Source organism: Barbus barbus (assembly GCF_936440315.1).
Source record: "Barbus barbus genome assembly, chromosome: 30".
NCBI lineage: Eukaryota > Metazoa > Chordata > Actinopteri > Cypriniformes > Cyprinidae > Barbus > Barbus barbus.
The window spans coordinates 14527070-14671248 of NC_136758.1; the positions used below are offsets into that span (position 1 = coordinate 14527070).

Consider the following 144179-nt stretch of genomic DNA (forward strand, 5'->3'; position numbering starts at 1 on the left):
CTGCATAAAAAAAGTAAAAAGTTTAAAAAGATTAACTTTGTTTCTTATATTTTTTTTCACAAATAAAGAAGGTAAAAACTTTAACCAACACTACACTCAGCAATCTGACCTTGCTGATATATTGGTTGACTACTAGTTTCTACTAGCTGTGTTTTTTTTTTTTTCTGAATGGTTGCTAGGACATTACTAGGTGGATGCTAAGTAGATTCTTACTGGTCTGTCATGTGAGTCCACCCTTAAAAATATTCTGGTATTATCACCCACCAGGCAAAAATCAGTTTGATCATTTTGAAAAATGAATCACTCTACCAAACATCTAATATAATATAGCAATACATATTTTATATGCATTGTTCGATATGATAATGACAAAACTTGGTATAATTACTGTATATGTGATATAAAAAAAATATATTTTGGTGCAGTGTTTTTGCTTATTAGTAGTCACCCTTTTTCTCAACATAGTAATTGGTCTTCATTTATATAGTATTTGCTGTCCTGCTCTGATTCTGTTATTACATGTCTTTATTTCCCTCTCTCTCTCTCCTTCCCTCCATCCCCCTGCCATATATTAATTCTCTATTGCCTTTTCAGTATCCAAAGAATAAGATTTGAAGCTTGAGCAATTTGTCCTGACATAAGGAGATGTTTAGAGATGTGCTCCCACAGAGAGAACGAGAAAGAGTGACATGCGGACTGACTTGTTTTCGGGGACCTCCCTCTCCCAAGCGCCCCTTCGCATTGTTCCCATGTCCTGCTTGACTGCCGGCGTCTAATCTTGAGGGGTAAGAGAGCAGAGACTCCCTCAGCACCTTGTTAGACAGCTCCTCCAAGTGCACTGGCTCCTGCCTCTCTTGTCAGCCTCCACTCGCCATCTCCTCCATCTCGGTGTCTCTCAGTCGTTCCCTTTTTAAATCTCACTTCTGCCGAGACACGTCGGCCTGTCGTTTGGAACTGCTGTATTACAGCAGCGCTGAATGAGGAGCTGTCAGCGAAAGCGTGCCGTAGAAGAGCGCAGCATGTTCACGTTAAAAAGAAGTGTAGCGTGGGAAATAATGCAGTGTTTACAGAAAGATCAGGATGTAGGTGTGCGCTGTGTGTGATACTGTTTAACACTATTAAGCCAGATTTACCGCCGCTTGCTGTCATGCATGTACAAACTAGTCTCTTCCTCTAAGACCCTGTCATCAGTGTAGTCGGTGCAGTAACTGATAATAACTGATAATGAGGCTGTCGTCATTTACATGTAGAGGCAGTTAATTAGAGCTGCAAGTTATTTAATAAACTGAATTTCCATCTTCAAAGTGGATGAGGCTGAAAGTTAAATCATTTGCCAGTTATTGTTGCATCCTAATAGATCATCATAACAGAATAGCATGGAGTAAAACAGAATGGAATAGAATAGAGAAACAAATAGAGGAGAATAGCTAAAAAAACACTTCATATGTATTTTTGAATCTTAATACAAGAACAGTAATTTATTTATATTTATTTACAATTTTAGAGCAAATCCCCTGAAAGGTTAGTTTATGCATGTCCAACAAACAACAACTTCCAGCAGTTAGTTATTAGGTTTTGTTGGATCAATGATTTCACCCTGTAGATGATTTTTGGGCATAATGAAAATGTCATTTGTATTTTGTTGCATTTTAAATCCATCAGCAAACTGAAAATATCTGAAATGTTGGTGTTAGTTGGGGCAGCTTGAACTTGCTTTCAAAAGACAATAAAAGACCATCTTCATTAGTCATTCGCTCTCTAAACTGTGTTTACCGACAAAGTAAAAGGTGTTTAATTCAGCCTGGAGCTCTCGCTTTTGTCAGTTTGATGGACAGAACATATGTTACCCTGATGAAGAACATATCTTAAAGTGAGAATAAGAGGACACAGTAGCACTGTAGCAACAGCAAATAGCCTTTAGATTTGTATTCTCCACTAGTTTTGGGCTAAATCCTTTAGTCAATCATTTAATTCTTACTCCAAACGTATTTTAGGCTCAGATGAGAGGAAGAGAGCAGTGCTCTACCAAAAACTACGCTACCCCTCCTCCTCCCGCCATCCCTCCTATTGCAATTAACATGTATATGAGGAGTCTCAATGGTGTCAAATGGAATTAATTAAAAGTGTAAAATGGCCATTAAGAGAATGTGGAGGATAAAGGCAGCAGGCGAATCCTCTCTCAAGGGTCAGCCACACAAGAAACAATGTGAGTTCCTCACATCCCGTAGGACACGCACTATCATTCCAGCAAATGCCACCCTCGCTTTATTTATTTATATTTTAAACTTGCCTCCCATTACATTTTTGGTGTCACTGAGAGAGAAGCGCTTCACCGTTCTCTACAGCCGCTTGTGGTTTCTGTACTAATGTGAAATCATGAGGGCTAAAGCTTGAGCGAAGCCCTCTAGAATAAATTAATTGAAAGGATTAATGATGGATTTGCGGCGGCTACAGATGAGAGGAAGACAGTTTATAGGACTCTGAGAAAAGTGGCTCCTTTAAGCTGCTTGAGACGGGCTGAGAAAAAAAAAAACCTCATTATGATCAGAGGGGACGGACTGTTGTCCCTCAAACCCTGCTCCGAATCTCTAAAGTTCTGGAGATGTCCACCCTCACTTTCCATATTATGGCAACACACAGCTAATTAGAATATGGGCGGTAAGTGCACCTCTTAAACGCATGCTAATTATCTCGTCTGCCGTCCGTGACCGGAGTCAGGAGGTAATTGGCCCGCAGCAACGTGACAACTCCAATCATCTCCTGAAATTAGTCGCCCTTTACAAGGCCAGGCCTACTGCACTCCCCCTTCGATAGGGAGAACAATCAATTTGATTAGTGGCCACGCGGCCCATTGTTTTACATTAATTAGACTAATTGCAGAGTGTTAGTCTTTGTTGTGCAGCGTGAGGGTGGTCTTTTAAAATGCTATTTTGTCGTACATATGGTGTAATTTTTCTTTCTTTCTTTCCCCCGTGCGCTGCTGGAGTCTCGGCATAGCGCCGTGGCTGTAAGTCAGCGCGGGTTGGAGCTCCAATGAACGCAGGGTTCTGTGACTGTGCCTTTGATTGGATTTCACAATGTGGGCTTTGTCCCATAAACCATGTCTATGCCTAGGACAAAAATATAGGCCATGTCTTATTCATATAGCATTAACCCAAAGGCACTCTCACCTAGCCTCATATTTATAACCTGGATTATTTTACCCACTGATCAGCGCTAATGGCGTATTTAGCCCGGGATGTGGGGATGCACCTGATATAAGACTAAAGATGTGAGGAGGCGCCGAACATCACGACTCCGCCAAAGGACGGTCCATCTTATCGAGGAAGCGCTGCATATTCATGGATTTGCATCACAAATCTCTCCCTACATTGGAATTACACATAGTTCCCTCATATAAAAGATGCAAGAAGGCTGTGGACAGCAGAGGAGGTTTTCGCTGTGCTGCAGGTTTGGTCAACAGCGTATTGCTACCGAAGCAGTTTAGGAGTGGCAATTATAGTTTTGGACATGTCATTGATTTTGCCTCATGATTACATGCGTGTCAGAAGGGTTGCTGATTATGAGCCTTCTTAATACGTTCATGTATTTGCTAAAGTTTAGCCTGTGTAATGTTCTCACATTCCTGTTTGTAAGGGTTTTTTTTTTTTTTTTTTACAGTGCACCAATACCTACATTTTATTTACGTGTTTTTCATTTCTTTTTTAGAATGCAAAAAGAATTGTTTATAGCAGAATGCCACAGCTGGCTGTCAGTCAAGGTATTCAGTGAATAACAGCTTACATTTCAGTATATTCTTCACACAAAGCTATCAAATTTCTTTTTAAAAAGTTATATGTTTCACTCATGGTTCTGAGTGAACTATTACTAAAAAACCTTTTCAGTAAATGTAGTAGAAGTACATGTAGTATTATCTGCTACATACTTTGTTTCTGAAGTTGAAGCAGAATTATTTTTCCTAAAACTAAATTCACCAAATCATTTCACTGAATGTTATGTAATTTTATTGTAATAAAAATAATCATATTAATAATAATAATACAAAAACTCAGTAAAATGACAAAATGTTGCATAGACATCCATTTTTTTATAGTTAGTTCATTTTTCCTCAAACAATCAGTTTAAATAAACCATATCAATTAACTGATTCATTCAAATAAAAATTATTTTTTTTCATATGCAAGCTGTAAAGTGGCATGTGCATTTCAATATTACACAAATCAGCTTTGAAGTGTCTTGTGATTCTACTAGTTAAGATAGCAGCAGTTACACCCCAACATTATTAAGATAAAGTATAATATAACATGTAATCTTTAAATTATTTTACTGTTGTATTTTTTGAGTCCACAACAGTTGATGGGTTATGACAGGGAGTATTCTTGAGAAAGAAAAAAAAACTTCACTCTGTTTTCCCAGTGCTATATATTTATCTATTCTTGAGAGGGGATAAGCATGTTATGTGAGATGTAAAGAAACGAGGCACGTTTGGATGTGTGTGAAGCAGAGGAATCTCATACCTGCTGCCTCCTCTGAGGCCTGAAGCTTCCCCAGAGATCTACTTAAGGCAGCGCATGAAAATGAACAAGGAAGTGCTTTATCTCTCCTCACACTACCATGCTTAACACATCATGTTAGCAGAAAGAGAGAAAAAAGCCCTCACTCTGAACACTTAGGTATAATTTTACACTCAGTATCACAGGGAGCATTTTTTAGCTGCCCTACATAGAATCAGGCTCGAATAGAGACGAAAAGATTTAAGTCAACTGTTGAAGAGGGACTGCTATGCTCATTTTTGTTCTCTGTCTGATTTATAATTGGGTTATGTTTGAGATGGCCCCATACAAATTCAAACGGCATGCTTAGTAAATATTAACTTACAATTGCATAATATTTCAATGATGAAAGAAATGATTGAATGAATAAGTAAAGACTGCTATGACAGATTCAGTGAGTAAGCCTTGGTAAGTAAAACAAAACACTCCGACTGGTCGCCACTTCCACACGATCGCCATCTTGACATGGAAGACCATTTTTGCATACATGAACATTTTGCACACTGTGCTTTAACCTGAATTCTGATTCTGAATTCTCAGCCAATTTTCCATTGTGTCTAAATCGTGACGTCTGTTGTTTGGTCATATCTGTAGCTGCTTATTGTTGGCTGAATCATTGCTTCTCTGAAGGCCAAGTTGTGGCTGCCCATATCTCTGAGGGGAAATCTAGCTGAGTGGCTTTATCTGAAATGGAGAGAAAGCAGGAGGCACCGGGCTCTCTAAGTGAACCAAATGTTGCTCCTGGCAACAGCAGATATGCCCATCTCCAGTCCTGTGCCTGGAGATGAAAGTGGAGTTGGGCCCCGTGCCTATATATGCATAGACTTTCCCGTCAGAACTAAGAGGACGGAGGAAGATACCTGTGCTACTAAGAATAGAGAGACTTTTCATCTATTTGATGTACATGTCATGGATACAATGCTGAATTTGGACATTAAGTGAATGTTCTTAATGATCTTAGAATCGCAATTTGTGACAGTTTAAAGCTACTAGTACCTTTTATTGGTGTTGTGATGTAAAAAACACATTTTTAAATGGGTCAATGACTTGATGCTCATTTTTGTCTGGATGTATGAATTTATTAAAAAATGATGTAAAAAAAAAAGCTATTTATACATACAATAACTTGAATATACCTCTTCTATAATGAGTATGTTTTTCATTTCTGGATGATATTTTTGGTGTGCATATAGTCAAAATGTCATGAGGATGACAACTGTTGTGATATCGCAATGAAAAAAGGCTCATTAAAAGGATGAAAAGAAAGTTAATAAAAATATAGTTTAAGTCCTTAAAATATCCCATTGTTTGACATTCTTATAACAAGACAAGGTTAGCAAAGGTTGTAAAATGTCATTTGAGGTGACTCCCCAAAATGCAATGATATTTATGAATTAATTATTCATGTTATTTGGGAAAAAAAATACATTGGAAAAAAATATATTTAAACTTTCTGAAAAATAATGAATAAGATGTGTACACTTTACGATACATTTAAGTTGTAAAATAAATATGTCAATAATTTTAACTTGATGTTACACCACAACATTTTATTTTAATTTTTTTACATTTGACATTTGACTCTTCTTGAAAATGACCTTTCAAAACCATATGAAACCAAGATGAATACAAAGAGTAGGCTACATTTCTAAGAACTTCAAACTAGAGTTTTAATAATTTCCATCCTTTCTAGCATAAACACTTTTTTTGTGATTGACCCATTTCACTGTGATTTAGAAAATATTGTTGGCATTTTAATGCACCTATGTTTCGTCTCTGTACCTTTCTCTATATCTTTCTACTCCTGAACTGGGAAAGAGCTGAGATTGGCAGGGCTATGGTAACCGGATATATGCTGGACATTAGTTGACAAGGTCAGAACTCATCTCTTGCTCTTTCCATGTGGGCCAGGTTGCACTGGCCCTGTTTTTTTAACAGGTTGTGTACATTTTGTGTTGTTTGTGAGCACTGGACTGATATAGAAGCCAGTTATTGAGTCATTATTCAGTTTCATGTACGTAACATCACTCTTATCTTCTATGCCTTTTATTTCGCAGACCTGTCTTACTCCCTCAGCCAAACTGGGGGTGATTTCCCTGGCTGCTTTGCATATCCCATTAATATTTTATTGCAATTGTTCATATCTGTGTGCAGAGTTGACCTGAGCACCAGCATGTCAGCCTGCGTTGCTTGTAGTACAAAATGTGGTTTACATGAAACAATTAACACAGAACCCCAAAGGCCTTTTACAGGTCTAGTGTACGAAGCCCAAGCTGCCCCAAATACCTCTCTTAACAAAAAGGCAGCGCAACCATGACAATATAAAATCTTGTATCAGAGCTGCACTTTTGTTGTTGTTGTTTTGCATTTTTCTCAGTGGTACACAACTTAGGCTTTATATCAGCACAAGTATTGTGTGTGATGCCTGTACTCCCATGGTGGAACTGTCTGAGATTAAAGATGTGTCTATCTTTTGTACAGGCTCTGATTACAATAGTGTATTTATGGCATATGAGCACACAGCCTTTTAATTGAAATCATTCATCAATAGCTTCTGTGACTTGCCTTGATTAAGCTGTCCCGCATGTGTCCCTTCAGTGTAGCTTTCCATAGTGGCTTTTATAAATACTTTTTTAGATTTAACCTATTTTAATATATATATACAGGGCTTGACATTAAGCATTCTCATGTGGTTGTCCTTCGGACAAGTAAATTTGTCATTTACTTGTCCGAGTATAAAAGTTACTTGCCTGGAGAGAAAAAAAAAATTAATTGAGTTATAATCAATTCCTTTTATTGTGGTTATGCAAAATAAAGTTATTTAGTTAGATTTTTCTTTTTAAATAAAATAATGAAAATAATAATAAAGTATGATTATACTGCTATATTTTAACATAAAAAGGGAGTATTAATTACAAATACAATTATTTTATATTAAACTTAAAAATAAAATGCTAATATTTATTTTTTATGTGAATTTTCAAACTTAAATTTTAAATTTTTTAATTAGAGTTCAATTCAATCAGGCAATTAGTATAATAAGACATTTGGGCTGTTACCAAACTAATGAAATCAGTATCAACAAAATTATAACTTGTGGTTATGCAAAATAAAGTTATTTAGTTAGATTTTTCTTTTTAAATAAAATAATGAAAATAATAATAAAGTATGATTATACTGCTATATTTTAACATAAAAAGGGAGTATTAATTACAAATACAATTATTTTATATTAAACTTAAAAATAAAATGCTAATATTTATTTTTTATGTGAATTTTCAAACTTAAATTTTAAATTTTTTAATTAGAGTTCAATTTAATCAGGCAATTAGTATAATAAGACATTTGGGCTGTTACCAAACTAATGAAATCAGTATCAACAAAATTCATCTTTGCAATGCAGAGGAAACACAGAAACTGCATCTGAAATAAAACGTTGAAAAGTGATATTTTAAATTATTTAAAAAATTAAAAAATACTGTAAATGTGAAATTAAAACCACCAGTAGGCGGCATCAAGTCGCTGTTTATAAGTGAGTCATTGTGACTGAACCGAATCATTTAAATGGTTGATTCATTAAGGAACGAAACACCGTCATGTTGATCAGAGACGCAAAAAAAAAAAAAAAAAAAATTTAATTGAGTTATAAATATAATTATTTATTGTAGCTATACAAAACACATTTAGTTTATTTTAGTTAGATTTTTCTTTTTAAATAAAATAATGAAAAAAATTATAAAGTGTGATAATACTGTTATATTTTAAAATAAAAAAGGAGTATTAATTACAAATACAATTATTGTATATTAAACTTAAAAATAAAATGCTTATATTTTTTTTTATATATTAATTTTCAAACTTAAATTTTATTTGTATTTCTAATTAGAGTTCAATTTAATCAGACAGTTAGTATAAGAGATTTGGGCTGTTACCAAACAAATGAAATCAGTATCAACAAAATTCATCTTTGCAATGAAACTGCATCTGAAGTGGAATAGATATATTTACCCACTGTTAATGCAGCTCTGAAAGACATGGAATGCTTTAATCTGCAGTTACAAATGAATAAATAATGTTTTGATTCATAAAACGATGAAAACTGATATTTGAAATTATTTAAAACATTTAAAAATACTGTAAATGTGAAATTAAAACCACCAGTAGGTGGTATGAAGTCACTGTTAAGAAGTGAATCATTGCGATTGAACCGAATCATTTAAACGGTTGATTGGTTGATTCATTCAGGAACGAAACACCGTCATGTTGCTCAGAGACGCAGAACAGTGCTGTGGCTGTTTGGAATTATTTTTGATGTTGAAATAGCGCAAAAACACTAAATATGGTGTCTAAAACGTAAGTCTCTTAATGTTAACTTCTTGTTTATTGAACTGTTCACATTTGTAATCATGATGGTTTTTAGAGCAAAAAAAAAAAAAAAAAAAAAAAAAATGGCGCTCGATCTACGTGTGAAACTATATGAAATTATATAAATATATACATTTTCTTCTCCCATATCTTGAATTTTCTGATCATTCTTCATGCATCGACTTTACGACTTTACATAATGTATGCGTGCACTCTGTGTGTTTTCATTCTTGCGGTACTCTCGATAAAACAACAATTACGAAATTATCTCAAACGATATATATCGCACACCCCTATAACAAAGGCTATATCATAAATAAAGGCAGTTATTATTGTTTTTGGTATTGACTTTTTGAAGTTACTTGTCCGATTGGGCAAGTACATTTCTCTTTCACCTGCCCGACCAAAACATTCACTTGTCCCGGACAAGCGGACAAGCGTCGAGCCCTGTATATATGTATATATATATATATATATATATATATATATATATATATATATATATATATATATATATATATATATATATACACGCACACACACACATTTATTTTTATTTATTTATATTTTTATATTATTATATAGTCACTGTAAAAAAATAAATGTTTTTTCAAAGTTGTAAATAAGACAAAGATGACAGTGTGTTTTACGAGATAATATTATTTTAGTCGTTCTACTTCTACTATTATAATTAGGATAGTGCAGTGAGAAAAACAAAATTGGTGTAGAAACAATTTTCACTTTGAAATTGCTAGTAAATTTCATAAACAATTTGAAAGAAATGGCCAGTGATATGTTGAATTAAACATGAAATTTGAATATATTTTGACAGTATTTTATTGTAAAATTTAAATTTTTTTCCAACTTCAAAAAAATTTATTTTACAATGTATCACTAAAAAATATTATTATTATTATTATTATTATTATTAACCTCCAACTTTCAGATTTCAATAATGAGGTTCATTATTCATGCGTAGCCGTTCAGTTTATTTTAACCGTTTTAGATTGTTAACTTCTGTGAAATGCTATATAAACTTCCCTGAAAAAGCATAAATAATGTGAGAGCGCTTCTTTTCCCACAAGCTATGAATGACGTGGGACGATATTTCTGAAATTACGAGCTGTTTATGCATATTTATTTCCGCTGACATTTTAATTATTTGGGGCTCCGTTGGAGAGATCACATAAAAAGTCCTATAATGCTCCCCCTAATTAGTATCACCTACAAATTAAAACGGAGGACTTTGGGAATGCTGTCATTTTCAGAAGGCCATATTGGAATTATGTTTCAATCAGCAGCCATGAAATAATTACTTGTACACTTCTAACTGCCCACATTTACCAAACGGTCTGCAATTTACAGCCATCATGTCCGGCAAAAGCAATCAATGGGGTGGCTATAAATTCTGGCGCAGTCAAACAGACGGATATTGTTTGTGTATGATTGTGAAACATTAGAGCCATGTTGAAGCGCTGCCTCGCTGATATTGTGATATTACTGCTTGAGAAATGTAGATGGTTTTGTTGCTCTTAGCCTCTTAGAAAACGGTTACTACTAATCATATTTTCAGATCTCTCTCTCTTTCTCTCGCTCTCGTTCTCCCTCTCTCTCTATATATATATAGATAGATATAGATATATTTGTAGCACATCAAACATGGTGTGGTTGATTTAACAAATATTTCAACTTGAAGTGTGATATGGTAAATTCAAAGTCTCATATTGCTGTTTCCTATTATTTATATATTGCTGGTTATTAAAACACTAAAAATGCACAAGTAACTGTTTATAGTTATTCACACTTTTTTAAAATTTTGCGTAGTTTTTGATTCAAATTCATCATTCAAACACATATAGGGGTGTGTGTCTTTTTTCTTACCTTTTAAAAATTAGGTCTCTTAACTGATCTAATAATTAATCTCACGGTCACTTGATTTTTATTTTTAAAAAAATATAGTTTTATTTATTATTCAATGTGTTCCATTTAGAAAATAAAAATTTGGTCAGCTCAGTGTGTTAACTTTGAAAGCCCTCAAACAAACAAAAAATTGAAACAATTTTCATTTAACAAATATGCTTTTCCACATTTTTGGCAGATCCCCTAGTACTCCCTTATAGCGTTATCAAAAGTACAGACTGTGATACCATTCGGTACTGAAATTTTAAAAACGTCCATTTCCCGCTAAGATTTGAGCTGATTGGTCATTGTGTTCACGCGCTCAACAGATACATCTGTGATTGGCTTCAATGATCAATGAAGCGCTTGGTGGAGAGCGTGAATCGATAATCATTGAAGCCAATCACAGATGTATTTATTGAGTGCGTGAACACAATGACCAATCAGCGCTGTTTAAGAATCTGCTCAACAGTGCTCAAATCTTAACGGGAAATGGACGTTTTTAAAATTTCAGTACTGAATGGTATCATGGTTGGTACTTTTGACAACACTACTATAGTCAGTGGTTCCCAGTTTGAAAACCTTCTTCTTAAACTGAAAAAAAAAGCAATACGGCCTAGTAATAGACCATTGGTTCTTTGAACACCAGTGGAACAAACACTGTGCAGCACATAGAGAGACACACACACTTACACACACACTGACAGAACAAAACACAAGAATACCCATTTCCCATGCAAAACAGATTAAATTTGTTTTTTAAGTCGTCCTTGAAAACTACACACACTTTCTTCTTTTTTTCTCTTGAATGTAGATTTCCTTTTCCCCCTCTTGTTTCTCACAATCTTTATTATTAGTGGAATTATTCACCGGCGGAGGTGTGCGGTGGCTGAATAAATTTAGCGGAGATCTTGTGCAGATGCTCCTTGCTGGCATACATTTGTGCTCAGTTAACAAAGAGCCAGAGACGCTTAATCCCGCCGGAATACCGCACTCATGTTCTGTTTGAAACCAACATAATTAAAGTCACCCTCTGAAGTAACCTATTTATATAAAGAAAGCTCTCTTATGACCGTCGACTCCTATGAATAACCCGTAGGAGGGCCGCCGGTATAATTACTTCACATTTCTAATTTAGGTGAGGGAATATTTGTTATCAAACCTAGTGAAGGGGGGGTTGTGGGATAGGAGTGGATGAGGGGGGAGGAAACAGTATTAGTTTCGATTGAGAGGACATAACTGGATCTGTGGAGCGCTTTATAGAGGTGTGGCAGGAAGACACTTTCCTGTGAGGTCAGGGTTTGTGTCGATATGTGTACCCAGGTAACCCAGAGCAGTGCTGTAAGTTTTATCTGCTAAAACATTCTCATATTCGTTCAATTTCAATGCGACATAACAGGTTTTCCACAATACTTTGTGGCTCCCAGTCAGTCTTGATTTACTCGTCTAAAGAGAGAAATGGAAGAAAACTCATATCACATCCATAAGTCACTGACATCCCTGGCGGAAAACTGTTTGTGAGCAGAGGAGTTGAGCTGTGGCAGTAAACTAGCACAAACAGATTGACTTTAGTTGTTTACAGTGGCCCCTGGAACAAGGCTGGGCTCCCAGTGCATTCTGGGTAGGTGTGTAAACACGGTTGTTTGTGTGAGTGTGTGTTTGGCCGTGCGAGTTTATCATAAAGCACGGCAGCTCTCCAGGTGCATATTAGTGATAAAGGAAGGTGAGGGGCTTTGTTTTTCTTTAACGAGCCGTCACACTCCATCGCCCGCACCAAAGGGGTGATGGGTGGACTCTCTGAGACACATACACAGAGAGGCCAGGATTGTGTGTGTACTGCAATGAAGAGGAGTTTTCTGCTGCAGTTTTCAGCTGTAAGCCCAAAAGCAAGTATGCAAACACAGTGCACAGTCTCTTTGCACATATTTAAAGGGACAGTATTTTTTCTGTGAAACACAAAAGAAGATATTTTGAAGAATGCCTCAGTTCTTCAAAAGCTGAAACATTCTTCAAAATGTCTTCTTTTGCGTTCCACAGAAGAAAGATTTTGGGATGGGTTTGGAACCACATGAGGGTGAGTAAATGATGCCAGAATTTTTCATATATTCCTTCATTACTTATTGCATATTACTTCAACAAACCTACCATTTCTTCTTCTTCTTACTATTTGTTCATTGCTTGGACTCTCCAACAAACTATTCTTGCCTTGACCATGTAACTGAATACATGTAAGGTAATATTAATATTTTGTGACATCTGTCTAGGCCCCTCAGATTACAGCGTAAATATGTGAGCAAAGAAACAACACGTCTCAGATTCCATCATGCAAGATTATTCACTCCATGCTATTGTGATGCAACAGGCTCAATGACATTTCCTCTGAGGACAGGAGAGAGAGAAAGAGACAAGTGTGGCTCTTCACATTAATAGTCTTTTAAGCCACTAAATGATTTCTTTTATCTGCGGCACTTAGAGAGGCTGGGGGATCTCCTTTATTAAAATGAGCAACGCTTTGAAGAAAAAAAAACTTAACAAATACAGTCCCACGCAATCCCTCATGCGTTTCTCTCTCTTTCCCTTTGTCTAGCCTCAGTCATCTCTCTGTATTCAAGCTTTGTGCTGCCCTGCTCTCCAGGTGTTTGATTTATTTATATATATATTTCTGTGTTTTTGACAAAGTGTGTGCGTGCCATAGAATCCCACCAAAAGACCTGGTGGTTCAGTGTGTGGGGGGTCCCAACGCTCAAGAGCAATAACACATCCAAGCCCTTTTGTCGGAGAGTTTAGTGCAGGTCGGTGTAGAAACAGGACCCTGTTATGGATTGAGACTGTGTGTGTGAGAGAGAGAGAGAGAGAGAGAGAGAGACAGAGATGGGGTTCCCGCAGGGTCTTGGGGGCCCTCATTAAGAATTCTCTTCCATGCAGTCTGGTCCTGGTGAAGCAGTATGAAGATGTGGCTATAGTCTGGATTGAATCCGCCCACTAGCTCTCTCTGAGAAGTCAATTACCACTTCCATACAGGAGGGACTTTTATGAGAGAGAGAGAGAGCGTGCGTGCGTGTGTGTGTGTGTGTGTGTGTGTGTGTGTGTGAGAGTGAGTTTTTCTTTCACTTTCCCCCTAGTGATTTTGCTTGGAATTAGCATTAATAGTGATGCTTAATATTGGTTGTTGTTGACTATAATATAATATAATACAAAATAACTGTCTGCCAGACTTGATTGCTATCAAGTTAACTTCTGTCTGATTAGGAGATTAGTTCACATAAACATTTAAATTGTCATCATTTCACCCTCATGTCATTCCAAACCTGTATGACTGACTTTCTTCTGTGAAACATAAAAGGGCAAATATCCCGGCCACTCTCTTTAAAATAATGAAAATTAATAAGGCCGCAAACTCTAAAATGACAAAAAGTGTGCTATATTTGTATGTGAAACAGACCAAATTATTAGTTGGCATGAGGTTGAGTAAAGGAAAAGTTCACTTCCGTCATAATTTAAAGTATTATTTGTGGTGAAACCGATATTGCCATTAGCTCATGACTCTTAATGAGATGTACTGTGATAATAGTGAAGCTCAGCTGAATCAGCAGTGACTCTGAGGCAGGAGTTCAACTTTTAACATTTTATATTTTGTATATTTTCTCATCCTTTAAAGCTGCACATTAGGGCATAGATATACTGTATTGTTTCCAAATGACAGTTTTTTAGTGGGATTTTTTTTTTAAATATTTGTAAAATTAACATTTTATTTGAACAGTTTAGACTGAGAAATAATGATTTTATTACTTTTTTTGGCTCAAATTAAAACTATAACGGCAGTTTCCTTCATTTCCACTGATAAAAATGTTTTCTCAAAATGTTGCATTTTTAATGAAACTCTTTAAGGCATCTTGTGGCCCCCTTAGACGTTTTCTGAGGTCCCCTGGTTGAGACTACACTGAAATAGCACTGTATATGCAAAAAGTATGCCAATGGTTTTATTAGCTGCTACATTTCATTCTTTGTGAATTCGCCTCATAGAGCCTAGTTTTTGAACCCCAAAACACAACTGCAGTATGCTGTAAATGTAAAGCATATTTAGTCGTGTTAATTAGCTATTAATCCCTGATCAGTGTATCCACACCTGTCCCTACTTTCCCTCTCTCTGTGTGAATCCCTGTGACCTACCCCTAACGGAGAAGGACGCCCTGCGGAAAATGTGGCCGCCTCTCCTCCAAAGGGCAGATCCATGTGTTAACGGAGAGGCAGATCTTCTCTAAAGCCCTGTAGCTTTGAGGAACAGCTGCGGGCAGAAGCACAGGCTCTGTATGGGCTGAGGGGGGCTGCTGTCTTGAGCTGAGAGAGGACTGAGAGGAGCAGACAGGGCTGGAAAGTTGGGCAGTCACATGCTTTGTAATGACAGGAAGAGTCACGGGTGTTTCTTGTGCGATTGAAGGCTATCTTTGACGTGAAGATTACGTAACATGAATTTGGATAGAGAAGGGTCAAATGAGTTTGAATTAGAGGGTTTGTTTATCTAAACATGAACATTCTGTCATCATTTACTCATCATCCTCATGTCGTTCCAAACATGTATGACATTCTTTCGTTTGTATAACATACAAGGAGAAGTTTAGCAGAATGCCAGCACTGCTCTTTTTTGTGAGAATATGAGCAGTGATTTTTTTTTTTTTACTGTCAAGCTCCAGAAAGAAAAAAGTACAGTAGTCTGCATGCTATTTTCCAAATAGTATGAAAGTTTTGTGTAAAAAAACAGACCAAAATGTAAGTAAAAAAATACTTTGCTGTAGGTCTTATGCTTGTGTCCATTCCATGGTCAGGAGATGAGCGAGAACCAATTATGTTTAGGGGTGTCATAATATACCGATATTGATGGTAATCATGATGTTTAAATAATGAAATATGTGACCCTGGACCGCAAAACCAGTCTTAAGTAGCACGGGTATATTTGTAACAAAAGCCAACAATACATCGTATGGGTCAAAATTATTGATTTTTCTTTTATGGCAAAAATCATTAGTATATTAAGTAAAGATCATGTTCCATGAATATATTTTGTAAATTTCCTACCGTAAATATATCAAAACTTAATATTTGATTAGTAATATGCATTGCTGAGGACTTCATTTGGACAACTTTAAAGGTGATTTTCTCAATATTTTTGCTCCCTCAGATTCTAGTTGTATCTCGGCCAAATATTGTCCGATCCTAACAAACCATACATCAATGGAAAGCTTATTTATTCTTTCAGATGATGTATAAATTGAAAAAAAAAATAGTGTGGTTCAGGTTCATATATAATTATCATGCTAATTAGGGGTGTCACAATATACTGGTATTGGTGAATAGTACATATGCGATAATATGACCTAATCCAGCACCATTATGGAGTTAATATGATTCTTAAGGGTCTTAATGAAAAGTCTATAACATACTTTGGTTAAAATTTCTCAATGGTAGTGTAAAACAACACCCTTTTTTACCTTGTCAAAATCAGCTTTGTTTTCAGCAAGCCGTCTTAGTCAATGTTCCTTTAAATACTAATGAGCTCTGCTCACCCCGCCTCTCTCTTCCATGGGGTGACGAGCCGTTCTCTGAGAGACAGTAAACTTTAGCCGCATTCATCGTGAAACTTGCTAATTAGTACTAGGCGGACCAAGGCACTCGAGCAGTTGGTCCGACTTCCTCCACAGGGCAGCTCTGTGGATGTACGTGCCCAGTGCTCACACTGGACACATACGGTTGTGCTTCTCCTGGCCGGGTTCCCCGAAGGGAGGAGGACAGAGGCCTGGAGTACGACCGGCTGTGGTATGACCGTTAGAACCTTCGGTACGTACCCCATTTTTCAGGGGTAGAGAAAGACTTTCGCCGAACCGGGCACACAGTCAACATCGAAGGGACAGCCTGATCGTACAGGAGGCCTCAGCCTCCGCGCACCGGAGGAAACATGTAACTAGGGGGTATCTGCCCACTGACTGGCCACCGATAAGGGCGTGGTATGACAAATAGCTGCCACGTAGACCTTAGTAGTGGAGTGGGAGAACCCTGCGGAGAAACAGGCCTGCAGGAACTCCAGAACTGCACTAACTGGGCAGTTGACTGGGTCAAGGTGGCGGTCTCCGCACTTTAACGTACAGTTTCCTCATTGAGGGAGCTCTGGATTGAAGGAGGGTCTCGACAACCTCGGTTGATAGACCGGAAGCTATGAGTTGCGCCCCCACAGAGGCCATACCCACAGCTTCCATAGCTCCAGGCGAGGGTGCACAATGGTGCCCCCGGCCTGTGAGAGGAGATCTCTCCTGATGGGTACCGGCCACGGGGTGCCGTCGAGGAGAGAAATCAGGTCCGAGAACCAAACTCGGCCCGGCCAGAACGGTGCTACTAACAGTAGACTGACCGCATCCCGGCGCACTCTCGCCAGAACTCCCGGGAGCAGAGCGATCGGGGGGAAGGCGTACAGACGGAGCCTCGGCCACATCTGTACCATAGCGTCCAGTCCCAGAGGAGCTGGAGGAGCTAGAGAGAACCAGAGGGGACATTGCGCTGACTCTCGAGTGGCGAAGAGGTCCACCTGTGCCTGGCCAAAAACCTTCCAAATCTGCTTCACCACACCTGGGTGAAGCATCCATTCCCCGGGCCTCAGCCCCTGTCTCGACAGAACGTCTGCTCCCACATTGAGATGCCCAGGAATGTGGACAGCTCACAGTGATCGGAGCTGGCCCTGGGACCACACAAGGGTCTGGTGTACCAGCTTCTATAAGGGGCGCGACCGCAGACCTCCTTGGTGGTTGATGTAAGAGACCACTGCCGTGCTGTCGGTGCGGACCAGCACGTGGTGATCTCTCAGCTCCGGGAGGAAGTGCTTGAGCACACGGAACACAGCTAGGATCTCTAGCTGGTTGATATGCCACGTCAAGTGGCGACCACTCCACAGACCGCGGGCAGGGTGGCCACTCATGACCGCACCCCAACCGGTGAGGGAAGCGTCCGTCGCTAGCGAGACGCGGCGACAAGGAGCTACCAGCACCGGGCCCTGGGACAAGAACCGAGGGTCCATCCACATGTCTAAGGCACGACAACGGCGTGACACTTTGACAGCGCGGAGCGAGTCTCCCCTCAGGGAGACCCCCCTTGGTCTTGAGCCACCACTGTAGGGGCCTCATGTAGAGCAGGCCAGAAGGAATCACGCTGGATGCTGCTGCCATGGGCCCGAGCAGTCACTGAAACTGCTTGACAGTGAGTGGCTGGCCTTCTCGTACTCTCTTGACTGCCGTGAGGATCGACTCGATCCGAGCAGGGGATAAACGAGCCTGCATCGTGGTCGAATCCCACACTACGCCTAGATAAGTGGTTCTCTGAACTGGAGAAAGCACACTCTTCTTGGCGTTTAGTCTTAACCCCAGATCTTTCATGTGGGCGAGAACGCCATCTTGATGCCGAACCGCCAACCGCTCTGAGCGAGAATCAACCAATCGTCGATATAATTGAGTATGCGGATGCCCTGCAGTCGCAACGAGACCAGTGCCGCATCCACACACTTGGTGAAAGTGCGGGGTGAGAGTGCTAGGCCGAAAGGAAGAACCCGATACTGATACACTTTGCCCCCAAAAGCGAACCTCAGGAACTTCCTGTGAGAGGGAAGGATGGATATATGGAAATAGCCATCTTTGAGATCTATCGTGACAAACCAGTCCTTGGACCTGATTTGAGACACAATCTGCCTGATAGTGATAACTTCAGCTTTCTGGCTGAGCGGTTCAGGACGCGCAAATCCAATATGGGCCTCAGCCCCCCATCCTTCTTTGGAACAATGAAGTACCGGCTGTAGAAGCCGGCGTGGACTTCGTGAGGAGGAACCAACTCTATGGCTTCCTTCCTCAGCAAAGTATCGACCTCTTGTTCCATGACCAGAGCCTGCTCGGGGCGGACCGTGGTCACACAAACCCTGTTGAACGGCGGAGGTGGCCCATCGAACTGGATGGCGTAACCAATCTACCGTCCGCAGGACCCAAAGAGACACGTGTGGCAGGTGCTGCCAGGCTGCCAAGTGATCTACTAAGGGAATCAGTCTCTCGAGACTGACCTCTGGTGTTAGAGAAGCAGCCAGACCGCTGTCTCGACGCGGCGCACCGGGACGAGACGCATAATCTAGCGGCTGAGGCGAGTTTCTCAGGCCCGCTAACATCACAGGCGGAGTAACCTGAGAACAACACTCGCTGGGACCTGCTGTGCCCTGGAACTGCAGGGTTGACAGACAAATCCCCGGAGGACACCGAGGGGAGACGGTCACCATGTGCCGCGGTGCAAACCGCTCCACCCCAGTAGGGGTCGCCCTCCGTAGTCCTGGGGCTCGCCCGTCAGGACTTCTTTGCCGAGGACCTCCTAGCCGACAAGACATCCTTCAGGCCTGCCTTCAGCTTCGAGGCCCCCGATGCAGAGCGCCGCTGCCCTCGGCTCCGCCGCAGGAGCGTGAGAGGCGACGCTCTGTTTCTGCGCAGCCCTGTGTGCGGAGCTGGTATGCGGAGGGACTGCTCCCGCCCAGCAGCCTCAAGAGTTAGAGAGCGGCGGGGGAGAAATATCTTCTGGCCTAAATCACCGCCCTTATCTAAGTCTCTCAGCAGTTCGGTCTGGTACGCCTGTAACACTGCCATAGTGTGCAGACACGCACCGGCCTGACCTGCTGCCGCATACCCCCTGCCCACTAGGGAGGATGTGGTGTGCAGAGGCTTAGTGGGCAGGGTAGTAGCCTTCAGAGCCGACGCCCCCGCGGGTGACAGATAGCTCGCGAGCATCTGTTCAACCCGGGGCATCGCTCTGTACCCGCGCGCGTCCAACTCCTGCACATTACCATAATAATGAGAGGCGGGAATGAGCGGGCGGGATGAAAATAGTTAGCCCACGATCTCGACACCTCGATGTGGAGATCGGGGAAAAACGAGAGGCTCCTACGTAGAGGAACTTTCTCGGGGGGCCAACTGATGTCTAGTTTGGCCACTGCCCGTGTAACCACCTCTAAAAACTCCTCATACTGGGGCGGAGGCGGCGAACCCTCGTGAACGCTCGTCACATCAACCTCCTCGGAGGAAGAAAGACTCGGGGGGAAGAGACTGCTTCCAAACGAGAGACGGGGCGCCAGATCTGGCGGATACGGGAGGAGATAAGGACATACCGGTCTCACTCTCACCAGCCAGATCAGCCTGCGAGCCCCACGAGCGCAGCCGCCGCTCTGCCTTTCTCTCTCTCTCTCTCTTTTTACGGCGGAAGCGGGACCGGCTTTATTTTCTCTTATGCTTGTGCAAACACTGCAGCTTACAAAGCTTGGAAGACAAGCGGGGCGTTGAGCCCTCTCTCTGGGGGAAGAATGCGGCTTCCGAACACAGAGAGCGGGTGCTGGATCTGATGATCCATTTGCGAGCCCCATGAGTGCAGCCGCCGCTCTACCTCGGCACGAGCGGGACCAGCACCGCGCGGGGTGCTCACAAAGGCTCTCTCCTCGAAGAGAGCCCTCCGGGTGCGGAGTGTGCGCAGCGAGAGCCGCTCACAGCGCACCCAGGCAGACCACGCACAGACTATGTGTGTCCTCCCCAGTAATAAAGCGAGGGCAAGGACTAGCACACAATCTGAAGTGCGATCCGAAATCGCCCCCTGTTTTAGTCTTGGCTTTGGCATGTCTAAACTCTTTCTCAGACAAACAACAGTAAATAAGACTCACAAAACAGATATGGACTGACAATACACAGAGCGCTTGCTGAATGACAAAAAGCTGACGCGGGCTCTGCCTCACGTGCTTATATACTTCCTGGCCGTGACGTCACCTCGCCCGTGACGCCTCGCCCTTCTATTGGACTTGTTGTAGACGATATTCAGAGCGTCGGTTACGCTGATGGCGTTCCCATATGCGTTTCGACGCAGCTCGAAGTTCCTGGAAGGGAACAAACGACTTTCCAGGAAATCTCTTACAGTATATGGACAAAAGTGTCCAGCTGTCGCTGTATCTGAAAAAAAATGCAGAAAGAAGTATTTTATACGATGAAACAAGATGAGAATCAGCACACAAACTCAGTCAGCACACAAACTCAGTCAACGCATTACCTGTCGAGACCAGACATTTTAAATGTTTTCGACAATAAAACACCAGGCTGCAGTGTGGTGCTGAGCAGTTTTGGCATGAAGAGCATGAGTGGTACAAGATGAGAGTGATGTGGTTAAACAGGCCATGCTGACGTGATGGCAGCTCTCCATTCAGAACAGGGCCTGAGAGGCCAAGGCCACATCCTGGCAGAGTAGGGACACTTTCAATAGGAATATTTAAGTCCATCAACCATCATTTTAATCTTTTTTTTTTTTAAATTTAGCACTAACTTTATATATATATATATATGTGTATGTATCGCAAAATGTTTTGATTTTATTTTATTTTAATTGAGGATATTTAAAGCAGCTTTATATAGACATAATCAGTGGCAGGAACACGGCATGGTTCATGCAGGTGCACGATGCACACGTAACCCTCTGAGACAGCAGTATTTTGTGCTCATGTTTACTCAAGCTTATCTTACACTGAAAAAAAATGTGTGCAGGAATGACAACCGTTTCATGCGCAGTTTTGTCTCTATATCTGCTCAGAGTATATCAGTTAAAGGCCGGTCATGTGTTTGAAAGTAAACTTGATCCCAGTAGACCTGGGAAATGACTGAAGGTGTATTAATTGTAACCACAGATAAGGATAAGACGGGTCTCAATCCTTTTCAGACACACTGAACTGCAAATACCTGCACTTAAAAGGTACTTTAATGTGCTAATGTGTATCGCATATCAGAGGTCTGGGTATCTGTGTTCTGGAAATGGGATTTATTTATTTAATGTAAATGTGGACTTATTTTTAGTATATATGTTTTATGAAAAATCTAAATAAATGGATATTTCGATTTAGAAAAAGAATAAACTGTATTTAGTAAAGATAGAGGAGCTCTTATTCTAACACCATTAATTTTCCATTCTTCACTGCAGCACTGGTTTTCTTGAAGATAGGAGACCCTTGGAGGTTTATTCAGGGCGTCCTGCGGGTAGTCGTACTGCTAAAGAGATTCAAGACTAGGGAGAAGAGGGTGGAAACAGGAAACAGCAGTGGCCGTATCAAAGAGAGGTTAGCAAATGCCGCACACCGGGCTTGCCGCTGTCCCTGGAGCCCCCGCTAGCCTGTTATCACCCTGCCAAGTACGGGGGCTTTGAAATTGGCACTTTCCTTCATGTGACAATTGTACCTGCTGATAGACCATTAGGTTACTTAGCTATTCACTCATTCGCTACCATAGTAACCTTGTTTCGCTTTCCCCTTCATAACAGTGGTTTCATAGAGCGGTTTTACTCACCCACCCAAGTCTTTTGAAAGTGGTACCATAGCAATTGTTTAAAATGTCCTATTGGCTCCCTGGAATTTTCAATTGCATGCATATATTTTTGTATGTGTGTTTAAGTATGGCTGGAGTGAAAAGGTTTTGACTACCTAGTCTCACATTAAACCTACATTTTTGAAACAGCATATAACCTTTTTAGTTAATTTGTTGAAATTAAATTCCTATAATAACTGAAAAGACAGTGTATGATAAGTAATTAATAAGAAATATAAGACTTACAGGTTAGTGAAATCTGTCATTTCAATGGCAGAAATATGCATTAATTAGATTTGTTAGTATTTGATTTCTTAAAATATATTAAGAAATATTTGATAGTAAACTAGCTAAAATAAATTCTTATACTCTATTTATATATTTATTTATTGTAAATAAAAACGGTTTAACTGTACACACGGTGTCTAATGATTTTGCCCCCTGTTTTAACTTAATACAGATTATTGCAAATTTAATCTGAGGTTATTTTGTGTTTCACTTACAAAATCTGTATAAAATGTAACATTTATTTATAGTTTGAATTTAATATAATCAAGTACAATTAATAGAATCATAACAAAGTAGTATTCCGTAGTGTCACTATGGAATCCAAATTCCTATTTTCCCATCATACGTTTGAGTCCTTAAATATTCCTTCATGTATCGCAAGGCAGCTCAGACCAGAGTGGCAGGCATAAATATATCCATTCAGTGACAGCGATGGGGTAAAACAACAGAGGACAAACACACATACACACAGATGAGCTCTCCACTCATCAGACAGACCGCACACACACTCTCTCTCACACACACACACACACACTGACCACCGCACAGCCAGTAGCTCCCTCTGTTGACCACTGCTGAACTGCAGACTGAAGGGCTGTCCCGGCACACAGCTGCCAACCTGCCTTTGTGTCCTTATCAAGACGCAATACAAGAGCACTGCAGCACTCTCATATGACAGGCACAAACACACACACACTTTTCAGTCTACTTTCTCTCGCGAGGGACTTTGAGTTTAGGAATTTGAGGAAGCAGAAGTAGATGTAAGAAAATTATTTGTTCGCTTTGAAGCTTTGCGTGATAGCAGTATATATTTAGGAATGTGTACATGTGTGTAAGTTGTCTTTAAGTTGCTTTTGCATTTTATATTGTCTAATGCACAAATACACAATCAGTCAGACAGAATAAATAACAAAAAAAAAAAAAAAAAAAGAAAGAAATTTGTTTTCCCAAACTCGTGTATAATATCTTTCATTATATAATGTTTATTTATTTATTTACTTACTTATTTACACACACATTGTAATATAGTATTAAAAATAATTACCTATTAAAATATGTAAATTAAGTGTGTGTGTGTGTATACACACATCCACACAACATTTTTAATACAACTCTTTAATTATTTTATTCAATTACCTATTATATTGCTCTATTTTTAAATTACATTATGAATATAGAAACAACAGCATCATATTTATCACGTGTTATTGTTTGCAATACGCTTCTCCGCTCAGCCTGAGAGCTTTCACTCTTGAGACGCCCCGTGCTGACCCGAGTGGCTACAAATAAGCATCCTGCCTCTTGAATTTATTACAGCCCAATTTTTGACAAGTTGATTTTAAACAACTCTAGCGGCGGCCGCATTGACTGTATGCTCTGCGGCTGGTCGGCTGACATGTGACCTAAGTGAACTTGCCCTCCCCTATTGACTGGTGTGATTGATGCTCCGCCAAGCTAGCCCTGATAATTCTTAGCCACATGTCAACAGCCAGTGACCAAAAGGGTCATCCCTGTCTTTAACATTTCACACTCACAAATAAAAAACACAGGCACGCTCTCACGCCCACGTACTCACACACAAACGCTTACAAAAGCCAGACTGGAGTCTTTTCAAATCCATTTTGAGACTTTGCATACCCGTCCTTGCTAGCGCCTAATGCGTTTTGTTTTTACATCTCAGAGCTCGTCTTTCAATCTGCCGGCTTGTGAATTGAATGCTCGCCCGTCTCTTGTGGCAGAATGGAATTCGGTTTGAAAGCGAGACGCGGCTCGTTGTAAAACACACACCGTCTGAACAATAGAAGCAGAAGCGCTGTGCTAAAACTGCTAATGAAAAAGATGGGCAGCTATTGGCATGTATCGACAGCCGCTGCAATCGGTGCAGACTAGTCGTGCATACTTAAGTTCAAATGTATTCAGCGGTGCAGCAGGGATTAAAGGCTGTTAATGACAGCTTGTAGTAGCGAAGCCAGGCTGGATTCGGAATAACTTTGAGCTGCTAAGAGCGCATTGTTGTTATGCTTAAACTTAATGTTGTTAGCATGTTGCTATCGCAGTCAGATTTACTGACTGACAGAAGTTTGGAGTGATGTTTCGGGTCTTTCCAGCCCCATGTGGCCAGTGTTTGGGGGTCACAGCCGCCCATTCAGCACAGATATGGAAATGTGACCTAAAGGGGGGTCTGTCAAAAGCGGGCTGGCCACTGTAATTGAATCAATACATCCGGACACAACACTGCACCCCTGCTGTGAAACCTTAATGAAAAAAAGAACGCATGTCGGCAGTAAAAAAAAAATTTGCTAGTTTGAGCTTTCAGGTTTGATTCACTTTAACCTCTTTCTTTAGATGCTTTTCAGGCAAGACCATACTTTTCAATGTGTCCATCTAACTGATTTCCTCTCTTTTTTTATTTGAACAGCCTCAGTGTGCATCTTAGTTCCTCAAGTATGAGTGCTGTCTGTTAGCTCCACGCTCTGCATTTGATCTACATGGATCTTAATATGAGGAATGTTTGTTGGTCTCATGGGACCTGAGTGACCACAGGTATCCCTCCTATCTGCATTCAAACATTACGTCGGTTCCCGTTCCCCTCATCCTCTTCATTTCCGTTTGTCATAGTGCAATTAAAACAGTTTCAAATGGCAGTCGGCTGCCTGTCGTTTCCAGGCGGCGCTTTGAAACCACTGCTTTAGTATTTTTTTAATCATGTGCCTTGTTTTTTTGCGGTGCAAAGATTGCAGAGACTGTACATTGTTTAAAAGCAGACAGATGAATAAATTAAGCAAATGTAACTTTCCAAGTGTGAGCATGTGTGTGTGTGTGTGTGTGTGTGTGTTGGCCGGTTGGAAACCGTAGAGTGTTATTTCAAAACTCCTTTGTTAGACCCAGAGTGTCCTTCAGCAATGGCAACTCACTCCCATGTAATAAAAATAATCTTCTAGCAGTCTTTTACACTTCTCTGGAAACAAAGTTGCATGATTCTGATCGTTCAAACGCATTTGGTTTTCATTTTTCTGCCCATCTGTTATTCAAAGGGAAAAGCCTGAATTTCACTCAGTCGTTTCTATATGTGCCATATCAAGCTTTTTCTTTCTTTGTGCAGTTTAGAAGTAGATCTAATTTCCCCGAAAGATATTAGTTTTCAGTGATGTGTGCATTGCATTGATCTGTGCCTCTTTATTGTTGATGTGCATCTCTCATTCGATATATATCTTACTCTACATAACGCACCTGCTGCCTACCTGAGCATTAATAGCTGTTCGTACAAATTAATTTTACAAAAAAAACACAGATGTTTTGTGAAATTTTGAAATGTTATTAAAAAACTATGACAGTACTGAAATTTTATATTATCATAAAATATTATTATTAGTATTATTTATGTATCAATTAAGTTCAGTTTGACTACTTTGTTAATTATTATTATTATTATTATTATTTGTTCATTCATTAATTCATTTATTTATGTTATATTTATAGATTTTTTTTAGATTTAAGATAAACATCTTCATGCAAATATGGTGGGGGATTTTTTTTTTCATTTTAAATGTTTTCCTAAATGTGGTTTTAAGTAATGACAAAGACCAAACTAATATATTTTTAATTAATTAATTAATTAATTTAGTAGAAGTAGTAGTAGGAGTAGTGCTATAAAAGTTTGACTGCTTTGTAATTTTTTTAAGGACTGTTGAAAAAAAAAATGGTTATATGACTTTGTTTATTAACACTATTAAAGCAATTAAGTAAAAATCAATCAAAGAAACCTGGAATCGTATATGAGATCCAGTGAACAGGTTTAGTTCAGTTTCAGAGACCCAAGACAGGCATTTTAAAGAGATGTCTGCCTCCAAAATCCCTGCAAGTTTGGAATATGAAAGACGGTCAGATGCAATTTCCGTGGCGGCGTGGTGGGGCAAGCACAATGGTTTGTGGGCCGGTGCGGCTCCTGAATTTTCTTATCAGTGGGGAATTGCGGTGTGCTGAGATGCCAGCAATATCTTCCCTGCTGCTGCTGGAAATGCAGCGAGCCTGTGACACGCGCGTAAACATACACACGTACTTGCGAACGGCGCGCACCGGCAGCCTGGATGCCCCGCAATTGTGGCTCAATCATTCTAGAACAAAGGGGTGCCTTTGATCTTTCCTCAGCCTTTTCTCGCTGTATCTGTCAGTGATGTGGTCACGGTAGCGTGTGTCCACTCCCTCACTTCCACATTTGCTGTGATGGGCCGCTGTTATGATGTTGCGGTGGATTGCAACATCTGTGTTGCCACTATTTCCACTCACTTAAAGTGTACAACAACATTCGCAAGCCCAAAAAACTACATTTTCTCAATGCAAAACGAACAGTATTTTTAAATTGGTTTATAACGCATATTTTTTTAATGTTCCCCGTGCAGGTGGACGAAGGAAATGAATGAGCGTGCAAACAGGGGCGGATGCAAAACGAACAGCAAGCAGCTTCATTCACAATGTTTTGTATCAACAAAGTGAGCGTTTTTATCTGCGCACTTGACAGCACGAGCCGATAAGCATTGCTGAGGGAGAGACACGGGCTGCTTCTTTAAACCCTCTCTCACCCCCACTTTCCCTCTCATTACACCACTCCCCCTCCCTCCTTCTCTCCCTCTCTCTCTCTCTCTCTCTCTCTCTCTCTCTCTCTCTCTCTCTCTCTCTCTCGCTCGCTTGCTCGCTCTTTGTCTTTCCCCTCCCCTCTCTCCCCTCTCTGTCTCTCTGTGGGCGCAGACACTGCCCTGTCTCACTCCAATTGGCTGGGAAGCCACCAATCTGGTGTCCGGGAGGGCCGGGGGGACTGCATATGCAAAGCCCTGCTTCATATTAATGAGCAGCAATCGTGGCTTTAAGTCCTTGATTAGAAGAGTGCAAGAGCTTTTGGTCCCAACTGGCTGTGCCTATAGGCTGTCACCGGGAGAACGGTCCTGTTAATTGCACTGCTCAGTCACGGAAGGGAGAGAGAGGAGGAGGAGGTACAGAGAGAGAGAGAGGGGAGTGGAGACAGAGAAGCCAGAGAGAAAGAGAGAGAGAGAAAACTTTAATTTATAGAAGAGGTTTGCTCAAACGATGATCGCAGAGCGCACATGGATTCGGTAGAACTTTCGCTCCCTGAGTGTTTTTCCCTGCATTCCGAACAACAGTAGGTACATTTTCATTTCTTCTACTTCTACTTTTGTGTCCGGCTAGACTGTTTGTCTTGTCCGTATAGTTCCTGTCCTGGTTTGTTTGTGTGTTTATGTGTGCATGTGGTCACCGTGGTCCTCCTTGTCAAGGTTGTTTTCACTGTCAGGTAGCGTCTGGAGCCGAGTGTGCGTGCGGATGTACGTTGTGCCGGTAGCTGACGGCTTATCCACTATTACAGCAATCTGTGTCCGCTTTGACAGGACAGAGTGTGTTTTGTGCAAATCATTAGAAGTGCGTGGCGGAAAACAACATGAGAGAGAGAGAGAGTGGCGAGGGAGGAGGGGAAGACGAAAGCCATGGGATAGAAGGGAGAAAACGGTCTTAGGTGGCTTGAATAACAGACCGGTCGCACAGCATGTGGCCCGCTAAAAGTATTAAAGACGGTGTGCTGGCTCAGAGAGAGAGACAGAGAGGGAGGGAGGGATTGAGTGTGCGGGGCACGAGCGGACCATCCAGGAGCCGGCAGAGAGAACAGCTCCTTAGCTTCATATTTATCTCTGTCCCGCTCACTTTTGTCAGCGCAGACTGAGGAAACATGAATACACTGATTTAGATGTCAGGTTCTGCACTGGCAGACTTTTATTCTGTTCTAAATACCTGCTATTTTGTTTAGTTGTTTAGTTAAACAATCATGTGAGATAACAGCTAAAAATGAAATATTTTAGGTGAGAAATATAATTAAAATACCATTCATAGTGGTTCTTGAAAAATTCATTTTATAAAATAAATTAAAATCAGATTAAGTCCTTTAAGTAATGTCTATTTGTAAAGCATTATGCATTATGTAGCAAGTCTTTACTTTTTGAATCTGTCAAAATAGTGATGTAGCAGAACAAGTGCACGTACAAGTTTGATTAAAGAAACAACCGAACTATTAACCTCTGCCCTCTGCTGCATATGAATACTGATAAGAAAAACAGGCTGTGAACTGACAACACCTACAGTACATAGAAAAAGGGAAAAAAGACACTGAGAAGGGTCAGAAAGATCATAAACAGGTAACTATCCTGGTCTCCTAAACCTTCAGTCACCGTCCTGCAAAATACAACACACGAGCAGCTCAACTTCAGCCTGAAAGCCATTTATAAACACACCTGAAGAATCCATGCCAACATAGTTGTGAAAGTGAATTTATTTAGCGATGGAGATTTCAAATATCGTATGCTGATGGAATGACAGCAGTGGTGTGGATGTGTTGGCACACACTCTGCACAGGATCATTAGATTGACTGGATTATTCAGACTCATGAAAGGAAATTCAGAGATAAGAGTGTCGGTTCCTCACAGCCTTCTAGCCATTCGGCGCTCGCTCGCTGTTTGATATTTATTTTAACACAAATTGACTACTGAGATTCTAATTAGTATATTAATGATGGTAATAACAACAAGTGCTGGTTTAGCTATTATCATAATTAGAGACTCTCACCGTCTGCATGTACATTTACATCTGCACGCTTATTTTAATATTTACATTCACAGTTGAAGAGCGTGTTTGCGTGTCTTTTTGGATTATTTTAATTATGATGGGAACCTTTATATCTTTATAAATGTTTTTATTATTATTATTAATATCCTTATGTAGATTTTAGTTATCAAGTTATTTAGGATATCTAAATGTCTATTGTTTGTTTTATAAAAAAAAAGATTTAAAAGATTTATGTAAAAAACAAATAATATAATAAATTTGTTTATACACTATACATAGTTATTATTTTTTTAAATGACTTTTTTTTTACATATGTGGTGTACAACTTTGATTGTTCAGCGTGTTTTCAGATTTGTTTAACGAACGAATAAGGATTTAGAAATTTTAAAAGACTTCCATATTTACGTGAAGAAATTCATGCAGCTCCTCAAAACATTGTCATAAAATTACATGCATGCTTTTCTACTGATTTAAATTTCTCCTCAAAACCTTCTGTAAATTTCTATAATGTATTTGTATAATAAAAAAGAAACTATTTTTAAGCAAAAATGAGAGGAAGTAAATTACATCAAAGCTTAATGCTTGACATTTTTTAATTTGACCAGAAGCAAGCAGTCAGCTTTTTAAAGGCAATGGAGTGTGAATGTCCACTGGAAGCGCGGGTGTCATGTGTGTAAAATCACTGCTGGACTCTGCAGTGGGCTGAATAGTTCAGCGCAGAATCGTGCAAAAGGTGTCTGAGCGTTCACTCATGCATGTTCAACCTTTTGTCGCTTTTGCGGATGATTTTAAAACACCAAAACCCCCCTGTGGCCCTTGAAGAAAACTTGATTTTGCGTTTTCTCTACGCCCGTTCGTACTCCCTTCTCTCTCTCTCTCTTTTGTGAGAGGCGAATGAAACCCCAGAGGCTGGGATCAGCAGGAATAAAGAGAGATTGTGTAAATTAAATTCCATTTAATCTCCTTATAAAATCATTTACTTAATTCATCTGTCAAATGATGTCAATATGCACAACGCAGATTTATTTATTCTGCCATGTGTGCGGTGTGTGTGTGTGTGTGCGCCAGGAGGCCTTTGTTGCCGTTCAGTCTTGATTTGGCTCCATCCCATTCCCCTGTGTGAGAGGTGTCGTGCCTCGTCCTGCATATCTTTCTCTTTCCGTGGCCCCTTGTCGATTACTGTCTGGACACTCTTTGTCTTTACGCTGTCCTGCTTATTGGAGACAGAGCATTGCCACTTCCCCTTATTTGAAGGGGTCTGAGGCATTCCAAGGGTAATTAACTCCAGTTAAAAGAGAGCCCCCTCCCTCCCGGCTCCTCCAGCGGCCTGTCATTCAGGAGAAAAGAGAGGCCGGAGAGGGGGGGGGGGGGGGGGGGGCGTAAGAAAAAAAGGGAAGCTATATTTTTGCCCTTTTGTTAAAAAGTGCAATAAGTGGCCCGTCGGACGGACGCACACACTCGTGTGAAGCGGTCGCACGCAGGTGCCGCACACATGAAAACACACGGCCGGCCGTGAATGCGAGAGCTTGATGATGCAATTGTCAATTTGTGTGATTTATGCATCAATCCACCAGGATTTTCTGAACGCACTGCGGCGATTTTTACGAGAAGTTGAATAAGGGTTTTAACAGGGCCCACGCCAGCTGAGACTCGCTCGATTGAGTAAAAAAAAAAAAACAATGACCCACTGGCATTAGCGATTACACCAGAATGTGCTTTATTCTCTGCAATGTTTAGACCTTGGTTTCCCGTTTGCTTCTGTCTTTATTTTGCAGATGATTCGGCCTGCTAGAAAGAGGCAGAGCAGGCACGGGGCCGGCTGAGAGCCTGTAGGATACAGTTACAGCAGGTCAATAGGGAGTGTGGTCACTCCAGAAGCAGGAGGGTCCACGAGGGCTAGATAAGGGTGTAAAAATAGTGCTTTTAGCCACTGTGTTTTCCACCGGCTCCCAGCAGACTCACCGTTTGTCTCTCGGCATGCGGATATAGCTTTTCCCTTCCTGTTTAGTTATTTCTCAATAGAAGATGCATTACAACAAATTAATGTCTTTTATGTACTGGTTTTGTACTTTAAAAATATATTAGTGTAAAATAGTTTTAGAAGTAGATAAGCACTGTGAAGTAAATAATGAGAATATAAGATGAAAATCGGGATGGCTTTTTTTTTTTTTTTTTTTTTTATAAAAGTGATAAAACTGGCATTTACATTTGTTTGTTAATGGTTATGTGTGTCTACACAAGAACATTTATGTGTGTGAAAGTACAGGATGTTAGAGCTTTAAGGCGGTAAAGTTTCTCTAGTTCTACTGGTGTGAATCCGTACTGATTTTTGAATCTCTTTTAGCTTCATTGGTCTTCAATGAAATTGTGAAATTGTGGTGGTCTCGTAAGAAAGGGAAGAGAAAGGGAAATGAATCGCCCAGCTGGGTGACGGATGACAGTGAAATATTTCTCGGCGCTTTCTCCTGTCATACATCACGTGTGTGTGTGTGTGTGATGAAATCAATATGATGCTTACCATGTAAGGCCAGACTCCTTGCAGTCAGCTGTGGAGCGTTTCTGGAGGCTGTTCTGGACTTTTTGAATTGCTGAATTTTCAGTTTCAGTTTTACATCACTGTTTCATGTTTTACATCAAATTAAATTAAGTCAGTCAGAATATTTCAACAAAGTGAGTTTTCAAAATATTTAGATGAAAATAAATTTTATTGTTAATGCACTTCGCCGGATTGCCTTTGAGCTTCTATAGGGTCGCAAACATATGTATTAATATCTATAAGCACACCTTCAGGACAGTTTTTTTCCCTCAACTAAACCAGAATAATGAAATCCTTGGAGAAACGTGCTGCATTTGAAATTCAAATGGCGCTAAATCAAGCCTGTGTATGTCATTTTCTTCAGCACTTTTATGTGCATTATCTCGCTGTTTGCTTAACATGACTTTTTAAAATCTGTTTAAACGTGCCCCCGTGGAAAAGCTTAGGCAAACAGAAGCTATTGTTTCTTTTTCATCTAGAATGCGAAATTTCTTGACTTTGAGTTCATTCAAAGGAGTGTTATTTCTGCCCTGCTGTAGATTATCAAAGTGATCCTGATGGGAGGCTTTTGAACAAATCTGCTTATATGCGGTAATTTTTCCAGACAGGATACGGATGTACCTGACTGCAGCCTATAGCACTGTTTGAACTCACATGTATCTGCAGATAGCAAAACAAAATTTTTGGCATGCTTTGCGAGATGTAAGAGTAGACCTGTGCATGTCTGTGTGACGTGTCAGACGGGTGTATTTGCGCTTCATAGCTCCGTTCTCGTCTGCTCCCAGCCCCTGTTGCGCGGGCGAGCGGCTGCATTCCCGTAGAGATCCGCGTGCTTCCAGGCTAGAGTGCCCGCACGCGCTCCGTCATATTAAAGCTGACAGTCCATCTGCTGCGTGGCCGGCCACGCTGCCTGTGCTGCCCCTGCGTGCGAGGCCCGCGTTTAATTCCACCTGCCCGTTCTTCAGCCTTCAACCCCCAAAGGTTAAATCACGTGCTCGTCAACGTACAATAACAAGAAACCCTGCTGACACGGTTTAAAGCCGCCACCGGTGGTGTCTGTGACATGATAGCACGAACAGTGTGGCATTTAATAGCAAAAGCTATTATTAAGGAGTTAGATGTAAGTCTATTTTTGTGGTTTGTGTTTATAAGCGTCTCAGCATGTGTAAATGTTTAAGGCGTGTATGTTTATCGTGTATGCATGTTTTAGCTGGTTGGAGGACTGGGTATGAGTAACCAGTCGTGTGAGCTGTCAGGAAGGAGCGAGAGAAAGAGAGACAGAGAGATATAGGCATGGCGTTTACTGTGCATGGGGCGGCCGTTCCTGCATAAGGAAGAATGGCACCTGTCTAATCAATCACACCCCCACTATTCACAGATGGAATAGCAACACATGAGTGAGTCGCAGAGCATGGCCGCAACACAGACACACACACACACACACTTGGCTTAATTCAGCTCATTGTCCTGCGTGTTAATCCTTGTCCACATGGATGCAGTACTTAGGCGTTTTGACAGTAGCGTGAAATGGGCTCAGGTAGATCCCTATAGATTCATTCTCTCCTCTAGAAGCGCCTGTTTCTCCCACTGATCTGAAGTGACACTCCATTTTAGCTGTTACTCTTGTTTTCATTGTTTGACCAACCTTTTATTTCTAAAAACCTTTTAGTTCTTATTGTTTTAATAATAATGATAGATGTAATGAATGAGAATAATGGTTATTATTATTATTATCAAAGTAGTAAAAACTAAAAAGCAATTTTAATATATTAATTCAATTTTATTACATTTAGTCAGTGTTCGTATAATATTTGTCTGTTTTCATTGTGGCTTAATGGGGATGGTCAGACTTTGTCATTTAGGCACCGCCACATGATTTTGTTGTGTATATTTATTTATTGTTTGTTTTTATATTATGTGTATTATTTCTTTCTTTTTCATTTCTTTTTATCTTTTTCTTTTCAATGTCTTTTCTTATAAAATTATATAGGTTTCTTCTCATTTCTTTTATGTTATTTCTTTTGTTATTTTATGCAATTATGTAGCCCTAAATGAAGTAAAGAAGCGAGTAAATGATTAATGTGATGCGCTGTAAAAATGTACAAATTAAAGGAAACATTTTGACTGTGCTCAACAATCCAGCAATCCTGCCCTAATTAATTTCCCTATATTTGCATAAACTATTTTACTGTACATACTCAGGCCACGATTACCATGTTATTTACATAGCTCTGTCACAAATGCTGTTCTGAAATATCAGCCGTACTTTAGCATTCCAGATTAAATAGATCTTTTGTTTTCTGGAAGCGTTTAATGAATGACTGAGATAAATGTGTGTGTTTGTATATGTCCGTGTGCACGTGCATGTTTTTTATGTGCTGTGTTGTTTGATTTAAACATTTAAGATGATCTTAAATAAAGAGATTTTATATGCTTGAAATGCATATAAATATGCTTCAAAAATGTATTTACTGCTGTGTTAATGTACTTTTTTTACATGCAAACCTTCCTTTCTGATTTCTTTTCAGATGTTTAATATTGTGCCTCTAAAGTCAAAGAGTTTATTGGCTTTTGATGTAATTTTCATCCTCGTTTGCTACTAATGATGCATCCTGTTATATACAGCATGGCCTGTCTACACATCTGACAGGAATTAAACAAAAAAAGAAATATTGCACACTGCTTTAGAAAGCATCCCAGTAGTTAATGACAGATATTTAATGCCGCTAGCATTGGGAGTGCAGTAGTGTGTTTGTGTGTAAAGTCACGTTAAAGAGAGTTGAGAGAAACAGGAGTGTATCAGGCCGTGTGGCGTATGTGATGCTGGAGCTTATCGATTCTGCTGCTCACTCGCCCAGAACTAAAGCCAACACCATTACGTGTGTGTGTGTGTGCGCGTTGCTTTTTTCCACTAAGCTCTTACTGCCTCACCAGCCTCACACACACACGGACAGCACATGCTGTTCTACCCACTGTTTGTGAGGTAAACACACACTCTGAAGTGTATTACTCCAGAATTAACTCTCAAATTAGCAATGATTGCGACGATAAATGATTTGACAATAGCTAATGTTATTCAAAACACACTAATGCTCCCTGAATTTTTATATGGATTTCATGTCCTCGAATTTGAGAAACTGATTAGGCCTCTAAATGCAAAATAAAAGTAAAATTACAATGCAAAGTACAATTTTGAAACTTTACACTTTAAGATGAAAGCACAAGATTATTTAGAAATGAAAAAAAATTGAAATGGTGAAAATTCAGCAAGAAATGCCTAAACTTGATCGCAGACAGATAGAAGAGACGGATCAACAGAAACAAACACGAGAGCCTGAGAAAGACGGGAAGACAGATCTTCATGGCTGCGTTCTCTCAGACAGCCGCTGAAGCACAGCATTAGTTGAGTGATTAGTTTCATCAGTCCGAGTGTGGGGACAGTTGGGGGTTGTGCGGCTCTAATGACATTGAACGTGTTTGCTGAGTTGGAACGGAGAAGGAGAATTAGGGGCCTCCTCTGTTAATTAGAGAGTGTGGCAGACTCACACACTCAGCCGCACTGCCTGTGGCTCGTACCACTTCACTTCCTTTGCTCGCCAATGCTTTATTTTAATCTACAGTTTGGAATCTTCAAAAATGAGCGATCCATCTTTGATGGAGAGCTCGTTGTTTTAGCTGAGTACTTAAAGTGTGTGTTAAAGTGCGCAGGTGTTTTTCTTAGGTGCTTTTTGTGGCCTCAATTAATTTCCATAAGTTTGTATAAAGATTTTGCTGTACTAACACACAGCCAATGGTTATTTACATCCAGTAAGTCTGCAACAGACACTCCTGAATCAGTATTTTGTTTTCTTCTGAGGCGTCTTTGAATGTTTTCTGTGATTTATTCTTTATTTTTATGTTATTACCTGCAGCTGAGAGTTTGTTAAAAGCAAGATTTGATTAATAAGGACGTGTGTCTTTGTCCTTGAAATGGCCGATGTTTTGCAAGTACACTGGCATTTGTCAAAAAATTCCTTGTTCGTTTATATGATCATTTCTCAACCAGCTCTGCCCCCTCTGATTTGGAGGGTCCCGTAAAGCCACGGTCTCTCCCGCCCTTATGTGTACAGGGGCCACGGGTGTGCGTTGAGCTCCCTGATTCTTTCTTTTATCTGCCGACACCTCAGACTTGTTAAATCTGCGGCCGATAGAATGAGTCTGCACATTAAAAACGTCAAGGCCAGTTTCAATTAACGTCTGGCATTAACAAAAGAGCCCATCTTTACCCTCTTCTGATCCTCAGTGGAGACGCACAGTTACAGCCGATCCATTGAAGAATGCCGGTCAGGAAAGAAGGAATATTTTCTCTCACAGAGTGCCGAGCTGCGTCACTGTCTGTCAGCAGTTAATGGCTCAATGGTTCTTTATCAGAATTCCTCAGTCCATCTCACTGACCCTCGTTTTTATTCCTTTTCTTGCTCTCCCTTTTGTTATAGAATGAATTTATCAAAGGCCCAAGTTAATAGCGAAGATAAGTACGCCAAATGCGGCGCTTGGAGAACACAACAGCAATACGACATCGAGGCCAGTCACATGCGTGATGCACATGCTCTATATAACCAAAGGTAAGGAAAGGACCAAAAATAGTATCATCAAAAGCCAAAATCAGTTCTGGTGATTATTATTTTATTATTTGTTTGTATGTTTGTTTGTGTTTTGCCTGCCTAGCTATTATTTATCCATGCTTGCTTCATTCAAGTCAGTGTCTTAGTCTAGTTCATCCAGTGTTTGTGCATGTCGTCAACTTGCAGGACGTAATTTCTGCATGTTGTGGCCATTGTGTGCTGTAAACCTGGTCCTAGGCTGTTCCCTGGGTTTACAAATGTGCAAAAGAGTAACTGGATCATTTTCATTTGTTTTATATCTCAGTGTTGGTGTGTTGATAGATAGATAGATAGATAGATAGATAGATAGATAGATAGATAGATAGATAGATAGATAGATAGATAGATAGATAGATAGATAGATAGATATGCTCAGATGGAGTATAGATGTGGATAGGGAAAGTTTATGTTGAGTTTATGGGTATAGGTTGGAGAGGTTGCGGTTGTCGCCCCCTCCAGATGCAGAGGAATGTGTTAAATGCTTCAAGGATTCCGATTAGCATATAAATTTAGATGTATGAAGATCATTGCTCCGATCACGAGTCAGTGAGTTTTATCTAGATTTAGTGGAGGCTGATTTGCGTATAAAATACAGCCAGATGTGACCAGTTAAGAGTCCTCACCAGGCCCTTCTCTCTCTCTCTCTCTCTCTCTCTCTCTCTCTCTCTCTTTCTCTTTCTCTCTCTGACCATCTTCTGTAAAATGTCTTTGTTTGACTGTTGTAATTTCAGGTCATTTGTGGTTATTACTTTAGAGGTTACGGAAGGGTCAGGGAGAAAAGTGCCTTCAATTCTTTGATTTATTTTCAAATGGTACATTTTATTTTCTTGGATATTATTAATTTTATTGATTTATTTTGCAATGCAAATATGGAATGTTAGTTAACACTGTAAACAAGTGAATTATTTCTGATATGTTTAAAGGTACTTCATTAGAAATAGTATGAAAAGCATTGTATAAATGGTTTTATGTTGCTTTGACCACTCAGCTTCCTTGTTTTTGGAGTTTAGTTAGGTGTGTTTGTCCTAGGGCAAGATTTTTTGGAGATTTACTCAAGCCTTTTAAAAGAAGGTAACTGTGCTTTGATGGGGGCCCTCAAATGTATTACATGGATTGGATTTGGGACAGGTTAGTCTGGGTCAAACCAATTAGGCTCCATTCGCATACAAGAAGTCTTCTCAGCTCTAAGCCAATCAGGATCACGTTACTGGCGTAGTCAGAGCTTGTGGCTCTCGATAGACAGGCCCTGCCAGGCAATACAGTGTCACGCCATGGGACTGAAACAAAGCATGCTGGGAGCTAGGGACATGGCTCTCACCCTAAACATCCACACTGGTCGCAGAACAGTTTGAATTCTTGTTTATTCGTTTTGAAGGGCTAGATGTGCGTCAGTGGTGTAAATTCAGGGTTGAAGCTTATGCTAATGCTAACAAGCATGTCAAACACATTCACACCCACACCAAACAGAGCAGGATGTTTCACTAGCAGCTGTATCCAAAGGTTAGTCATGGGTGGTGGGTGGTGATGGCGCAGTGGATAAGACACATGCCTTTGGTGTGAGAGACCCGGGTTCGAATCCACTGTGAGACACCAATGTGTCCCTGAGCAAGACACTTAACCCCTCGTTGCTCCAGAGGCGTGCGACCTCTGACATATATAGCAATTGTAAGTCGCTTTGGATAAAAGCGTCAGCTAAATGAATAAATGTAAATGTAAATGTAGTCATAGATACACACAGATGTACGCCTGCGAGTGCACAATCTTACGGCGATGTCCATACATTCATGTGATACACAAACACGCACTGTTTACAGTTCAAACATTTATGCCAGCATAAGATTCACACAGATTTGTGGGAAAAGCATGTATTAATAGACCAGTGCAGGGGATCTTTGAGAACCAGGAGAACTTTGAACGCTCGTGGAAGTCTGCTCGGATAAATAAATCCCTTTACTGAAATTGGCGAACACCTTCAACACTTCCTCGCACACATGCACACACCTTCCTCTGATAAGTCTCATTTCAGAGCGGAGTGAGAGAGACTGAAGCCTGGTCCTGGGGTCAGGGGAAAAACCTCTCCATCTGCTGGTGAGCTGTTACCCAGATGCAAGCCATTTCCCAGATAAACGGAATCAACTGATTTAGCTCCTCAACCTCTAGAGGCACTGTTTTATTTATATGATCAAATACTCGGAAAATGATTAATTTGTCAAGGGAGCGGCTTGTTACTGTAAATTTAGCGGGTTGTGTAATAAACTAGATTGCCTTAAACGCAGATGGGAAATGAAGGGCTTTTGGGTGCAGTGCGGGGTGGAGATTGGATTGAATTGCAGGTTTATAACTGGGAAGATTATTAGACTGAGGTGTCTGAGGAGTCTCAGGGCCAAATGTGATGGGGTGGGGCTACTTGTTGAAAATAGATGGATGTTGATTTGATTTAAATTATGTTTTACAAAAGCATAATGGTCATATAAACTGGAAAAATATATATATTATATATTATGTATATTATTATCTTTGAATTTGATATATGAAAACAAAATATTCATATCAGTGTTATTTTAGCATCATTAAGATACTGTTATAGTTATGTATATTTTTTTCATTTTAGTTGTAGTTAAAGTTTTAGTAATTTTGTTTTTGTTATATACTTCAGTATTTGTTTTAGTTATTTTAGTACATAAATTTAAATTCAAATGAGAAATGTTGCTTTGGCAACAAGCTAAATTAAAAAAGTTTATTTCTTTATTTTTTCATTTCGGTTAACATTTTATTTTAACATTTTGTTTTATTTCAAGTAAAGTAATTTTTATGGTTTTAATTTTTGTTTCAGATTTAGTTTTCATTATTTATAATATTACTAATTCATATTCCTGATGATACATTACATTATTTATGATATTCATGAATTTGATTTATTTTTTTAATTTTCATGTTAGCAGTAGGCCTACTTAATCTAAATATAATGCGTTTATTATTACTCCTATTATATTTTAAATATTTATTCATTCATATCTATTAATATATTATGTATATTACATATATTTGTATATGAATTTTTGGGAGGGATTATTATTTATGTTATTATATATTTTTTTGTGTGTTTATTTAATATATATATATATATATATATATATTAGTAAATTATTATTGTGAAAGAATATGAAAGATATTGATATATGAAAAAATATATGAAAGAAACTGTCAGTGAAGGTAGAATGATGTTACCGTCTTTGCCATCAAAGCATCAAAGATGCTGAAAAATGATTTGACTATTTGTGCCTGTTCTTTCACCCTAATGAAAGTGTGCCTGCAGACATGGATGGTGTTTAGTTCGGGGTTGGGGACGGGCTCCGTGCAGAGAGAGAGAGAGTGGCAGAACGGGTATTACAGAGGTAAACCCGATTATGGGCGGAATGTGAATTAGATTTTGTAACAGATGGTGGTGTTGAAAATTTAAGATGCTTTGCGGCAGGGGAAGGCGACAGCAGCTCGGCGCGTCTCCATGCGAGCGGGGGTGATAGACAGCTATAACTCAGGACAATCCTGCCTTGACAGCCAATTTCAAGAATCTGATCTGGTTAAAGACATGGCTTTCACCGGTTCACTCACCAAAAAACAACCACCATTTCTCTCTCTCCCTCCCTCCCTATTTTTTCCGCTCTCAGCACCAATTTTACACGCTTGTCATATTTCCTGGAATAAAATCCTCTTTAACCATCTGTTTAATAGAATGTCTTTTTAATCTCCATTTTTTAACTCCCGTTATTTTTTTTATTATATTTATGTGCAATTTCATTTCTTTGAGACTGCGGCTCATCCTCGCTTATCTGCTCTTATGTCCTGTTGGGGTTGAATAGATGGGTGCTGTGCTCCAACAGCGGTAAAGCAGTGATTTTAGGCATATTGCTTATTGAAAAATGCCAAAGCTTATTTGCTCTGCCCTGTTCTTTAGGGCCTGTCACTGCCGAAGAAGCAGTCTTTCGCTCCTACCCGCAATAACGTCAGATAATGAAATAATGATCACGTCAAACTTCACAAATCCCTATTTTTGTTTTCAAACTCTAGTTTGACCTCTTACATTGACAGCGATTCAGCTGAACTGACAGTTTTTGCAGAACTTCGTAGATAAATACACACACACACACACACGTGTGTGTGAGTTTGTGTGTGTTTACTTGTGTTGTTTGTGCTGTTGAGAGGGACATCTTACCTGATAAAGCAGAACACTTATCTGCCCGCACAGGAAAATGACCTAAATCATCAAGATTTTCATCTACGAGTTTGCCAGGGTCTGTCAAACACACACACAAACTCAAACACACATGACTCATATCGGGTTTGGACATCTTAACCCTGTACTGTTGTCAGTGAACAAGAGAGAACAGCATTTATATATATATATATATATATATATATATATATATATATATATATATATATATATATATATATATATATATATATATATATATATATATATATATATATATATATATATATATATATAGCTGTATATGTATGTGTATATATATAGTGCTGTCAAATGATTAATCATGATTAATCAGAAAATAATTTTCTTTACATAATATATGCATGTGTGCTATGTATATTTATTATGTATATATAAATACACACACATGTATATATGTATATATTTTGAAAATATTTACATGTATATATTATATTCGTATAATTTATATTATATATAAATATATTTAATATATAAACATAGCATATTTTTCTGAAATATATACATGCATGTGTTTGTGTACATACATAATAAATATACACAGTAGACTCACACAAATAAAAACTTTTATTTTGGATGTGATTAATCGCGATTAATTGTTGCCCAGCACTAATATATATATATATATATATATATATATATATATATATATATATATATATATATATATATATATATATATATATATATATATATTAAAATAGAAAAAAAAGACAATATATTTGTAAAGATTTTAATTTGTTGCAGAGACTTTCTTTCTTTTTTAAACGAAATCTAAATATACATGCTTATCTCTCTGCATTTACAATATTCTATTAGGAGCTTTGCTAAGGGCTACTGGGCGTCCTGTAGTATTTATTACAAAGCAAAGCGTTAGCTCCTCATCTCCACTGGCCTGCCGCTGGCATTTTTACGGCGGCTTGCTCCATTGTACAAATGTGTTTTTGCCATTATCACATTGATTGCATGTAATCAGAGGTGTTATTTTGCAGGCGTCCATCGACAATGAAGTGAATTACTACTTTCCAACCCCGTAATGTTATAACAATTGATCTGCCCATACAGCCGGAAAAGGCAACCTGTTTCGCATTTCTGTATTCCTCATGCGGGAACAAGTGTAATCAGGATCCTGTCAGTACAAAGGCAGTTGAGTTCCTGTTTAATTGAATATCTTACAGCTTTTTCTTGGGCAAATGCACCTTTAACTCGCTCTAAGAACAAATGTTTAGGATTGCATTTTAAAATATTTTGTATGAGTAGTTATTTAAAAGAATGGAATACTTTGGGGTACAGAAACAAAAAAAAAGCATTTCTTTTTTCTAATTATTATTTTCAGTATATATAATCAGCATGAAAAGTTGAATTGAAATATTTTTAATACATTTCAGAATTTTTTATTTGGTATGTCACACTTTTACGTTTTTACTTTATTGCAGAATATTTATTTTTCATATTTTCTTAACTTTTTTTCTTTATACAAAATCCTAAAACATCTAGGTTTAAATGAAAAAAATAAAATTATAATATTAAAGATTTACAAATGTAGTCCCAGACTTTTAAAGGTTTTTTTTTTTTCCTAATACATTTTTCCCCACACATCCAGTGCTGTATGCATCTAAACAGTCAATAGCTCATGGGCAGTTTTGTTTCAGCGTTTAGCAGACTGTGCTGCCTCCAGCTATCCGTGATCACACAGACTTGCTGCTTCCGGCAAAGAGAGAGAGAGAGAGAGAGAGAGAGAGACTCTGTGGCTGCACCTTAATGCAATGATTATATGTTTGCCTCTATAGTTGTCAGAGCACTGGATCAAACAGCCTAATGACACCTTGTCATTGCCAAGTGGCTGTGTTTTTCAAAATTGCTTTCCTGCTGATTTGTGACACCTTGCCTGAGAACATAAAATAAGAGAGAGTCGACAGCTAGAGGAAAACAAAAAGAAAACAATAATCTCTTTGGTCGCAGATCCACTCTGAATTTTAACTTTCAACAAATAGACGGCTTAAATATTTGAAGTCTGGATAAGATCAGGAATACACTTCTGTCCATTGTACAGTGACTGCAGATCTGAGACGTTTTGTCCTACTCGGAAATGACTGGATGTGACTTTTCTTTCAAGTTTTTCTCATTGCTGAAACGGAATGATTATTGGTCATGAATAGAGAAAGTTATGTTGTAATGACAATAGAAAGCAGGGCTGAACAACTATTCTGCTGGCCTGATTTGGCCAGGTGTTCAAAATTTATTCAATTTGTTTGTAGCAATATATGTGACCCTGGACCACAAAACCAGTCTTAAGTGTCAATTTTTCAAAATGGAGATTTGTACATCAGCTGAATAAATAAGCTTTCCATTGATTGATTGTTTGTTAGGATTGGACAATATTTGGCCGAGATACAACTATTTAAAAATCTGGAATCTGAGGGTACAAAAAAATCTAAATATTGAGAAAATCGCCTTTTAAAGTTATCCAAATTAAGTTCTTAGCAATGCATATTACTAATCAAAAATGAAGTATCTAAATATCTTAATATCTAAATTATTTTTTTCATAAAAGAAAAACCGATAATTTTGACCCATACAGTGTATTTTTGGCTATTGCTACAAATATACCCCAGTGACTTAAGACTGGTTTTGTGATCCAGGGTCGTATATCTTGCACATCAGAAACATTTATCCAAAGCGACTTACAAATGAGGACAATGGAAGCAATAAAAATCGACAAAAGAGCAAAGATATGCAAGTGCTATAACAAGTCTCAGTTAGCTTAACTCATTACACACAGCAAGTTTTTTTTTTTTCAATTATATATTAAAAAGAAAACAGATAGAATAGTAAATGAATAGAGCAAGCTAGTGTTAGAGGCCTTTTTATATATATATATATATATATATATATATATATATATATATATATATATAGATAGTAGCTATAATGCAAATACATAAGAGCTATACATTTCTGAAAAATTATGGAATATTTTCCTTAATGATTTCAACCCAATGTTACTGATGCTTCCCAGACTGTCTATAAATATTCTAGCCATTTTTAACCTCATTTGCGTTAGCCAACTTCTATAAATCAGCAGAATTCACAGCAAATAATTCAGTTAAAAAAAGGAAAAGACAAATGTTTGTTTGTTTAAAAGTTTTTAACTAGAACCTCATCATAATGACAGTGTTTGGTATAATTCACGAGAAATTTGCAAACTCAGGCACTATTTATAATGTTGAATCACAATAATGTCCCTACCAATAAAGAACAACTGATTATGTCTTGTGCTTTTTTTTTTTCATCTTGTCTCTCGACTGACTATCGCCTGCCTTTTTTCTACGCTTCCACTTGACGATTATTATTTCCATTCATAAGCTTAAACTAAATTCCACTGCTTTTCAGCATAAGAACTCCTTTTGTTAATGGCACACTGTGGGATTGAAGCTCGGCGCCAGGCAGTGGTGAAAACAGATAAAATCATTACCTCTCAAATAGTCTCTTCTCTGTCGGAAAGGGCTTTCTTTTCTTCTAAAATATAGGCTTTAGAATTCCATTTCTCTTAGAGCTAATGTGAATTTTACTGCCTCTAATTTTGGATTCAAGTGCGGCCTAGAATAAAAATCCCCCGTCTGACAATTGAATTTATAGAGAGTTGTGAATATTGCAGGTTTGGATTAATAGAGTCATAGAATTTCAAAGAGCAGGAGAAAGAGAGCAAGAGAAAGAGAACGCTAATAACTTTCAGTCAAAGTTATAGAGCAGGGTGTCTCCTGTTGAGAGCCTTAAGAGCGGCGCTGTAAAGCACGAGGGGCTCTTACAATGCTGGACCTTTCCTCTTTTGTTACCCGCCGTTTTGACTTCACACTCTCTGTGCCACTCAGGAAAGGAGGCGGGTTTCTCAGCCGCCCCACAAAAACCAGTTTGTCTCCGTTACCCAAAATAGAATAAGAGAATATGTTGCGGGTGTAAACAGTCTGTGGTCCTTGTGTTTTCACTGATTTTTACCGGCTTTACACTGTGTATAAATACACAACATGCATCCTTGACATTACTGGAATGTTCTAGAATACCTTTGTGGCCCTCTGCACACCCCAGGACACCTGTCTGTGAGTATGAGTGTGTGCGTGTGTGTCAGTGGTGCATCAGTACAAGTGTAATAGGAGCTTTTTCATAATCGATTGCCTCTTACTGCAATACAAGGAAGCAGGTGCCTTGACTCAGCACATTTTGAGCTTTTACACCAGAATGTATTAATAACTATAAGTTCACCTATCCTTAAGATTCCTTTTTTATTTTTTTCATTGAGTTACCCCAGACTCTGATGCAACACATGACACAGTTAATAATTTTAGTTCTATAAAACATATTATTATTATTATTAATGTTATTTTACTCTTTTAATTATCCAGTCATTCAATTTATTCAATTTTGGCCTGCCAATATTTTCTCACTGCAATGTGTATGTAGATAGATAGATAGATAGATAGATAGATAGATAGATAGATAGATAGATAGATAGATAGATAGATAGATAGATAGATAGATAGATAGATAGATAGATAGATAGATAGATAGATAGATAGATAGATAGATGATAGATAGAAAATAAAGGCGAAACACATTATCTATTATACATTATTTATTCACCACACTTATTTTTTATTTATTTTTTTCATTTCAAATTTGCACATATCAGACCTGTACACACATAATTGTCTATATTATATATTGTGTTTTTGCTGTTTTGTACATTGCCTATTTAGATATTTGTATATTATTATTTTATTATCTGTGTCCTGTCCTGTTGCACTGTGGAGCTTCTGTCACTAAAACAAATTCCTCATATGTGTAAAGCTCATTCTGATTCTGATTCTGATTAGATATATAGATAGGTAGATATAGATATATATGTAGTTTTTAGTATTTTTATTTGATTTGTTTTTATATACTTGCAACATCTTCATGTGTGTTAACCAGCTAGAACTTCACCATAAAATAGGTTCATAGTACTGAAATATTTTCTGATGTTACATTTCTATAATCCAAAAATTATTATTTTTTAATATGTTGTTTGATCTGTTTCTGTAAAATTCCTTTGAATATTAAGGTGGTCTGGTTTCTTTAAAGCTCTCCCTCATTCACTCTCACACTCTCTCTTGCTCTCTTGCTTTATGGGCCTCAGAAGAAGTCATCTTTTACAAGCTGACCGGATTTTAGAGCCCTCATTTAGAAGCGGGCTTCCTTAATTAAAAAGACCTTTGTGTGGTCTTCCAGACTGCCTCTTTTATTTGTCCCCCTCCATCTCCATGTTAAAATGGTCCTGATGTGTTGTCTGTGTAAATCCTCCGTGATTTTCTTTCTGTCTCTATTACGACCTCGTTCCTCCGCCATCATCTCGCTTTTTACACACCTTGCCGCTAATGCAGTTTAGGGAAAATAGAGAGCACATTTGAGTGTGACCTCACACTCAGTCTATTTGAAATCACAACCCCCAAAACCTTTGAGGATTTTAGAGAAACAAACAGTCCCTGAACGATCACATTTTGTTAAATGTAGATACTGAAGTGCAGCTAATTGACGCGGTTTGGTGAAGTGCCGCTCTCCACCCCCACTACGCCCTGCAGGACCCAGCTCAGGGTCTTCTGGATTGTTGACAGGGGAAACGGTTAATCCACTCTTGCAGGCCTTGAAGCCTCCTGTAAAACAGAGCAGAGATATCTATTAATTACAGCTCTCATTAATAGGCCTCTCTCCCAGGGCTGTGTGGGTGGAGGGGTGGTTCAACTAAATGGGTTGGCGGTATCGAGCGATGTGGGTGGGGTGGTCGGCCTGCTCTTTTGTATGGCTTTGAAGAGTCTCTGCTTTTGACTATGTGGGTGTCTGTTTGTGTTACTGGATTGATACTGGATGTTTGTGTCTGTCTAGCTGATTTTTTGTTTTCTGTTTGTCGATGCGTGTGAGTGTACGTGTGTTTGTTTGTGTGTGTGTGTATGTGTGTGTGTGTGCGTGTGCGTGAGATGGTGACTGACCACGGGCGAGGATGATGGAACTGCTTTGCGCCGCCGCACTGATTAGAGTCATGTAGAACAAGTTGATATTGACTGGAAAGTGAGTGATGGCGCTGAGCTCTCTGTACTGTCCCTCTCTCTTCCGCCCTGCAGACGGTCATCTGTCATGGTGCATTTGATCACCAGATCCCACCTCTTGATCCACAATCACAAGAAAAGGCCTTTAGCACTTTTTGGTGGAGATAGACCATTTTGGTCCAGGAGAAATGACAGGATTTGACTCATGCTTTATAACTCAACAGTAAATAACTTCAGATAATTATTTGCTCAGTCAAATAAATCTGAATGGTCCGAGTTCAAATTTATATTGAAGAAAAAAAGAATAAATATGTATATATCTTTTACACACACACACACACACACACACACACATATATATATATATATATATATATATATATATATATATATATATATATATGAAATGCAAAAAATATTTGTGCATGTATGCAAAAGATAATTATATACATTATAATCAGTGAGAACCTGACTCCACAAAAATTCGTTAAGTTTGGCAAATAATGCCAAATGCATATTAAAAACGCATGCGTATAAATTTGCATATAAAATGATAACTGTCAGGTATCACTTATATATTTAAACTCAGACATGTCAGAGTTGGTTGTGGCACATTTCTTTAGAACTCAATTGGTTGCACGCTATGCTAGAGTAGCGATGTTAGCTCTCCTCTTTACAGCCTTGTAGATATACAACCACTCAGACACTTTAGTGAGACCCAAGGGACCGTGGCACACTGGCTCTCATATGCCTCTCCTCTTATGTTTCCTCTCAGAGAAGTCATTAACATGCTAAAAAACTACAATTCTGAATTCCCAATCAGGCTTTTTTTAGCTGCTGAATCCTCTGTTCTCTCAGGCTACGGCGCAGGTGGACCCATATGCAAAATGGAGAGTTGCTGGGGGGGCTGGGTTGTATGTTTCTATTTCTTTTGTTTTTCTCAATGGCCTGGTGTTGGTGACACATTTTAAATCGCCCCTGCTGAAAAGGCCATTTTATACTAGCCTGAATTTACCAGAAGAGGAGCATGTAAGGGATCATATAAGTTCTCAGGCAGTCATTTTCTTAGTTTCCACACTACTGTTGGTCATGTTCACTAACACTTCAGTGTTTGTCATATGTTTTGTTCATGTAGGCTGCTCTGCAGAATGTCCAGCAAGGACCGCCACATTGAGTCGAGTTGCCCCTCCTACATAAAGACGGAACCTTCCAGCCCTGCCTCACTGACGGACAGCGTAAATCACCACAGCCCCGGCGGCTCCTCAGACGCCAGCGGTAGCTACAGCTCCACCATGAATGGTCATCAGAACGGTCTGGACTCACCCACTCTTTACGGCCCAACCGGTGCTCTGGGTCCCAGCGGAGCTGGAGCCAAGCGTTACGAGGACTGCTCCAGCACCATCACGGAGGACTCGCAGATTAAATGCGAGTACATGCTGAACTCCATGCCCAAGCGCCTGTGTCTGGTGTGCGGGGACATCGCCTCCGGCTACCATTACGGTGTCGCGTCCTGCGAGGCCTGCAAGGCCTTTTTCAAGAGGACCATTCAAGGTTGGCTTTTACCCTCCCTCAGCTAGAACTTCAGCTAGGTTCAGGTGGCAGGCCAAGGGGCCAGAGAGTGCAATACCTAGAATCAGCACAAAGCAATTCCATACATCCAACATCCGCTGTCTTTACTCCACACGTCCAGTAGACGTGTAAAGCCAGAGGGTGGTAATGCTCTAGCTTATTATGGTATTTGCTGCAAAAAAATAAACATTTCGTGTCTTATTCCTTCAGATTAACACGTTTGATCAGTTATATCAAATAAGAGCTTAGAGGTAATTGAATGTACTGGGAAGTTACCCATCTGCTAGTTTTTTAGTGGTGGCAGTGAGAGCTCTGCGGAACAAAGTAGGTGCTGAATAAATGGGTCAAATATTATGCTCGGCCTGAACACATTCCAGAAGATGGGAATTTGACATATCGGTATGTTTCATCCCATTAGCCAATAAAACTCTTGGTGATTTCCAAAAACATCCTATCCAGCTGGACATTTATTGACTTCCAGACTGTCTGGTTTTTGAGGGAAGGAGCAGGGTTGGGGAGTTAAGGGATGTAGAGGCGTCAGGACTTCGATTTGGCTGGGGGCATTGGGACAGGCGGCGGCACGGGCGCCATGACCACTCAAATCACTAGCAGCTGGCATTCCGGTGGCACTCCTCCAATGCCACCTGACAACCTGCATTTATCACCTCCCAATTGAGCCACTCGTAGCCAGGCGGTGGCAAAATACGAGAGGGGAACACCAAGAATGCAACCTCAGGAAGCCCAGAACATTCCCAAATCCATTCCCTACTTCATAGCCGTTGCATAAGGTCAGCCTAAGGTCACGTTGTAGCCATGTTCTGGTAATGAGCTTCATTGGCATTTGACTGCGACTGATGAATGATGGAACTGTAGCGTTTAGTATGAAGACAGGCAGTGGAAGGAAGCGCTAGGCACATTTTATATCTTGTTTGAAACCTCTCGGCAGCCGCTTGAGTGATAGACAATGGACATTGCACTAATCGACTGCCACCTAACTCAAATCACATCACTCTATCCTGTCAGCGAACACACACACATACAGCCTCCTTTCCACTGTGTTGATAACCTGGACACAGCGCTCAAGCCATTGGCATTCAACTACTGGTAGGAAAGCACCTATATTAGATTGGCAAGGATTTTTCCCCCCTCGGAACATTCCCAGCTGGTTAAGACCACTCAACTGGCCTCAGACCTCATGAGAATCACCTCGCATCTACACACACATCCCCATTCCACATGCATTCCTCCCAATCCAAAGACCCTAATGGATTCTGGAGATTACCTGACTAATGAATATTGGAGCTCAGTTTAATGGACATGCATACTTTAAATACTGTTTCCTGTTGAATTAGCAGTCTTGAGCATTTAGCCCCCCTGCTCGCGCTGCTAATCTGCTTTTTAATGAGGAAACATCAGTTCACAGAAGAGAAGTCAATACAAATCAGTGTTTACAAAGTCTGATTAACTCTGAAATATTTCATCAGTGTGGAGGTCCCAGACGGGCCCTATGTTAATTGCATGAGTGCGTGTGTGAGAGAGTGTGTTTCAGCCCAAGAAGTGTGAGTGCACGTATTTGTGTTCTAATGGTTATTCTATAGCACAAATTCTCTCCATACATCGATAGTTACAACACTGCCATAAGCCATTCCAAAACCTAAATTTGTTAAATTAAATTACTATATCTGGCAAGTAATTCTTATAATACAGCCAACAAAAATGCTTTTAATAATTTAAATGCTTTTATTGTGTGCCAGATTACTCATCAGACTTCTATTTGCGTGCTGTTGCAATAACAAGCATATATCATTGCTTTTTCCCCTCTCATAGCATCATAATGCTCAAAGAACACGCTGTAATAGTCTCCTCTATGCCAGGAATCGTAGTAGCAAACTTGTGGCTCTTTGTGTGTGTTGATGTGGGGGATTGGTAAAATGAGGATCCCTGGTCACCAGGCGATTGGAAGTTCACACAGAGGTGAATTGTGACCTGCAGGTCTTTGTTTAGGTTTACTAAAAGTCTGGCCTGCCTGTCTGCCTGCCTGTGTAGCTTCACACAGCTCTGTGACACATGACCTCTGAGGAGAGCCAGTGGCGCTTTCCTGCATGACCTTTTGCACTCTCAGTCACACACATATATGTAGACTTGATGGGAAGTGATTACTGTATTTCAGTCTTTTCTTTTGAACTGACAAATTGAGGTTGGGTTTGCACTTGTAGTATCTTACTTGTTGAGAGTATCAGTACATTTATAAGTTTGAGGTTGGTAAGACTTATTTGAATATTTATTCAGCAACAATGCATTAAATTGATCAACTGTGACAGTAAAGCCATTTATAATGGTAAGATTTAAATTTAAAATGAATGCTGTTGTTTTGAACTTTTTATTCATGAATTGAAATCATGAAAAATATATCACAGTTCCCAAAAAAATATTGCACAGTGATTATTATATATTTAATAATAATAAGAGTAACAATAAACATTTCTTGAGCACCAAATCATCATATTAGAAGGATTTCTGAAGGATTGTGTGCCAAATTACATTTTACATACAAACATATTAAAATAGAATCTTTAAAATTGTGATAATATTTAACAATATACTGTATACTGTACAGTATGTAACGTGTTTGTTTGTTACCAACCTCAAACTTTTATAAGTGTGTATATATAAAATATTATATTATATTGCATGTATGCTATTTTTTGCTGGATTGCTATAGGAATAAGGTTTTGTTGGCAGTCATTAAACACTCTCTGTTCCTTCTCTCTACATGCCTCGCCACAGGAAACATTGAGTACAGCTGCCCCGCCACCAATGAATGTGAGATCACCAAACGTAGAAGGAAGTCCTGCCAAGCCTGCCGCTTCATGAAGTGTCTGACCGTCGGCATGATGCGAGAAGGTGAGAGTAATAAAAAAATGCTTGGGGAGGGGAAGAAATGAACATTTTATCCATTGTCCAACTGTATTTCTCACTCTATCTACCATTCTGAGGAAATGCACAGGTTTCCATAAGGGGGAAAATAAAATAGAACAGGTCTAGAATGAAGTCAAGGTTGAAACTGAAGGGCCGGTTGGCCTCGTGCTCCGAGGGTCACTCACGGTCAGCCAAACACCATCTTTTGTCTTGGCCTCCAGGCCCAGTTCTAACTAACAAGACTGGTTATTATTTAGAGAGCTGGCCTGTGAGGCATTTTCTCAGAGGTCTGCCAAATGGACAAGCAGTTATTTTCAAACCGCAGCTCTCCTGTGGAAACACAGGCTCTGGCTCTCCAGGCTTTCCCGCCTTTGATGTTAAAAGTTTACAGAGGAGCTTCCTGAACTAGCCTTTAACCTTCACACAGGAAAAAAGTCCTTTCTGATATCTTCAGCGGCAGAAATGCAGCACGGCAGCTCATTTCCTCGCTTCTCATTCAGGTGGACAGGAAGTGTTTTGTCTGCCTCTGAAAGAATCGCTGTCATAGGTGGGAGAGGGAAGACTTGAGAGAGAATGAGAGGTAGGCTATGCTTCTGTCACTCACAGAACAGGACCTCTTAGAGACGCAGGTGACGGCACTTATAGGCTCACAGTTGTGTGTGGACACAAACACTATGCCCCCTTTAAGTCACGATCAGGTAGACTGCACCTTATTCACCGAGACACGAGACCAGACACACACACAAACCCTGCGGCCAACCTTCCTTCTGCAGACCTGAGTGGTCAGCTCACATTATACCAAAACAACGCAGCTGGAGAGCAACAGCAGGCGCAAATGCCCCACAGGTCCACATTTGTTTGCTTTGAGTGTAAGAGCATGCGCATATGCGTGTTTTTGCCTGTGTGAAATGTTTCTTTTTCATATTATCCGTCTTTTTCTCACACACACACGTGCACACACACACATAAATGGCAATCTCATTCAACGCTATTGTTGCCCTGTGCAGGGACATTTGCCTACACGGCCGGTGTCGCTGACAGGTAGGTAATTGATAAGTAGAGGCCTGTTTTCAGAAAGGTCTGAGGGATGTAGTTGCATGTTTGATATGGCATCTTCTCCCATGAGCACCCAGACAAATAGCAGCCTTTTGTTCTTGCTGCTAGCCACCCATACACACATATATCAAAATGGCACCCAATGGCACAACCATTTGTTGTAAAGTGCTTGAATTTAATACAGAGGTCCCCCTCTACATATGAATAAGGGTCATTTGAAAAATTGATACATCAATTTTCTTATTTTTCCAAAACATGTTCACTCTACACACAAAGAATGAAAAAAAAACATGCATACAAACAAATCAGTTCAGCAATGTATATTTATTGTTCTTTACTCTTTACTTTTTTTTTATGTAGCATTGTTTTTGTTACTCGGTTTTATGACAGCCCCTACTTTTGAATTTCTAGTTTGTCATTTTCACAACGTTTTTTTTAGACATGCAATACAATGACACGTCAACCTTAAAACCATTCATATATAATCTGTGTAAAAAATATTATGCTAACATTATTTTTGTTTCAGGTTTACAACACTACTTCTGACCGTCGCACTAGCTTGTTTTTTAAGGTTGTGTTGTTTTTTAGACACAACAAACACATGCAAACATAGTTTAACCTCATTCAATACTCATTTTTAAAACATATTTAGATTTTTTTTTTTTCAATTGACTTTGTTACAGCTATTAACAAACTTTATTATGACTTTATTATTTATTTATTATTTTATTTGTTTTATTTTTTTTTTTAAGGATTGTTTTTACAGCATTTTAGACACAATCAACACAAATACAAAAGCACAAAAATTTAACCTCAAGTATTCATATGAAATATTTGCTATTGGTTTTGTTGAATGCCTAAGGTCCCTCACAGTTCTGTGTGTGTAAAATGCTCCACTAGCTTTATATAGTTTGTTGATTTTACTAGCTTTACTAGCATTTGAACATTACTTTAGCACATTTTTAGCTTTGTTTTAGACATGCTTGCAAACACAATTTATGGCTGTTCATATTAAATATTTCAATTCCTTTTTTTGTACCACTGATGTCCCACTTGGCATCCTAACATTTTGTTTGGTGGTTTTACAGAACGTACATTTTTTAAACATTTTGATAGCACCTTTTTCAGGTTTTGTTGTTTTCAGTGATTTAGCGCAGAACTCACTGGCCTGGGATCAGATTAAATTCAGATCAGTCATCTATGTGTGTGTGTTAGTTGTCAGCCGGCGTTAACTGTGACTGGCTAGCTTTGGTGAGGTACGGGCTAAGCCGACATGTCAGCGTCCGTGCAGAGGTGTTGGAGAGTTTTGGGGGAGGGGGTATGGGATGTTACCCATAGCCAACAGCTTGCTTAAGGGGAAGATCTATCTGAAATTAGCCCTGTCACCCCTGGGAGACATGGAGGTGGGGATGGGATAAGTAATCCTGATAAAGAAAGGATCCTTCACACACACACACACACACATACACACATCCACAACATACACTTGGAGTTCTGTACACCAGGCAGCCAAAGTGATGAAATCCTTCGGCACACACAGCCAAACCCCCGCAGGGCTAGTCGAACCAGCCAACATGATATCTGTCCACCTATCACACCACAACTCTCACCTGCAGCTTAACACCCCCACATTGTACACACACACACCACTCATACATATGCACAAGCAAAGCCTCTCAGCAGCACACACTCACTGTCGTACCGAAGGCTTGTGCAGGTGCTCACCTTGCAGGCACATGCGCGTTCTAGTTGCAAGGAAATTGCTGCCTCCAGCTATGTCTCTGTTTGACCCTGGGGGCCAACTGCCTGCCGCGTCGCTACCTCCAGCCACCCAACTGTAAAATTATATCCACAGACAGTCAGAGAGACAGCGAAGGGGCCTGACGGAGCACTGGCCTGAGTCCGCAGCCGGAAATCAGCCCTAACATGCTCGAGCTAAAGCACCCAGCGGTACGCAGTGTGAGGGGAACGAGAGCCGTACATCAGGACTGTAGAGTGCTTATTACACAACACTTAGAGAGATGCAGTTCACACACTCACAGAAACACTCACTGATGCATGCAACGTTGATCACACACACTTATACTCAGAGAAAGCACTTATTCACAAGAACATATACACTAGGACGCTAATGCATATACACGCACCCATAAACACCTACATGCTCTTCACTCCGCTAAACCTTGCGTACTCAAGCTAAGGGAAAATGTGCATATGTGTGATGATGAGGCTAGATTCTCAGTCACTCGTTCCTCATGTCTGAACATGACCTTCTCCATAGAGAGAGCTCTCTTTCTCCTACTTTTTTGGAGTGATACTTCTGTCTTCTGTCATAGAATCTATTTCAAACATGGTATATTTTATTTGCTTTCATCTAAACTCAGTAAACGAATAAGAGAGAGAGAAAATAAGACGCAGGTTGGCAGTGATGGGATGCACCTTCCGAATATGTAACATCTAATTCCTGCTCAAGGCAATTAGAGCTCGCCCAATTATTGTGCTGTATTATAGATAGCGGCTGTCCTAACGAAGGCTAGAGTTTGGATTCTGACAGCAGTGGCTCTCCCCACTGCATCTCCCAGGGGACACGAGCTGCCATGGAAGCAAAATAGCCAGACCTGCCTGTAGATATGAGTAGGCTAAATGTCTCTCTCTATCTCTCTTTCTGTCTCACACACATATACACTGGCATACATACTCATACATATAGAGTGCGTGCTGCTTTTAGTCAGAGCAAGAGAGCAATTTAAAACTCAAAAGCCTGCCTCATCGCATCAAATCCCGCTTAAAATTCCTCTGCTTCTGTGCTGCAAACCCTTCAGTGAAATATATAGCTTGCTGGCCACTGTCACCATTATCATGACTGACAGAGGACATGCCAGAGCCAATGATCACAGTGGTCAGATACAGCGCTGCAAAAAAGTTCTTATTTTCGCACAATATTTAGTCTATAAGTTCTTAACTGGTAGATTGTGACCCAAATATTGGTTCTTATTTTTTGTTGATGTCAAAGGTAATCAAACTCTAGTATATTTTGATCCAGATTTGTCTGCCAAATCAGATAGTTTGCATGTCATTCACTCATCCTGTGTTGAATGGCCAGTTATAGGCTGCCGATAGTATTAATTCTGTAATTACTTTAATCTAAAATTCTACAATACTACTACTAATAATAGATTAAAATATTTTTTTCTTATTAGATAATAAATAATTCTGTTATTGTGATTATTGTTAATTATGTTTTTAAATTATTGGCTTAAAAGGACTATTGGCTTGACAGGAGTCTTGTCGCGTGCATCTCACCTCCTTCTTCCTCATTTCTACTTTTCTACCTTCCACCCCATTTCTGTTTTATCCATTCATTTCTGTTTTGTCTTTTTTTGCTTTCCTTAGTTCCTTATTTCTTTCGTTCTTTCTTTCTTCCTTTCTTTCTTTCTTTCTCCCTCTCTCTCATTCATTCTCTCACACTCCAACCCTTCCTCAGCTGCATTTCGCTCTCTCGCCCCTCTCTTCCTCTGACGGGGGGCATAAATCATCGTGCTGTCAGCGGGCTAGGCTCGTTGGATTATGCAACGCCGCCATTCATTTAGAGCCTGAGGAGAGGACCCGTCTGAGACCACCCTCCACCCACCACGTTCCCCCACTCTTGCCTCCCCAAAATAGAGAGCCAGCATCTTAAAGAGAGCTCTCAGGGGGGTGATATCATTATGCAGTCTCTCTCTCTCTGTAGTTTGCCCTACTTTATTCCTAGATAGCGCCTCTGTGTGTGCTTTTAAATGTCAGCATGGCAACTCTTTCTCACAGATGGTTTGTTTTTCGTCCAGTGTGCGATTGTGCTACACCTTCAGTTCGAGGTCCGACCCATCTCCTCATTAAGGAACAAACTGTTGTCCATCTTATTGCAAGCCACCAAGACTAATATACTGCTAGATATATGGCAAACCAACCAGACAGAAAAATCTTTGTGTAAAGCACTGATGATATACAAGTACACTCTTAGATAATAAAACTTCCAAAAGTGGATTTTCACAGCAATGCCATTTTGGATTTCAGAAATGTCTACGTAATTTAATTATATGAAATATTTATAGAACTTACACTGTGACATCCGGTTTTGGTCTAACTTCTAAGTATGAAATGTCACTCAAAAGAAGACTTTTGCCTCTTCATCGTGAAGGAGAACGTGTGCACCGCAGACAGTCACGCTCTTCAGAATGGAGCCATTTGAATATCATGACAGCCTCATTATAGTGTCATAACTGACTGGCGGGCCTTGCTTGATAGCTCTAGTGATGTGTATCACAGCACACACCTCCCTTCAAGGATTGAAAGCATGTTGCTTCACCTGAAATAACCCTTCGTGGGTCATCTGGGAGTCGTCCGACTGTCCTATCTACCGCACCTGCTTGAAAACCCGAACTACTGGCCATAGCACACCCTTCCAGGTTGTGTCTGGGAATGAAACAGCTGGGTTAGTTACCCTCCATCCCCCTCATCTCGCCCTCCTCTCTCTCCCCCAAACCTCTCTTACTATTTTGGAGATCCCCTCTGGCACTGCCTAAAACGACACACATAATTAGGGCATTAACTCCTCTTAATTGGTGAGAGGTTTCTCTTTTTTTCCGTGCAGAGACAGAAAGGTCATCGTTGTGACTTTTCCACCTCCTCTCCAGCAGCAACAGAAGGCACAGTAGCGCAAATCCCTCCTCGACTCCTTCCTCGGTTCTCCCCTGCCACCGCTCTTCCCTCCCCTCCAATCCCTCTGTTCTTGCGCTCCCTGGTTGCTCGCCATCCTCAACTAAATGACATCTTTAGGCATTCGAGTAACCCACAGAGGATTGGTGGAAGTCCCTGTGCTGAATTGGAGGCAGAATGAGCGTTGTGTGTTTGGACCCCAGCCAGGCGGGGGAAGATTTTACATGCTGCTGACTTTGGAGGACTCTTCCCATCCTCCTCCTCCTCCTCCACTCGTGCATTTCCCAGTCTGCCACAACCACTTGTGGGCAGAGGGACAGCTGGAGGTCTGTGCTCTTACGTTTTCCATTCAGAGCACCAGGGACACTTTGCTGACACTTTGATTTTTCCCAGAAGGCAGCTGCTTGGCACGTCCATGGCAGATATTCACATAATTAGGAGATGTATACATACAGTGGCCACAAAAAGGACTTGGACAATGTAGCCACACTTAAGGTGTGAATGCTTTAGCATTAGATGAAATATCAAACCAACACTGTAAAAAAAAAATCTGTAAAATACCGTAAAATTTACCGTAAAACTGGCAGCTGTGGTTGCCAGAATTTTACCATGCAAAAAATATGGTAGCAACATTTTAGGTTTTACTGATTTAACTTAAATTTTACATTTAAATGCCGTAATTTCATTACCTGATATATTGTTAATATACCAACCTGTTGAAGTACTGAAATGTGTACCTTTGTAATACACTGATAACCACCAAAAGCAGGTGGTGATGAGAAAGTCACATGATGAGCCAAAACCCATCACAAGCAGCTTTTAAATATTAACTTGTATAGAAGGTGCACAGTGTCATTCACACAAACACTAAACACCATCATGGTAACACACATGAAACTGAAATAATGCAATAATTTAACAACATTAGATGTAAAATACAACCCTAATGTACACAACTGATAAGAAAAATCAGTTATTTCAACAAAAAACATTTTGATGATGAAGTATAAGTGATTTGAAATGTAACGCAGGGAATTCTGTGAATGTCCATTTACGGTTATTCATTGTAAATTATACGTTCTTTTTCCCACTTCCAAAAACGGTATACTACCGTAAAATTACATGTAATATCCAATACAGTTTTTCATCATATAAAGTAGGGAAACAGGTTTTTACTGTAGCAGTGAAGTGCCGTTTATTTGAAATTTATATAATTAAGACACATTTTTGTTTTATTTTTATTTATTTTTATTTTTGTTTTAATGTATTTAGATTTTTTATTTTTATTTATTTAGGGAAAAACTGTATTGTCCATTTATCCGTTATGATCCATAATATTGAAATAATAATTAGTATCATTAGAATTTTAATTTCAGTGCATCCCTAGTATAAATGAATACAGTTATTTCTACAAAAACTTCTGATTTAATTTGCTCTCAGATGCCTCTAGATTTTTTTATTTTGTTTCTAGTGCAATGAAGTTCATTAAGTGTGACTTAAGTGTCCATGTACTTTTTGGGTCCACTGTACATTCAAATGCAAACAAATGCAAATGGTCTTTCTTCACTCTCAACAACCTGAGATACTTGTGGCCGAATCACCCTAAATGCAAGTGCTGTGAATGTGTACTTCCACAGGCCTGGCAGACGCTGCCGAAGCGAGGGACTTCGATTGAGCCCGTGATTGAGTGGCTCAGCAATAGTCTGGACCGCTTCCAGAATTCAGCGTGTCCCTCATCACAAGCGCTTGCAGCCCACCACCCGCAATCCCAGAGAACGCCTCCGTTGGGACGCTCGTGCAGCCGCCTTGTCCAGCACCTGCTGACCTTTTAATGGCTCTATATGGGCTCTTGCAACCGCACCAATCATGCAGCTGCCCGACTGTCATAACAATGCAACAGTAACATGTCGTTTTGAATGATGTAGCTCAATCAGTGCTCTGTACAGTGCAGTGGGCCATGGCCGCAGGCTGCGATTTGCCTGCACTGGCTCTCTCCTACTGCTTTGTTTTGGTAATTTGTGACCAATTTCCTTACTGGGCTGCGCAATTTGTGACCAATTTCCTTACTGGGCTTCACTTGTGCATAAAGGCACAAGTCGGACTGGGCTCTTGTCTTCTCCGGTTCTGCGCCGCTGCTTGCAGACGGCAGGTTTTTTTTGCATAGACAGACCATGCTGAGCCCACAGACTGTGCTTTTCCAGCCGGCCAGGCTGATTTGGTTGCAGGGCAGGGTCTGGAATTTGGCAGGGGCCTGATGCCTGCACAGCTGGCATGGCGAGAACGTCCTTATTTCTTTATGTCAGGAAGCAGGCCAGTAGAATCGCTACGGCCCAATCGCACCCGTTTACCCTCTCAAGGCGGAGAGCATCATCCTCTCTGTCCGATTATCTTCACTTATTGGGAACTGACACCTCACACACACACATACTCAAAGCATGTGGTCTCCATATCACCATACTCTGTCAATCCTTGTGGACTGGTGCGGTTGAGCAGGAGAACGTAGATGTAGAAGGCAGGGAAGATGGTTTGAGCGATAGACCGTTCTGGTATGAGCCCTGAGGGGGGCTGGTGAGGCTAAATTTGGTGCAATGTGGAACTGCTGGCTTTGAGAGGCTTGATAATAGTAATCTATGAATGGCAGGAGCGCGATCACGGGTGAGAGGAAGTCTTGAATTGCTACTGTAGAGTCGGCAAGGCAAACATTTTTTACGCACTCAGGATCAAAAGTGCTTCACCACTCTGGATGCAATATTATTAACTTCCAAGGATAAACATACACTTTTGTAGTCACTGGACTTTTTCCACACTTCCTCATGCAGCTGATGCATTCTGCGAACTCAAATCACACTTTAATTTCAAGCTCCAGGTCTACTGGTACAGATCTTCTAATGTGAATCCTTAACAAATTCACGATAACACTTTTGCCGCCACATCTGTTTCTTTATAAGCGCACGACAACACAACAGCGCAAGTGTAATTAGCATGAGTGTCAGCATGTACAAAAGCAATTGTGTAATTTGCAGTAAAATAGGTCACAGGCATTGAAACAAAGTATTATAAATGTATTTCTGTCCTGAGGTTTGTTACCAGCAGGCACATCAGTACGCATCTGTTAATTTCTCATCCAAAAATAGTGTAGAAATGACCTGCTTAGTTTGATGCAGGGTATTAATCTATCAGCGATATCCCCACAGATCTGCCCGTTGTTGTTGTTAGACATGTTTTTTATGTTGCTTTTATTTTGTGTTGTCTGTGTGGTTGCCATTTAGCAGGTAGTTTTCTCCAAAGTGAAGAACTGAACCTGCAGATTATGTGATAGCAGACCACATGTTTAGCTGTTATGCTACCAACACGCAAGAAAGATTGTGTTTTTAAGCTCCTATTGGTAAAGGTGCACAACATACATGTCTTGAATGAGGAAAAGCACTGGTCTCACGACTCTCTGCTGTGCACACACACACACTTACAAACACACAAACACACTTACAAACAGAGTATTATCCTCTCCCGGTACCCCAGGCTGTCCGGCACAGAGCTGTTAAAGCACTGATATGACTGACAGATGAAGTTTCTTTAGAAGAGTGTATTTCAGTGGGTCATACCCCAATCACTCAGCCGTAAACCCACACCACACTTACAGTCCTCGTGTTTACCTCACCTAAAAGTGTCACAAAACCGACACACAAATAGCACACAGACAGTGAACAAAGGACTTTTTTGTTTGTGTGTTTATTGTGAGTATTCATGTCTCCGTTTCAAAGACACTGTGTGATGAGTCAATGCAGCCCTCACTATGTGCAATGGAAAATTAATGTGAGCTGATTGCAAAGCATTTCATTTACTCATTGTCTTTAAATTGCTTTGGGCTAATTAGATGGCACAAGGCCTAATTGTACGGATTTTTTAGTAAGTGCTGATGAGGTGAATTTGACGCATGTAGAACAATATCATCAGATATTTTTAGAGTGGTGTAGTGGAAGGAGAGAGATGACACAATATTTCTTTCTGTTTATTTTATCATGTTGTTCAAAACCTAAATATGTAATGCATATAGTGGGGATCAAATGTCTGAGACCATTGCATGCTTTTCTAATTTATTATTATTATTGTTATTATTATTATTATTTTCATTGTCAGAGTCACAAATTCATCTTTTGTCCATTTGTATTAATTTTATTGATATTTTATTAATTATCTTAATTAATTGATTAATTATAATATAATTTTATAATATAATATTATAATATACAGTGTGTGTATATACAAAAAATACACACACACTACATGTAAATATTGCTAATAATTTGGTTTTGTTTAAAAAAAAAAAAAGATGTTTTTTTTTGTGTGTGTATGTGTTTTTTTTTTTGTCTGCTATTGTATTATGTCATATTTAGGTTTTGATAATATGATCACATATACTACGTTCACATTCTGAGTCCCAAGTATGCACTGTGGAAGAAAGAAAGTGGAATAGGCCAAGATGCTTGTTCTGTCATTTGAAGGGTTGTATGAACACACTGGGCATGGTGAAGTGGCAATTACCCACACATCTCCTACCGACCAATCTGAAGCAACCTGCAGGCCTTCCTACAAGACCATCAGTTTCCCCACTGCCCCATATTAACCAGTGTGGCCCAGCCCCCAGCACCATCCCGTGCTCTGCTCTAATGCAATCTCCCCCATCAGACGGCCACCATCACCCACTGCCTTACAGCACTCACGCCCTTCCATAGTGACACATACCATATCAATCTCACAGCTCCTGATAGACGATGACCTGCCACGAAAATCTGTCTGTTCCGGTCATGTTGAAAGCTTATAAATGTTTACACATTTTTGAAGGAGACAGCCTCCTTTTTAGATGATTCATTGCATATGTGTATAAGGAATGTGTTGAAAGTGTACCTGCATGGTTTGTGGTCCCAACAGTTAACTCATTTTCATATCTATTACTGTTCAACCCCTAAGGGTTAATTTTGTTACCCTCTTCCCCCATCGTATACCCCTGCTCAACATCCAAACCTCTACAAGTCCTCCACCCTCAGAAGACACCCACTGTCTGTTATGATGATGTCTCAAAAGCCCTCCATGTGATCAGTGAGGCCGAGGGGAGCACTAGCACAGCAGGGAATGCCGTTCTGTGTGAAAGTGTCTGAATGCAGCAGCAGAGGGCTCGGCCCGAGACACACGACTGATGAGACTTTAATTAGATCATTTAGAGGCGAGGAATTGTTCAGGCAGAGAGAGGCCTTGTTAATGCAGTCATACAGCTCACTAAGTAGTTTTTTCCTCAGCAATGATTTTCCTCAGGTAATAACCAAGCCTACCGCACACAAATACAGACAATGGAGCTTTAGAATGGAGTCTATCTATCCATCTGCCAATCATCTTTCCATTTGTGTATCAGTCTGTCATATTTGGCGGACGGATTAAAATGTATTGTGTTTTGATTTGTTTTGTTTTATTTTAGTTTATTTATTTATTTATTTATGAAAAATTAGTAGATGTTTTTTTTTTTATTATTACTATCATCATCATTATTATTATTATTAATAAATACAATTATATTCTATTATCAGTCTAATAGTAGAAGCAGATAATTTCAGGACTTTTCTACACTATAATGCTATTTATATAAAGTATATTATTATTATAGATAGTAGAAGCACATGATATCAATTTTTTTTTTTTTTTTTTTTTTTTTTAATAGTTTTTAGAGGTTACGTTTGAATGCATTTATTAAAACAAAAAACAAATTAGTATGTAAGCAACTGTCACAAAAATCAGCATCACTTATTATCTATAAAAGAATGTGGAATAAAAGAGAGGGAAAGAAAGAAAATGTGATATTTTGTAGGTGAATCCAAGCAAGTTGCGACGTCAGGAATAGACAGCGTGGTTGCCACGTCAAATCACAAATTATGTTGTACTTTGACAGATTGTAGCCTTGCTTTACAAGTGCAGTTACATCTCATTTGTCACTGTTTGATCTGTAAGTGTGGCTACAGGAAAGGAAGGCCCTCCATCTTGCCAGAAATTTAATGGCTGGAAGATGGACGACGGCCGACAGCCACCTGCCCACAGACCGCAGCGCTGATCTGTTCTCATTTACTCCACCATCAGGCCAGATGAAGGCAAAAATCGCTCCTTTTGATCCTGCAATGCCGGCCACCACCTCCCCTGGCCGATATCTCACCCCTACACACCCGTGTGCTGTTAACACCTCATTCTGGCTTGGCTTTTGCCCACCATTGGGTGTCTCTTTGGATTAAATGGAGACCTCAGATGTAAACACAATCATGCTCCTTGATTTTAAATTGATGTATTTTTCTCCAAAGCCCTTTTCAGACGGAACTAGTTCTCCCAGGCAAATTTTGTTTCACAGGCATACTTTATGATTTAAATCCTGTTTGAATGAAACATATCTATGATTTTCTTGCATAGCCTTGGTTAAAAATAATGGAGCAAATTAACCACAGTTTTTCGGCTAACTCTAGTTTCCTCAGAGAACTACTCCTTTGGGATAGCAATGCCTGTGGGGTTTTTTTCCACCACTGTTTTAATTTATTTTGCTCTTTGTTGAATAGCGTAACTAAAGCTAAATTTGTCATTGCAGTGCCTGGTGCATATTTTTTTGTTTATTTGTTTGTTTGTTTATTTCTTCTGCTTTTTCATGGATTCCTTCGTTATTATTATTGGTTTTATTGGTATTGGCAGATAGAAGAAGAAGATGATATCAGGGCTTAATTTTCTCATTTAAATAGTTTACTTTTTAGTTGGTTTCATTAGAATACATTTATTGAATACTTTTATTTTACTGTTTAAATATTTTTAAAGCAATTATTTGATTATTTAATGTTATTGATTATTAATATTATTATTTATGTGTATTCATTCACATAGATTTGTTTTGCTTTCATACAATTTTACATAATAATAAATTATTATTATTATAAAATCATCATACATGGTTGTAGACGTCACAGGTTTTAGTCCAGAAAAAGACATGGGCCAAAGAGGGCATGTAGAGATGTTGAAAGAGTCTCAGTCCATTGTGTGGTGTTAATTCGCTCTGCTCTGCTTGCTCCTGGGCAGACCGGAGGCCTGGGTAAATTCAGTTTGAACACGGCACATTGTCTAAACATATCGGCCTGCCAATCAGTCACCCCGAGCCCTGATAAGAGCCGTCTTGTATTATTGAATCAACAATAGGGCGGCTCTGCCGGCAGGAAGATAACACACGCTTATTTCTCTTTAAGTCTCGGCAGAAGAAAGGCGCTGTCCACATCCACCTCATATAACTGCCTCAATTACCATAAAAACCACTGCCGTGCCCAACCTCACACATGTCTCTGCTGCTGTGAAGGAGCCCGCCGTACGTGTCTGTGTGTGTGTGTGTGTGTGTGTGCGTGTGTGCATGTGTGTGTGTGTGTGTGTGTGTGTGTGGAGGGAGAGGGCCATAAGATAGCACTGTGTTTCCAATTATGAATTTCAACATTTCAATCATTTGGATGACATTCCATCAGCGCTCAGCACCCCCCTAAAATTTCAGTGTCCTTTATACTGGCGATCCTGGATGAAAGATGGGTCATAATAAAATTGTGCTCGCCTCTGAACAGCCATGACTCGATAACCAATAACAGCTTTACACAAGTGACACCGTTCCACTCACAAACACCTTTTCCATCGCTCCGGTTGTGTTTTCTTCCCCTCGCAAAGTAAGCACAAACATGTCAATTTGACCTAGCCGCCGATCCCCTTTCTCTCTCTCCAATATACGTGGCCATTTGAAGTGGAAAATCCGATGGTGATCCAATCACAAGTGATTCCAATATCGGCAGTCAGCAATATTCCTCCGCCCCAAAATGATCGCTGTTCATCACTTTGTCTATTAAGTCAGCCATGCATTTGGCAGTTTAGCAACAAAGCCCAGAAAGAGCCGCAGCCCGCCACGACTGGAGTTTCTGTGCCGAAAAATATCACACTGAATTTGTCTGCATCAGTCAATGCCCACTCACTAGCTTCGGCCCACTGCAGTCACATGACCAGGGCACCTGCAGTTTGCTTCTCTCTCGTTCTCGTTTTAAGCATTGTTGAGAATGGACAGGGCATGACACAATAATTAAAGTAAGTAGATAGCTCAGTAATTCTCTCCGGATTTTGTGCGGACAATGAGCGGGGCTCCCTCTGTCCTATCTCTTTAATTTCTCTGTGCATCTCCTTTTTCTCCGGCTCTGGATCTGCCTGTGTGTAGGGAGAGGCAGCCAAGCACCGGACACATTTCATTAGGATCACCCACTCCTGCTCCTCTTAATATTTGAAGGCTCATTTGTTAAGTGGGAATGGTCTTTTCTCCTTGTCTTTTTTACCCCCTTTTTGTGGGCTTTGGAAATATAATTTTCAATTTTTAATTTGATTCATTTAGATTAAAATCATTAATCAGGACTGAAAGTGAGTTAATTTTCTGGAAAATAAATGAGCTTGTTCTGATAGCTCTTTATTAAGTGAGAGGTGTGTGCAGAGGGGTGGGCGGTGATGGAGGAGGGTCTCTTTCAGGTACTATAGGATCGAATATTGGCCCAAAATGAACAAGTGAGAGAGATGTGGCACGTTGGTGGGCTTATCCTGTGATTTTGTGCATCTAGAGGTCTAAATTTCCATAAAATTGTATTAAACTGTGTCTCAAATAGAATATCTTGTTTTAATTGTGCATTTACAATTACATGTGTACATTTGTGTCATTTGGTTATGTTATGTAAAGGTCTTACAGATATTCATATTAAAACTGAAAAATCCTCATTTAAATAATATTGTATAAAAAAATATGATTTCATGTAAAATAAATATTAGAACCATAAACAGCAAAAGGCAGCTGAAATGAAATTACATGTAAAAAAACAATTAACCATAATAGTTTATATTATAATAATGTTTTATTATATGAAATATATCATAATTCAGAAAAATACAGTTATTCAACTTTTTTTCAGAAGCAAATATATATTGGTAAACATTAATTTATTTTTTACTTTAATTTTAAATCAACTGGTGCAATATATTTATATGTATAAATATATATTGTGTTTATAAACACTATTAACTATTATTTAATGATATTTTATAAATTATTATAATAATTATTATTATTTATGTACATTTTGGCATCTAATAGCAGTTTCAGTGGAAATGCACTTATAAGATTAATTTTAAGATTAATTAATTTTTCGGAACACACAACGACACACGTGCTCCCTCACACCAGACCTGACTTGTTTGTCAAGGTGGTCACGTCTGTTTACTTGCCGGCGGTCAGCACATTTTCAAAGGATGCAAATCCTTGTCAAGGGCTAAGCCGAGCATGAGCGGAAATCTTTCACCATCAAAAATTCAAAGCATTGCTTCTGATATTCCAGAATTCAAAGTACCACCCTCAATGTTTAATTTCAGTAGCCGGCCAATCAAAAGGCAGAACCCAGACATTATTCTGAGTTTGTTTGTTTTTTGGTTTTTCTGTTTGGGAATTTCAACATTTCAAAGCTCAAGACAAATGCTGTCAATATTTGCTCCTCAGTGTAATTATGTTATGGAGAAACTCAAAGGGAGGCGATTGTGCCAAGGGAGCGGGGGGGGGGGGGGGGTTGTTTAACAGGCTTAAACATCAGAATATCAAATAGAAATCCACATTTTATGCATGAATGGCACCACAGAGTGCACTTGTCCCACAGCTTAGCAACCAACATTTACAGCGGCAAAGAAAATAAATTTTCATTGGATTAAGAGGAAGATTCAGTTGACAGTGTGTGTCTACCCCCTCTCTCCTCTTCTTGCGCTCTCTCTCTCGCATCGTCCCAGTGAAGATTTAATAATTCATTCCTGTAGATCTCAGGGGATATGGCAACCAGCAGTCTTGTTGCTCGCCCATGTTCATTTGTCCGAGGCCCATTTGCATTTTGTGTGTAAACTCGGCCGATTGCAATTGGGATTCACTCTTTTTCTCAGAATGAGGTGTGCCGCTTGCTGGGCTGGCCTCAGCGCTTGGGACACACTTTGTTTTGCCCTTTGCCATAGGTCACAGTTATTTCCACATAAAAGCTCATAGCATTAATGGAATAGACTGGAAGATGTGGGCTTCGGTGAAATAGGAAAGCTGACTGAAAGCTCACGTTGACAAAAACAACTTGGTCTCCCTTGGATTTAACTAAAGCGAACCAGCAAGAATATGAGAATGAAGGAGGGTTGTGATATTCTTAGGCCTTGCTTCTAGCATATGAGAGAGAAAGAGTTAAGGTGAACATTTAATAGAGTTTGGCAGCTTAGTAGATGGGTACTTTTACCCGGTGTTCATTTCTGTCAGCACCTAATGACTATTAAATGTGCTTTCTTAAAGAGGAAGGTCACTAGGGTCCAAAATTAACACCCATCAAGAGCCAAATGTGAGTACAAATTGTCTTTGGCAAGTAAATAGTATGCAGTTACCAATGGACGATACCTCAAACTTAGTACATGGTGTAAATTAAGTTGTAAGAATGATTGACTGAATTTTGCAGATGTAAGTAACAGCTTTAGAAAATATCTAGTTGGACATCGACTTAAGAAGGAAAAAGTACTTTCAGAAGTTTATTTTTAGGGCCCAAGCCCTAGGGGGCACATGGTCACTTTTGTTTTTCTAAAGATTATTATTATTATTATTTTTTGGCGAGTCTTAACATGCTCAAAAACACATGTTGGAATCTGTGGTCATTAGGCTGGACCCGGGTGTGGCACAGGGGCTCTATGGCGCCCCCTGGAACACAGTCAGAAAACTTGCTGCATATCTCATACATACTTGAACGTATGCATATGAAACTGGCTACACATGTAGATCTCACTAAGCACAACAACTTCCGCACTGCATGCCATAGGCTCCACCCAACAGGAAGTGAGCTATTCAGGGTTTTCTAATTGAGTGACTGTACTACACAAAAATGCAGTAGTAAATAAACCAAATCAACATACTCTCCTCCTTATGTTTGGTTTGGTCAGTGTCTCCTTTTCCTTCTAGACATACTGTTGATTGAAGATCTATTCTAGTAGCCAGAGTTAGCTAGTTAAGTGCTTGATCCTATATATATATTCAACAGAGAGCTATACTCTTGTGATACATAGCACCTGTAAAAAGAACTGAACTATCAGCACACATTTGACGTTCCTGTGAACACTTAAGCCTTTGTTGAGTGGAAGTGGTGTAGTGTTTATGCATCTCAGCTGCGAGAAATTTGGCCGCCGTATTTACTCAGTGCCCCATCAGCCTTGGCCAAAACAACAGTCTCCTCGCCTCTTTAGTGGGTCTGCACGCACGCTGTTGACTGCTAAACAAGAATAGGTGTAATATAATGATGTAAGTTCGAGACATCAGAATTCTCTGGCCACGTCTGATTAATTAGTCTTTTTTTAAAGTGGCACACATTGCTGCCAGGTTGATTGTTTCTCTCACACTTCCCCCATAAATTTCTGCAGACGCCTTGCAGGATTCCACGCCACCTATGAAATTCAAAACAAGCCTTGTAAGAAGTTTACAGTCATCTGTGGGTCCTAATAAAAACGTGGGGGGAGGTGCGGAGAGGATAGTAGGATAATTTAAAACGAGGGAAAAGGGATTCCACCATGAAGCAACTAGTCTATTTGTCATCTTAATTAAAACAGTAAAATCTTGTAATCTACTGGGGATTTACAACAGTGTGAAATTAATTCTTCTTTTTTTCCACTTCCTCTTGTTCTGTCTGCCTGCATGAAACGTGAGGCATTGCTGTGAATCTTTTTAACAGCATTTCATGTCCTACTTAGTACTAATGCATGAGGCTAATCAGAAGGTACATTTCAGAACATATAAATAATATTATTAGTGAGCTTTGAGCTGTTAATAGCAGAGGAACATTTAAAAAAAAAAAAAAAGATAGAGAGGAAAGTATAGCCAAATGCATTATTTTGTATAAATTAAAAGAACCTATTATTTAAAGGGACAGTTCACCTAAAATTTGAGTTAAAATTCTGTCATAATTTTCTCACTCTCATGCCATCCTTATCTATATTACTTTATTTTTATAATGTAAAACAAAATAAAAAAAATTTAAGAAGGTCCACGCTAATCTTCTGAGTACAATGAAAGTGGATAGGGACTGGGGCGGCCAAAAAGAATAAATAAGCATCATAAAAGTTCTATTCTTTTGATATATTATAGATTTATGTTTGGAAATGACTGAAAATGAAATCATTATCGATTAAAAAAAAATCCTGCCTTGAAGCTGTAGTCACCAATCACTTTCATTGTATGGAAAAGATCAGCTTGGACAGTCTGCAATAAATATCTCCATTTGTGTTCCACTGAAGAAAGAAAAAGTTAGATACTGATTCTAAAAGACACGAGGGTGAAATTATTATGTCAGAATAAAATTTTTTTGAGTGAACTGTCTCTTTAAATGAACTATTCTTGTCTTTCTTTTGAAGGAAACCCATAACATTCACATAAACTGTGTGGTTAGGTGTATTTGCTCTGTTCTGAGACTGTAACTTCAGAGTGGTTTTTGCGGTGTGCGTCCCATGAAGCAATGTTATTCATCAAGATCATTCCGCATGGGGCCATAGATACGCCGTCAAACAAACAATCGGCAGCTCTTTGTATCTGCGTCTGTGTGAAACCTGACCCAGCGGCGCACCATGTGCAGCCAGGCGCCTGCTTGCTTTACAGTCATGTGGTGATAGAAGGTCTATCAGCAGACAGATGTATCCCGATGGTGTGAAGCCACATTTGCCGTTTGTGGAGGGTAACGATCGCCCCTGGGTCGGCATCCCATAGCCGCATCTTAATCTTAACCATATAAGAGAAGCCACAAAGCTGGCTGCAGATCAGTAACAAAGGGTAACTTATTCCAATGTTGTTTGTTTTGGAGCGTGTAAATCCTTGAACGATCCTCCTTCACCAGCGAGGGAGGCTTTCCTAATAATATCCCACTGTAGAGGGCGTCTTTCAGGGTTGTGCTGCATTAATTCCTCATCTATTTCCAGCGCATTGCAGGCCTATGAAGATGCAGCTCGGACACTAAACTTTATACACAGTTGCGCATCAGTTGCAATAGGAAAAATCAACCAATCAGGCAAATAAAAGAGCTATATATTTGACCCGCATTAACCTGGATGGCAGATGTAGGTTTCGTGAAGTACAAAGATGTAAGATGCTGCACGGACTGCAGGTGATGCTATTACAAGCGTATCTGTAGCAGTGAATTAGCCCAATAAACCCTGCAGTCCAGGCACCCGGGCTGGAGCAGGATCCGGTTTGTGGCGGGGGGGCTTGGTCTTGTTAAGATGAGAGGCTGTCAACATGTGAGCGTCGTGTGTTGTTGCATATTTTGGGTGCTGGCATCAAGGAGGCTATGCTAGCAATGTGACATCTTTTTAAGACCGCTGTTCTCGTGTAAAACGAAGCCTGTGGGACGTGTGTTCTTTTGTGGAAATGTGAGCAAACAGGGTCATGGATCTGCTTTTGTCCTGGAGTACAATGTCACATAATCAACCAGGGTCAAAGTTAATTAACACTCATTATCACTCTATCCCAAAATATGCCTGCATGTAGTGCAGTCACAGTGAAACACTGTTCTATAAGAGGAAATATTATGGCTATGGTTACTATTTAGTAGGAATGAATAGCTTATTTAGAAAGGCATCAAAAGTTATGGGATAAAGCAGTGATATAATGAGCATAACACACTAGTTGGTCATTGAAACCTATATGACTGTGAATGTTATGAACGTGAAGTGTGAACATTATGAATGAAAATCTGCATTATGTGATTTCAAGTTCACGTCATGGTAATGTTGTATCTCCATTTATTGTACACATCCCAGATCTATAGTCAAGGGTAATAGTAAAAAAAAAGATATAGGCAAGATATATAAATACATTTCTTCTGTTTTTTTATTTTATTTTAAAATATTTATTTTTTAAATTGGATTATTCCATTTATTTTTATTTATTTATTTTTAGTCTATTTTACATAAAGGCTGTTATATTATATTATATTATATTATATTATTATATTATGAATAATAATGTAGACCATTATTGGGTTTGGGGGATCAATTGTTTATTTGCTCATTTAACTGACTGATCGAAATATTAGGGAGAAATCCCTTGTGTTTTTGTATGTCAGCATCTCCATTGACACAAATAGATTCACATTTAGGTGAGTTAAAATGTAATCAGGTAAAACCCATAAGCAGCACTTCAAAATTTCAGTCAGCGCTCTTCAATATGAGAAAGGTGCATCTCATTGTTAAATTATTCAGAGAGTGTCAGGGCCTGAAAGCCCAGCGGAGGTGGCGATTGAGCGCCATTCAGATAAATGAGAATTCCAGTATTTTAATTGTGAAACGAGGTCCAGCCCACTGGGCCCTCATGTCCATTCCGTTCCTTTCCAGCATGCAACATGAAACGGGTCCTGGGCCACCTTTAAGTGGTTTCCACGGAAACCGGCCATCCCCTGGAGAGGTTTGCATAATTAAATTAAGGCTCTTTTGTATGTCAATTAATTAAAAGCAGGGACAGGTCTTTAAGGTTCTGCACTCATCAGAATTGCGGATCGCGATGGATGGATTTAGAATGTTTTCACAACCGTCACGCCTCAATAAATTAGCCACCCATCACACTTTATTTGCGCTCTTTGTGGGGGGAAAATATCGACGGGAGTTTGAATGATGAAGGTGAATTGGATGCCTTTAAAGACACGGTGAGGTGCTTCACGCGAGTACTTGAGTACTCAAACGCCTCTGCGCTCTTGAGTGTCTCCTGAAATTGTTGTCACCAACACTTTTGAGGATGCGTGTTAACGCAAACACAAATGCCTCTCTGCTGTTTACCTGTTATTTTTCCGTGAGCTGAGTGCTTTAAAGATGCACACGCGCCACAAGCGGGAGATGGGCAGGTGCGTGTCCGGATGTCACATGGAGAGAGCGACTGTGCCCCTGTCTGTCAGCAGCTGGTCATCTCCTGTCCACATCCCTGAAATGGCCACTGACAGCTGCCGTGCCGTTTATGGTGGGCTCACAGCAGCCCGCTCCCCTCGCAGTGCTTTTAAAGTGACAGTGCAGGTTATCTGACTGCTTTATTGAAGAGGTTGTGTTTGTGCTAGAATGATGCGTGAAAAGTAAATGTTGTTGTTTTTTTCTTGTCTCTGCTTTTTTATCAGGCGTTCGACTGGACCGTGTGCGTGGTGGAAGACAGAAGTACAAACGCAGGATAGATGCAGAAAACAGCCCCTATTTGAACCCTCAACTGGCTCTGCCGCCCAAAAAGCCATGTAAGAACATTGTGTTCATTTAATATCTTCACATTTTTTTTTTTTAGATTTTCTTAGCCTCAAGAATTTTTCTCTCATACAAATGCATACACTTTTTTTAAGCAACGCTCCCATTTATAGTGTAAAAATAAAACGTTAAGCTCACAAAAAGGAAAACTGTCATAATTTACTCATCCTTGTATTGTTCCAAGCCTGTATGACTTTCTTCTGCAGAACTCAAAAGAAGGTTTTTTTAAAGAATTTCTTAGTATTTTTTTGGTCATACAATGAAAGTCAATGGGGTCCAAATTGGTTTAAAAAAAAAAAAAAACACATTTTGAACAAATTCTTCAAAATATCTTCTTTTGTGCTCTGCAGAAGAAAGAAAGTCGAAGTTTGAAAAACAGTCAAACCATTTGCTAAAATTTCTTATTTTGTGTTAAACAAAAAGTCATACAGGTTCAGAACGACACAAGGGTGAGCAAATGATGACAGTTTTCTTTTTTGGGTGAAATATCCCTTTTTGAGTTTATAAATATCCCAAGTTTGAGTTTTTTGTATCTGTCGTTCACTGAATCGTTCACTGATATCTCAATGTCACTTTACAGTGACCTGCCTTCTTACCAATGCACCAGGAAATTGGACACAAAACAAGAAAGACAGACATGTAGTATATGACCGAGCCAATCGACAAAGATGTTTGTGCATGTGTGTGTATGTTAGGGGAGAGCGAGCGAGCGCGAGAGGGAGAGAGAGGCCTAATCCGGATTAAATCCAATCTGGCAAAGACATCAAACCCACAATACCGGAGCTTCTGCGCTGTCAGACTGCTCTGCAAAGAGACAGCACGGCAGCGCTTAACAGATTTGTCCCTAAAGCCTTTTTACTTAATGGTAGCATATTCTCCTGGAATACAATATGCTTTTATGCATGATAGCAGTGGAAATAATCTTAATTATTACAGTGGTAGAAATCATTTTAGGAATACGGCGCTCTGAATAACCTTCTGCCTAATCCTACTGATCCCTCCTTCCAGGTTCAGGCTTATTTCCAGCCACCCAAAGCAACTTATTTTAAAGCTTATTCTCTATGTCCAGCTCCCATCCACTTTCATTACTTCATTTTTTCTCAGCTATTGTATGTTAGCAAGATGGGGACTTCGGGAGACAGTATAAGGGGGAGGCGATGGACCACTCATTGGAAAATGAACCGCACAAAGCACTCAATATGGCATCCTTCCCACTTTTCAGTTAAAAGAGCCAGTCTGATTTTTAATTTGAGTTTGTTAACTCTAGAATTTGCATTGCATTTTTTTTATGTGCACATTTTGTAAGCTAAAGAATCTGCGTTTATACTACCATTGTTGTGCTGATTTGAAATATCTCATTCAAACTTAATACTTAATACAATCAGTTTTAAAGATTTCGGTAGGTTTTTACCCATTACCTACATAGAAAATAGCTGATTGAGACTTGTCTTAAAGGGAATTTGCTTTGGTCGGAATTCCGTTTTGGATTTAAATATCTTTTATCTAACATAATTCCCCACTGATATATTTTTATCAGTCGGTAATCCAGAATATGTCCACCCTTGCATGGGCGTACAGACAAATGTTTAGGTTTTGTAAAGGGTTTTCGTATTTTAGTCCAGTGTCCCATTAATAGAGGCTTTTATCAGTCTGTCTCTGAGCTCTCTGTATCTTTTCTTTCATTCCTTTCTATCTCGTTCTCTATTTTCACAAACAGTGAGAAGTAGCCATGGTCCCAGCCTATCTGATTGATTATTTGCACATAACAAAGGCATGGGGTTTGGAAATTGGGTTTCATTGATTCTAATTAGGGAAACATTAAATAAGATTTACCTAGAGATAGCACTTACAGGCTCCCTCACTCCCTGGAGTAGCAGGGTTGGACTGATTGATCCATTTCTTCTCCTCCTCCAACACACACACACACACACACACACCTCAGAAGTTAATGCTTTTTAATTTAGTGATCCATTTTGTCCTCGGACCTCAAACACAGATGCACTGGGCTCAAAGTGATTCGTCTGGGCCTTGCAAACACACAGACACGCACACAGAAATTGCAGTGCTGTATTTGGGTTCTGTCTGTCTATCATATTGCATTGACATAGATGATTAAACAGCAAATGAATTCATTTAACTGTAAGGGTGTCGCTAATTACCTATTCCAATCTCCCTCACCGATGCAATCCGATCTGAAATGTGTGTCCTTTCTCTCATTAGATTGACAGAATACCCCGAACACTAATCTTTATATCCACAATTCACAGCATAATCCATAAGGAAAATCATCAGAAGGATGTAAATTAAAAAAGCAGCAGTGGTTCTTAACTGTATTTTATTTTATTTCTTTTTTTTTAATTATTATAATTTTTTTTTATTTTCAACAAGCATTCAAGCTCCATTATTTTGGATTAATTTTATCTGTCCAGCATAAAATGCCCTTATTACAAAAAAAATAAATAAAAAATCACAGATTGCTAATATTTGGTACATTCTGATATGCAAATAAATCTGTCTTAAAACAAAACTTGTGAAGAGCCACTGCTCTGCACCATCAAACTCTCTTCTAACCAATATACAAGTAACCAAAAAAGCTTTTATTTTCAATTATAAAAAGCACCAGGCATTCATTCCTACACCAAAAACAGCATTTTTAGTACCACAAACACCATCTTTCTGCCCAGAGAAAACAACTCTGCCAGTATTTCATGTTATCTGATTGCTTTCTTTGCAACTGAACCAAACACTATATGACCTTGCTGGTATAATCCCAATCTGTTTCTTTGTTCTCCCCTCGGTGTTCAAATACAGTCCCCTTTGGCTGCCTTGCAGATAACAAGATTGTGTCTCACTTGCTGGTGGCGGAGCCTGAGAAGATCTACGCCATGCCTGACCCCACCGTGCCCGACAGCGACATCAAAGCCCTGACCACGCTCTGCGACCTGGCAGACAGGGAACTGGTGGTCAACATTGGCTGGGCCAAGCATATCCCAGGTAGGACATGACCAGAGATAGAAATTACACACAACTACAGGCAAACTCGCAGTGTGAACCATGGATTGAATGGTCTGGGGGTAACGCATTCAGTCTAGATGAAAAATTGCAAACCAGATGTTTTATACAGGTTTAAAAAGGTTTAAAAATTGGATATTAAACAGCTGATGGAAACGATAGTTTAAACATGAACATTTATAAAATAAAAAGGAAATAAATATTATAAATAATGGTGCCAACAAGTCTGAGAATGCTACTATTCATTTCTAAAAAAAAAAAATAATTTTTTTTTTTTTTTTTTTTTATAAATATTTTTTTATTACAAATGATAATCATAGCATGTTACGGCTTAAATAAAATATGAAAATGAATTGAATTTTTTTTTTTAAGAACTTTTTTTTTTATTTGTTTGCTATTCATTTTATCACAAATATTTAGATTTGATTGTTCTTATTTATTTTTCTGTAAGTATTTATAGAAATATAAAATACATAAAGTATTTATTATAATTATATTATATTTTTCTATTTGTATTTCTATTTGATATATAATATTTTATCATAATATTTGTTTTACATTTTTATGTATCCTAAAACTTTCTATTTATTTTCAGGTTTAAATTCAATTTAAAATTCTACAGTTTCAGCATAATCAGACTTCTGTGCCTCACTGTATGTGCAAGTTCTGAACAAAAACTGTAAAGTGTGAGTAATTGCTGTTTTCAGCAAGTGCAAAACACTCTCCTGAACTCTAAACAAAGCTGTGCCATGTCAATCAAGGACATTTGCCATCACCCAGGCCACCAATGACACGTTCCTTAGGTCAGCATTTTTCCTCCCTCTGTGACAGCAGACAAGGATCAATTTGTTTAGTTTTAGCTTAAATCCTTCCTCAGTATAGCGCGATATCCACAGGAGTGGAGGGGAGGCATTTTCTCCTGCTGTTTCGGCCAACCAGCAGCCTTGTTGAAAGGATTCCTGACATTAGCCATGAACGATAATGACATGACTGACCATGATTGAGACAAGTGTCCCCCTCCTCTCTCTCTCTCTCTCTCTCTGCTGCTGCTTATTGGCCATCTCCACAAGACAGAATGAGGAGTTTCCAGTAATCTTCTTAACAAAGCCCTTCTTTTGCATTTAATCTGAGACGGCCCTGGTCACAGACAGTGGCTGCCCACTTCAGCCCTCAGTGTTTGAAAAGAGCTTCCCATAGGCAACTGACTGTGGAGCGAGAGCAAAAATGAGGTAAAGAGAAAGAAAGCTCTCAAATCAGACAATAGTAACAGTGGTTAACTTAGAGGAGGTGGTAGTTTCACAGCATGTGAACATGCCCAGGTTCTTTTATGAGATTTATTCATCCACTTTCGCTAAAGAAAAGAAACCACTCTTTTAACCAAAACATTTTAACACCTTTATTTGCTGCACAGGAAGTTGTGTTGTAGTTCACCTTGTGGTGTAGATATGACTGTGCTAATACTGGCCCCGGGCAATAGTGCCACACAAGCCATAAAATGGGCTTAAAGCTCATCAGAGTGCCAATTTCCTGCCAGGCACGAGATGCAGGATTGGGAGGTTATTTCTGCTGCTCCATGCCAGATTGACCCAGACTTGCCCTGTGGATTTAATGGGATTTTCCCTGTGTGCAGGAAGCCACACCGCTGGAGCTTCTGGAATGTGGCACATTTGTGTACATAGTGTAGTATATCAGACTGCATGCTTGTAGTGTAGCATAGTATGATGCTTATGTTAAATGATACTTTAATAGTTTCGATCAGTAATTTTTTTTTTTTTTTTACATTTTGTTTTAAGAAATCAGTACTATAATTCAGTAAAGATGTATTGAGTTGATCAAAATTGACAGCAAGACATTTATAATGTTACAAAAAATTATATTAGTATAGCAGACTACATACTGTATTGTAGCGTTGAATGATGGTTATATTACAATATAGTTTGATATTTAATAGTTAATAGTTTGGGGTGAGTAATTTTTTTAAAAGGAGTCAATACTATAATTAAGGAGGCACTGAATTGATCAAATCTGATGGTAAAACATTTATAATGTTACAGAAAAAAAAAGTTATTTCAAATAAATACTATTTTTCTGAACTTTCTATTTAATTAATAATTCCTGAAACAAATGTCAAGATTTCCACAAAAATGTGGCTTTTGAAAATGTATATAACATGAATAAATTACATTGTAATCCATAGTAAAAAATTAAAATAAAATAAAAAAATCACTGTATTACTGAAAACAATTTTTTTTGTTGTTTTTACTCAAATAAATGCACGCTTGGTAATCAAAATACTTATTTTTAAAAACATTAAAACAAGTTTATTCCCAAACTTTTGAAGGGAAGTATATATTTATATGTACTACGTGTATGGTATTTTATAATATACTATAGTAAGTATAATATAGTGGAATGTAGTGGCCATTATTCAGAACTAGAAAGTTTTCTTGAAAAAAGATTTATGCTAAGTTATCAATGTTGAAATAATAAATTTATCTTTACACATTTATTTAAAAAAAGTATCCAAGCTGTGGTGCAAAATTCTCTCATTATTGGCCAGCATTACTAGAAAAAAATAGTAATCATTTTAGGCCCTAAAATGCACAGTAACAGAATTACTTTCCAGTCGTTTATTCTTCAAGGCTAAGAAGTATCTGTTATGTCTCAGGCTGTATATGAACTTCTGCCTCTCTGTGTGTATACATTTGCACATTCATAGCTTTTTTTTCTGCACAGTGTTCATATGTTAGTTCATTTCGTAGGCCCATGTCTGCTCGGAAAGCAAACAGAGGAGTCTCTCGATTGGCGTCAGAGTTCACATTCTATGAACGATTGCTCAGCAGAAGAGAGATGATTGTATGATTAGACCTCGGCAGGCAATTCTGTGTCTGTTTGAAGAGGAAGGAGCCCCCTCATCTCCGGAGCAGGTATTCCTGCAGCTCTCATCTCCTCCTGCTCCTCGCGCTCCAATTGCCACTGTATCCCGATGAAAATTTCCAAAGAAAAGCGTGAGATTCAGTATAAAGTTCTCTTCTTACTCAAGACATTTTTTTTCCCTGAGAGTGATATTTTTTTTCCTTAACCTCACACAATCAGAAAGACACATAATGACGGAAGGGCTCTGTAAACGGCCTCCTGTTAACCTCCCCTAACCGCTCCACCACAGCTCCATGTGCGCATTTCTCTCTTTTTCAACTTGTTTGTCTCTGTGGTTTCTATGGTACAGTAATTTTTTTTAATCAAATTGATGAAGGCCTCCATTCTCCCCGAGAGCCCAAACCAATTTATGGCTCATGATACAGCGGCTATGTTGCTAACAGACGTAACAAACTGTCAGCCTCTCGCACAGAAGCTAATTTGAAGTCATTAGGTGTGCAGCGTACGGGCAACAATTTGTTACGGTGGTTAGGAGCGCCGCTGACATTTCTGAGCGCCTTCGCTTACGATCTGTCCTAGGCGAGGAGCAGGCAAATTGTAAACTAATTTAAACATCACTCAGTATTACTGGAGCTGCCGCTGCAGAGAGCTGGCGGATAATGAAGCAGTCTGTGTTTTGCGGAATGGAGTTAAAGACGCCTCGACGGCAGCTCCCTCCGCCGGCGGCGCAGACACGGCCGCTCCTTTCTGATTGCTTTTTTAATGCGCAGAGGCTTCGCCCCTTCTCCCTCCTCTGATCATTTACATGCTCGTATAGGCCGTGAAAACATTCGATATGGTTTACAAACACGCTGCGAGAGAGGGTGCCTGAACAAAACCCCGGCGTCGCCCGTTCCTGTAAGCCTGGCATTATGGGAGACGCAAGGATTTGGAAATGTGATATTAACTCAATACGAGGGTGGAAAAAAAGCTGAAAATTACATAATGTGGATTAGGGTGAGGAATCTCATTTGCAAGATTAAAGTATTCAGCCTGTAATTTTATTTTAGCGTTTAAGCTGCACAGGAGGAGAGGAAAGAGCAAACGTTTGAAGCGGAATGAAAAACCTGTACTTTTATCTGTAAACAGAATTGGAGTCCCCTCATTCCAGCCAGGAGGACTAAAAACAAATGAAAATGTTATGTATTTAGGGTTTCATATTATTTTAGCATTTGTAGCGGAAATGTTACATTATATTTAATGTTTGTAGGCAGGAACAAATAACCTCTGTAAATAAAAGCAATATCCGAATAAAAATTTGAAGAAAAAAAATCTGTAAATAGAATTAGAGGTGGAATGAAAATAAATGAAAATGTGCTGTATTGAGGCTGTAATTTTATTTTAGCATTGTAGTGGAAATATTACATTATATTAAATGTTTGTAGTGGAAAAAGGCAGAAACTAAAGACTTCTGTAAATAAAGCAAAATCTGAAGAAGAAAATCTGTAAATAGAATTAGAGGAGGAATAAAAAATGAAAATGCGCTGTATTGAGGATGTCATTTTATTTGAACATTTAAGCTGCACAGGGAGAGAGGAAAGAGCAAATGTTTGTAGTAAAAAAGGCAGGAACAACACTTCTTTAAATCAAATAGTGTAAAAATGTAATTAAAAAACAAAAAAGCTCTGTAAATAGAATTAGACAAAGAATAAAAACACACAAAAATGTCCTGTATTGAGGCTGTAATTATTTATCATTTAAGTTGTGCAGGGGAGAGGAATGAGAATCTTTGTAACAAAAAAAGGCGAGAAAAGTCAAATCTGAAAAAAAAAATGGAAATAGAACTAGAGAAAGAATAAAAATATACAAAATGTCCTGTATCGAGGCTGTAATTATTTAAACATTAAGCTGTTTGGGGGTGAGGAAAGAGAATTTTTGTAGGAGAAATAGTCAGGAAAAGCTAAATCCGAAGAAAAATCTGAAAAAAAAAAATGGAAATAGAATTAGAGGAGGAATAAAAAGAAATAAAAATGTTGAGGCAGTTATTTATTTTAGCATTTAGGCTGTACAGTAAAAGTGGAAACAGCAAACATTTGTAGTGGAAAATGGGGAGAACAAATAAATAATAAATAAATAAAGTTTTTTTTTGTTGTTGTTGTTTTTTTGCATTTGAAAGAGAAAATGTAATGGAAAAGGACGATAGCAAAAAATTTGACTGTAAATAACAGTAAAATGTGGTTAAAGAAAATAGAATTCGAATCACCTCACGCCTGCCAGGAGCTATAAAAAAATAAATGAAAACGTGCTGTCATACGGTTGTGACATGCCTTATCGTAACACAGCGGCGCACAATGGCGGGCGGTCGCACTTGACTTGACGAGCGGGCTTCAAGAATGGCCAGCGCATGGACCGGCACTGGCTTTTTAGCATGACAGGACCCTCACTATTACAGGCCCTTTATGCAGGCTGAAATTGCTCGGGCTTCTCCCATTCTTGGTCCTATCTCTGGGACTTTCTCTCTTTCTTTATTTCCCTTTCAATTTTCACTGGCACGCGGATAAGCGCGTGCTAACACAATATGATTGAGCTGTAAAATGGAACCCTGTCGACTCTAATCTCTTTTATGTAGATACCGAGGTACTGCCACACTCCACTTCATTCCTCTGCCTCCCCCCAACTCCATCTTTTTTTTTCTCTCTCGCTCTCTACACCTTCCTGTCCCTCTCTCCCTAGGCCAGGCCTCTCTCTCACTCCTTCAATTGTCAGGGCCAGTGCATTCGTAATAGGTTCAGGAGAAGGAGAGAGTCATGGAAGCCCGACTCCTACTCAAATATCGCAGCGAGGTTTCTCGGGGCATAATAAGACGATTACGTGCTCGCCGGACAGACGCGCCGTGGGATTAGCATATTCGCCCAGAAACCTTGTTAGGAAAAAAAAAACAGGAGGTGCTTACTCAGTGCAATCTGCAGACGTGATTGAGGTGTCATCATTATTGTCTGACCTGTGTGTACAGGCTTAGTGGCCTGTTCTGGATACGAACAATAGCAATTAAAGTTACCCTGGCAAAGCGTGCACAACTGCCTCAAGGCTGCAGCCGTGAATGCAACGTGTGTTTTTTAGTTTTCATGCTTTATTTATTTGACTTGAGCCCTGTCTCAGGTGTTGGGCAGCCGGTGAGATGTCTTAATCAGGAGCTGAGCGAGGGATTTATCTAAAGCATAGGTTTGCTTTCTCCATGAGCCCTTTCCCAGACCTTAATCTTCAGGATGGGAAAACACAATGGAGATAGAGGTCTTAAGATCACTCTTGGCGTTGTAATACAGTGCTGGAATAATGCACATTTCACACCAGTGTTTCCTATTATATGTAGGCCTATTATATGTTTCCTAATATATGTAGGCCTATATGTATATATGACCACATGTATAGTAATATATTATTATTATTATTATTAATTATAAAGCAATACATCACAAAATTATTAAAAATAAATATAAATGATAATAACAATTAAATGGCACCAAATATAAATATATTTATTGTATATTATATATAGTATATTTTATAGTATATTGAATACATTTGTGTATTATTATTAACATTTTAAATGTTTAATTTCATGGTTTAATTATTATTTTTTTTTATAGAATTTATATCTGTACATTATTATTAATATTTAAAATCTTTAATTTCATGGTTTAATGCTTTAAAAAATAATTAAAATATAATTTCCATTTAAAAAATGTAAATGTATATCTTTAACTACATATTGTTATACGCAGAACCTTTTAGTAATGATAGTGATTTAAGTTTCACAAATGTTTATTTAAGGTGCATTTAAAAAAGTTACAATAAATATTTTTTTGGCACAAGTCAGATAATGGAAAGGTCAAGATAACATTTTATTTTGGTCAGAAAAACAAACAGAAACTATAAGCTGATGTGGTGTGCTATATGATCTGTATCATCACATTCAATTCATGCTGCTGGCTCACAACTTCTGCTGTGGCACTAGATTCAAAAGTCACTTGATGTGTCATGAAAACGCACAGTCATGTCAATTTCTGCCTTTTTACTCAGTTTAGTCCCTCCCTCTTTCTCACTCCAGTCTCGTTTTGACTGAACGTGCTTGCTAGTTTTGTCTCATTAGCTCCGTGAACCCACTGGAGGAAGAGCTAATCATATGTAAACATAATTATCTGCAAACTGGAGTAAGCCCGCTTATTCCTCCTCGCTGATGTGCGTGCCTGCCAGTGTTTTCCCAGATGTGATTTTTGGGACCCTCCTCCTCTTCCCTGCCCTGGATGAGAGGAGAAAACCCATTCGTGACACCCCAACCCCCACCTGATATCCCCACTCCAACCAATCTCTAAATGAGGCCTTGTCTGTCACCGCCCTCAGCCTGACACACTGCAAATATTGATTAATAGATGCCCTAAGCTCCTTTTAGCAAATCAAATTTTCACTTTTAGCAGGGGTTTCACTCCTGATACATTCAGCAAAGTGAGACACACTAAATTAAGTCTGACACTCAGAGAAAAAGGCTGTACAGACAGAGCAAAGATTGGAGAAATGTGTGTCAAAGAGATTGTGCGTTTTATATTGTTTCATAGTTCGAAGGTCATGATCACATAAGCTCTCTTCAACTGCGTCTCTGATTATTATTTTGAAGTGATAATAAATCTGCAAATTGGTTATTATAGACAAAACAGGATGGTAGTTGGTGGAAATGAGCAGTTTTCTTCTCAAGGTTTTGTTTGTGGCTCATTGTTAAGGGGAAGGCCGTGTCAGCTCACAGTCTACCTTGAAAATAACCACAGCACAGCATACTGGATGCATTCTTGGGTGTGCTGCCTACAGTCTGTGACATTATTGACTCGGGTGTCTGCATGATGCCTGCCTCTACTTTTACCCCATTACACAAGGATTTGTCCTTTTTTTGCATGTCAATATGTGGACTATGTGTTTCTTTTTCTGTACGCTGGTCTCTCACTCCATCTTTTTTATTTGTGTTTTTGTCTTCTTAAGCTATGTTTGAGGATATTTATTACCTAGTCTCATTAGTCTGAGGACAGTGTTTGATTGTGAAAAGATATTGGTAAATAATTAATTTTTGAACTTTTGAAACTTAAGTCTAGGCCTAAAGAAACATAGGGCCCAATAAACATCAGTTTTATTTAGTGCTGTCAATCGATTTAAAAAAATTAACTAATTAATCGCACATTTTTCTGAAATTAATGACGATTAATCCCACCTAACATTAAAGTTTTTAAGTATACTTTTATATTGCAATAATTTCACATTCAATCTTCAAATTAATGTACAAACAACAAAAAGACAGTATATTTTTAATATTTGTTTAATGGCATCTTTATTTTTATGACTGAAGGCCAGTATCACTGATACCAATTAATACTGATTTCCCTATAAAAATGTTTCCCCCTAAAATTTAACCATTGACTATAGCCATTCAACTTTACATTATAATTAAGAGCTATCAATTTTAACATTTATTAGACTTTAAAAATAACTTATAATTTAAGTGAACTTAAAACAATCTTCACATAAACCCATTATAATAAATGTCATATCTATCTACCTGTGCCCCTCAGCAGAAATATACAGAAATTGAATAAAGTTATCAAACACTAAATTCTAAACTAAATACACATGAATCCTTAAAACTATCAAAGTTATTGATTTCCTCTTTTTTTTTTTTTTTTTTTTTTTTTTTGTTCTTGATGAACAGACATCACAGCAGCTGGTTATTAGGTTGTTTTTGGCTGCTATTTCTTTAAGAGATGTCGCTCTCTACCTTTTCTGACCCATTTCAGTCTCTACGAATGAGCTGACTAGTTGAATCGAGTGTGTTATATGAGGGAGACAGTGCTAGGATGCTCCAGGACAGTTTTGAAAACCATTTCGTAATGTAACTCATATATAACATATTACATGCATGCACCGTTTTATGGCAGCTTTAATCGCCTTTTTGGTAACTTCACGACTTAACTGATCATTGCATGCTCGCAGTTTCTTTTCTTTCGCGATTTGATATGAAATGATACAGGCTATGCGCAAGCCAGCACTTTTGTGCATGTATTGCACGCTCTGCGAGCTCAGTACAGTTTCCGCACTCGTTTGACTCGTTTGACGCTGAAGTGAAGTTGAAGCGTGTGTCTGAAACGACTCCGGTTTGATGTGATCGTAAAGATTTTCTGTGACTGAATAAATGCACTTCTTGTCAAAAAAAAAAAAGAGACAGAATTAGCAGTTATGAGTGGGGTGGCCAACCCTAGGCCCCACCCCTGCGGTAACGGTGTTAAACTGAAAAAATGTATCAGTATGTTAACGCGCTAATTTTGACAGCACTAGTTTTATTTTTTCTCAAATTCCATTTTATTTTTTATTTTTTTCTAAATTCTAGACTCTCTTTTAATGGTTAAATTACATTTTATTAATCAAAAAGCATGTCAAACTAAACAGCAATTTTTAAAAAAGTTTAACAATGTTTTTTTTCTTTTTTTCTCAAATTAAGTTTTATTTTTTTACCAAATTCTGTTTTCCATTAATTTTCTGAATTCCATTTTAATGGTTTCATTAAATATTAATAATAATAATAAAAAAAATATTATTTTCTTTCTTTTTGTGTATTTACATTCTTCTGCTAAATGAATCCTGGTAAATAATTTGTATGGTAAATATTCCTTTTTAAAAAATGTTTTAGTAATAATTTGAATAATTAGTAGTAGTACTATCATTAAATTAAGTAATATTTCTATCACGGTTTCTTAAAAGTTAAACCAAACTTTTGTTTTGATGGGTTGCTGTGAAGATCTTTAGGTTTCTGTTTGCATAAGATACGATGATAGTTTTACTCAAAAGAAATGGAAAAATTCTCATGAAGTGACTCTCAGAGCAGTTCTAGAGATTATGTTCATGTGCTCATGTACTCATATATTGAGGCGGCAATATATGAGCCAAGAAATATCAGATGAAACAGATGAAATATAATGAAGTTTTTAGCCACTGATAATTTTCACCTCCACTGTAAATGTATATAAATAGTGTAAATATTTTTAGCAACATGAGGATGAGTAAGGAAGGATAGGAAGGTAGGTAGATAGATAGATAGATAGATAGATAGATAGATAGATAGATAGATAGATAGATAGATAGATAGATAGATAGATAGATAGATAGATAGATAGATAGATAGATAGATAGATAGATAGATAGATAGATAGATAGATAGATAGATAGATTTTTTTATATTATTTTGATATTATATATTTCAAATTCAGTTTTCAGTAACATTATGTTAGGAACACATGATGGATGTCTTCATGTGGTTATTCCTCACATGAAGCATTTAAGCATTGATTTTCTCCTTGAAATTAATATAGATGTTCTCTTTTTTTCTTCCTTTTTGCTAATGGACTATGCATCACAGAATATGGAGTGATCCACCACACCTCATATGTAAACACGTCTGTCTCAGCCTGTTGGAAATGCACCTGACAGAAGCCAGATTTGCATCATGCTTTTGTCATGTGAAAACAAATGCAAAGCTCTGCATTATGCCCATGTTTATCTGTCCTCTCGCGTGTCGATCTTTATAAAGGATACATTTGCTTTATGAAGGCTGTAAGAGAGCTGAATAGGTGTGACAGAAACCTTCTGGCCTCTCACCAGCGCTGCATTCTTACCAACCCATCAGGCCCTGTGTCTGCCCCACAGCCAGTGGGGGGCGGCCCTGTGTGATTGCCGGTTGAAAAAACAAGGCATTATTGCTCATTTTTCCCTCTTATTAGTTTGATTGCATTTGCAAATCAAATCAATCCATCAGGCGGTTTGTGAAGGGCCACGTCCTGCAATCTGAAAGGGCCTCCTAGTAATCTCCATCTAATAAGATGCAAATGTGTCACATCAGTAAGTAACCAATAAATCATCGCTGTGTCTACGCCAATCATTAACCATCAGAATGAACAGTCAATTTTTAGTATTTTCAATTTGTGATATGCAAGTGGAATATAAAGATAGATGGACGTAATTATACAAACCAAACTCTATTTCAATCCTCCCATCTCCAACAGCAAATTTGCTGGGAGGTAGAACAGGCCTGTCATCATATTATGATTTTTATTTTTTTTGGTCTAGAGGTTCATGCAAGGTTCACAGACAGGTTCGAAACGACCCTCCCCTGAAACCCCACCCCAAAGTTCAGTTCAGAGAGTAAGCAGGCAGGAAAATGGGATTGGATTTGAGCTGTCGGTACACATCTACACGTCCGAACGAGGCTGGGAGTTAAAAAGAGGCTTTCGAAGATGTGCAACATATTGCCAGCCTAATCATGATGTAAATTATTATCGATGCGGTGGCAAGGCGACATGGCCCGTGTATGGTCGTGCCCAGTGTGTTGCTTATGAATAAAGTGATTGGCTACGTTTTAAACTGAGAAAGTGTCTTCTTCACACAGTGTAAAGCAGAACAGATCAGCAGTGCTTCACATATGCAGATTTACTGAAAACCTGAAGTGGTATTTAGTGGGTCAATATCATGACGCTAAGTTCATTACTGTTTTAGTTGTTTGTCCAAATGTATGAACATAAACACAATAATTTGAACAAACCTCTTTTAAGATAAGCATGCTTTTAATATGATAATATGAAAATTTAGTCTGAAATTCAACATTATATATACGTTTCCTTTTCTTTATTGTGGTCACTTATTTGTCATTGACTCGTGTTGATCCTGAATGAGTTTTTAGACAGTCCATATTCAAAGAGATTGAAAAGCAATACTGGTTCAAATACAGTACTCTCTTCTCTCTCACAGACTCTCACACATGGACGTCTCAACATCTGAGTGTCCTCCTCCTCATCACCATATTTCATATTTGAATGTAAATTCGCATTTAAATGTCTGCTACCTTCAGTGTGTCCAAAATGTTCTCTCTTCCTTTTTTTCCCCCTTTTCTGAATTTCCCTCTCTGCCTCTTTTGTTGCAGTCCCTCAGGTATAGAGAGTTTCCCTCCACAGAACCTCTTCTGTACTTCTAAGGCCGAAGAGCCATTGTGTCTTGCAAACTGGCATCAGCATATTCCTTTTCGCCTCATTCTTTCCTCCCTGCATATTTTGCACATAAAATGTGTCCCTACTCAAATAAGCCCTTGTGTTTATCATGATCGATGCTTTCATGCATTACTCTGTTATATTATTCTCTCTGTTCTGAAATAGCTATACTTCAGAGTGCAGGTTCTCTCACGTCCATCGCTCTATTTTAATTTATTGTGTGTGCATGTGTTAAAGGGACAATTCACTCAAAAATGAAAATTCTGCCATTTACTCGCCATCTTGTAGTTCCAAACTTACTTCCATTTATTTTCCATACAGTGAAAATCAATGGGGTTCAAAACAAAAAAACAACTGAAACATTTTTCAAAATGTATAATTTTTTTGCGAGATGCATTATCCTTTTAAATGCCATCCTACCTCTCTCCCTCACCATTCACACGCACATTTACAAATTCCCAACGCCCGACTACTTCCTTCACACGCATCACTGCATTATTTCCAATTGCGTAATCAAACCGTGGCTTCAACACTCGCTCGCGCCGGCTGCTAAACAGCATTTGGGTTTGTGCTGCGGATTTATAGTTTATCTTTATCTGTTGCTTCATCTGTGGGTAGCTATTACGCCAGCCTGGCCAGCTTATTGTTTGGGCCTGATAGATCTGTGTGCAGTCCATCACTTGGAGCCGTGCGCCCGGAAAGCCATCGGCCCGCCTGATGATGAAATACGAGCTATCAGCCTCAGTAATGGCTGTAAAATTTCATAATTACACGGCCTTTATTACATTGCATAATGACCCTGAAGCAGTATGGAACAATTAATTAAGATTTTCAGCCGTGGCTTTTGCAGAAATTAAAAGGTGCTCATTGCCGTGGAATGGGGTAATGTCTTGTCTCGGAAGCATTAAGGCGCGCTTTAAGCGCGAGACTCCCTGTCTGTCTGCGTGTGTGTCGTTGACGCCGGAGTGTTTGTGGAAATGCAGGGCATTCCTGTGCTTCTGTTTGTCTGGCCGGATCATGTTTGAGAGAGACGCTAATCCTCCAGTATGAAATTAATCCATGCAGTCAGGCCTCTATCGGAAAGATCTGGACGTTTTTTTCCCCCCCAAATTTAATCTCCAGTGATAAGCATATAAATAATATGTTGCGGCAATTGCAGTTATTCCATGTTTTGGAGAAGAATGCATCATCAAAGATTTTTTTCTTGTGTTATTTTTTTCTGCGACGTCCAGATGAGATAGGGATGAGATAGGGTTTGTCAATACAGCCTCGTAAAGGGTTTTATTGATCAGCATGGGAAAACCAATGAATCCGTATAAGTATTTGCCCCGCACCCCTCCCGTATGCACACACACACACACACACACACACTCTCACGCTCCTGACTATATGCTGTAGCAAACTAAGGGGGCGTCTGAGGCTCAGGCTTAAGCCCTCGCCTTGTGCATCTCGTGGCCTTTCCTAACACATCCTTTTATGCCTGATGGAATGGTGGCGGTTGCGTATGTTAGTCCCTGCCAGCGGGAGCCGCTCTGACCCCCGTGAGGGAGGCACACATCAAAGGCGTCCGACTAGCACAGGACTGGGGGGGGGGAGCTCTAGAGCTCTGTGCAAACTACACTAATACCTCCTAATAGGAATAGGACAAAACTGCTGTCGTTTCCGCAAACATTAGCATGAAAAACAAGAACTACGAGATGAGCCGAATTGAACCCCATGAGAAAAAGGAAAGAGGAGACATGTTTATTTTATCTTTTCACCACATTAATTTTCTCATTAGTTCAACGTAACTTTTCTCAAAACAATAAAATCTCCAAATCCACGTCAATCCTGAGATTAATAATATCAACTTCCACCCGAAACCGTTAAGAGGCACCTCCACATTCGCCAACCGTAAGAGACTCTGGGGAGAAATAAGAAAAAGGTGTAATTAAAATGTAAATATTGATATTTCATTGTTGGAAATGGCTTTTCGGCACTGTGGTTAATGTCACTCCATCTGTGGAGCCTCTGCCATAGATGCTTTATTACAGTCCGGGGAACTGCCGCCCTTCTCCGCGGCCGCCACCAGGGCACATGTGCTTGTTGCTGCCTCGTTTCCATACGCAATTAAGTGGAAAAGTACAGTCTGAACAGTAATACATGCTATCGTAACCAGCTGTCTGGGTATATTTAGAATTAATCTCCACCACCAATCGGCCCTAATGTATGCAATTAAGAGTCTGCAGATTGCTAATTAGGTGCATTAGAATCAAGAAGCCGTACTAAGCAAATCCTGGAGCAAATCCTGCAAGACAACAGCAAACAATTCAGATATGTCCAAATTGTATGCAGGAAGATGTGACGGCTCAAATAAAAATGCTTTTTAAAATGCAGTTTAATTAACAAGAGGTCAACACCAGATGTTCGCAACTGATTTTGATTCTTTATATGGCAAATTTCCAAGTGAAACAAAACATTTAACAAGAAAAAAATGTAGGAAGGAGTTGTTTTGGTAATTGATTGGAATGTGAAACGTGGCATTGCATAATCAAAAGGGTTGAAAAATAAGAGTGATTGACATCAGTTGAAAAGGAAAGCCAAGCTAGTTGACACATCTTAGTGAAAGATTTTTGAAAATATAATTTTAGGAGTAATATTTACCAATATATTACACACAATACAACCGAGGATGTGTATTAAGACAGTAAATAGTGTAATTTTTGTGCTGAAAATAAACCATGATTTTACTACAAATAAAAAATAGGTTACTATAGTTAAACCATGGTAACCACAAATTAACCATGATTTTACTATACTAACTGTATTTGTAGTAAAACTGTGGTTATACAAATGGTTATTGATACGCCAATTCCTTTTTTATTTTTTTAGTAAAATAAAGCCATGGTTAATTTTCGTAAGGGTTTTAATAGTCTAATGACACAGTTGATAACCTTTGCTTCACTGTTCTTCACCATTAGCCTTCAGCTGATAGCTTTCAGTTTCAAAAATTCCTCACAGAACGGAAACAAAATAATAAGTGGCAAAAAATACCATTCCATTTTTTCCCCCCAAAGAAAAGCCTCAGGGAAAATCACTCAATTCTGTTACTCTATTGAATGGTAGAGCAGGAGCCAGCAGCTGTTTAACACCATAGCTGTGCGCATGTGATCACGGTAAACGCTGTACGGCAGCGTGCCTCACACTGACAGGTGAATATTTGCTTAGCCGCTAAATGGATGTGGACAGCTATGGTGGTGTTAATGTGTTTTCTCTCCTAAAAAGTGTGATTTCTCTCTCTTTCTCTCTCTGACTGGTGTTGTTTTGTGGAGATGAAAGGCAGCCGGTGATAAAAGCAAAGAAGAGCGTTGTGGCGGTTTGTGTGTATGCGGCTCCTGTCATCACTTCCCCTGTGTCCCCCCTCCTCTCTGAGGGTGGAAGGGAGGCTAAAGACCCGACTGTTTACACACACACAAAACACTCTTGTTTGCCTTTTCATGTTGTTTTTGATTTTTGTGAGACTTCTGTAGGCTAATATTTGCTGTTTGTTTGGGTGGGAGTTGTTTAGGTGGAGTAGTTTTGCAGAAGGCCGGTTTAGCTGGTAAGGGGGAAGCGTCTCAGCGCCTCACTGGGGCAGTAAATGGACAGACAGAGACTGGCATGGTGGTTGTTCCCGTCTCACCATGGCCTTTGGCATCATTAGCCTCACCACAGGCTTATCTGTAAGCTTACAGTAATCACCAATCAGCTGAACGTATTCCAAAGACACATCCTTTTTATGGCTTATTTGGATATTAATGCTACAATGGGTGTGTTTTAGTGAATCAAATGTTTGCTTTATGTATTTATGCATGTATGTGGTATTTCTTTATCTATGTTTATTGGTACAACATACTGTTGTACAGAGGTGAAACAACTAGGGATGAAAACTATACATTATTACTAAATTAAATATGAAATATACATTTACATCAAATCATTATTACAGTAAGTCATAAAGAAGAAATTAAGCAGTTTCATGGTACATATATCAAGATATATGCATTGTTACCCCAATAGTTACCCCAATACGTCACGACTTTACTTACTTTAATAGGTGGTGACATGTGACTCTTTTGAATGAGTCATTGAATCATTCAATCAATCATTTAATGTAAAAGCACTGATTCATTCAGGAATTAAATAAGTCTTTATCAATTAATCATTTTCTCAAATGATTGATTCAAAAAACAGATAGATATGCCAATCACTACTATGTTCTGGTCTGAGACACAGTTGGATTCAATTTCCATTGAGACCAGAGCTTCACAATGTAAATGCTAATATTGTAAGTTTAAAATGGAAGTTATTCAATATAATTTTTTTGTTTATTGAACTGAGTAGTATAAAAGCAATATCACTCTCAAAATCGTGCTGTTTTTCTTGATACTGTGAGATGTTACTTCGTTGAAATCTGTTATAGTTTGTTGTTGTTTTATTATCAAATGTTGTTCCATTAAGGCGATATGACAACTTGGACTTCTAATATTACTAAGTCTCACCTTTGCTCTCCACAGCACTATTTTTGCAAGTAGATTAGTCACCGTGTCATCATCATCTTGACAAAGTGTGAAAGCAAATAGAGTGTCTATTCACACAGGAGCTCAGGAGGGAGCCAGGATGCATCAAATAAACATCCAGTGCGGTCGGCACGCAGAATAGCACTGATTCTCAAGCGTGTTCATTTACCCTGCAACCATGAGAAAATAAGCAGGGGTGTTGCTGAGAGTGAGATGGAGGAGTTGAGCACACGTGTGTTTATATGACGGCTAAGTAGCAATGCTGAGGTGAAGTCTGCCTTGAGGAAGACGAGGAGGAGGAACGGCCGCGTATGTGTGTGTGTTTGTCTCGGCGGGCTCTCTCAGTGTGTAAACGTGCAGTCAGAAAACATTTGGCAGACGGACGGCCGGTGGTTGCTGTGAGGCCTGGTGGTGAGCAGTCCTGCCCGGCAGGGGTTAACTTCGCATGGCTGCACCGCAGCCTCTTTCTGTCAGCCTGTGCTATGCGCTGCTCCACTGCTTATTTCTTCTGAAAAGCCACTGCAGGTTTCACAAGGCCTCAGCCATCAGATACCTTCTACTGGTGTAACCTTCACAGATCCACATACTTAGCCTTTCCTCCCAGTCTAGCACAAAATACATCAGTTTACTGAGAGAAAAGAGAGAGATAGAGAGAAGAAGAGAGATTGTGCCAGTGGCAAAGCCCCTTCAGTGCTGCTGGAAAGAGAGAGTGTCTGAGCTCTGAAGCTGGTCTCCGGGCTAAGAGAGTTAAATTGAGAGGACGTTACTGGAGATTGAACGCAGGATCAGATAATGCTCGTGTGTCATCAGGATGGGGCAGTTTGCTTTGTGTCTGTCAAATAAAAGAGTCTCTTATTCAGAGTTACATGGCTTGTAAATAAATAAATGCCATGTAAATAAATAAATGCTTTTTGACAGATAAAAAAATAAATAAAATAAGATTATGTATTTACATTAAATGCTGTTTAAAAAGTTATATATATTGTATTGTGTATATATAAATACATACACATGCATGTATATATTTAAGAAAATGTTTATTTATATTAAATATATTTATGTAGTATAAATTATATGAATATAAATATACACATGTAAATATTTTCTAAATATATACTGTATGTGTGAGTCTTTATATATACATAATGAATATACACAGTACACACACATATATATTATATAAACAAAAACTTTTATTTTGGATGTGATTAATCATGATTAATCATTGCCCAGCACTAATCACACACACACACACACACACACACACATATATATGTGTGTGTGTGTGTGTGTGTGTGCATGTTTATGTGGTTTATGAGGACACAAATTTGTATAATGACATGGGTATGACAGAGGTATTACAATATGAAGGTGGTTTATGAGGACACTGCCTAAATGGTGTTTTTTTGAAAATCTAAAAATGCACAAAGTCTCCTGTGAGGGCTAAGTTTAGGTGTAGGGTTGGTGTAGGGCAATAGCACACACAGTTTGTTCAGTATAAAAACCATTACGCCTATGGAGAGTCCCCATAAACCACAAAAACCAATATGTGTGTGTGTGTATATACACACACACACACATATATTGTGCCTATATATCGTGCCTTGTTTAGTGTCATGTCTGTACTGAGTCAATAAACTTCTTCTTGTTACAGGAAGTCCTTCGGGAAAAGGGTTGTAGACATTTGCCACAGCTGAAATGACAGTGACACACTTTAATTTGGCTCTTTGGATCCTTTCTCATGCAGCAAAGCATCCAAAGGTGAACTGTAATCACGGTCGCCACCAAGCTCTTTTGTGAAATGAAATAACAGATGAAAAGAAGGGGAAAAAATGCATCTTTAAAGTCTGCCCTCGCGTAAATGTCAATAGAGAACCTTTTCCATCATCAGCAGTAAATTCACATTGATGGCTCTTTTCTTCTCTCTATCGATCCAGCCATGAGAACGTAGATTTGTATCTGTTAATTAATGCGTCCTGAAACAGCATTTGTATTAATCAGGGAGATAAGAAAAATTGGATGCCTGCACTGGCATGACAACCGTAAAAGCACAAGCCCCTGATAAAATCATTGATGGACCTCAATAAAGAGGGAAAAAAAGTTCTTCCTTCCACTCAATAAACTAATCATCCGGCTTTTAATTATTCTGCGGAGAGATGTGTGGAGATTGGGGAATGTGTAAATCTAATTATTTACTAACAGCAGTGGCTGAGAGGGAGGGCTGGGAGTGGCACAGGGGGAGCTCTAGGCGATGGGCTCCGTCCATCTGCCACTCCACTCCACTCCACAACCCCCTCCCCACCCGCCCCCAGCCTTTATTTTGTCTCTCTGTTTGTCCCTCGTGCTCTCATTCTCCTTGTCTCTCTGTCTCTCTCTCGCTGTGTCTCTCGATCTGTCTTGATACATGTCTTCGGTCGTCCATCATTCAGTATGATTTGTTTCTTTTCATGATAAACTCTACTGATGATAATCTTTCAAATGTTTCTGTGCCACTAGTGTTACCAGCCGGAAGTGCAAAAATAATAATATTGGTGTCCTCCATTGGTTGGACAAACAGACTCCAAACTGACACCATTGGTTGAGTCAGTGTTGATGAGTCGGAGCAAAAGCGCGACAGCGTTTATTGTTTTTCAAAGTGAATCTACTAATGGCTTACTTATACTTATATTACAGTGTATTTAAACATGAAAAAGCTTTTTAGATATTTAATCAGATACTCAATACCCCATTGTTATTATTATTTATAATGAGTTTTACCATTTAAAATCTGATTTGCATTTATATTCAAAGTATGTCAGTGGATTTTTTCCAAATTCTCAGCAATATTAAAGGATTACACATACCTCTCAGGAGGCCATGAGAGTGTGATCTTATTTTTAGTCCATGCCACCTTTCATTGAGGCCAGTGTCTTTGTAAGAATGCAGCGGTCTTACATTGGACCCCCTTAAGAAATTCTTGGCTTAATCCCTTTTGATGATTTTATTAAGTAGTAGAAGATGGCCCTGCCAACTGGCATTGAGCACACTAGCACCAGCAGGCCAGGGGAGGCACCAACTGCTCACCAGCTCTTAGTCTGCCTCTAATGAGATCAGAGATGTTAACATTTTGGGATAATAAATTAGCGGTTGGTATAAACAATAGCCCGAAACCTATACCTAATGAGCACCTTGCCATTAGTGATTAACTCACAAAAAGATATTTAAAAAAATAAAAGAAAAAATGAGTGAAAATGCTTGCTTCCTCTGAAGGCATCTCTCCACAACAGATGTTGTTGAGCATCTCTTTCCTCATGTTCCCCCGCCACCCAGATTAGCCCCCTCACTGTCGCAAAGAGAGACGCTTCATCTGTTCTTGGAAGAGCAGAGCGAGTGAGATGAGACGAAAAGGTCCAACACCAACAGGTGCTGTTGTGCCTGTCCCTCACCTTCAGAGCTGATGGATGGCTCCCAAGCACTTACGCAGTTTATTTAGATTTTTTTTTTTTAATTTCTTGCTCTTTGCAGGCTATGTTAGGTCAGCTTTTGGTTACTTGCATTTTTAGCTTTTATTTGAACTCCCTTTTGTTCTGTTGACACCCCATTTATTTATTTAAAGAGTTAATACATTTTGGGAGTATTTTCATAATAATAATAATAATAATCATCATTTTATTATTATTATTATGAAAATACCCCCCAAAATTATTAACTCTTAAAATAAATAAATAAGACTGATAATAATAATAATAATTACTATTATTATTGTTGTTGTTGTTATTTCAATAGTATTCATTTGTCCCAGTCTAAAGCCAGTACATACAAATTATTGAAGCTTTAACCCTCAATTTGAGATCCCTCAACAGTTTGTGCATTAATCAGGGGCAAAAAAGATCATAGCATTTATTAATTTTCTTATACTTGGACTCTAGTAGTATTAGAAAACATCTCAAAGTATCACCCTGGTACCTAAATATGAAGTATGTTTCTCAGACATGAGGGTTGACCACCTTGTGTTATAGACAGACAAAAGCCATGTGCTAGTCAGATTCAAAAGCCATTCATGGCCATGAACTTTACATTTTCACTTCCAGCAAAAAGACAGGAAAATGAGGGGAAAAGTGTGTGTGCAGAGTGGGGGGAGGAGGAAGGAGAAGGAGTTTGAGGCAAGCAATTAGTCTTTCAGTTGGTGTGATGGGAAGAATTGATCCATGCTGCATGTTGGGGGAGATAAGGAGTGCCCTCCCTCAGGATGCCCCCTGGCCTGCAGCGCAGCAGGAGATGAGAGCCAAGGCTCGTGCTAGGTGCCTCAGCTCGCTCCCACTGGAGTTTTCCTCTGTATTACACCTCCAGAATGTCAATTCTTCCCACTAACACATCCAGAAACTTCTGACAACCAATTGAGCTTCTATATCATATACCGCCGTTGAATGTTGATTTGAGGCTGAACATTGGTTGTTGAGTTGAATTAAGCTCTTTCTCTGGCTTTTTCTCAGGGTTTTCCACACTCTCGCTGGCGGACCAGATGAGTCTCCTGCAGAGTGCGTGGATGGAGATCCTGATCCTGCGTGTAGTCTACCGCTCGCTGTCTTTTGAGGACAAGTTGGTCTACGCTGAAGACTACATCATGGATGAGGACCAATCCAAGCTGGCTGGCCTGCTAGACCTGAATAACGCTATTCTTCAGCTGGTGAAGAAGTACAAGGGCATGAAGCTGGAGAAGGAGGAGTTCGTCACTCTTAAAGCTATAGCCCTGGCTAACTCAGGTAAAATGAACAGATGCTATAGATTCCAGTGAGAGCAGACGCCATATTTGATTTGATGTATTCAAATTGCGATACTGTTATGGATTGTTCAGGCAACAAAACATTGAAAACACATTTTTCAACAAATTTACAATGGAAAAAATGGTCAATGGCAAAACACAAATTTTTTGTCCAGTTTAAATGTCTTTAAAAATAAATTATAACCGCAATTTATAAATATAATGATTTTCTATGATAAGCATATTTTTAATTTGTAAATTAAAAATCATATTGACATTTTTTGGGGGTGGGTTATAAAATCAAAATACATCAGGAGTACTGATATCATAATGAAGAAAACAATCTCATGGTTTTACAAAATCTTTTATTATTACTTTATTAGAAGGGGGAAAAAACTACTGGTGTTGTGGTGCAACTTTCCAAAAACTTTGGAATATAACTTTGGAATAAAAAATATTTATTAATTAATAATTCATGGTATTTGTAAAAACTAAATAAAATTAAATAAAAAATAAATAAAAAGTATTTATATATCTTGTGTTTGAATATATATTATTATATATTATTATATATAATATTTTAAGAATAATGATTAATGTATTTAATTTGTAAAGAAAATACATGACTTGTTACTTTTTTACATTTTTTGGAAATGGTTTGAAACCAGCTTTAATAAAGAATAATTTTAAGAATTTTTTTCTTTTCTTTATCATGGACACTCTTAAATGTCATTGGCCCACTTCTATCTGTCATAGCCTTGTTTTCTTTAATCAACTTAAATAAGATGTTTGCTCTGATTAAAATCTACATTCCATCATAATTTACAAAAATTATTTACAGCAATCCTACTGCAAATGAAATAAGATGATGCATTTAGCTTGAAGTGCACTTGAAGCCTCTTGAATTGCCTGTCATCTGCACAATTAAAGCAATGTTTGTTTACTCATCACCCCCCTTTATAGAATGGGCTGTTGATCATGTATGAGCATGGAAAGAGTTAAACCTCCCTGCTTTTGATTTCATCTCCTCCTGTGGGAATCTTAACACAGATGTAGTGGTAGAGATATTCAGGTACAATATCTCCGTCTTTTTTCTCTCATGTTTTCTCTTCCTCTATTCACGGGCACACACAACAAAACACTAAACAGTGTTCCCACCCCTCCCCGCCCCTTTTGAAATCCTTCAAAAGCACGTCTGCGGCCCCTGTCCGAATTAGCATAAGTCTCTGCTCAGATGCCTCTTAAGTAAGGAGCCCATCACTATGCACCTGCATGTCAATAACAGGCTCTGATGTTGTCCATCGACAGTCGCACCATGGCCCTCTGGCTCCCTTTGTGTTGACCCCATCTTTGAACTTTATCTTGGTTGCTGGCCAGTAGTTTTCCCTTTAATTACAAGAAGGAAACTGTCAATAAAATCTGTTAAATGGGATGCAATGAGCAGCTTGAATGGGAGGGCGGCTATTTGTTCAAATTCTCCTGCGCTCAAGGTATTGACAGTTTGTTTTCTGGGGCCATATGTGACGATCAATCTCCGGCTGGGCCTGGCCATGCTGAAAAATGAAAAAGCAGATTGCTCTTGCTCGCTTGCGGATGACGGCTCGCTAGTTTGGCCCCGGCCCGCAGCCACCAGGGGCCGTTCTGCCCAAAGTGCACCCCTGAGAGAGCGAATGAGTGCGTGACTCTTTTGAGAAATTATTTTTTAATTGATTTGACGATTAGCAGTTCATCTCGGTGTGTTGACGTGCACGTCAGCGTGCCAAAAGCAGGTAAAAGTGATCGATAAGTGGTAGATTTATTCATACCGATGTCGTTTTCGGTCAGCATTTATGCCTTTTTAAATAAAGCATACGCAATGAGACTTCCTGTACTCTGACTTTGGAAACAATTTTCACACAATAACAAAGAATCGACAAGTAACACACTGACTTAGACGTGGCATTTTCTTGCAAAACATATTCCAATAATATTAAAAACTTTTTTTTACAGTGTAGCCTGATGCATAAAGTAATCTCTAGTCCTGGCGTTTTCTCACCTTCTCGGGTGTCATTCTCCCTATTTATCGAGACTTTCTCTCTGCGGCTTCTCTCCGCACTCTTCTCTCAGGAGAGACATGCATCATGTCCGATTTCAAAGGTGAGCCATTTTGTCACTTCTTTTTTTGGAGGAGAGCAGAGTGTTTCAGACAGCTGCTAAAAAAATGATACACTCCACCATTTTCTAAAGCCCCAAGGTGCTGGGTATTTCCGCTCAGAGCTGATATATTTCACAGTCCTTCAATAGACACAGTATTGCTTACGCAATCGATGTCAGAGCGACATTTTTATCCTATTTATTTGAAAGCTTTACATTGCAGTTGATCTCATCATGGTGCGCGTTTCTTTTTAAAGGACATAAAAAAGAAAAAGAAAAGTCAGTAAATCCGTCTGTGACCTCTCATATCTTCTCCACAGTTTGAATTCAGACATTTACTGACACAATTCCAGTGTCTTTCTGGAAAATCATTACAAATTTGAGTCTAGCAAAGAGTCTTTTTGATAGTAAATGTTGCAACACACTTTTAAGCACAAATAGCGTGCAGAAAATGTGTGTTTTCCCGAACGCCTCCAGCAGAGATGCTGAGATTGATAGGGCAGCTTGTGTGGAAAGGTGCAGGTAAGCACTTTCCTGCCAGGGATTTCTGTCGGATCACAGGTCACTTTTCAGATGGCCAAAGCCCATGTGACTGATGAGCGAGACCTCGCTGTCTGAATTCTAGATGGACTCCAGACACCGAAGGGTTAGGATATCGAACCGTAGCCTAAAGCGGGCTGACGTTTGCCCCGCTGGCCAGCCCAAAGGACAGACGGCGCTCTCTAATAATAGAGGAACCTCACAAGGTCTCGCTTTTATCAATACTTGACCATACAATTATTATTTAACGTGTATATATCAATTGATTCGAGGCAATGCATTGATCGTGACATCTTTGCCAAAAGCCAACGTGCATTTGTACATTTTATCCGGAGGGAACGGGATCGGATTGACACGCCACAGTAGAAAACCGAGTCGATACTGTTGGTGGAGTCAGTCTATAAAGAGCAAGTCAGACAAAGCACTTTCTTTACCATTGTGATGTGATAAAACCATCAGAGCACTCGCAAGAGCATCCAAGGCTTGGATTAGCTGGAAAAGTGCAACTATATTAGCCACTGGAGCAGTAAACAGCAAAGATAGTAGCTGCCAAAGACTAATTGCGCTCTCAGAGGCACGTCTGTTGCGGTGAACGGGCGTGAATGCTGTACTAACGAGCGCGAATGCAAATGCAGCCTGTTTGACATTTCTGGCAGACAATGCCAGTCAGGCTGAGGTATTGTTTTCTGACTCGAGCCTCTGTTTCTCTCGCTTAGACGAGTGCCATATCAGCTCTCCTCCAAACACTGTTTCTGTCGCCCGTGCCATTCATCAGTCCCATAGAGAGGCTTGTAAACACGTGGCAAGGACAGCCTCAGCGTTTAACACTCAAGTGTGGCTTTAATCACTGGAGAATGAGCTTAGGGCTGGCAAAAAAAGGATGAGTCACATTCTTTTAATCCCTTTCCTTTTGCCAGGACTTCATCCTCAGGTTTCCGTCAGGCTGAAATGGATTTAAAAAACTAGCATCCGGGAGTGTCATGCCTATTTAAACTGAAGGGGGCTCCCTTTGATTTAAATGCAACTTCCGTATACTGTATATAATATATGTGTGCCTTTGTCTTGTGACAGTCCTATACTATTTTATTTGTATATAAAAATAATGACATAATATGAATTACATGTGTATATAATTATTTATTAATATATATCATTTATATTAAATGTGTTCTATATTGACCCATTTCAATAAAAATGCAATTTAAAACATACATTTTTTATTTTTTTAATGCTTTTATGCAGAGGCCAGGCAAGGCAAGTTTATTTATATAGCACATTTCATACACAGTGGTAATTCAAAGTGCTTTTACATAAAAGAAAGTGAAATGGACATTAAAATCAATAAAAACATGGAAATAAAAATAATAAAAACAAGGAATTTTAAAATGATATAGAAAATGATTTAAAATAAATTTAAAGAAAATGATTATACCTCAAATTTATTGCAGTCAGTTCGGACATATAGCACAGTGCTCATTCAACAAATGCACAGTTAAACAGATGAGTTTTGAGTCTTGATTTAAATGTGGCTAATGTTTTAGCACATCTGATCTCTTCTGGAAGCTGGTTCCAACTGCGGGTTGCATAATAGCTAAAAGCAGACTCCCCTTGTTTTGTGTGAACCCTTGGTATTTCTAACTGACTCGATCCTAATGATCTGAGTGGTCTGTTCGGTTTATATTCAGTGAGCATATCAGCAATATATTTAGGTCCTAGGCCATTGAGTGACTTATAAACGAGTAAAAGTACTTTAAAATCAATCCTAAATGTAACTGGAAGCCAGTGTAAGGACCTGAGGACTGGTGTGATATGCTCAGATTTTCTGGTTCTAGTCAGAATCCTGGCAGCAGCGTTCTGGGTGAGCTGCAGTTGTCTAATGGTCTTCTTGGGAAGGCCGGTGAGGAGACCATTACAGTAATCCACCCTGCTGGTGATAAAGGCATGAACAAGTTTCTCCAAGTCTTGATTGGAAACAAAACATCTAATTATTGCAATATTTTTGAGATGATAGTATGCTGATTTAGTTACTGCTTTGACATGACTACTGAAACTAAGGTCTGTCTCTAGAATCACCCCAAGATTTCTGACTTGATTTTTAGTTGTTTGACCCCTAGAGTCAAGGTATGCATTCACCTTGAGAACTTCATCTTTGTTTCCAAATGCAATGATTTCAGTTTTCTCCTTGTTTAACTGAAGAAAGTTCTGACACATCCAACTGTTAATTTCATCAATGCATTGGCAGAGGAGTCAATGGGGCTGTAGTCATTTGGAGATAAGGCTAGGTAAATCTGGGTATCATCAGCATAGCTGTGATAGGCAATTTGGTTCTTCCTCATTATCTGACTTAGTGGGAGCATATACAGGTTAAACAAGAGCGGTGCAAGAATTGAGCCTTGTGGGACTCCACATGTCATGGCCGTCCACTTAGACTTATGCTCTCCTATACTCACATAATAACCTCTCCCTTCTAAGTATGACCTGAACCATTTGAGTGCCATCCCAGAAAGCCCGACCCAGTTTTCCAGTCTCTCTAGAAGTATGTTATGATCGACAGTGTCAAACGCAGCACTAAGATCTAGTAGTACCAGCACTGATATTTTGCCAGAATCAGAATTGACGCGACTATCATTTATTATCTTAATGAGTGCTGTCTCTGTGCTGTGATGTGCTCGGAAACCAGATTGAAAATTGTTCAGGTATCCATTTGACTTTAAGTAGTTGTTCAGCTGATTAGAAACTACCTTTTCAATAATCTTACCTATGAAAGGAAGATTTGATATGGGTCTATAGTTGCTCAACATGGTGTTATCAAGATTGCGCTTTTTCAGAAAGGGCTTAACAACTGCAGTTTTGAGGGAGTTTGGAAAAGTCCCAGAAAGAAGTGAGGCGTTCACCACTTCTAAGAGATCAGCTTCTAAACAGTTAAGCACATTTTTGAAAAAGGATGTGGGAAGTGTGTCAAGATAGCAGGTTGAAGATTTAAGGTGCTGTACTATTTTTTCCAAAATTTTGTTATCAATTTCTTTAAAAACACACATAGTCACTTCTTTTTTAAATTGCGGTCGAATCTGTGGTGTGACCTCTGCATAACTTGAGGATGTGCCAATCTCCTTTCTGATATTAGAGAGAGGATGCATTAAACTGATCAAAAGTAACAGCAGATGTGTAATGTTACAAAACATTTCTATTTCAAATAAATACTGTTCTTCTAACATTCTATACTGAAAAAATGTGTCACGGTTTCCTCAAAAAAACTGTTTTCAGCATTGATTATAAGAAATGTTTCTTGAGCACCAAATCAGCATATTGGAATGATTTTTGAAGGATTGTGTGGCACTGAAAATTGTAATAATGCTGAAAAAAATTCAAAATTTGTATTGTTTTACTGTATTTTTAATTAATTAAATGCAGCATTGTTGAGCATAAGAAACTTCTTTCAAAAACACTTTCAAAAAATTCTAAATAAACTTTTACCACTAGTGTGTCTTATATCTTTGAATACAGTATTACTAAAATTTTTGTCGTTGCAAAACATAACTGATTTTCCCTTGGGTCATGTCTTAGTGGAAAAAAGTAATGACATGCATATGTTGTATTGTACTGAATTTGTGTTTATTTCTAAAGCTGGTATAACATAAGAAATAGGAAGCATAAGAAACTTCTTTCAAAAAAATTTAAATAAAAATGTACCCCTAGAGTAGCATGTCTTATATCTTTATATATTACAAAAATTTTAGTAGTTGCCAAACATAACTGATTTTCCCTTGGGTCATGTCTTAGTGGAAAAAATATTGACATGCATATGTTGTATTGTACTGAATTTGTGTTTATTTCTAAAGCCACTCATCATTGTTCTGTATTTTTATTTTCCAGATTCCATGCATTTAGAGGATGTGGAAGCCGTGCAGAAGCTCCAGGACGTGTTGCACGAGGCCCTGCAGGACTACGAGGCGGGCCAGCACCCGGAGGACCCGCGCCGGGCCGGCAAGCTGCTCATGACCCTACCGCTGCTCCGGCAAACGTCCACCAAGGCAGTGCAGCACTTTTACAGCATCAAACAGGACGGCAAAGTGCCCATGCACAAACTGTTTCTGGAGCTGCTGGAGGCCAAGGTGTAACTCCGTCCCCGTCCCCGCGTTATACCGACAGAGAGCTGGAGGGGGTACGTCACTGACTGCGTCCCTTCGCCGGGCAAACACTGACTAACTATCTGCCGCTGTTTGTGAAACCTTTGTCTATAAACTTTAACAAATAATAACTAAAACATAACCGTAATGGTACTTCTAATTACTGACAATGATACGTAAATATAAGAATGATTTAAAATGTGATTATTGAGAAAAATATGAAGTGGAAAAAAATTACTGCTTTCATTATTCAGCAGTGGGACTTGAAACCAGCAGTCGACTTGTTCTTCTCAAAAATCTGATGCTGAGTTTTTTTTGTGCTATTGAGACATTTTATTGATTTTCAAAAGAGAAATTCTGGAGCCGAAAAAGACCAGACCTGCCAAAGGAAGGAGGTCCACCCGGTGGACACCAGCAAGCGAAACTTTCCCCGAACTGTACCGTCCAGCTCCCATGTCGCTGAAGGAATCTAGGAATCGACCCTCTTTACCCTAAGAGCGTGACGTAGTGACTATGTGCAGTATTACATTAGAGGTCCTCGGAGCAGTTTAACAACACGATAGCCAAACTGAGATTTTCACGTCTTTGAAGAAGCTGCTCCTCACCATTACGTAGCCATGCGGATTGATCATGCGTGTGTCACTCCCTTGTCGTTTTCTTTCAAGTCTTCCAAACAAGTCTAGCCTCTTTTACCGATTTCATTTCGATCTTTTCAGGGAATAGCCGAAGCTTTAGTCGCTCATGCAATACCGAGCAAAGAGGAATCGCAGTGGTCAAGGAACAGACTCATTTATTTATTGACTTTATTTTATTATGTTCTATTCGAGTGTATTTTTACTGTACTGAAGGATGTAAATATATGGTATGGTCATCAAACACGATGTTTCTTCATATAATGTTAATAATTGATCGTTATGTTTTTCTACTGACCACGTGTTGCGTAATGAAGATGAAAACCTGCTATCTTCTCTAAGCAATAGATGTTTAAAAAGTGGAGTTGTAAATGTATGCAATTTTGGTTTTGTTTGTTTTTTTCTTAGTGCCACACTTACTTGGGAAAATGAATTTCCAGAAGCTTTCGCTTTTCTGTCTGTGCTTGTCATAAGATGATAGATTACATACATGATATGGCCAGAAGGACTATAACCATTATCTCAAGCCAATTATATATGCATATATATATATTAACTTCAGCCTCGCAATTCTATTGACATTCTTTCATATTAAAGCAGTATTTGAACTTTAAGCAAATTAGCACTTAGGGAAGACGGAGAAGCATTGTAGGTTTAGTTTCACAACGGTCCTGATTTTTAGCGCCAGAGATATCATACACGTGACGTAATCTTCTTCCAAATGACATTTTTAGCAGAGAGGCTCAAGTATCAAAGCAAGCGATCCACAGCCTTCATCAGAAATATGTCAGTATTAGTATGGGGTATTTTCTGAATATTCTTAAGCATTGTATATTGTAAATTAACAGATTATAAATCTAACCTAAGACATTTTATTGGAACAGATCAAAGAAAAAAAAAGAATGAAAAATGAACAAAAAAAAAATGTAGTTCAGCTTCTTGGTGTTTTATGTCTGCTGTGTTTTTCTGAAACATCTCTGCCCCCCCCCCCTTTCCTCTGTTACACGCAAAAGATGTAGTGCACTACCCGTGGTGATCGCAGGTCTCGCTGTTCAGTATGCATTCATTTTCTTTCTGTTGTTTCTTTTCTAGTTTTGGTTCATTTTTTTAGAGACAGGGTAGAATTAGAGACAATACTGGATGTATGAATCCTCAGGAGCAAGGTGATGGGTTCTCAAAAAACCTTTTGAATAAAGACTCTTCCTAGTTACCGCTAGATCAACCGATCAACGATCAATATAATCTATGCTGATATATAAGTGAATATTTAAAAGGGGGTGCATTATATGTACAAGAGACCATCTGTGTAACTCCTATCTTGTAGACTAACATTATATATCATAGGTTACGATGACAAATGCTTTGAAATAGTACATTTTTTCTTTCTTTCTTTCCCCTCTTTTTCTGATTTTCCTTCTCTTTTAACAAAATGCTGTACATAAGGCCTTCATGCTGAACTCCATTGGTATATATCTTGACTCTTTAAGGTTGCAAAGGGAAGAAACATTTTTGTTTGTTTTGGTGTAAGATCGGTTTTCAAAACTATCACTTTGACTTTGTGTGCTTAATAAAAATGACGAAAAAAAGACGAAAGAACAGATCATTTTTTAAGGCAAACGGGGAACGAGGGTTTTAGTTGCTTTTTCTCAGCCTTGTTCTATAAATACACTGTATCTATCATTAGCTGTTAATAGATTGTGCTTTGGAAAGGTTAGTGTAACGTGACTCTAAATCTTATCCCAACTCCTCAGATGGTCAAAACATGGGTTTGGGGGGGCGGGGGTCTTGCTGTGGAGATGTTGGCACTTTCAAAAGTTTCACGTGATCAACTCCTGGCAGAAGAGGTGCTGTTTTCTCTCTGTGGTTTTGTTTTCTTTTTTGTGTTGCCTTTACTCTGAGGTGATCACGATGGAAATGAAGCGATATGAAACTAGACAAGCTTTCTAATTCTGTTCAGTTTTGTAAGATTTCACGAAAAACGAGAGTAAACGGTTCCGATCTACACTCAGTCTTTCAGATATGCATTTTTCCAAGTTGCTTTTAATGCACAAAATGACAAAAACAAAATACTTCTATGACATATGCTGTGTAATTTTGGACAAAACGGTACCCAGACCTCACGAACCATATAAAGACAACTTTACTGTATCTTTTAACACTCATCTCTCCAGCATAGAAATCAAAGTGTAATTTATCCGTACCCAAGACAACTTTTTTTAGAGATATTTTCTTATTTAAAGCAATATGACGTACAACATACAGTTGTTGTACAATGTGATTCGATTAGTCAAATGCTGTATCTATTGGACTATTTTGCAAAATCTAGGATAATAGGATTAAGGATGATCAGATATACAAACAATTGCTATTTTTAAATGTTGAAGAGGTTCTAGGTGTTGGTTGTATTTATTCATGCATCGACGCGTCTGCCAAATGCATCTAGGCTTCCTGGCAGTCTAATGCAGAAACCAGTGTGGGAAAGGACGAGATCCAGAAGGAGGAAGGGGAAAGAGTAAAAGAGCATTTGTGAAGCTTCTATGATCAATATGATATATTTCAACCCAGGAGTTGCTGAAACAACCTGTAGTGAGAATCATGTCTGTAATTTTTAGATGTGCTCCACATCGGTAAAACTATTTACTGTATATTTTTGTGATGTGCATCATTACAGTGTGCTCCAAACAATATGTCCATTTGTGTAAATGTATTTATTTTACATTGTATATATTGTTCAATGCAAAAAGAGAGACCTATGATTCTGTAACTACGATCAGTTCAGATGTGTAACTCCAATTATGCCTTTCAGGTTAATAGTAGAGCAATATTAAACATGCTTCCAGTTTTGACTCGGGCTGTGTTTTACTGTGTGAGAACATGTCTTAACTCATTGTGGATTTATTTATTTTTTCATTCATCTGTTTATTCATTTATTTATTATTTTTAGTGCACTGTAGACTGCCTACTGTGGATTAAACATTATGAGAATCGAGACTAAATATATATTCAATTTCTTAAGTAAGGATGTATTAAATTGATCAAAAGTACAGTAAAGACATTTATAATGTTACAAAGATTTCAATTAAATGCGATTCATCCAATAATCATGAAAGAAATTAACACAGTTTCACATAAATATTAAGCTGCATAACTGTTTTCAACGTTAAGAATTGTTTTCATTTCTGAAAGATCATGTCACATTGAAGACTGGAGTAATGACTGCGGGAAGTTAATGTTTGCCTTCACAGAAATAAACTACTTTTAAAAATAAATCACAATAGAAATAAGTCATTTTAAATTGTAGTAATATTTCTTCAATAAAACAGTTTTTAACGTATTTTTTATCTAATAATTCCAACCTTGGTGAGCATAAGAGGTATTCAAAAACATGTCAATATAAATCAAACAGAGAGAGAGGGGTACTTTTAATGTCATTTTGGTTATTATGAATTATGAACTGTTTTACAAATAAGAAACTCTCAATTACACTCTTGTCAAAACATTGCACTTCTTATGATTTTTTTTTTGTTTAAATATAAATATAACTATTTGTTTCTGCTAGGCACATAAGTAACTTTTGGATACAAATTGGTATGACAAAGTAGTCTGTATTTATTCATAACCGGCATTTCCTATAGGAAAAAAGCACTTATGAATAATGAATATAATAGCTGATGAGCAGTATGCTGGTATCCAGGCAATAGAGCCGTCTGCTAGGCTACTTGACTTTTTTTCCTCTCAAGAGCAGTCTGTCATTTTCTTTTTCCTGCACTGGCATCTTCACGCAGCCACTCTTCATTCTGTCGTGGTTACAATATTATTGCGTCGGAAAGGAGAAGAAAAATGGTGGATGAGCAGAAAGTTCTTGACAACTTGATGCAGCGTTTGAGGCATGTCCACTCAGAGGGTAATCAGCCGCTATGCCCTGAGGCTTTACAGCAGACACATTGATGTAAGACAACGTTCCTAACATCAGCACAGCCTCACGGTCTGCCCACATCCGCTCCGTCTCTCCTATAAGACTCGGCAGGCCAAATGAGGAGCAGGAGATACAAACATCAACAAGAGGAAAGCACTTAGGATACCTAAACAGCAAACCTCAGTTTTTTTTCACCCTACTGTATAATAAATTTGACAAAGAAGACAAATACAAAGGCTATTTAGTGCCTTTTCCTGTATATAGGCTTAAAAAGAAAGAAAATATAGCACTATATAGTAAGATAGCATTGTGTGTAAAATCATCTGCCGCTAATATGTATCATATAATGTGGGGAGACATTTAATGTTCTGTAGCAAAAGCGTTTAAGGCTTTAAAACAGAGAGCAGTGACCTGCAGGCAAATATTTTTCAAGAAGATGACATCATAAGATATTACTTAAAGAGGGCCCCGTTGGCGGAGGATTTTTCCCCCCACTTTTTTTTTTATATTTTTTTATTATTTGCGCTGCAGCACATACATTTTACTCATCGACTTCGGAGTTCATTTATTTTATTTTATCTTTACGCCATTGATTCATTATTATGATACAATAAAAGCTACTTGAGCATTTCAGCTGCCAAGTACCGTTATCATTAACCTTGCGAGACGCTAAAAGTGCTCCATGGCATTTGTAATGGCTCTTTTAACTCTTTCCGCACTTCCATGTTATATGGCTGCAATGTGGAGCTGCTGTAATTGGGTTTTCACTGAGGTTGGACCCTCAGAGTAGGCCCCGGTATAAGCCACGCCGAGGTATATGCACAGATATGCCGGACTATTTGTATTTCTCCATTATGTCAATTTATGGATCATCCCGTCGGTGCAATTTGGAACTGGAGCAGGAAAGTGTCTTATAGTCCAATTGGGAATTTTGATGTTCCCCATAAAGCTTTAGTTCAAAGTTAAGCTCATTTTAGATTAATTGATCTATTCTAGACATATTAGTTAAACTGCTGATCTTGATAAGTCTGTTTGAAATGACCTCTGTCCTGCTCACATCCTTTTAATGGTTTCTGGTAACCGTATGAACTGACATTAAAAAAGGAGTGGCCAAGGTATATTGTCAGAGATTCATGCACTTTTAAGGGGGCATCAGTGCTGGAATAAGATGTGCCCAAAGCAAAAAACATGATTGATGACAGAAATTCTGTTGAAAGGAAATTATTTATAGAACACCTTGATTGTACTGACCAAATTTAAATGTGATTCCTGTCACTGCATTTTAAATAAACACTTTTTTAACTTTCAAAACCTTTCAAAGACAATACATTTTTTTTATCTGTTTTGCATTTACAGTCCATTTCAAATCTGAGAGGGCATGCACAATCAAAAATTATTTTGTTCAATGAACGTATTTAAATTTAGAAAAACTTTTCCATGCAATTAGTTTAGGTCTGTACAACAAGATAAACAAATTTCATATAAACAATGAATGATTTGTTGAACCAGTATGAAGGATGTAAGTTCCTGTGTTAGATAATAACTAGCACATGTTAGCATGTTAAAAATAATTACTATAGTTATTTGTAACGTGATGAACAAGTAATGCGTGACTGATCTCAGAACTTGCACAAGCACATTTATTGCTCATCGAGTGAAGCAATATATATTTTAGTCTTAATGTCTTTTCTTATTTAATTAAGTTAAATTGGACAAATTTAAATGGGTTGAGCAAAATGAAATTAAGTTGTGACACAATATTCAAGAATTGGGTTGCTTCAGCTCATTTTAACAACTCATTTAGCCAGTCTATAAAGATGTTGATTGTCAAGGGAGGCTCTCAGTCTAGCTAAATGTATTTTGCTCATCGTTAGCTGCAGGTTCTGAAGAGTTAAATGCAGTATAGACCAACTTCCTGATCATTTCATACCAAACTGCATCTCGAATGGTACTGTATGTTTTGTGGTGCCCCCGACGAGCCATGGGAACAAAGTGCGACTGGTGGCACCGGTGTGCTTGGCGTCATCAGTGAAGTGCTAATGTGTGCAGTTGGGCCCTGATGGGTTTTTGTCAGTGAGTCCACCCAATTTATTTCTCAGTGTGAGAGCAGGGTCACTCTCCTGGGCCTTAGTGTGCTGATGGCCTGGGCCACACTGTGGTAATGGCCTTTCACAGGTCTCCTGCTCCCTCGACACCGGTTATGTCTCTGCGAGAGACATCACGGGGCCTGATATGTGTGTGTAGAAAGAGAGCAGGAAGTGTGTAGATCCGATTCCTGACAATGTGCAAAGACGACAGCTTTGGGCTTGTCCCACTTGAGACCCTGTTTACCCTGGATGCAAGGAGCTACCAGATGATCTCTGAAGTCCTGAGCCTTTAGAAAGAGTTCAAGGAATGGTTAACCAAATGTTTTAAAGTTAACTTCCAGATAATTTCAAGTATGATTTCTGATGTTCTTGCTTTAATACTTTTTCGTTTTTTAAATAAAATTGTATTTTTTTTAAAATTGCCATAGCTTTCTGATAAATCATATAAATATATGAACATTTGTCCATATATGTACCTGAAACATTTGACAAAATATCTTCTTTTGTGTTCCACAAATCAAAGTAAGTCATACATATTTGAAACGACATGAATGTAAATATTGACAGAATTTTCATTTTTGGATGAACTATCTCTTTACTGTTTTAGATCCCATCTTTCACAGCCAATGTTTTTAATGTTTGCCTTTCACAGCCATAATGTAGGTTTATTAGCACAACTATAAAAACAAGCACAGATAAATAGAAAATGTTCTTATAAGACATTAAGTAAAACTATCAGAAATTCCAGTATTATCTCAGTCATCTTTATCTTATTAGCAAAGTGGGTTAGTTCTATGGAGTTATAGTTCCCATCTAAACCCTTCTTATACTCTTTTCTTCACGCACCACATCTCCACCGTTCTACTGAGGCAGATAATGACTCATCTCCAGCAGAATAGCCTTTTTCAATTTTAGAACTACTTAACACTAAATGTAACTGGTAGATCACTCAAAAGCAATTAATTGTCGTCCCTGTAAAAGGCAAGTTCACCATCTCCTTAATACATAGGATAAAATGGATCAGACGGCATCGGGCTCATTGAGAGCATTAGGGGGTCACACTTGCACGTTTATTTGCACTTAAATGTTTTACTCTACATTCGATGAACCATTAATTTGGTTAGTGCACTTTTATAAATAGTTTGGGGTGTCATCTGGGTTTGAATTAGTAGCACTTGAGAACTCTTTAGGGGAGGCCTTCATAAAATAGCATAAAGCACAATAAATAACTAATGTGTGAATTTATATTGTGATTTCTAGGTGTGAATACTAGAGGAAACCAAATGTATAGACATTGTACTTAAAATTTGACATTATTATTTTTGTTATTGTTTTACTTTTATAATAAACTAAAATTCTAACAGATTCCTTATTTTCTTCTGTATTTTCTCTGCTGTACCTTATTTCCTTGTAATTCGGTCCATGCTTTCAACCAGAGCTGGTGTTGGTGTCTGCTGAAATCTCACCCCCCTGTGGCGCAGTGAGCTGAGTGACTGACTGTGTATGTGTGTGTGTGTGTGTGGCAACCGAACACTCCAGAGCCCATTGTGACTTGACTTCCCAGTGATCTCCAGTTCCTACCCCGAGCCAGCATGGGGTGTCTGGAGTGTCACATCTGACAACTCAATATACAGCAATGTCGCTACACAGGAGAGGAGCAATCTGAGAGATGATGCACTGGCACAGTCCCTCTATGTCCATCTTTTTCACTGACAGCAACAGGCATTCCAAGCACGACACTGGTCTTGAAATGCACATCGCCCACGTTTTCTGCCCTCCCCTCACTTCACGCTGCAACTTGTTTACAATCTCGGTACACATGTCCTCAATTATTAAAACATTTAGATTTAGATGTGTCAATATAGTATAAAAAAAGTATTTGACAAAGTTTTGGAAACTCCAATAGTAGCTCACAAAACAAAACAAAAAACAGGTTGAGGGCAGACAGGACATTTCATACCATACCATAATGTAAATGAAGGAATAAAGAAATAACTAACTAAATAAATAAAACAAAATCCCAACACAACAAAGCTCAATGTAACAAAACAAAACAAGGGATAGAAATTACATTTCAATGCCGTTGTACTTTAATGTAAACAAAACAACAACAACAACAAAAACTCAGCGAGACTAAACAAAACGCAACTTAACAAAACAAAAGAAAGTAGGATGTAGACAGCACATTTCAGTGTTGCCATAGTGTAAACAGAGCAACAAAGAACAAAACAAGAAAACAAAACAACTCTTAATGCAAGAAAAAAACAAAACTAATTAATTGTATTTTTCACTGCTTTTGTACCATAAATAATTGTTGTGTATGTGAGAAATACAACTTTGATCTGAACAAACAAAATGCTATTAAATTTTTGTTTTGTTTTTTTCTGAGAGCGTCCTAAATAAATACATTTAATAATTTTAAATGGCATGTCATCAATCCTAGAACAGTTTCAAAGGCTTTAAATATAGTAAAATAGAGAGATGTGGAGTGCCACACAACAATAAAAACACTGTAATAAATGAATAATGCTACACAAAAACAACTTTTAACACAGATTTAACAAGCAAATTGCTGAGGTATGCTGAAAAATACAACCGTAACGATATCTGTGCCCCTTTGCCAAACTGTGGCAGGTTTTTCTTCCTGCACTGGGAGTAAGAGGCTAATATAATCATATGCATCTCAGCAGGACAGGGATTTCACTATGGAACCCTGGGGGAAAATGCCACAGAGCTGCAAATCAGCAGCATATAGCTCAAGATATGACTTTCAGTCTTTATTACAATTTATGGCATTAACATGTCCCATATTTTATTGTAAAACAAACCATATGCCAGTTTAACAGTCAAAAGGTGCATGCCAGTGGATTCCCTTTAGTAAGCCAGGGAAGATGGGAATAATTTGTATGTTGGTTTATGTTAATTTGGCAAAATGGGAAACAGTGAAATTGAATATGCAGTCCAGCGTGGATTTTAAATTTTGCATCACATATTTAACTGGAGAAAAAAAGACAGGAAACGTCTAATAGAAACACTACAATGTGTTGTGTTTGTAGTTGTTGAGCTTCATTAATTAGTGGAGGAGTCCTGGCGCACAGCTGGGTTAAACTGCCAGGGTTCGTCTCCTGAGTAACTGGAATGCAGAGGATAGCAGTGTTAGCCTCATTTGCATGCTATCTCTGTGAACAAGAGTTAAGATAATACTAAGGCTAATTCTAATACCGCTCTTCATTTCAACATTCTCAGCATTTGTGTGCAGCAGAGGCAGCAAGACAGGAGGCTTAAGAAAAATCGATTTGATTAAAATCCAAACCTGATGTCTACTTCAGTCCAGAGGAAGAGGAAAACATGATGAAACAGTAGTCAATGTTGGGAAATACTTTCATTGGCTTTGATCCTAAATTTTAATCTCATGAGAATTAATAAAACAGGCAAAAATGCTTTTAGTATATTGCAATGAATATGTTTGTGTTTTCTTTTTAAAGTGACCCTTATATTTTATTACCACACTTCTCATAGTGGATGTAACATCATAAGGATTGAGTGTTAAAGGGATCATCTACACAAAAAAAAAAAAAAAAAAAAAAAAAATTAGTCATCATTAATTACTCATGTTGTCGAAAACCTGTATGACTTTCTTCTATGGAACACAACAGAAGATAGCCATCGTATATGAACTAAACTAAACTAAACTAAACTAAACTAAACTAAACTAAACTAAACTAAAATAAAACAAAACAGCAGAAGTCAAAAAAGCAAACCAAAACTATTTGGTTATCAACATTCTTCAAAGTATCTATCTATTAGAAGAAAGAAATTCATACAGGCTTGAAATGACATGAGATGATGTCAGAAATGTCAGCCGATCTCCAGGTCTGGCGGTAGCACTTTTAGCTTAGCTTAGCATAGATCATTGAATCGGATTAGACCATGATGTTGGTACACGATGTAACTACAGAAGAGTCAAGCTTTAACCCTCTGGGCCCTGAGGGTGTTTTGGGGGCCTGGAGAACTTTTGACATGTCCTGACATTTGTGCTTTTTTCAGTTGCTTATAAAAATATAAATGGCTAAAGTCTAATAACACTGTAAACAGCACAAACTGGGCTACAATAATATGTTAGCAGCATTTATGTACATGATTGTGTTTTTGAGAAAACAGCGTTTATGCGTGGTTAGTGAAAAATATCGAAACTCTTTGGTCATTTTTGAGCAAGATGCTAATGGTCTAGTCCGATTCAATGATCTATGCTAAGCTAAACTAAAAGTGCTACCGGCTGAATGGCTGAATGGATGCAAAAACGGTAAAACTTAACTGTATAACTCTATGGGAGTTATAAAATGAGCCTATTTTCAAAAAAAGTGGAGTGTTCCTTTAAAGATTAAACGGGAAATAAAGAAAAATTATTGTACAACCCCAAGGTGGGGATATGAACCAAGTATGTAAACGACCAAACAAAACAAAAGAAGAAAGAAGCTGAATGGCGTGCTTTTTCTTAGCGTCCGGAACGGAACCATAGCGACTCGTCGATTCGTCGCTCTGTTGAGAATGTCTTTTGTGTTAAAGGAGTGGTCTAATGGATTTTTTCGAAGGCTTGATTGTGTTTATGGGGTGCACAGCAACATGTGTTCATGCTTGGTTTTTAAAAAATCGTATTTCACATATTTTACCTGTATTATACACTGCTTATCAGCTAGCCTAGCATAAAAACGGCTGGTTGTTTTCCTGGTTCTGTGAAGGGCCTCCCTCAGAAATACACGATGGGCTCTGATTGGTTAGCTGGCCCACTGTGTTGTGATTGGCTAAACCGCCTCTCACCCAGTGTTGCCAGCTTAGCAATAACTTTTCAGACTACCCTAGCAAGTTTTTCTTCCAAAAGCACCTAGCAGCAAATTTAGCTATTTTTTTTTTTATTTGTCAATTTTTAGCATCTTTTGATAAGTAACTCAAACGATAAAAAGGCACACAATTTCCATCTAAATTACACAAAATGAGGAAATCAAAGATGTCTAGCAGTACACATATCACGTGAAATAAGTTAGCTGCTTTTTGCAATTGCTCAATTTGATATTAATTATTGAATAATTGTTAATTCGTGATACACATTAGCTTGTACCTGTGATTGTTGATCAGTTGGTACACTGTAAGAAACACAGGGTAGACTGAGTACATTTGAGATGTGTACAGATATGCTCACTGAATATAAACCGAACAGACCACTCAGATCATTAGGATCGAGTCAGTTAGAAATACCAAGGGTTCACACAAAACAAGGGGAGTCTGCTTTTAGCTATTATGCGGCCCGCAGTTGGAACCAGCTTCCAGAAGAGATCACATGTGCTAAAACATTAGCCACATTTAAATCAAGACTCAAAACTCATCTGTTTAACTGTGCATTTGTTGAATGAGCACTGTGCTATATGTCCGAACTGACTGCAATGAATTTTATGTATAATAATTTTCTTTAAATTCATTTTAAATCAATTTCTATATCATCTTAAATTTCCTTGTTTTTATTAATGTCTATTTCACTTTCTTTTATGTAAAGCACTTTGAATTACCACTGTGTATGAAATGTGCTATATAAATAAACTTGCCTTGCCTTGCCTTGCCTACAGTAGAAACACCTTAAATAACTTGCGTACACATGAACCCTGAGCCGTGATTTTTTTTGTCCACACGTGTATGTGTTCTCTTTGATCGTGTGAAATTTGAAATGTGTGCGTCTTTCCACTCCGAAGATTAAGACACGATGAAGAAGATTATTGAACTCAAGGCTTATAAAGAACACAAACTAATGAGGAAACAAGATGATTAATACAAGACAGGTGAATGGAATAAAGGATGATTCACTAATTACAGGAAACCGACCAAATAAGGACAAACAGGAACTAAACTGAAACCAACACGTGACAAACATTGGTTGTATCCAAAATCGCCCCCTATACCCTCATTCACTATTCCCTACATTAGTCCACTTATACAGTTCACTTGAAGGAGTGAATGAAAACTAGTGAGTGAAAACTCAAAACTTGACTTAACCATCGGACTTCAGTATGGTAAAGCACATCTCGAGCAGACTCTAGCTCGGCGAGAAAGGCTTGGAACCGTTTGATGAAGTTTATACATGACACCACCACCTGCATGACCGATTCCCACTTCAAAACTTTGCAGCAGAGTGCTTGCTGGTGAATCAGGCAGTGGACTTGTAACGGGGGGTTGAGACCTCTTTCCTCCATTTCTCTATTCATGCGTCCTATAAGCCCCCTCGACGCGCCAACCATACTAGGAGCTCCGTCGGTAGTGATTCTGGCCAGCTTAGACCAGTCTAGACCCAGCTCTCCCATTGTTTGGCACACTTTACCAAAAATATCCTCCCCTGTTGTAGTGCCTTTTAGACTTTGTAGGGCTGCCAGCTCCTCGGACACTTCAAAGTTTGAGCTAACTCCACAAAGAAAAATTAGCAGCTGTGCCGTGTCCTGCACGTCATTGCTCTCATCCAGTGCTAATGCAAAAAAATGTAAATTCTTTCACTTTCTCCTGCAGCTGGGCATATACATTATCCCCCAATTCTTCAATTCATCTGGTGATTGTACTTGTGGACAGACTCACTGCATTTAAGACGTCTTTTTTATCGGGGCACACCTCCTTCGCAACAGCATTCATACATTTCTTGACGAACTCACCATCAATGGCCTACCTCTGGTTGCAATCAGTTTAGCTACCTGAAAGCTTGCTCGAACGGATGACTGGTTCAATTGGGTTTGGCGTACAAATGTATTCTGCTGAGCTGATAGTATACTTTTTAGCTTCGACACTTTGTTTGCTCTCATTTGGCCTTGCAAGCTTGCATACTTTTCTCTGTGGCGGGTTTAGTGTCGGCGCAGGTTGTAGCCTATTCTTTGAACACAGACACTGTTTCTTGACAGATGAGACAAACAGCCACTTCTTTGCACTGAACAAAAAAATTATTACTTGTCCACTTTTGGTTAAATACCCTACATTCTGAATCAACCTTTCTCTTTCCCAACCGTTTCGCCATTGTGCGCGTGTCACCTGTTCGATCGCGATGGCAGGTTACGTTGAACGTACCATTCTGTTGGTATGTGAATTTTAAAATTAATTAGGCTACGTTAATAACTAATCAATTTTAGTTTGAAAGCCAACCTTTATGATCAAATAGCTAACATGGAAGAATATTCAGGACTTTTTTCAAAAGGAATTGCTAATTGTATTTTCAATTGAGTTTTCCATTGGGCGCATAAATTGTGACATAATCCAAATGCAATTGCAAATCTTGCATTATCTTTTTTATTTTCGCTTTCGCGAACGCACAGTGACTGCCACATTTCAAATGAAAAAGCAAAGTCCATTTGCAACTGTATTTCCCATGTCTTATGAGCTATGAGCCTGTCATATTTAAATAGCAATATTAATTACAACATTTGCCTTTTCACTTTCTCTGCGTCGTGCATGTAACCTGCCAAATCTCAAATGGAATCGCAATTCCTTTTGCATTTGAATTTCCTATGTCTTCACGGAAAGCTGTCAATCAATGTAAGGGGGCGGGACTATAGTAGGGGGCGTGTTTGTATTGGGATGTGACGTCACTCACAGACGACCGTGCCGAATGCTTTGATCAATGCAGGTAATCGGTAAAGGCTCAGCTAAAGACAGCTGCCAATCAGTTCGTGCTTGAGTGAACAAACTAAAAACCTTCCTGGAACAATACATTTTTTTAATAATAATAATTACAATAATCGTTTTTTGTTTTGTTTTTCTTTTACCCCAAATGCAGCGGTTATACAGTGGGAGCAACAACGGTAAGCACAATCAATATTCACTACTACTCAAACGCTTTTCACCTGTCTCGACATCACTCACTGTTTCTCTCATTTCGATTGATGCAAATGAGTAAACATGCGATTATACATTTATGGTTTCTTACAAAGAAATGTAGAAAATACATTTATTTTTAACAATTAGGCTACAACACTGTATAACATCACTGAACTGAATTATACACATGCAAATCACATTTCTTATTAATATACATTTATTAACAATAAAGATTAAAAATAAGAAAGATGCACATTACAAATAGTAGTTGTAAATGAGATACTGACGATTCACTGATAAAACACTGAAAATATAGCATTTGTACATGTCCCCAGTGTCTAACGATACAATTTAACATGAAATATAATGTTTAAAATCCTTCAGAAATCATTTTTATTTAGCATTTTGTGTATCTCTATCTCATCTGTGTTTCAAAAATTTCAAAATAAATTTATAATATTTTGGATAAAATACACATTTTAGTCGTGTCCCCAGGTTTTCACTCAGTCCTGTTACCCTGGCCTAATACATTCTCCCTCTAAAAAACACATTTTCAACATAATATTGCAACATCTGGATCGTCTGAAGGTAATGAAATGATCAGAAACATGCGGTCTTATTTTCTTTTCTGTATATTTGATGATATTGTAATGGTGGCTGGGAGCGTCATTATAAATATACTGTCCTGTTACCTAAATTATTTCTTAGATTATTTTACTTGTTTATTTTAAAAATACAAATCTTTGGTGAATCACTATAATTTGCTGAATATTCTCATAATTTTAGCATGTACTCCATTTGTCTAGATTATATGTTTTTGCTAATTTTATCCTAAAATCTCAATCCTGTTACTTTCAGTCCTGTTACTCATATACTCATATATCCTATACTTATATATAGTAGCTGAGTAAAAGTAACAGGAGTGAGTAGTGTCATCAGATTTATTAATGTAAATATTAGGCTACATCCATATTAATCTAGACAAAGCATTTTTCTCAACGTTTTGGCCTTCTTTCCACACTGAGACAATGCTTTTGCCCAGAGAAAACTTATGGTTGTTCCTGCATTGTTGTTTTATATTACATTCCTGCAAGACAGAAAATGTATGATTTCTGTCCTGTGGCAATTATGTATTAGACTCGTATATTGTGAGCTGCGTTATAAAAAAACAATATCCACAGAAAAACTGAAAATATATTATTTAAGTTTATTATTTTCAATATCAATTTTAACTTATTTATTATTTTTTCATTATTTAATATCTTATCTCATAACCCTAACAAAAACCTCTGCAGACCACTAGATGTAAATAGAAACATGATTTGGCCTTTTTTTGCAGTGAGGTCAGCTCACTAGACAATGTTCAACACTTTCACTATATTGGTGCGGGCATTAATACCTCATGTGTAGTCAAACCTGTATACTAATATAATGGATACTCCTTCCTCTTACCCATTTCATTCCTGTTACTAAATAATTTTTTTCTTTAAGAAATAAAGTTAAACCACTATTTTTTAAATTAAGTAAATAAATATAATTTAATTTAAAATAAATATAATATAATCTATCCCATTGTTTAATAAATAGCATCATAGAAAATTGGTACCTTTGAGGTTTGAGATGCCTTAAAAATGAAAAAATGCATTTAAAAAATGTCTAAAAAATTAAAGTTACCTGAGATAGGCCAATACAGATTTTGAATAGTTAAACGTGTAGTACTAGATTCCGTATTTAAAAAAGATTTAAAAAGAATTTAAAGAGTTTTTGAAGCAAATGGCACCCATTCGGTGGAATGGCCCATATAATAATAATAATAATAATAACAATGACAATTTATTATTATTATTATTATTATTATTATTAATAGGCTAAATAAATAAGTGCACTTAAGACAATAAAATGTTTATCATAAAATAATTAATGAATGCTTTCTTTTTAAATAACCTTTTACAGTTTTGGAAATGTGTTTGTGTAGCTACTATTCATTCTTAACATGAAGACTTATTTTGGTGACTTTATTATACTAAGCTTTTTCCCCATGTTTCACTGTTAATGTTAGGTCTATTATAACATTGCATTCAGTTAGAGAGCAAAGAAATGACAACATAGCCGGTACATTGTTTGTTTTGTATTACTTTTTACCTTCTCCTCTTGAAACCTATCGTTTTTTTTTATTTTATTTTTTTTTTTAGAAAATTCAGGAAATTTTCTATTCTTCTTTTTAGCATTTATTTCTAAAGGCGGCGCTGTTTTATCCTATTGGTGAGTAAAATGATGGGGGCGGGGCCACAAATCCGTGAGTTTATAAACGGATTGCGAAAGCGTGCGCACGGGTTATGAATTTGTGGGTACGGATTATTAATCCATGGGCACGATTTGTTAAACCGCGGGAACGGTTTAAGAATTTGTGAGTACGGTTTATAAACTGAGGGGATGATTGCAAAACCGTCACCACGGATTGTTTTATTTTTCTCCTACAGGTGACGTGCCGGGCTCCGTGCTAAACAGAAAATGCTGCTACTCCTACTCTGCCTGCCCTAGATGAAACTTCATTTTGCACCAACGATAGGGACAGCTGTCACAGAACATACCACAGCCAAGGTGAAGTAATATTAAAAATCATGTGCATCAATCGCGGTGTCTGGTGGATGTACACAGTGAGAGATCTTGAGACTCGCACAACGCTTTGGTGCCACTGCCCATGGGACGCGTGCGCCATAATGAATTAAAACTGTTAAAATATGAAATAATACAAAATAAATGAGATGGAAAATGGGTAGATAAATATAGATTGGCACTGTTTTTTCATCACTCTTTTACAGATTAAAAGAAAGGAATAAAATGTACTGTAATAAGTGTAGAATTGCACTGTCTGTTTACTCATTTGCATCAATCGGAATGAGAGAAACAGTGAGTGATGTCAAGACAGGTGAAAAGCGTTTGGGTAATAGTGAATATTGACCTATTGTGCTTACCATTGTTGCTCCTACTGTTAGCAGGGTATAATCGCTGCATTTTGGGTAAAAAATATAATTATTATTATTATTAAAAAAATATATTGTTCCAGGAAGGTTTTTTGTTTGTTCACTCAAGCACGAACTGATTGGCAGCTGTCTTTGGGTCTGCATCCTTCGGAGTACTCATTTGAAGGATGTTACGTCACAGCGCCGCGACGAAGGCTGTCCAAATTCGTAGGATCCTTCAAATGCAGCCCACAAATACGTCCTCCTTTTCCCCGAATTGGAAGGATGGGTGTGGTGGATCCTTTCCCGTCCTACCTATCCCATAATTCTTTTCGGCAGAGCGTAATGGCGGACGAAGCGAGCGGTAGCGGAGTGGGAGAGGAGTTTCTCTGACAAAACAAGCTAAAGTTTATGCTTCGGCTCAATGAATTTGTAGGAGAAATTAGTAGAATACTTAAAAACAAATAAAAATAGACTATAATGGCTTACCTGGATGTGACTGTCTTGTAGTCTGATATAAAAAACTCTCCGACAACGAGCAAAGAAAGTATTTAATTTATTTAATTGCTTTATTTCTTCCAAAATAATTAAAATGAGGAGAATAACTCTTTGTTTGTCCATTTTCCCGCTTCTTGCTTGGCGCTGTCACGGTTGCTAGGCGACAGGATATGAGCAACGGGTAAGGGAGGGAACTGAAAGAAGGGTAGGCTGTCCAAATTCACAAACACCGACTTCCGGGTTTTGCGGACGTCGGAGGATCCCTCCTCCTTCAACCGGGTAGGAAGGATCCTAAGGAGGATGCAGACCCTGAATTTGGACACAGCCTTTAGCTGAGCCTTTACCGATTACCTGCATTGATCAAAGCATTCGGCACGGTCGTCTGTGAGTGACGTCACCTCCCAATACAAACACGCCCCCTAGTATAGTCCCGCCCCCTTACATTGATTGACAGCTTTCCTTGAAGACATAGGAAATTCAAATGCAAAAGTAATTGCGAAAGCGAAAATGCAAACGATAATGCAAGATTTGCAATTGCATTTGGATTATGTCACAATTTATGCGCCCAATGGAAAACTCAATTGAAAATACAATTTGCAATTCCTTTTGAAAAAAGTCCTGAATATTCTTCCATAAATACAGACATGATATAAGTAAAACATGTATTTAAAATTACATTTTAAAATGACAAAATATGTCTCTGGCATTGTTTAGAGCTTAGAGGGCCGGTCCAAATGTGGGGGCGCAGGTCGTAGTTTGGGGACCCCTGGTTTACATGCTTAGTGCATATCCCCACCTAATTGATGGTTGTGTAATCATCATTTTTTTTTTTTTTTTAAATCTTTAATCCTTGAGAATATGACTTATATTTTTTGTTTGATGCTAATTATATATGAAGTCATATCAGATATGTATTTTTACTATATAAATACATTATAGAAAATGCCGATCTGTGTGAGATGATAATATAAAATGCAATAAGTATATATAATAATAAATTAAACATTTATACAGATAACTGTTATATATGCCAATAAAATAAAATAACCATATTAGAATGATATATTACCTTATTTATTATTTATATTAGCGCTTATATATATATAATAGGCTATATTACATCATCTAATATTATATAATGTTGTGCACTGTCATGCACAATCTGTCATGCCACTGAAGGCTCGTCAGTAGGTCAGTATATGAATAGATTTTTACATGCACCCCTAGTTTTCTTCCTCTTCTCTAAAGCAGCACAGCATGGCCTCGCCCCCTTCCTTGCATGTTCCTGGGGGCGGGGTTTATCTGGGTTTATGATGTCACTAACCTGGAATTATTTTATTGTAGTCCCTTACCAGCCGATCGCTGTAGGTGATGCTATGGTAATTCTGTAAAAGACAATTTCTCCCTTTGCATTGAACTTTGAGCTTTGTAACTTTGCAGTTGTTGTTTATGCTCACACAGCTACATTACACACTAACAAATGTTAAAATGTTAAATCGTATTATATGACCCCTTTAACCATCCTAAAATCTATGTGATATTAGTATTATTCAATACGATTTAGGGCAGATAGGGTGGATGGCATGCACATTGGGACGCAGGGTTACTCTGGGTTGAATGAACTTACTCCCGGACTCATTTTTGGAACCAACATGCCTCAAGTAAGCAAGTTTTGGGTTAATCGACAGAGAATTCAGGGTTTAGCAGATGGTAAATGGAATACACCCCTGGTAACCTGATTTTACAGGACTATAATGGATGTCAAAAGTGCCCAATGTTTGTTTACACTAGTAAGTCCATTGCATTCAATAGGTGTTTTCGACCTGCTTCTGGATGAATGTCGGCAAGATCACTTAGCCTATCATTCAGTATGCACTACATCATATACTATTTAATTTCCAATAAATATCATTTTATTGATATCAATTTTTTTTTATTAGTTTTATTTTGATAAACATAACACAACGTTAACTCGCAGTGATGGTAGCAGTGCTTTGGCGCCTTCTCAAGTCAGACATAGCAAACGACAAACTTAAAACACTATAAAAGTATTTTAAAAGGTTCATTCTAAAGGCCGGTTCACACCAAGAACGATAACTATAAAGATAACTATATTAGCATCCACACCGGATGATAGCTATCCTCTGTTTATTCTAAGCGCAGGCTCCCCTGTCGCTTAAATTCTCAAGCTGTTACAGCAGATTTGATTCTGATTGGGTGTCAATGTTCATCAGCTGGAAAAAAATGTCTCTTAAAGTGATTCCAACGTTTCTCTGTGCCTCTATCATTATAGCTGTGGTGTGGACTCTGCTATTCTTTAATATTGAGAACGGTTTTAGAACTATACCTATCTTTATCGCTATCTTTCTACTTATCGTTCTTGGTATGAATGGGCCTTAAGCCTTCTAAAGCTAACTAACACAATAGCTGGTGTAAGGAACAGGGTCAAATTTAGGGTATTAATCGGTTAAAATTTTCCCCACCATGAAGGCTGTCACATTCATATCATGTCACGATGACGGAATTATACATATATTTCCCCATTTTTCATGACGATGATACCCTTCTAAACAATTGCTCGTCGGTAAACAGATGCTCTATGGCACCTCTGGCGTCTGCATGTGACGAACAGCACTTCTGGACATGCACCTTGTAAACGGCAGAAGGTTGGTATCAAGTGAACCTTGCTTGAACTACATTGCTGACTTGATGGGTTTTGAAAATGAACCTAAACTGTGTTAAAAATAATAAATTTGCATTGCCTGTAATTCCTTTGATCTTGAATGCTTAAGTGATTAGACTAGCTGATCGTTAGGCTACCTTTAGGATTTAGGCTAAAGTATGTAGCTATAATGTATGTATGTAGCATGTATATATGTTTTTTATATATATATTCTTAACATGTTTAGTAATTGAAAAGTCATTACATTTGACAAACAATTAAACCTGTTAATAAGCCCATTCTATTCCATTACTCCATATTATTTTTTAGGCTTTATTGTAGTTTAATGGAACCACTGAAAAAAGTATAAATTGACTGCTCTGAATTGAAGATATGTTTTAGATAGAAGACATTCAATAAAAGTCGAGTCAAGTGTGTTGTAGGCTTCTAAATATAACTGTCAAAGGATATGAATGTATCCAGATTTTATCTTCCTAGCTTGCTGCTTCAAGAAAGTCAAAACAAATCGTATAGACCACTGAATTTATGATGATTTTAAGTCCGTAAAATCATTGCAATTTTGTGCATTTTTTTTTAAATACAAAATTCACTTCAAAACAAAATAAATGAAAAATAAAATAATTTTATAACCAATGGTTTCCTAAAAACACATATGTGAAGGAGAAAGAAAGAAACATAAGCTATACAATTAATGTCATTGTTTGGGTCTTGCAAGGGTCGTTTCAATTAGGCCCATATCAAGTAGGCTTAAGAGGCACAAAGTAGGATACGACATTTGGCCAAAGTAATGCCATCCCAGTCATCAGTATGAGCCATTGCGTCATGGACCATAATAATACTCAGACATCCCCCGATAGTGCATTCATTCAGCCCCCCTCTCTTTAATCCTTTGTCCTGCTTTCCCCTCCCTGAGTCCAGCACCTGAATGTGCAACTCTGTGCCGGGTTGCTTAGCGACGTCGAGTGGCGTTCCTGAGCCGAAGATCCTCTTGTTAAACCGAGACGTAATGTAACACTGACATCTTCCTCCAGCGACCGATCAATGATGCCAACAGGTGTTTTGGTTTTATTCGTGTGGCCGATATGTGCATGTATGTTATTCATCAGCATTTCGGTCAATTGTTTTTAGAGTGATCGAGCGCTCAAGTTCTGGATAGGAGCAGATGGCAAACTCTCATAATCTGCTTTGCTCAGAGTGGCCAGGCGCTCCTTGAACGCATCATGCGCCGAGGTAAGAATATAGATTGTTTTCAGTATCACGGTTGGATCTTTAATGTGCCTTTATTTCGTTTATATGTTTGTCTGTATTAAATTAGTTTAATGCGACATATTTCATTATTCATTGAAGACTAATTAAGACGTTCAAACACAAAACAGTCTGTGCTTTTGTTCATGGTAGGCTACGCATTATGAGGGGTTCAGACTAATTAAAAAAAAGTCAGAATAAAACGCTGGGGCTTAAAAGTATGTGTTCTTCTACATATAAGTGTGTATTTATTTCAACAGCGTTTTCAAACAACGTTTCCACAAAAGTTAGTCAGAGTACGCTAAATAGACGCGGGAACAGAAGTCGCGTTAGCCTGAGGAGGTAACCATAGTAACAATCCGCTGCTCGAGAGCTTTCAGTTAAGTGTCGGACGGACGAGAAAATGACCAAATGCCATCGTCACTTAGTTACATATTTACATTTTACAAATGATAAGTTATAATCAATGAGGTATTAAATATATTTGACAGGTAGGTACATAGAGTCACAAAAAGACCATACATCTTACTCAAGGAGAAAGTTACCCACATCGAAAAACGTCGACTTCCTGATCCTTACGAAAATGAAGTAATTTAAGGATAACTATAGTAAAATTGTAGTGATAATGTTTTTTTGGCTTATTTATTAACATTTGTATAGCCACAGTTTTACTACAAATAAACTATCATTAGTGTAGCAAATCCATGGTTAATTTGTAGTTACCATAGTTTATCTATACAGTAACCAATGTTTTTTTTTATTTTATTTGCAGTAAAACATGGTTAATTTTCATAAGGGGAAAGTCTCTGTATAATTGGCACATGTTTGAAGAGGACAGCATTTCCCAGCGTTTCATGTTCTTGCTCTTTTTCTTCATTCTGATACAAAGTCAATAAGTTTGGCTCCAGCAACCTGTTGAATGTATTTTGGCAAATAGCCCGCTGCTATTGTAACGTGAACGAGGTTGACGACAATTGAGCTCTTGCTCAATCATCAATCTTGTAGACTGTTACTCTGGATTTATTCATTTTTAAAAAGGCACTATAAACCCACCTGATCTGTTTTTTTCACCTCTCTAGTGCATGGATTTTATGTCTTCACTGTACACCATTTTAGAGAGGTTATTATAATTCTCCACTTTGCAATGCCACTTGAATTCAGGGTGGATGTTACTGACATAAAACCATGCTCAGTGCAATTCAGATGCACCGGCAAAAGTAATTGTTAAGCTTTTCTTGCATCAAGTGGAATCCTAAGAGCCTCAGGAAGGGTGTCAGGGTATAATATTTTTCATAAATATGTTTTCACATGATTTTGCTCTTCCTTTCTCCCTTTGGTTTTCTACAGGACTTTGACGAGCCCAAATCCTAGCTATCATGTGAAGGCTTTGGCCTCCTCTTTGACATTGTGCCATTAAGCTGCGCTGCCTTACCCAAGGCACTGGACTGTAAACATTTCACCACCGGCATGACCATCATTACTTATTTAAGATCACTACATCAGGAGGCAACCTTGCCAACAACAACGAATTGGCTCCTTGGGCACAAAGGTGCTATGTTATTACTGTACACCCTAGGCTTGTATGCCTCCCTCGGCCTGGTTGCCCCTCAGGGCAACTTCCCCAGGCTCGAGAACATCGGGGCATATAAATCTGTCAGCACCATGCCGACGAGGTCCTCGTGTGGAATTCCTGAGAGAAGTACTTTCTGTCAAGCTGGCCAGGTTCAGGAGGATCTTCACACCTGTATCCAAAAGTTCTGCATCCAGGAATGTCCGTATAGCTCCTCTACGCCAGACTACACCGACGTCCTCACCACAAGCGTGAGCACGTGCTGGAAGGGCAATGCACGGGACCACCATCCAGGTGCGGAGGCCAATTCCACCAGCTTCATCTTTCCGACCTCAAGAGGTTGTCCGGCTTCCCCGTCAACTCTAAGCTTTGGCCCAGCGAGCTCATTTACTCTAACGGTGTGGCTGAAACTCGAGCAAGACACTGTAATGTAAGTAGACACACATCCAGAATTTTCCCTTAAGAAGATCAGAGAGGCAGTGCAAGTGTTTCTGTCACTTAGAGAGTGAATATTTTACTTAATCAACCGGATCAGTTTCAATGCCTGCTCCGTTCCAGGAAAAGAATGACTTGTTAGAACACCGCTGTATGATCTAAACCTGATATGGATTAGCTTGGCCTCTCGCCTTGCCAGAGTTGGTTTTATTCAAACTAGCTTTTCCTGTGTAGTTGATCCCCACTCAGCTGTTGGTTGTCCTCACCTCATTTTCCGACAATTCCTCTGTTGTATCTCCACTTTGAAAGCGTGTTGTACATGGAACACATTCTGTGAGGAGTCCTGCCAAGTTGAAAAAGCTCTGAGCCCTGTTTGCTCTGCTCCGGCAAGACCAGCTGTGGCCAGTTTTAGATCAATGAAATGAAATTGCCACAGTGTTTCCTGAGCTCTGGCAAAAAAGCATCAACTCAAAGGCCACTTTGTTTTTCCACAGCACAGAAAATGATATAGTTGAAAGTGGGTGATAGGATGAAAGGATGGAGTCAGAGAGGCTGTAAAAGAAGAACAACTGTTTCAGCATTTTATATCAAGTGCAGAGCATGAAAAGAGAGAGAAAGCCACAAGCGTGTAGTGTTGAAAAATAAATAAGCGAGTCCGTGCGGTCAAGGCGGTTCATCCGTCGCGTTCTCTCCTTGAAGCAGAGTGAGGCAACAGGCTTGCGTGTTTATTCTGTTCTTAGTGAATTAATTGGCCTGTGTTTAATACCTGCCTAAGATCCCCTTGGTAATATGACACAAAAATATACACCGCTCAGACATAGTTTTTTGGAACACTTGCCTTAGTAGACTTATTGAATACTAAAACGTTGCCTTCCCTGGAGAAGCCTGGCCTAATTGCAAGTGGAGCAGGCAGAAAAGCTTGGCTGTAGGTGAGATGTTTCTGACTCCAGGGCCAGCCGCAACCTGAGTAGAAATGCTTTATGATTTATTGGATGTGGTGGCCTGTGTTCGTAAATGCTGCCGTTTCCCGTAAAACGTCTGTAATGGTGTTTCATATGACAGTGTATGAGGGTGTTTTCGAGTAACAAGAAAAGGCAAATGGAAAATATTGATACAACATGCATAAATGTCAGAGTGATGTTCATTTTAGATGGGAAGGAATTTCCCAGTAAAAGACGGTTGTTGGATTTTCATAGCCGATATTTTGAAGGTGTATTGATTGCTTACTAATGTCTTGAACTGTTCCTGTATGAAATAATATGAGGCACTTTATACGAAGATGCATTATGCAATTCCAAATGAAATTTATTGTAAATGTAGGCCTGTTTTGGATATTCTTTTATATTGCTTGTTTTGAGTGCCTGAATTGCTCTCAACAAAACATTAATGTTTGTTTTTCTAATGTGCAGGACTTTAATGGAAAAGAGCACTGTGGGACGACTAGTGCTGCTGGTGACAGTCTCCAAGGATGACATTCAGATCCACTATGGCATTCACAGCAAACAAAACTTCTCCATAAGCATGAAGACCGCAGGTCACATTAGCATAGGCCACTGGACACACGTGGCTCTACAGGTAGGCAGCATGTTTCTATTCTCTTATTCTTTCTGTGGTCATTTATATGTGTCACATACTATTCACGACAACATGAAACAGCTTGTAACTTTATAATGTGATATCCATCTATAAAGTCGAACTGAATATTTAATGGGAAATAGGGCAGCGCTTGATTTTATCCATCAGGTTTGGATCACTTTTGGTGGAAAGTTGTGATGGTATCATTTAATTTTTAGTTATGCTAACAGAAAAGAAAAGTTGTTCTTGGAAAATGTTTGTTTATCTTCAATAAGACTATTTATTAATACAAAAAAAATTGAGTTGAAAATTGGATTAAAATAGAGAACAAAAATGTACTTTTAAAAATGTTTAAAAAAAAAGATTAAGCTCTTATGTGTATCTTATAATATGTTACAACTCCTTCCTGTTGGAATAGAAAATGCTTCATGATGTAAATGGTCAATTTTAATTTCTTGTCTTTAAAATGACTGTTGAGATTTTTCAGATGCAAATAGGTTTGATGAGATCAAAATTATTTGAATACAATAAAGTATATGCTGCTTACATGCCAGTAGGGATGAATAGTTGTTCTAGCATTGCGGAAGAAATCATATAATATAATAAGCTTGGTCAGGTGTCATGTAGTGTTGCCCTGGCAACACTAAATCACCATCCATTCATATTTGAGGTAATTAGCCGCTGTAAAATATTGATATTAATATTGTGTCTGGAGAACCCGCAGCAGGTTCTCGCTGAACCCATGTCACAACAGATTTCCACTTTGGACAAGATGCATGAATAGAAGGCTTTAATTACAGTGGTAAACATCTGCTTTCCTGCAGCTGTGAGGGCAGGCAGGGGGAAGAGAGCAGGTCAACCCCTCACACACCCTGCTCTGAATACATATCAACACACACACACACCAGGTCCAGTTGCTTCTGCTTCATTCCTGTAAGAAACATTCAGCTGCTTTTGCTTCTGCATTGTTTTCAAAGAATGATCCGCATCCAGTGCAGCAATGCAAATATGAAGAGCACAAAAACTGTGGAATTGCTGGGTCATGTTTCACTCTCAGCTTTCAGAGCCCTTTGCACAGACAAAGTACCAGTCAGTCCCATTAGGACTGGCTCTCTGGCATTGTTCAGCTTTGGAAATGGCTGCCTCTATCTCTGTGTCTGAAGTGAAAGGAGAAGGAGCAGAGGATAAACTTGGCCATCATCAGAAAACAGAGTGCTCTGTCTGTGGAGAGTATTACCTCACAATAGTAGTGATTATTATGGCTTTAAATTGCAATCGTTCAGATTATGAATAGCAGGTTGACTTCTGGGACAGAAAACATTATTATGATAATGAGATCCTTCCCACAAATCAGAGGTAATATGTTCCCTTCCCGTGACAGCCTTGACTTGGACTATATAAGATATATTTTCTGTGCCCATTAGGAATTTAAACTGCTGGCCGGCCACTGTATTCTTGGGACAAAATTAGCCTATTTTCAGCCTTAACTCTTCATGGTGGTCTACTTGCTGAGGACTATTACTGACACAGTATCTAAGTACCTGGTTTCTTGCAAGCTTTTTTTTTCACAGGTACAGAACTGTCCCTTGAATATGATTATGAAAAACATTACAAGTGTAAACATAAAAAAAATAATTGTGTGTAACTGTGCATACGGTGATATTAATGCATTATGCATCTACCCTATATAAAATTGACAGGTAATTGACTGTAAAATTACATATTTTCATAATCGACTAGTTAGTGGTTTACTTAATAAATGATGTAGTTGTCCTTTAGGCTGATTTACGGTCAGACAGCAGACAAGTTTCTTAGGGATGTACACGTAAATAAATGACAGATATTTAACACAGAGGATAAATAATTCTATTAGTATTTAAATATTATACTCTTTACAAAAAATGGAGATATACCAATTATGCACGATATACAGATTATGATAGTTTGTGCAATAAAAGATTGACTTGCCTGTTTATGCTTGAATTTATGATAAATATCTGCCTGTTAATCCTGTTTAAAATTATATGCTAAAACATCCATTTCTGAGAAAAAAAAATCAGTATAAACTAGTCGACCTCAGTGATCAACTAGTCCAGTGTTTCCCAAACCTTTTTTTGTCTTATTTACTTGAATTATCAACAACAAACTAAAATGGCTCTCCCAAAATAAAGAATTTGAACTTTATTAATTGTAATTTTTATTACTTAATTGAATAAATCAAGGTACTATAAACTACATGTGATCATTTTAATTTGAACAGATTCATTAATTTATTTTATATTGATACTATTTTATTTATTTATAGAGTCAGTTTCTGTTTTATAAGTTTAACAAAACAAAATTGATCTTTCCAACTTCTCCCTTAAAGCAGCTTACCCCTGGTTGAAATTCACTGGACTAGTTGGTCATCCAGACCCATACTGTTAACATTAGTTTTGCATGTTGTATGTCTCTCATGTGTCTTTGCTCCTTCCTTTTTCTTGCAAATATAAGCCCAATAAGACTGTGCACTTTGATAATGATTATAGTAAAAAACACATGACTTTTGCATTCCCTTAGGGTCAGTTTGGGATTATTTGTTGTCTTTAACTCCGCTACAGACTGCCAGTATAGTTTTGTCAAATGCAGGCCGCCAAATAATTAAGCACCCTGTCAGGTAGCTGTCTTCCTGCTGCCTGTTGAGGAAGCCTCTATAGTCAAAAGAAAGTCCAAGATAAAGAGAGCAGAGGAAAAAAGCAACACTCAAACGGAATACAACATTACAGCGTTTAAAAAGGCTTCAGGGAAAAAGAAAAGAGGAGTTGATCTGTAGGAGCTTGTCCGTAGTCATTACTTTAAAGGAGAGTGAGAGCAACAGAGGAGGAGAAGCTAGAGAAGAGTGATATGCCTTTTATGCTGCTTGCTCGGATGACGATGAGGAGCGACAGTGGGCTCCTGTCAGTTGTTTGTTGTGCTGCTTATTGTAGGTAATTTGTCTTTCTGAAGTTGTGGGCTGTAATTGAGATCAAGCAAGTATCGAGTGGCATAAGACTCGGCAGGGAGGAAAAGTACAACAGTGTTCTTTTTGTCTCTCTTTGCACATCAGTTCAAAACCTTGAACGTATCACAGCGTAGCTGACGAGCCTCGGCAGGTCTCGACACATGAAAAGAGTCGTCGAAGAGGGAAAGTTGAAAATGTAAATGCCAAGGAGGAACAGTGATTACAGCCGCTCCTCAACGTAAATCTGAATTATCATATCAATGCATGTCAGGTGCCTGTCATGACAAAACACGCTCTTATGAATGTTTAAAACTTCTTGATCTCGCATATAAAGGTTGGGTGCAGTTTTGATGCAGTTCTGAAGTGGACATTATCTACAGCTTGTCCATTTTGTGCTATCCATGTCACAGACATTGTTTTGTCTGCTCTCACTTTCAGGTCTCGTGTTTAGTTACAATTTAAAAAGTTGAAGTGATGCCAAGTAGAGACAGGACTTTGCTTGTGTCAAACAGAACAGAGTTATGCATCTTGAAAACTTATTTTCCCCTTTAGTTTCTTATTTTGCCGGGCAACTTTTTTTGAACAACGTTGCTTGGGCACTTTACCATTGAGAATGGGTAACAAATATCTATCAGGATATTTTAGGTCAGTCTTGGGTCCTGTTGTCTCACCTGGTTGCCAGTTGACGGCAACATTTCCCAAAGGCCAGCAATATTCTTCAAAAAGTTACCCCGTGTATCGTCAGCCTAACATCATTTGGCACAATTTTCATTTAAAGAGCAGAAATAGACAAGAAAGTAGCAACATCATACCTACAATTCTTTTAATTTACTCAATATTATCCTCTTATTTATTGAACAGCATTGTTTATATCATTGCAGCTCCTGTGGGAAGCGATCTGAAACTGTGCTCTTGTGGCTGTTTATATGTTGTCTTTGGTTGTTCGAAGTTCGTGAGAATCCCACAAGTTAATGAACATTTTCACGCACAATTAGAGCTTCCACAAGGGTCTAGGCCTTGGCCGTGCCATTTCGATCGCAGAGGCTTGCACTGTGGCAGACGCTCGTTCTCCAGGGACATTTGTTTTGGCCAAGAGCTGCCGAGTCTCAAGCTCTTAACCCGAATGTGCACATGCCTCATCACCCTGCGTGAACTTCACCCCACCCAAAGATAAGTAGGCCAGCCAGCCTGTGGCCCAGGGCCCCTTGAGCCAGAGGACCACTAAAACTGGGGTGGGGTGGTGGGGTTGGTGGAGGGTAGCTGGCTGCCTGGAGTCAAACTATCTGTGTGAGGAAAAAAAAGATCACGCAGGATAATAAAGGCCTGTAGGCAGCTCGCTTTCACAGTATATGTTTAGTAATACAGTTTTTAACACAAATAGACTCCAAGTCCTCACTTCTTGTTGTTGTAAGCTACAATTGCAAATAGAATAACATCTATTGTGCATTGCTTTTGACATAGAAAATATACATTTCAAATTCTAAATTCAAATATCAAGAATGTCAAACAGATGTTTATCTTTGTAGATAAAGGTATGCTGTGAATAAACTTTGTCAGAGCACAGGAGTAAATCTCTAGCAGAGGAGACATCAGTGCTGCTATCAGGCTGCCCTCTGGCTCTGGCAGGGGAGCTGGCAGCGGGTCAGCTGACCTTTCAGAGCTTCTCATGCCACCCAGAGTGATGGAGACTGATTGGCAGCGCAAGTGAAGGTGAAACAAGGTGGATGGAGGCAAGGAGAGCTTCCACCTTTCCCCAGCTCACTGTCCACGGGCACCGGAGGCCATGAGTGGCGAATAAATCACCCCAAAGTGTTGACAGGAAATTAGAGTCTTTGCAGCTCTAAGCTCTTGGAGTTGACTTCTACAGGACATGGGCAGCACGTCTTGCAGTACTTGTGAATATACTGGTTTTAAATTACGTGTCGTATCAAGAGGAAAATACGCTGGCCTTTTGAGAACCCTCAGCAATGATGTGCAGAGCATTGTTTAATCTGGTCTGTCAAGGCCAGCACATGTGTTTCAGCACATCAATGTCAGACGGAATTAAACGTTTGCCCAGAGAAGGGCTTTCCTTGGCGAGTTTTCTCAGGAGTCTTTATTCAGATTAAAGTCAGAGAAGATCAGTGGCGGATGGATATAAATCAAAAGGGGCAATGCTGAGTGGCAGAGCTTCTTGCGAAACTGGTAATGGCCATAAGTCGATATGAGCAATTTCACTGTATATTATGTCTCTCAGACCAGGCGTGTGTAACAATGACAGACGGGCGTACGGCCACGGGGCGAGAACCATCCTGGAAATCGCCCGCCCTCATCAGACAGATCAAATGCATTGTGTGGCCGCAACAGAGTCCTGTAATCTGTCATAGCTGCGGGGTCACGGCTCTTTGCAGATGTGGCGGAGCTGATTACGTCTCCTCTGTTTAGCTGCCGCTGCCCTTCTGCCTAGTTAGCATGTGTTTATTGCTAGTGAAAGGCGCGAGAGGGATGGGTAGAGGAAAAAATTAAGTGTACAGTCCTGGATCTGAGGCCTGTCAGGAGATGGATGGGTAGCTCGTGGCACGCTGCCCCCGCATCCACAATCTGTAAAGTGTACAGCAAAGTCATATGAACACACCAGCACTCAGCGTACTACATAAATAAAGCCAGATGGCAATAAGTCAGGTGCTAAAACACGCCAGTATGTTAAACATTTCCGGCATTTCTAAATAAACGGCAATTCATCAAACAGAAAACGTTGCATATGCACTATATTGGCTCAATTATATATTTCTTCTTTGGTGGTAATAAATAATGAGAGCCTACATGAAATGTGGGATTGGTTATTTCACTTTGATGGTTGTTCGAGACTTGTAATCTTGCAAGTGCATGATATATGTGCTCACTTACTTGGTCTGATTTTCAATTCCATAAAGGTTATATCAACATTTTAACTGCTTAAACATTTCATGATATAGAAGGGCTACAATACTTAATGATTTTTACATTATATAAGAAATTTTCATTTCTTCTTTTAACCAATTGTAGGTTATCAATTGTAATTTTATGTATGTTATATATTTATGTAAATATGTACTTTTATCATCAACCTCTTGAAGCGAATGCTGATATTACCTTTATTTATTTTATTTTATTATACTTGCATTTTTTAAATACATTAAATAAATACAATTCTTAAATACATTATTATTTAAAAAAAAAATCACAAATATGAATATAATCTCAAAATAAATTTTTCCAAAGAAAATACCTTATTTATTGCTGATGGATTCTCTTAATCCTTACCTTTTATTAAGGCTCCCCAGAGAAATTAAGCATTTTTATCCATAGATGAGCCATAGATGTAGCCCTCCTTGTGTTTGCAGCACTTTCAAAGTCAGAAACAAGTGAGAAAAAAGGGAAATAACAGGAACATCACTTAGGCATTGCTCTTTCCATTCTTGCATTTGAAGCTGCATTGAATTCACCCTCCTCGCTCACTGGTGAGAAAGCATGCTTGATTAATATCCTTAATGACAACCGGATCAATTAGGAACATTTGCACTTGTAAATTGCTTGTAAATGTCATGTTTTTTAGAAACAGTCCACTTGAAATCATTATCTTGATGTAAAAAGATTGTAATTCACCACATATCTAGATATTCCTGCATCAGCAATTACCCCAGCAGGAAGACCATTAATGATACTGTAAAAACAAACAGCTTCCAGTAAAACAATTATTCCATATGTTTACATGCACTGGGGTTTATGAACATTTGCTAATTTCTCAGTTTAAAATGTCAAAGTTGTAATCATATCCATTGCGCTCGCTGTTCTGTAGTGCACAGTCACTGCTTGAACATATGTTAAATATTTAATTAGAAATGTCTAATCAGATTTAGTATTTTATGCCACTTATTTTTAAGGTACCAAAAACACCACTTATCATCTGCCTGGATGTTACAGGGTCTTCAGAATCATAAGCAAGCTTTTTCTTTTATGTAAGGATTTTAATTTTTTACTGACACATAACCATAACTGTAGAAACTATAGTGATATTACTTTGTATTGAGAACCTAGTTAGTAAAAATAAATCCTGTCCTGTTCAGACACAGTGAACAGTGGGGGGGGGGACCTCAAGATATGCTTTCTGTGTAAAGCATAGCCTCTCAAGAGTTATTACCTTTATTAAAAGCACTGACACATTGCCTTATATATTTCTGACTTCTCTAGCTCCACAGAGACAATTTTCTTTTCTTAAATAAACTGTCATGCTAGTCTTAATATATTGTTGCCATCCTCGCAGCAGGAGGAAGAAGGCTGATATAAAACATGTATATGTGAGATTGGTAATTGTATCTTTAGTGTACTTGAGTAGAACAAATGTTTCTCTCTCATGGCTGCATTAATGTGATAAAGGGGAAATTGGCTTTTCATCAGTTTTCTTCGCACTGTAATGGTGGACAGTGAAGAGAGGCCCTGGTGTCAATGGCAGCACTGCAAACTTCCTGTCTGTGATAGTTATATTTCACATCACCGCACTGGCCTCTGAGTGCATTATGAAACATGTGATAATGTAACAAATTACAAATAGGAAAACCTTTTTTCTTCATTTAAATGATAAGAATCGCGGTGAGGCCTAGCTATAAGCCATAAATAAAACATCTCACGTGTTTGCGGTTATGTATGTGTGAGTGTGTATGAGGTGGCGGGAAAGAGTGTGCGTTCAGATAGAAGGGCAGGGCTCTGGCAGGTATCAGTGTTAAAAGAGGAGGATTGCTCACGCTGATACCCTCATCCAGAGTGGAATATTTCTAGAGGCCCTGACAGCTCCTCCAGTGCCGAAATGGAAAGGGCTTTATCATGGAATGGTTTGTCACTCACGCTGCTGCAGACGACTTGGCTTCAGGTTAAGCTTGTATCTGCCCCTGCTTTATGGTCCAAGCCCAAAGATCACAACATTGTTTTTGGTGTGAATTATGAAATCGCTGATATAAAAAGCCCCCAGTTAGATTTTAGAAAGATTGTGCACTGTTGTTTTCTTAGAACAGAATCGCAGGCTAAATTGTCTTCCTTGAACACACAAAAAGGGTTTTAAGTATTTCATAAATTCTCATGTCAGATGGTCTGCTTCAGTTTAAAGAGGTCATATTTTATTAGTTCATTCATTTTTTCCCCAGAGGTTTCGTTTTACAAACACAGCCATCATTTAGTTTTTCCCTGACCTTTTTTTTTTTTAAATGCTTTTTCTCAGTCCATTGGAGGCAAAATGCAGGCTGCGAGTTTGCTGTTGAGTCTAATGTAAAGTGTAATAATTTCCTTCTCAGGATTTCAGTGCAAATGGTCTAAAGTGCTAAACCCTTTCAAAACAAGCTGTTTTTGCAACTCAGTTTCAATAAATGTTCAATAAAAGTTACTTCTAAATGACGAAGAATTATTAGCTCATCAATTTTGTGATTCTTTTAAAGATCTTGTGTTGCCACATGTAAAAAAAAAAAAACAGCTAATATTTGTTCAGTATTCACCTCTACAAGGCTGATGGACAGTAGACCTTTAGCAGTTAGGTAGTGTTACTATTTCTTAATGTCAGCTATTAAGTTACAGCTTTGGCTCAGTGTTTTAGGGTGTTGTGTCTTGCAACACTCTTAGCGTTGCTATTTCCCATAGATTTAAAGCTAAAAAATGTTAGTACTTTTACACAATTTACAAAAAATGTATTTATGTGGCTGATGAGCTAATAATTCTTCGGGAAGTCGTGGCCTAATGGTTAGAGAGTCGGGCTCGTAATCCAAAGTTTGCGGGTTCGAGTCTCGGGCCTGCAGGGGAGTGAATCTCCAGCGCTCTCAATACTGTGACTGATGTGCCCTTGAGCAAGTGCTCCCGAAACCCCAACTGCTCCCCGGGTGCCGCAGCATAAATGACTGCCCACTGCTCCGGGTGTATGTTCACGGTGTGTGTGTGTGTTCACTGCTGTGTGTGTGCATGTTGGATGAGTTAAATGCAGAGCACGAATTCCGAGTATGGGTCACCATACTTGGCCGTATGTCACTTCACTTCACTTCTTTATGAAAAGCTGCAATACTTAAGGAACAAATTATTGTTTTTTCTATGAGTTTCTACTGCTAGTTGGACCTTTGCTTAATGGCCATTGTTATAAATAATGGCATAAATTTGTTGCACATTCTGGTAAATCCCTGTGCAGGTTAAATGTTCCTTTTTCAATTTGAAAGTGGAGAGGAGCTTTTAAGATGTCAGCACCTGCTGATTAGTACGTTACTAAGAGCTCCACAGAACGGCCAGTTATTAATCTGCTCCACACTGGTTTGATCTCATAAGGCAGCGTTCCAGACAGGTCAGACCAGTCCCACACTACACATACACTTGCATTCTAACACAATATGAGCTACCCAAGTGATGCACTTTGGACACAAGCAGTTCAAATCAGCAAACACTTATTTCCCCCACCTTAAAAACACACACATACATACTGATGTTGATAAACCTGACACGATGATAAACTCAAAAAGGAAACTAGGCAGTAGCAACTTTACTGTGCTGCAGTGTGTACTGTATGCAGTCTATGATTATCATATTCACATATTTCAGTTTTTACACATTTTTATCAGTATATTTCAAAGATAGATCAGATAGATTGTTGCAGTGATGTAATTTTGTTGACCAGGCCAGAAGTTAGCATTACCCTGGTTAAAAAGCCAATAGGATTTTGCCATTGGCTGGATTATTGCAGAAAATAAGCTCTGTGACCAACAAAAATTTATGATTCTTACATTTTGTTCACAAAGATAATCTTTACAAAAAAAAAACGACAAACTACCACTAACCTTCCAATAACTCGTTTAGTCTTCATTTAAAATCTACAAGTTGGAATGTTTGAAAAATAATGGTTTGGAATAGTGTGAGCATAAACACAATGAGGCTGTAACTGTGGGCTAGTATGTAGATGAGTTTTGCATGATAATGCTTAATGTTCCAGACAACCTTCTCCATTTTAAAATCTAAATTTAGCTATTAGTGTTCTATGATGAAATTTATTTTACAATCGGTTGGGTAAAAAAAACAGTATCACACTTTTGCTGTTTGAGTCAAATCACAACCATCTTGTCTAATATTGCTTAAATATCCCATGTCATAAACATTCATTGTATTAATTTGAACAATTTTGATGATACAAAAGGGCTTGATGATACAGTTGGAAAACAAATACCCCCATATTATTGTCCCAAAGCAACAGTTACTAGAATGGAAGGAGAAGAGGAAATAAATGCTGGGAAAGCAACAATAGGAGCACCAGCGCTCTTTCAAGAGTCTGCGGGGCTGGTAAATGGGATGAAACACTTCAGGATTCATTTACATCACTGTGACGTTGCTTCAGATCTCAGCAGCAAGTCATTGGCTGGTTAGAGATTTCAAGAATAGCCTCTCTACAGTCTTCAATCAGTGGCCATGAAAGAGAGCAGCTTAAGGATCCTCCAGTCTAGCGCTGCCTTCATCCTTATGGATTTTTTTTAGTTGATTTATTTCCATGCACCTTTTTTAAAGGAGACTGTGAAAGAACATGCAAATATGAATGTGATGAAGGGGCGTTATCAGAGAAAAGTACCCACAATCATCAGCCATAAAAAACATAAATATTAGGTCTGTTGCCTTGCTGCCTACATGACATCCTATCTGTCATGGAACCTTACCAATATGGAAATACTCTTCACGACACAAATAACACTCCACTTGGAGACACCCTCAACTCTAGAAGAGTTAAGAGTTAGCGTGTTGCTATGACACATGGCAAACACAAATACTGGGTATAATATATTATATATCTTATGTTGGCAGCCATATTGTTTTTATTATATATATTATAGTAATTGACTGAATCATGCATTTTGCAACTCATTTTTCTTATTTCTAATGAATCCATAGATGCATGACACAAGTGTGAGCTTGTTCCTGAATGGTCAAGAGGATGATGGCACAGCTTTGGACACACAAACCTTGGCAGGACCAGTTGATGACATCATCTCAGAGGGTGCTCTGTGGATCGGTAGAAGTTCTAACGGTAACGATTTCTGTACTCCTACATTGCTCTTTCAGTTTTTATTATGCTGTTTTTATTATATATTTGATTTGACTTCGCTTATTTTTTTCAAAGCTGCAGCTATCCTCATCTAACAGTGTTTCTCCTCAGAGTCACACAGTTTCTTATCACTCAAATTGAGTGCGGAAAAGGACACACTAATTTGCAGACATGTTACATTTTTCCATTATAGAAATATTCATAAGCCTGCAACTAATCATAGTTGGAGTTTATATAGGTCAAGGGTGACCATATGGCAACAAATAATCTCCTCATAAATGAGATGAGATGGGATTTCTGTAATACCCCCAGGGAATGAAATACACACAATCGCACACGCACACACACACACACACACACACACACACACACACACACACACACACGTTTTGAATACACATCCACAAATAGCATAGACTTGCTAAAGTTTCTTTAAGTTCACTCTGCATTCGTTTTAATCTTAGCTCAACATTGCTGTGTTTGTTTGCAGAAATTACAATAATTCTGCCCAGATCTCTCAGAGGACACAGTAGATTGGTTACCAGTGCTGCTTATTTCTCTCATTTCCTAAATGGCACAGAAGTACAAAGGAGCAATTCACTGTACTGTACACTCTTCAAATAGAGCATGCCTCATTTACTGTCAAACATGCACACACACAACAGCTTCACATGAAAGTTGCAGTCTGTGTAATCCATTTTGCACCCATCTCTAACTGTACATCCAGAGCCCAGGGGTCTGAAATGCTTGTTTAATTCATGTGGAACTCATGTGGGCAAAGCATAGAGGGAGTTCTTATAAGATTTAAAGTCAAAGGAAGGTTCAGACAAACATCATGCCATTTGAAATTTTTGACAAGAGCATAAAAATACAAAATTCTAATTATTTTTTTTCAGCATCTCTAAATTTGATGGCCATATTTAGCATATGTTCAGTGTGGTTTCTATAAAAATAGTTAAGCAGCACAACTGTTTAGCACATTGATAATAAAGACATTTTACTTGAGCGCCAAATAGAATTTTAGAATGATTGGAAGGATAATGTAACATTGAAGACTGGAGTAATGACAGCTGAAAATTCAGCTTTGCCATCACAGGAAAAAAAACATTTTAAACATTTACATTTTAAAACATCTTAAAATACAAAAATAGTTATTATAATTTGTAATAATGCTTTATTTCACAATATTACTGTTTTACTGTATTTTTGATCAAATAAATGCAATGAGTGAGTATAAAGAGACTTCTTTCAAAAAAGTAAAAAAAAAATATTACAGACCCCAAAACTAAGAACGGTATTTTAATTCTATTTGTCTCTTTTGAATCTGTTTGCCTGTAAGAAATGCTTTTATTATTATGTATGCATGTTAATTTTTTCTTTGGCTTTGCATGTCTTGCATATGCATACAAACCCTTTATTATTATTATTATTTTTTTTTTTTTTATGAATGAAATACACTATACAAATACGACAATATCTCATATAAAATACAGACTCCGCACACAAAGATGAAAAGATTTCTTGGCAAACATCCATATATGACATCTCAATCAGAGCCGGTTATTAGAACAGAAGTGATTATATCTTATCTGTTGATGTGGATGGATCTGCACGTTTAGGCTTGGATCTATGCCGCCCATCCAGCCAGTGGGATTAATGCTCACAGAGAACTGTAAATAAGCATAATAGATCCCACCATGCAGCAAGTGTCTCTTTAACTCAAATAAAGACACAGATAAGGTAATCCACTAGTTGCTATGGATCCTGCAGACCGTCTTCAATAGCGCCCATTGACTTTCCTTTCTTTTTCTCCCCAGGATCAAATCAATTCATTGGGAGGATGCAGGATTTTAGATTTTATCCAAAGACATTAACCAACAGGTAAGTATAAGGTCACAGGGCATTAACATCAGATGTAGCTGCATAAGTAGTTTTTACAAAGATGTGCTATATATATTCTGGGTCCTGAAGCAAAACCAGTGTAAAAACACAGATGTGAACAATTTTAAATCATGAATTTTTGTATTTCAGAGAGATTGAAGAGGTGTACACTGGACAATTCCCTCACCTACACACCCAGGCGACATGCCGCTGCCCTGCCAGTCACCCCAGAGTGCACCCCCTAGTGGAGAGGTACTGCATTCCCAACGCAGCCAATGATACCACCCATAACAAAGTGCTCCGTCTGAACCAGGATGCCCATCCACTGCATTACATCAATGACAATGACATCGGAACCACCTGGATCTCCTCCGTCTTTCCCACTTTAGAGCTGCTGGACAAAGGAATAACCATTACCATAGATCTGGAGAATGGACAGTACCAGGTACAAACCCACCAATAAGGGTTTTTAGTTTAGCTTCATAAACGTTTAGTTTAAGGAGCATCAAGACAATATATGGTTTAATGCAGTGATTCTTAAAGGGGTCATAAACTGCCTTTTTTATTATTTTGTACTGTTCTCTGAGGTCCCCTTACAAAGTTATTTTTGTAAACGGCCACCACTTTGACTGGCTAACAGTTGTGTATGTTTGACAGCGTACATTCCTCATAGATGGACGCTGCTGTGATTCAGGTTAAAAACCCATAAATACTCAGTACACATCAAACAATCTGTAATAACAGACAAAGCAATAGTGAACACGTAATAAAAACAGTTACTCACACTTGTGTGTTGCGACATTGCTGTCGGATCCAGTGTAGTAGGTACAGCATCGTCTTTTAGTTTCAATCTTTCTGAAAATCCCACGTCGCACTGTGCCTTGTTTGTAAACAAATCCACAGTAAAATGAAGTGAACAAAGGACCAAGTTCTTACTGACGCGGTCTGAAACTTCATTAAAAATAAAGTTCATCCACTCTTTCCTAATGTTGGGATCAGAAGGAAGGCAATGCAAATACAGTTTTTCCACTCATTTTTCCACTTTCAACTTGGCACTGCACAGCATCTTGTTGTGTTCAGAGCCATCTATATCGTTTGATTTCTGCGTAATACTGCCTTGTTTACATGCGGAAAATGGTGGGCGGGGCTAAGCATGCAGTGCTGTAGAGGCAGGCATTGATCTTCTTCTGCGGAGGCTGTGTTTAGCCGTATTATTACATCATAGAGTGGTACATCCCACAAGCTAAAATTTTGGCAGACTGGCTTCAATACAAGTTTTTTGGGTTTTTTCAGACTAACGAGAAAGTTTCGAGTTCTGAAACTTATAGGATGTTTTTATAGCACAATGACCTCTTACTGTATATGTCAAACGATCAAGGGAATTTTGGTTTCTCAGTTCATGACTCCTTTAACTATTTTGACTTCAAGGCCCCACCTTGTCTAGGACAATATTACCTCATTTAGACATTCATATCCTCATGACATTTTAATTATGATGATGTTACTACAACAACATTTTAAGATTTATTGGGGGGCCCCCAGAAAGTTTGCAGAGGCCCCATTTAGGCCCTGGCCTCCTGGTTGAAAGCCACTGGTTTAAAGTAAGCTTCAACCTGACGTTGTCTATTTGTGTGGCTGTTTTCACAAATCCAGACACTGTGTAGTGTCTTTTCCATTTGAATACACTAAAGCCGACCTAAAGTCCTTTGTGTTTGTCTGAGTGAGTCGCCCAATAATCCATGTGTCTAAGCCAAGCCGAGCAGAGAGTCCAGCTGTAAAGAAGTAGAGGATTTATGCAGCTCTTCCTCAGTCTCTCCTCTCAATACCAGATAAAACACACCACCACACAGACTTTGAAGTGTCCACTTAGTCAAAGTTGCAACCAGTTTCTCGACAAACTCATCAAAATGAAGCCACAGATGGAGAGAGGGAAGAGTAAAGCAGTGCTTCAAGCTGTTTTTCAAAGCGCCGGCGTGCTTTAGGAGGCCACGGAGCATTGACTGTTGCTGTGCAGATAATAGATAATCCATTGCTGTTTAGTATTTCATGCATATTTCGCCCTCTGTCAATTTTCCATGCTTCCTTTACAGGTTTTCTACGTGATACTCCAGTTCCTCAATGCTCAGCCTGAAGCGGTTCGCATTCAAAGGAAGACAATCGGGAGCTCAGAATGGAAGGACTGGCAGTTCTTGGCCAAGAACTGCAGCTACTTTGGGATGGAGGAAACCGGGCCTTTGGATCGTCCTGATTCTGTAAACTGTCTACAGTTGCCCAGGTAGTGTACACATACACACAAGCACTCTATATGTCTGTTAGTCCATCCACAGGTGCTTCTGACTCTGATAACAGTCCTTGAACTAATGATTCCTGCCAGGTAAGCTGTATCAAAGTGGGTTGAGACAAGTTCCTACTTTGATAAAAGCAGCGAATTGTCGTTTAGTGAGCTTTTGGAGGATCTAGAAGGAGAATGGGGAGGAAAATGCTGCTCTTGGCAGCAGTCCAGACAGCAGAGATACTTAGCTGTTATGGACCACACAAGCACCTGGTTTCACATGCATACGAAAGAGAAAATGAGGACAG

At 38.7% G+C, this 144179-nt stretch overlaps 2 protein-coding genes across 2 annotated transcripts in view; both read left to right on the forward strand.

Moving 5' to 3' along the window:
• Positions 1-27387: 27387 nt before the first annotated feature.
• On the forward strand, positions 27388-105438 carry LOC306850190 (estrogen-related receptor gamma-like). Its single transcript, XM_079385683.1, has 8 exons — positions 27388-27653; positions 36135-36263; positions 47767-48182; positions 50988-51104; positions 72092-72202; positions 75021-75203; positions 96159-96428; positions 102974-105438. Exons 1-8 carry the CDS (start codon positions 27598-27600, stop codon positions 103216-103218), a joined length of 1527 nt encoding a protein of 508 aa, XP_079241809.1. The 5' UTR covers positions 27388-27597; the 3' UTR covers positions 103219-105438.
• Positions 105439-126557: 21119 nt separating this feature from the next.
• Positions 126558-144179, forward strand: part of ush2a (Usher syndrome 2A (autosomal recessive, mild)) — a gene marked incomplete at both ends in the record, with an annotated part of 210615 nt that continues 192993 nt past the window's right edge. The window contains 6 exons of the mRNA XM_079385784.1: positions 126558-127090; positions 128505-128670; positions 139565-139700; positions 141536-141599; positions 141750-142044; positions 143690-143874. Coding sequence (XP_079241910.1) covers positions 126558-127090; positions 128505-128670; positions 139565-139700; positions 141536-141599; positions 141750-142044; positions 143690-143874 — 1379 coding nt within the window. The remainder of the gene's footprint in view (positions 127091-128504; positions 128671-139564; positions 139701-141535; positions 141600-141749; positions 142045-143689; positions 143875-144179) is intronic.

Bases quoted from the DNA above. Each gene is read 5' to 3' on its own strand.
- LOC306850190 (XM_079385683.1), top strand. From the start codon at position 27,598: ATGGATTCGGTAGAACTTTCGCTCCCTGAGTGTTTTTCCCTGCATTCC. The intron at 48,183-50,987 runs GTTGGCTTTTAC...GCCTCGCCACAG, and splicing joins TTTCAAGAGGACCATTCAAG to GAAACATTGAGTACAGCTGC. The intron at 96,429-102,973 runs GTAAAATGAACA...TTTATTTTCCAG, and splicing joins TATAGCCCTGGCTAACTCAG to ATTCCATGCATTTAGAGGAT.